We start from the raw sequence: 144,179 nt of genomic DNA, 5'->3' as shown, positions 1-144,179 counted from the left end.
ATTACATAACCACAGCACATAATCATAAAACCACAGCACACAATTACACAACCACAGGACATAATCATAAAACCACAGCACACAATTACATAACCACAGCACATAATCATAAAATCACACCATACCATTACATAACCACAGCACATAATCATAAAACCACAGCACACAATTACATAACCACAGCACATAATCATAAAACCACAGCACACAATTACATAACCACAGCACATAATCATAAAACCACAGCACACAATTACATAACCACAGCACATAATCATAAAACCACAGCACACAATTACATAACCACAGCACATAATCATAAAACCACAGCACACAATTACATAACCACAGCACATAATCATAAAACCACAGCACACAATTACATAACCACAGCACATAATCATAAAACCACAGCACACAATTACATAACCACAGCACATAATCATAAAACCACACCATACCATTACATAACCACAGCACATAATCATAAACCACAGCACACAATTACATAACCACAGCACATAATCATAAAACCACAGCACACAATTACATAACCACAGCACATAATCATAAAACCACACCATACCATTACATAACCACAGGGCATAATTATAAAACCACACCATACCATTACATAACCACAGCATATAATTATAAAACCACAGCGCATCATTATGAAACCACATTCTTTAATCGCAAAACCACAGCACATCATTATGAAACCACATCATATAATTATGAAACTGTAGCATAGAATTATGAAAACACAGCATATAGTTAAATAACGTAACATAAGTGTATTATATAGGAAGAGGAAAAATCTATGACTGGACCGGGAATCGAACTCGGACCCCTGTATTACTACTCAGGTGCTCTAACCCAGGCCAATATCCACAGTCCGTATAGCCCTAACTATTATATTCCTCCCTCCTTGAATTTGTCGTCGCCATCGAAGACATACACAACCCATGTTCTTTTCGTCCCTGGCAGGACAACGGCACCAACTGTAGTATATAGGAGGAGAAAATCTATAATTGGACCGCGAATCACACCCGGACCCCTGCATTACTAGTCAGGTGCTCTAACCACCGAGTTACCCTGGCCGATATCCACGATCTGTATTGCCCTAACTACTATATAAGACAGCTTTGGCGTTCCATAAGGTACACGTAGAAATATTCTTATATGAATGGGGATATATATTGAAATGTATTCTTTTTGCATAACAAAAATTTGTCTTCATTTCATTTTTATTTGAACGTTTTTTGTCCAACAGAACACGTACAATGAAACAAGATTGAATGACTTAAAACTTGTAACAGCATAGAAACTACAGCAGATAAAGACATCCAAATTTATCTCAGTAAAAATAACTTGCGAAACTAAACTTTGTACAGAAAAATTCTGTCCTGTTTCATTCGTATCGAAATTGAATTTTAAGAGAAATTGTTTTCACAAAAATCCCCATTACACCACAACGATAAAGTCCATGTCATACTACGAAAATCCAATTTTCTAAGAAAAACAAATACCATCGTCTATTGCACACTTACACTTGGTATGTCTGTCTGTCTGTAGGAGAAACTGTATCACAAAATCCCGATACTCCTACAAAACGATTTTGTCAAGAAGGTTTCGGTCTTATTGAAAATGTTGGAAAAACTGTTTTCCTCAGTTTTAATCGATGGACGGACAGACAGACATAGGGGAAAACAATGTCTTTCCCAGAGAAGGGGACATATAATATACATGTAACTCGTGTGTAAAAATTGTCTAAATGTACTCTTTTCTAATGGATACACACACAGAAAGAGAGAGATCCAAGTGCTAATGTTATTGAAACATTGCATTGATTTTAAGGTATGAAATTAGTTTATGAGTCAAACTATATGGAAGCAGGGATCTCATTCTTGCTTGTAATTCTTTAATTAAATATCTAAGCTTGATCCATATTCTTAATTATCCTTAATTAAACTCAATAAATCAATTTACCTTAGGAAAACGTTGGAAATTGATAACTTAAGGATTAGTTCTGAATTCTAACTAAATCAGGAAATAAACCCATCTCTCTCTTTGTATACTACACTTATAATCTCATTCGATTCTTACATTATAATATTATCTAACTCTAATCAAAGGTTCCTATTCCATTCATTTCTGTGGAACAATACTTCAATTCTTACAGAATTGTGAATAGTTTCAAGTTCATCTTGTACATGTATTATTTAGAAAAACAAATCATTTTGGAATCGTCTGTAGTTCAAACACACTGACGAACCAGAGGATTCAATACCCCCTTACAGTGTATCTACAGTTGTTCGCAGGTTGTGCAGTTTGTTTTACGTCCTGTCATGAATTTTTCACTCATGTTAAGACGTCACCAGCTGTAGGTGAAGTACTACAAATTTAGACCTATGGTCAGCGCTCGGAGCCGTAGCAGTGAGGATTTAGTAACGTGTCAACACCTGTTACAGTATGGGACCTCCGTTAAGGTCATATCTGAGAGATCCATGATTCTCACTTCTAAATGACAAGCGGTTTGGTGGGTGTGCAGTCAATACCTATAATTACGTCATATGTTTGACGCGGTCATGACACGAGTTCACGAATTCACGACCTCCCGAAGCTAACACTGTACCACCGAGCTACGGCAACCGAATGAATACACTGTGCCACACCTAATTTGAAATATCTTATAATTGTTCATGTTATCCTTTCCCCAGAACTGGAAGGAAGCTTTAATGAATGTTTGTGTGAATTGTATTTCTACTCGTCAGAACACCACATTGATAATTCTTTGAGAATTGTAGTATTATGGGAAATTAGCAACTGTTTTCTCATTTATTCAAGCTCTAACACGCACTGTGAGGTAATTCCTACACTCAGGGCCATCTTAATAATCATTGTTATTAGTTTTTGCAAACTTAATTTAAGAATAAATCTACTAATTTTTTCGGTTATTTTATGCATCGTTCTCGAATGTATTTGATAAAAGGGAATGGTTGTTATAGTTACATAGTGAGTGTTTGGATAATAGCGGTGTGATCGATAATGATCTGTGAATTAGGCGTAGAAACGACATTATTAGGGACTTAGATAGTTTTAAAAGGCTGTATGAGAAGTAAACACCATGTTTTGTGATATCAATTACTCTGTCATTTACTTTAGTAACCATTGACATCGTTTCTTTTGTGCGAGTATTTATCTTATTCAAACTATGACACTGTATAATGAAGTTTGAATTTTAGCAATTTGGTTGCTTGCATATTGATGTTAAGATTTTCTTGCATTCAAAGGTCAACATATGACAGAATATCTGTTTAAAGATCTTATGCCATTAGAAGGACCAACATGAAATATATTACTGCAACCTTTGTATTTTATTCAACAATACTTACATACATGTATATATGTACCAATGATTTGTAAGTAATGAACTAAACCTTGGTTGCAATGTATGCGATTTCTCGATGAAGTCACCAACCTCTCAACTGGACATAACAACATGTACAAAATAGAAGTGTACTGTCGGACGCAACACATCTTTTTATCAACTATTTTTAATAATAGCTTGGATGATTTTCACAATACATCGTGCTGGTTTTTAAAATCCATCATCTGTTCATTATTTATATGATGTGAGTAGCATTGCACGAAAGTTTCCGGGCGCTATTCAAAACCAATGAAAAGGCTAAAACGAATTCTGTCGTAATAAAACAATCCTGTTGGTAATTGCAGATGCAAAATCAACAGGGGAGATAAAAAAGAGGCTATGTCGCGTTTGAAATATCAATCCATTGGTATACTGCAAGCAGGTGCTAGTTTGAGGGAGGTAGCAAGATATTTAAATGTTCATTCCTGTACAATAAGCAGGTTGTTGCGATGATTTAGTCAGACAGGATCAATAAATGACCGCCCACTTGGCGGACTGTTTGTGACAACCCCACGTCAACAAGAGGAAGCACGGGAACGTCACTCACGGGACAGATCTGCGGTTAACACGACTACGGCAAGGCAAGCACTCGAACGTCATGGTGGATCCATTTACCTTTAGTCCCGAGAAAATTGAAACGTCAAGACCTTACATAGTGTTACAACTTAAATCACATCCGACGTTACAGAATGCAGTGGACCAGACAGCGGCTGAATCAATGTCAAAACTGCATACAAGTCTTGTTCTCCGACGAGTCCAGAAATACTGACGGCAGAGCTCGAGCTTACCGCAAAGTACATAAACGTTATGCAAAAATTGTCACAGCTTCGGCAGATCCGGGATGCAAATAACATACAATTTTGCTCACGGTTGGTCATGTTGAGAGGAACCTTAACTGCCTGAAAATCATCGTTTTCGCCTGGACATAGACCATCTTATACGTAATGCACCAACGTGTTCTTGTTCTTCATCTTCTTTCAACCATAGTCCAGCTGGACATGCCATTACTGGTGATGTTGATATAGTTGAAAATGAGGACCTCAAATCACTTAATCTAAAATGTCCTAAATACAGAGAACCTCGGTCTTTCAATTGGGGACATCACTTCATCTCTATTATGAATTCTGTCGAAGATTATGCCAGACGATGGGCTAAATATGAAAAAGAAGAACTTGATACATTATCACAATGGGTTAAAAGCATAAGAGGAATATTAAAATCCTGCATTAGACATATTAAAACAAAAGTACCTACCATCTATCCTTCTTTGTTTAGTAAACCAGAAGTGATAAAAGAATTCGATAGGTTACATGAGGAATATATTTTGGTTCCAGCTGACAATGCTTGCAACAACATTGTCTCTGTTTGTAAGGCTCATCATTACAACTGTATTTTAAACGGCATTAATTCCATTTTTGGTAATCGTACTTATACTCCAACTGCCCTTTGCTAAGATGAAATTCTTCAAAACCATGCTTCAGTTTTAGAAACATTTAATATGCCAGTCAATGGGTTGAATGAATATGAGTTACCGTACCTATACTGAATTCCTAAACTACATAAAAACCCTTACAAAGATTGATGGATCCAGTAAGTGCTCTACCAAGCCCTTAGCTTTGCTCCTCACGAAAATATTAACAGCTGTGAGGGAGAAACTTAAAACTTACTGTGCGACTATATATGTCATAAGTGGTGTTAATCAAATGTGGATTCTAAAAAATTCTAAAGAACTTTTAGTAAACTTGAAATCGCAAACCTTTTCCCAAATCAATAACATCAAAACCTATGACTTTTTAACGACCATTTCTCACGATAAATCAAAGAGTAGACTTTTTGACATCATAGACAGTTGCTTCAACAAAAATGGAAAACGGAAATATTCTTATCTAGTGATCATTCATCCAAACACTTGCTAAATGTTAAACACCACTCTGATTCCACGCACAAGTACTCTGAAGATGAAATAAAAAATATGCTAGAGTTCCTCATTGACAATATATTCGTGGTCTTTGGTGATCAGGCCTTCCAACAGTCTGTTGGTATTTCAATGGGCACGAATTTTGCTCATTTGTTAGCTGACCTGTTTCTATATTCATATGGAGAATTTATTCAAAAACTTCTACGTGAGAAGAAAAAATCTCTCGCTGTGACCTTCAATTCGACTTTTAGATATAATCCCTGTGAACTCGAAATAAAAGACTTTACAGAGTCTTCGACTTCTGCTTCATACTTAGATATTTTATTGAAAGTAGACATTAATGGCCAACTGACAACTCAACTGTATGACAAACGGGATGATTTCAGCTTCGTCATCGTCAACTTCCCATATCTATGTAGTAATATTCCGTTATCACCTGCATATGGTGTTTATATCTCTCAACTGATTCGATACGCAAGAGCTTGTTCTGCGTATGGTGGGTTTTTGAATCGAGGCAAGCTACTGGCAAAGAAGTTGATGGTACTCGGATTACAAAAGTCTCGATTGAAGTCAGCATTTCAGAAATTCTATGGTCGTTATAACGATCTACTTCGTCAATACAACCTATCATTGGGTCAAATGCTGTCTGATGTGTTTCATACCGATTGTTAGACCGTTCTTGGCACAGTGATTTTGACTACGGATAACTCCGTTTACCTTATCAGGATATAGGGCTCACGGCGGGTGTGACCGGTCAACAGGGGGTGCTTACTCCTCCTAGACACCCGATCCCACCTCTGGTGTGTCCAGGGATCCATGTTTGCCCAACTCTCTATTTTGTATTGCTTAAAGGAGTTATGAGATTGATCAATGTTCGTTATCTTCACCTTGCATGAGTAGACCAATATTTGTCGAAATTGTTATACTGATAAAATTTTGGTCTGGTTTTTAACATCGAAAAACAAATACTGTTTAATACGGTACACATACCTTTAATGCAGCAGCATAGGCAAGACAATGGATTGATTTTTAACGGGGCAATCCGCGTGCATACGGCAAGATTGACTGAAAATTGCCTTTAAATGAATAGTATCACCGTTGTTGATTGGCCCGTTTTGTAACCGGACTTAAATCCGATTGAACATTTGTGGGATGAGCTAGGTCTGCGTATGCGCAGCCTCGACAAGAATCAGGGAGGGTGACAGAATATTCCTCAAAGCGCCATCTGGAGTGTCTGTCAGCCAATGACACGTCACGTACGCGGTTATCAATACTGATGATGGGCATACCAGGTTATAGTGACGTACCCCTTATGACTTCCATTTCACATATAACCGCTGAGGATTAAAATTAACGGATATTAGACGCTTATCATGAAAGATGATATACCCCCATGTTATTTGTATACTGAATTTTAACACAGAAATATATCCACTATGGCGTTTGTACAGTTCATAGTGTATACGTAATTAATGCCTGGGTTATTTGAACATGTAAACAATGAAAGCCAGGGGATATTGTCTGACAATTATACAAATCACTGCATGACCTCATTGTCTTTATACTCTCATAATAGAGACAGCATGGACAGTAAACATTTTATTTTTAAAATATAAATGAGAGTATATGTATTCTCCTCCTTCACCCTTCGCAACAGAATATCGTAGAGCAGTCAAAATTAGTACCAAGTAGGCTCAGAAAGCTGTTGCTTGTCTGTTAATTCGATGCATGGAGTATGAAAAACGACTTACATCAATCAATCATGCAAGAGAAAACCCATTTCTCTTAAAATGAGCGTCTGCGCACTATAGACCAGTGGTCATTAAACAGAAAACTGGGAGAGAGGGTCGAAATACCGACACTTTCCATGCTACAATTCAATGTGATTTTTAAAGATGCCCGGGAGACAAAACAAGAAGCCCACAGGCCTTATTGGTCACATGAGTTCTGAATATCTAAACTAAATTCTAATATAAAACATAACACAATATGTCTAATTTGGACCTGTCCTAGAGTCGAAACCAGGGAGTTGCGAATTTCACAATTGTGGTAAACTCTTTTCTGCTTTTCCTATATGTAGATAATGCATTTAGTTTTCATATGATATCGACAAACTTAACGAAGTCTAGAAGACAATGATCACTATAATAATTTAGGCTCTACCCTGGAACCAAACCGCTAGGATCATGAACTTTACAATTTTGGTGAAGGACTACCTACTCCTTCTAAATATCTATAAATTGGTTAAAATTTAGTACATGTATCAATAGCATCAATGAAGATAGTATTTAAATGGTTTACACATATACACTATATATACCAAGTTTGTTCCCGCCCTGGAGTCAGAGCCGTTACACCGGAGATCATGAAATTTATTTTAGTAAAGGTCTTCCTGCTTTACATAACGATGCACTTAGTTTTCTTAGAGATATGTGGTTGTAAGGAAGAAGAGTTTTGAAAATTGGTAAAGTTTTGCCCCGCCCCTAAGGATACAGGAGTCCTGAAATTCACAATTGATGCCCCCTCCCCCTTGTCCCAAAGATGCCTCATACCAAATTTGAATAGAATTGGAATAGTACTTATCAAGAAGTTAAAAATGTTCAATTGTTAACACATTTAATCACTAACCATTTTGGCCCCACCCTAACCCCGGGGATCATGAAATTTACAATTTCGTAAGGGCTAACTGCTCATTCTAAATATTTAATTTCTATCAATTTAGTATCAATAACATTAAAGAAGATTTAAAAAAATGTTTTACACTTAAATAATATATGCCACCTTTGACCTTGCCCTGGAATCAGAACCTCTACCCCGGAGATCATGAAATTCACAATTTTGGTAGAAATCTTCCTGCTCTACATCACTATGCATTTAGTTTTTCTTACATATGTGCGGTTGCAGAGGGGAAAAAAATTGGTCACCCTGTAGGGGATCCAGGTTAGAATAAATCCTCCGTACCCCCTTGCTTGTCGTAAGAGGCTAGTAAATGGGGCGGTCCTTCGGACGAGACCACAAAAACCGAGGCCCCGTGCCACAGTAGGTGTGGCACGATAAATATCCATCACTGCTCAAAGGCCATAGGCGCCGAACGTTTTGCAGCCCTTCACCGATATTGGTATATGAGTGCAAAATTCACGAGTGGGACGTTAATTAATATTCAATCAATCATTCGAAAATTGGTCAGTTTTAGACTGTTTACTCTGAAGGGTGTAAGGAGAAGGGGGCGCTTTTAAACACACTTTCTTCTTTCCTCAGGTAATCAGTAGTCAAAATATGATGTATAGAACAGTCCAACAATTGATAAGAAACACGCTAGACAGCATTCGAATGAACGGTAATTTGTAAGATCATTATGATAACCATAAAATTTGCGAAGGGATGACTTCAAACTAGACTGTTTAAACCCCTGTAACATAAACTTATTTGTCAGTAGCTTTCCTCGATTTGAAAATTTATCATACACAGAACATGTGGTGTGGTGTTATTGACCCAAAGAGACTTGATTCAAATACTCTTCGATTTCCCTGACTGATAAATGTTTAATTTGAACAATTTCTTTTCGGTCAGTTTCTAAACTCTACCAAAGTCAATAACTTAAATAAATGATGATGTAGTAGCATATATAATGATACCGTTAACCCTAGCTTTATGTCCACCTAAAGTTTGTCGTTGTATTAAAATGGTTAAAGGTGTGGAATCATAACGTATGGATAAACATCGAGATTCGATACTTGGAGTAAAAAAAATTGCATCTATCACCGGTATGAAACAAATCATCCTAGTATATGTCCTTTTAGAACACTGTATATATTTATTTCATGATTTGTGAATTGTGTCTGTCCCCTGTGTTTGGAGCACAAATGTAATAACTCAATTTTCTTCCTAAATCATGATGGTATATACGCTACAACTTCCAGGGGAAAGGGGAGGGGGGTTGACCCATCTCTAGATCCTTGCACGGTAGGGACATATGTAGCAGGTAAAACGGGCTTATGCAGTCATTTAATTAGTTTCAAGTGTATAGCTAAACACCAGTGATAAAACGATTTTATCGCCAAAACTTTAATACGAATTTGGTTGTTATCATAATATATGTTTTTGGACGTTTACAATTCAGACATTTTTCTTGCCAGAGTGTAAAGTTATGTAACTAGAGGAAACAACAAAGTCAATCATTGAGTAATCGTGTTAATTCAAGGAAATCGCAATTGTCATGTTGAAAAAACACATGTCCCGAGCTCTGTGGGTCTGTTTTTAACAGCTGTAAACGAGGTTTTTTATGTCCACAAATTGGATGTCAAATACAATTGATAATATATGCATGTAGAAGACACGTTTTTGATAATTTGAACACTAATATCACGAAAAATGGAATTCAAAATTTTATTCGAACTTTACACAAAAATACATTTCCACATCCGGTTGCTATGCACCATGACTGCCATAGTAACGGTTCGATAGTTTTGAAAATGCGGATATGTTGTTTTGAATCACCAGCGTTGCTATCTGAGCAACTAAAACCATCAATGGCCTTGAATTTCTCGAATACAAGCTTTTGTGTCAGAATTCGGAGCAGAAATATATGGTAAACATTTTCCATTACGGTGAATATCTAACAATATTTTGATTCAATAAAGTTATGACGACCAATAGTTGTATGCTAGAACCTTGTTGACTGTAAGAGTACCTGACTTCAATGCGTAAAATATGTTCCATTTCCCTCTTTTGGACCTCATAAGGCGATTTCTTGTTTATCCTAGACATACCAATAACAATATTAAAAAACCAAGCATAGTTGTCTAAAAGTTTTGTTGGAGAGAAAAGCCAGTACCAATTGTTTCCATGGAAACAGTTCGACAGAAATTAAAAGTAGCAGGTAAATCAGGCGATGGTAAGAGGCATGAGGTATTTTCTTGTATACTAATCAATTTATAATGAAACATACATGTAATTATATATTTTGATTCTAAAACGTGAATTTGACAAAAGCATGGGACCTTTCATGTTAGTTATTGAGAAGTTTTTAAATGGCTACGTAGAGTGTAGTTTCGATTTTGTACACCCGACTTCATAAAAAAAAAATCTAATCTGGTATTCTAATAAATGTTTTTAAAAACTTTGAGAAATGGTTTCAATGATGGCATTTCCATGGAGATAAAATTGAAGTACATTTCAAATATTGAATTTTCCTTTACTAGGTGTCATGGCAACGGCGATGACTGGTTATTTGTTCCAAATATTTCTTAATATTTTCTGACAGTGGAATCCTGTGTTTGTACACATCGATGAAAATACATTACCTAAGAAGTTGCGTGACGTCGCTATAGTGACCTTTATAAAGAAATAATCCACTTATTGTCTTGTATTTAAGGCTCCTTATTAAAAATGCTGGAACTCTATAGGAAACATCGGGTCCGTATGTCTGTCCACCACCACGTTTGTTATGACAGGATATATTGAATAGTTTCCAGTGTAGAGCTTTCATGTTTTATACACAGGATGATGGCCCTTAAAAGAAGACACCGTCAATGTTAAATCAAGGATGAGAATTTGTTTTACATCCATTGTACTAATAACACAAAACAATATGAAGATAGATAGAACAAGCACGTGTACACAATGTTTCGTGTTCTCTGCAGAAGAGTACTAATTGTTAAAAGGTAATAATGTAGTACTACTTCATGATATTTCCAGCTTCTGAATAGAGGGTCTACATTAATAATTCAAAATTAACTTCTTACTACGTTAACGTATGTGGATTGACAGAACAAAAAATAGCTGATTCGGCCTCGATACCGATTTGGACCGGTTATATACATATATGATTCGGCCTCAATACCGATTTGGACCGGTTATATACATGTATGGTAAAAGTAAACTTTGTCGTCACCAAACACAATATATACAATGGAAAAAGTAAGCATACATTAATTGACGGTTATTAACCAAGTTAGATTAATAATTGTAGTTCCGACTAGATATTAAGTCTTTGTAGTGAATTTTACATTAATTATATTAATGATATGTGTAAGAAAGTAGATCCAGGCACCATCATCCGGTCCATTCAAGGGGACGCAATCAGATGCAGGTCGTTTATCGATCGAGTAAGGTACTTATGTTTCTTTGATGGAAAGCAAATATACAGTGATCATTGGTGGAAAATTATGAACCGCCATATTAACATATATTTATGCCCCCCTTCAAGGAAGAGGGGCATATTGGTTTGCACCTGTCGGTCGGTAGACCACATGTTGTCCGCTCAATATCTTGAGAACCATTCACTTGATGATAATATTTCATATGTGGGTTGGTTATGAGTAGAAGAGGACCCCTATTGTTTTTTTTTAGGTCAAAAGGTCAAGGGTCAATGTACTCTGGACATAGGAATATAATATCCGCTCATTATCTTAAGAACCCTTTGCTTGACAGACATCAAACTTGGCACACTGGTACATCCTAAGGAGTAGATGACCCCTATTGATTTTGAGGTCATATGGTCAAAGGTCAAACTGGACATAGGAATATACTGACCATTCAATGTCTAGAGAACCCTTTGCTTGACAGACATCAATTTTGGTACACCAGTACATCTTCAAAAGAAGACGACTCCTATTGATTTTGAGGTCACATGGTCAAAGGTCAAACTGGGCATAGGAATATACTGTCCGTTCAATATCTTGAAAACCCTTTGCTTGGTATACATCAATCTTGGTACACAAGTACATTTTTAGGAGAAGATGACCCCTATTGATTTTGAGTTCACATGTTTAAAGGTCAAGGGTCAAACTGGACATTGGAATATACTGTCCGCTCAATATCTTGAGAACCCTTTGCTTGACAGACATCAAACTTGGTACACTGGTATCTCTTCAGAAAAAGATGGCCCCTATTGATTTTGAGGTCACATGGTCAAAGGTCAAACTAGACAGGAATATACTGGCCAGTCAATGTCTAGAGAACCCTTTGCTTGACAGACATCAAACTTAGTGCACTGGTACGTCATCAGGAGATGACCCCTATTTATTTTAAGGTCACATGGTCAAAGGTAAAACTGGACATAGTAATATACTGTCCACTCAATATCTTGATAACCCTTTAGCTTGACAGACATCAAACTTAGTACACTGGTACATCTTCAGGAGAAAAAACCCCTATTGATTTTGAGGTCAAAGGTCAATAGTTGAGCTGGATATAGGAATATATCGTCTCCTATATTTTAAGAATTATTTGCTTGATAGACACCAAACTTGGTACACTGGTACAGCATAAGGAGTAGATGACCCCTATTGATTTTTAGGTCACATGGGCAATCCACTCTTGACATAGAAAGATATTGTCTGCTCAATATTTTTGAATTGATGATACTACTATCAATTAAATGATGTGTGTGTATAACCCTTTTCAATTTTGCACCATGGGAGGCTTATGTGTTTTACAAACATCTCTTGTTAAATATTTGTACCTACATTCAAATATTTGTACCGACATTCAAATCAAATGTATTTCTCTTCACATGAATTGTGGATATGTTTAATTCAGTTACATGTACCTATTTTTAATTCATTTGTAGATAGGTACAATTGATTTGAAAAAAGGTAGAGTTGATTTAAAGATAGGTGCAATTGATTTGAAGATATGTAGAATAGAATTGAAGATGGGTACAAATACCAAGGATTAAAGATAGGTATCATTGATTTCCACACGTCATGTATGTTTCCGGTACGTCACAACTGACGCGAAAGCTTCATCCGCTATGGTTGAACAACTGTAAAGTGTTGTTTAATTAGCAGTGGGAGCAATTGTGTGTTTCCTTCCATTTTCAAACCACTCTTGCTGGAACTCAGGGAGCGTTCATTATTTACAGTAACATAAAACCGAATTGAACCTAGATATAATTGTACCTATATCATTTATCGAGGTGTTTTAATTGTTCCTGTCTTTGAATTGTTCCTCTTTCATTGAATTGCACCTATCTTTAAATCAATTTGAATCTTGGTTCAGTTATTTAAAGATCGGTATTCTTATTTTTATCTATCTTTTAATTCATTTATACCTATCTTTAATTCAGTTATAGCTATTTTCAGTTCATTCATTTGAAGATACGTACAAATATTTTAATATACTACATTTAATTCGTCTACAAACAATAAGCAGTGTTTTATGAAGGGGATACATATCCGCTAAAACTAGTAATAATTTTAGGTAGCTTTAACTGATTTCTAAAACCTCTAATCATACTTTAAATAGATAAAAAATTACGAACTATATATCATGAGAAATGACGTAATATACTTTAACAAAGACTAGCATACATTATCATGAAAGGTGAAGATAACGAACTGTGATCGATAGATAGTTGGGCAAACACATACCCTTGGACACACCAGAGGTGGGATCAGGTGCCTAGGAGGAGTAAGCATCCCCTGTCGACCGGCCACACCCGCCGTGAGCCCTATATCCTGTTCAGGTAAACGGAGTTATCCGCAGTCAAAATAAGTGTACCAAGAACGGCTTAACAATCGGTATGAAACACGTCCGACAGCATTTGACCCAATGGTAGGTTGTATTGACGAACTAGATCGTTATAACGACCATAGAATTTGCGAAATGCTGACTTCAATCGAGACTGTTGAAACCCCTGTACCATCAACTTGTTTGTCAGTAGCTTACCTCGATTTAAAAACTGACTATACGCAGAACAAGCTCTTGCATATCGAATCAGTTGAGATATATAAACACCATACGCAGGTGATAATGGAATATTGCTACATAAATATGGGAAGTTGACAATGGAGAAGCTGAAATCATCCCGTTTGTCATACAGTGGAGTTGTCAATTTGCCGTTAATGTCTACTTTCAATAAAATATCTAAGTATGAAGCAGAAGTGGACGACTCTGTGGTGTCCTTTATTTCGAGCTCACAGGGATATATCTAATCGACATATGAATGAAAGTTATTATTGTTAATAGACAAAACGTCATCGATATATCGAAATGTCGAATTGAAGGCCACAGCGAGAGATTTTTTCTTCTCACGTAGAAGTTTTTGATTAAATTCTGCTGCATATGAATATAGAAACAGGTCAGCTAACAAAGGAGGACAATTCGTGCCTAAGAGAATTCCAACAGACTGTTGGAAGACCTGATCACCAAAGACCACGAAGATATTGTCAATGAGGAAGTCTAGCATATTTTTTTATTTTCAACTTCAGAGTACTTGTGCGTGGAATCAGAGTGGTGTTTAACAAAGCAAGTTTTTGAATGACTGATCACTAGATATGAATATATGATTTAATGATTCCGAGATTTCTGATTGGTCAAAATCCAACAAACTAGAAAATATAGAATTTATATTATCCTCCAAGTGACTACGAGGTGAATATAACATTTCAGTTTCCAGCACCAGACCAAAAATAAATTGAAAATTCTCAAATTGATACGATCGGTTACTATCTGTTGGTCGTTCAATGAAAACTTGCGTCTTTAATCACTTTCGAATTGGTCTTGCACGCATGCACAGCATTTCGGAAATTCTATGTCGTTATGATGATCTAGTTTGCCAATACAGCTAATATGAGCTAATAACCTATCTTTGGGTCAAAAACTGTCTGATGTGTTTCATACCGATTGTAAGACCATTCTTGGCACCCTGATTTTGACTACGGATAACTCCGTTTACCTGACCAAGATATAGTGCTCACGTCGGGTGGGACCGGTCGACAGGGTATGCTTACTCCACCTAGGCACCTGATCCCACCTCTGATACATGCAGGGGTCCGTGTCTTCCCTACTCTTTATTTTGTATTCCCTATTGGAGTTATGAGATTGATCACTGTTCGTTATCCTCACTTTTCATGCGAGCTAAACAAAAATGGCCGACCAGATATGGCTTTGTAAGCTCTAATAGCCGCGGTTTCAATGTTTTAGAAAATTAATCATATACCTGTAATGAAATAGTGATTGACATTTTCTAGGTCAATGCGATGCTTTAATTAACAACCCTCCAGGTACAATAATCACCTCAGCGAATATTGTACAGTTGTACTTTTCAGGTATCGACAAATGTGTAACAGCGTGACATCAAAATACATTTTCTTAGTTGATGCAGGTATCAATGAAACCGTTAAACCAATCAGAATCTTTGATTTACCATTAACGTATCAAAAATGAAATCATTATTTTGATATTTGATAATATGTTGGGAACATTTTACTATTTCAATGTGAACAAAACATGTCAATAAACAAAACATGTCAATAAACAAAACAGTACAATTAATCGAAAGTTATTCTTACAACCCGTGTTCATAAAGTACAACACAACTAGATTTAAAAGATCATATTTTTGTTTTTAGAATACATAATTAACATGTTCCAGTAGAACTTGATCAATTCAACCCTATCTGTTCATTAAGGAATCAGTAAATACAAGCATCCGCGTGTTCAGTATGGTAGAGCTTGGATTGAACAGAAAGTTCTTTCATGTAACAACTAACTGCTAAGAAAATCTCAGGATTACAAAATCTAAGTATGTCTTAGTAAAATGCGACATGTTTGTATGTGCTTCACTGCCTTAACAACTACTTGTTAAGAAAAGTTCCGAGAATTACAGACTCCAGGAATGTCTTGATAAAACATGGCATGTCTATGTGAAACACGTCATCTTTGGATGTACTACACTGCCTTAATTAAGGTAATTACCCAATGCCACATTTACATATTGAAAACCCTACAGATTGCTATCACAATTTGTATGTATTTTGTCAAGAATGAATAATGACCCAACTCATGAAAAAAAAACCATGTAAGCGGCCTTTCTCAGGGCACAGCCGCTTCTAGAAATAGAACACATCACTTTAACACTCTACATAGGTCTTTATATAAACACTTCTATATGAATTAAAGAAAATGTATAGTATTTGACTGTTTTTCAATAAATTTTCATCTAGCTACTTAACTATGCTGTCGGTTTCAAAGTGATGAAAATTCATATAGTATTCCAAATTTTGACTTCATAGCCTATCATATCCAGAGAATTGTTACTTCTAAAACCTACACATTTTAAAAACATTTTAATGTGTTGTACATTTACACCCTAGCAATCATTTGACAATAAGAGAGTCCAATGATCCCCTCTATGCTAAAAAACAAAACACGTATCGGAAAACGGTGTCTAAAATTCCTACATTATCTCTGCAAACTTGTTTAATTCATCATCTACATTACTAAATTACCATTTCAAGAAATATTACAGTGTAGTTTAAAACATAAAAGCTTTGGATAATTAAAAACCGCTTTCATTGATTGCCGTAAGCTTTAGGGATCGGGATTGAAGGTTGGAAAATCCTAATTGTACTGTGGAGCTTACTTAAAATTCCCGTGCCTGTGGCTTTGAGAAAGAAAGTTCAAATATGACAGATGATATAATGATGAATTCCTGTTTCACATTGTGAAATAATAAATATGTAGTCTAATCACACACATCTTCTCAAGTCAAGGGTTATTGATTCGTTACCTCGCACTAAACCTTGACATCAGTCACCATTCAAAACATGGGTTCAAGACGGAGGATGACGCAATAAGCTAAAATAAAATCAGCCAATCTCGATTCAGATGCAAGTTTGGTTGCAAGTTTGGGCGTCTATTGACGAAAAGATAGGTGGAAAGCTCGTTAACTTTTTATAATTGTTTCTTCAAAGAAAATTAATGTCTGAAAATCAGTCGACGGTATCTGTCTACTGGTAACTGGCCACAAATTCTACACCATGTTGCCGTCACTATGCTTGTTTAGTTTCGTTTTCGGCCGATTATGAAATATGTTTTCTTCTTAGCTCCACGCTACAACACCAATCCTATGTTCTGTCTTGAACCCATGTTTTGAATGGTGATTGATGTCAAGGGTTAGTGCAAGGTAACGATTCAATAACCCTGGACTGGTGAAGACGAATCACAGTGACCCACTATCCATAGAGTACGTCACATGAATACTGACATAACGTCACAATTGATGAAAAAATAAGCTGAGGATCATCATGTTGGACGGATAAATGTTATAGATCTAGTTGGAACAAACATAACGTTATGTAGATCGAAATGATTTTACTTTTATTAACGCCCAGGAAGAGAATGCCAACATAGGCTCGTGCTACAATTTTTTTTTTTTTTTTTTTTAGAAATTCGAATATTTTAAATCACCCGAATTCTATATTCCTCGTGCCCTTGACAATGGTGTTTCATTTAAGTAAAAAAATGTAGATGGAAAACGTAATATGACAAAAAATTGTGTTCGTGAGGGATTCGAACCCGGTCGTTTTAAATAAGGACTCATCTTTGCATATTAAATTCAACGACCTTACCCAATGAACCACGCAGTAGCTCATACATTTCTAAGGACAATTAACATACAGGTAAAGATGAAAATAATATCAGTGAAGTCGTTTCGATTTTTTAAATTTTACAAAAAACAACCCCCCCCCCCCCCAAAAAAAAAACCCCGTGAAACACAATTTCAAAGCGGCAGTTTTTTTAAAAAGAGGAGGCGAATTTTATTTATATGTAGTAACTTTCACAGGGGCCTAAGATACCATTTTAAATTATTATAATTACAAGAGTTCGGTTATACAATCTGTTTAGTTTCGGTAGGTTTCGTTTTGGTAGATTTCGTTTCGTTTCGCACTTTACAGGTACCCCCCGAATTCTATATTCCTCGTTACCTTGATAATTTTTTATACCTGGTATTTTTTTTAACAATACGATACAAAAATACAGATTAACAAGATGTGTTTGTTCACAAATGCCCCCGATAATGGCCAATTTCAAAGATGGCCAAGGTTGCAAGGACAGACATCTTGATACCAGTAGAAAGATCTTGTCACAAGAAATGCTCATGTGCAATATGAATGCTCTAATATTTACCATTTAGAAGTTATGACCAATGTCAAATTTTCTAAAAGTAGGTCAACGGATAGGTCTTATCACAAGGAATACTCATGTGAAATATCAAAGATGTAGCACTTACTGTTTAAAAGTTATTAGCAAGGTTAAAGTTTCAGACAGAATGACAGACAAGACAAAAAAATATACCCCCGATCTTCGATCTCGGGGGCATAAAACTTTTTTAAGTATCAGTGAAGGTCATCTTCGGCCAGAGAAGTTTTTTTGGATAAAAGAAAATTACATGCAACAAGCATTCGTACAAGAACACAAATGACACCTAGATAAATGTTAGATTACATTTGTCAGCGTTCGGTTTAGTTGAATGCCTTGAAATCAATAGACACATCAGAGATATGCACATTCTTTCAGAGATCAGGGGTTTGGAGGGCCTCGATAGCGATTTTTGCCTTGTAGATATATATCAAAAATACCATTTTGTGACAAAATTTAATGGGAAGAGAGGGGGGTGTTACATATAGCATTCATGTATATTTGTCATGACGACATCGTATTCTTTTAGGGGTTTTCCCTTGCCTAAATAATTTATTAGGAAAACATAACAAATATGAGACTGTCGGTACATTTATCACACATAAATGTGCATGTTGTTGTAGGAAGTTCGATAATTGTTGTAGGAAATTTGATATTAGTACCCATCATTGATGATCCGAAGGATGGAATAATTATGTTTCAAGGTTAGAAGCTTGTATAGCACATATTAGTTTATGGATAGCTACAAACTTGTTGAAACTGAACCACGACAAAACGGAGCTGATAATTTTCTATTCAAAACATAATGCAGCAAAAATTCCATCACACCACCTTAAAGTTAGAGAAAACAACATATCTGCTGCTTCGTGTGTCAAAAATATTGTTGTTTGCACTTCGATCCCTATGTCACTTTTGAGAACCATGTATCACCTATTGTAAAAGCATACCACTTTAAGATTAGCAATATTGGTCGAATTCGCCATTTCATACATGTAACTACATTATTGAAGCAAGTAAGACTCTTGTCAATGCACTCGTTACATCCAAACTTAACTATGCGAACTCTCTTCTATTTGGAATCAACAAGACCAACTTGTACCGCTTACAGAAGGTACAGAACACCACAGCCAGACTTGTGTCGAGGACAACGACACAGGATCATATTTCCCAGTCCTAGCGCAACTGCATTGGCTTTCAGTGCAGTATCGTCCACAATACAAAATCTTGGTGTTTACCACCTGCGCGCTGACGGGATGTGTTCCCAAATATCTGCAAGAACTCATTGAAGTGTATTCCCCATCTCGACCACAAAGATCTGAAACATCAATGAGACTCACTGTGCCAAAAATTCTTACAAAGTCTTTTGGAGAAAGCACCTTTAGTTGGGCTGCAGCCAGTTTGTGGAATGACCTTCCGCAACATATTAGAGTTGTCAAAAACATTAACGTTTTTTTTTTTTAAAAACCCTGTTAAAACCCATTTTTTAAAAAACTGCTTCCCCTGATGTTTAAGCTTCTTACACAGTACAACTTTTTTTCAATGACCGTTTTAATGCAAATTTCTAAATCTTCTTAATGTTTTATTTCGTTAAATTCTAATACTTTGCATAGTGCTCGACATAAAAAAAAATCCCAAAGGAAAGGGATTTTGACGTCACAATCGTGGTGATCGTATCAAATATTACCTAATATTGGCGTCAGTCGTGACAATCGTGTTGATCGTAAAAAACTTATTGATTAATTTTCAGTCGTTTTAATCGCATTAGATCGTAGTGCATCGTATCAAAGCGCAATATATCGCATCTAATCGTGTTCCCAAATCGTGATGATCCAGGTCAATCTTTTACAAAGTAAACCCCCACGCTTTGTTGCGATGTCCCATCATTTGTCACGATAGTTATTGTAATAGTATTAGGTTTTGATAATCCATTACTGACAAATTGTGTTTTTATATTCATACATATTTAGATCTTAGATCCACCCCTTTATTTACACCACTACACAAAGGTACACTTACAGTTTATATACCTTGGGGGCTTTGGTCATGGATCTGAGTGTGGTCATTTTGTATGAAGGGTTTTTATTGGTCAGTGATTGTCAAGTTACATTTGGTTGGTTTTCTCGGTTCTATAGTTTTACCGCCAGTTTTGAGTATCTGAATATTATTCAGAAGCTAGTTAGACATACATTTGAATAGACGTGATTTTGAGAAAGAGTTAACACTGACATCAGACTACAAAATCCTTGATTTCTGGTAAATAACATATTTATACTAATTCCTATTGCTACTAGTTAATTAAAAGTCTATTCTGTATATTTGCAATATAAACTTCCAATTTGCACTTTTACTAAATGACTGAAAGAATGAATGAATGAGTCAAAATTATTCATTATATTGATCAAAGAATTCAGTTATATATATTACTATATTGTAAAGTGATATAAATCAGTTTACATAGATTTAGTGCTTGTCAAAAGTATTTGATGACTTTGTTCAAAATGAGCAATTAGATATTTAGTTTAATTTATGAAAGTGATTTTACATTGTACATACATGGTGCTTTATTGAATTATAGAGTCAATCCTTGAATCCTGATATATTGTCCGAGCTGTAAATTTTCTGAGGGAAGCTTCTTCCCATAGAAGGGTATGACAATATTGTTGTTTTATTTCATTAATTACTTTTTATGAATATTCACGAGAGAAATACTATTTTGCAAAATGATGTATCTTTAGAGTTATCTTCCTTAAATGATAAACGTAAGTAGGATTAAATATCGTTTAGCATAAAAAATATGCTAGAGTTCCTCATTGACAATATCTTCGTGATCTTTAGTGATCAGGTCTTCCAACAGTCTGTTGGAATTTCCATGAGCACGAATTGTGCTCCTTTGTTAGCTGACCTGTTTTTATATTAATATGAAGCAGAATTTATTCAAAAACTTCTACGTGAGAAGAAAAAATCTATCGCTGTGACCTTCAATTCGACTTTTAGATATATCGATGACGTTTTGTCTATTAACAATGATAGCTTTCATTCATATGTCGATTTGATATATCCCTGTGAGCTCGAAATAAAGGACACCACAGAGTCGTCCACTTCTGCTTCATACTTAGATATTTTATTGAAAGTAGACATTAACGGCAAACTGACAACTCAACTGTATGACAAACGGGATGATTTCAGCTTCTCCATCGTCAACTTCCCACATTTATGTAGCAATATTCCATTATCACCTGCATATGGTGTTTATATATCTCAACTGATTCGATATGCAAGAGCTTGTTCTGGGTATAGTCAGTTTTTAAATCGAGGTAAGCTACTGACAAACAAGTTGATGGTACAGGGATTTCAACAGTCTCGATTGAAGTCAACATTTCGCAAATTCTATGGTCGTTATAACGATCTAGTTCGTCAATACAACCTCGCATTGGGTCAAATGCTGTCTGACGTGTTTCATACCGATTGTTAAGCCGTTCTTGGCACACTGATTTGACTGCGGATAACTCCGTTTACCTGATCAGGATATGGGGCTCACGGCCGGTGTGACCGGTCAACAGGGGATGCTTACTCCTCCTAGGCACCTGATCCCACCTCTGGTGTGTCCAGGGGTCCGTGTTTGCCCAACTATCTATTTTGTATTGCTTGTAGGAGTTATGAGATTGATCACTGTTCGTTATCTTCACCTTGCATACTAGGCTTTGATGTTAGTATTATATCATTGTTTTATCATATATCAGGGCTATCTTTAGTGATATACTGTCAAGTCCAATCACTGTGTCCGAATAAATATATATTGAGACCTGAACCATACAGGAGTTTTGTTATTCTTGTTGGGAGAAACCCTGTTACATTATAATACATGTATAAGCATACAGTATTGCTGCAAATGACACGTTGTCATCAACCTCAACTTCCGCCATTATCAGTGGTTGTGGGTTGCATTGTTCACTTTCTAAATGTTAATAAAATGAAGTCAATGGTCAGTCGGGCTGTATATATACTCGTCGAGGTGCAATCATGGCTCAAACAGTGCTTATCTTCGATCCTGATCGTGGAATACATCGCGATCACAATCGTATCCTATCGCAACATAGCGCATCGGTTTGTCATTAGCGTATCGTAAACGAACGTATATGCACGTACATAATCTTATGTATATGATCGTCCCAAATCGGGAACGTGGATCGTCATGATCGTATGAGATCGAGGTCCAATCGTGAACTTGATTGGGTCAATTTTATCAGAACGTATGTAATGGTATCTGAACGGTGTTCAGATCGTGTCACCTGAAAATTATCTTTCGTGACCTTTCCGTATCAAGGCGCAACCATTCCTATGAGAATGTATTACAGTGTAACTCTCATCAAAACCTGAAATTTCAGAAAGCTTCCGCGATCAGCTACAAATGGTCAATCGTGGAGTTTGTAACGGATCGTAGACCGTGGGAATACCACAAAGTTAGACCTATGCTTAGCGCTTACGGTCGTAGCAGTGCGGGTTCTTTAACGTGCCAACGCGACACGGGACTTCCGTTTTTAAGGTCATAATTATCCGAAAGACCCGTGAACCTCACTTCTAAATACCTAGAGTTCGGCGATTTTTACATCTTAGGTGTGATGCCGCCAGGGCATGAGCGGAGCACGAACTTACGACCTCCCGGTTACGAAGCGAATACTCTACCACTAAGCTACATGTACCATGAAAGTTTCTTTAAATGTACTTCACTGCCTTAACAACTGATTGTTAAAGAACATCATGATAATGGCGCCTTAACAACTGGTTTGTTAAGAAATTTCCAGAATTACAAATTATTCCTCTTAAAACTCGACATCTCTCTGTATACTTTACTGCTTTACAACTGCTTGTTAAGAAAAGAGAATTTCAAAATAACATTTTATATGGTTACCTGAAGTTTAATAATTGCTAGGTAAGGAACATACTAGAAATGCATGCTGTATAACGTACATTGGGCAATATTGACGTTGGGAATTTTAGGCGGACTTTTCTAACAAAAAAAAAGTTGTTTGAAATATTAGCGCATTATTCTTAGTCTCAATTACGTTTAACAAGTGAATAGAATTTTGACTTTTATTTTTGGTAAATTTTCCTCATCTGTTAAAAAGCCAACATTTTCAAAATTACTCAAAATATATTGTATTTTTCTAAATTATGAATGAAGAGCCATTAAAGGCAGAAAGCGCTTATGGTTATTTAAAAATGATTCTTAGTATTGTGAATCTTGACTTCGTGGGATATATTTTACCTTATCAGTGACTTGACTTTTCTTAACTAACACAGCACATAATTCACCAATACATTTTAGTAACTTTGTCTCAATCTTTTACAGTTACAGGTATAATAGCTGCATACAAGATGGAAATGAATGTAGTTTTCCCACGTTTCGAGGAATAGCGGGAAAACGTATGATGGATTCATCGTCGGAAACCCACGGTTGATTACGCTTCGTTCCTCTCTCCATCACCCGGGGGTCCATTCATGCCTACTCGACGACGATGGTGTAGATTTATAGTGCAGACTGCCCAGTAGGGGCCCTGCTGTCCTAGGTTTGTTGCGGCGAGGCGACGATGGTGGTCGACCCTCGGATCCCCTGGAAACGGGGACGGGTCTTGGAGATCCGGGGATGGTTAGGTCCCCCAGAAGGTGGTGGATGGGTCCATCTCCTCTTCCTAGAATCGATCGCCCACGGATCCCCACAGTATAGTCGGGGGAAGGGCTTATTGAAGATAGCTTGCTATTCTTCATCTGTGGTCGATCGACCCTCGGATCTCCCTCAGTAAAATTGGGGAGACGTTCTCGTTCTCACGAATAAATATTTAAAAATATCGTCCAATCAAAATAATCGTTATAGTAAAGGAACTCTTCTGTTTTCAAAGGTAGCATTAATTTAACTTTGCTATCACAACAATTGTATACCGAAATTGGGCTTAAAGCGTCTTGTTGATTGGACAAATTCCCTCAAGGTGTACTCTTAGCACCCAATCAAATTGCCTCATTAATTATTCATGAGAACGAGCGAGTAGGAGTGAATTGACCCACGGGTGATGGAGAGAGGAACGAAGCGTAATCAGCCATGGGTTTCCGACGATGTGATAGATTAGGAACGTGTTCGAATGCATGCGCAGTAATACAAGGCGTGACCGTAGGAAGCCCTAAAATCGATGTTGTGAGTAAGGTCATTGAAAGCCAGTCTCACGAAGTGCACGTAGCACAATTTTTATGCCCCCGCCACAAATTAGTCGGGGTATATAGTTTTACCCTTGTCCGTCATTCCAAGACACCCAGTTTTTCCGGACTTTTTTCTAAACCTCTTGATATATTGAATTGATTTTTGTATGCAAGTGTATATGGATGAGTCACAGATCAGGTTTGAATCTTGTTCTGGTTTGTTGAGTTTTGATGGAGTTGTGCCCTTTTAACATAGCGTCCTTCCGAAACGAACGGATTGATAATTTTGTCATCTGTAGGACGTCCGATAACTTTATCCTGTGAGGTTCGACTGCTCATATACATATCACATAATTGTCACAACTTTTTTCTGGTCTTAAATTAAAGAAAAACAAACTACAAAATATTCCAATATGGACGGCTTTTAATACACCTAACTAAACACTGAATAAACTTTATTGAGGGTGTTTAGATTTTTAAATATACATGTACAATGCGCTTGTCAAAACGAAGATCTACTCTTTTGACAAAATTACTCCCTTAATTTTCCCGGATACTATATTTTGAAACAAAAGATTAGGGTTTACGTAAAGCAAGTTTATCAGTGTTAAATTAAATTTTCTAAATTATGTTTAATGTAACAAGATATGTTTGTGAAACACTGATGACCCCCGTATGGAACCAAACTGATACATGTAATGAGGAAGGTAAATGTTTCAAAAGTAGGTAAAAGGTGATCGCCATGAGGTCAAAAACCTTGGTACCCAAAGAAAAATCTTGTCAGAAGGAATACACATGTGAAATATGATACCCCTATCACCATTCACACAAACGTTATGGTCAGGGTTAAACGTGTTGTGGGCAAACAAACAGACCAACAACTATAGGCCTCTGAATCTACGATTACGGTAGCATAAAACTATAAATAATCAATGTGGTGTTCTAAAACATCAACCTAATTTAAGTTTAATTTGTTTGATATTGTGTTCTCTACCAAAATAACTATGGCAACAAAACAATTTGATGAAAGGTGAAGATAACGAACAGTGGTCAATCTCATAACTCCTATAAGCAATACAAAACAGATAGTTAGGCAAACACGGACCCCTGGGTACACCAAAGGTGGGATCAGGTGCCTAGGAGGAGTAAGCATTCCCAGTCCACCGGTCACCCCCCCCCCGCCTTGAGCCCTATATCCTGATCAGGTAAACGTAGTTATCCGTAGTCAAAATCAGTGAGCCAGGAACGGCCTAACAATCGGTATCAAACACATCTCATGCCTGATTGAAACTTCCGTAAAATTGATTGTGTATTGTTTAACGTTCCTCTCGAGAATATTTCACTCGTGTGGAGACGTCACCATTGCCGGTGAAGGGCTGTAAAATTTGGGCCTATGTTCGTCACTTACGGCTTTTGAGCAGGGTGGGATCTTTATCGTGCCACACATGCTGTGACACGGAACTTCAGTTTTTGCGGTCACATCCAAAAGACCGCCCCATTTAGTCACCTCAAGCGAGGGATCCTGAGGACCTCTTCTAACCCGGATCCTCACGGGATGAAATTTCCAAATTGAAACGATATAAAAATTGATAATCTCATACCAATTAAACATTCTTCAAAATCGTGAGATCATATTTCCTAATCTTCTAAAGAGTTACTCTCATCAGAATTCCTGCTTAATGCCACCTCTTGGTTTACATTTCTCCCTAGATAACAATCAACGATCTCACTCCATTTTCTTGACAGATGGGATTTGTATTGTCAGTTTCGAAAATAATTGGTTTCTTTACAACTTTTCTGATACTAATTGATGATAATTAGTACCAGTTCGTATTTCCTGAAGGAAAGGCAAACATCACAATTAATGTTTGTCATCACGATTCGTTTCTCACCACGAAGACTTCTTATATAGAATCGGTTTTGTGGATTTTGTTGGTATATGGCTTAAGCGGAGTATATACAATTCTGTCAGGCCTGTTCTTTATACAGTATTCACGGATATTTCCTTTGTAATACTCTAAAATTTCTTATGCAGCTGAACGATGTATCGAAACAGTTCAGCAAGAAATGTAATTTACTTGGGGTAAAACGGATACTATGTTTCAAAGGCTACAATGTTACATGTAAATTGATGTCTTTTTACGAAATGGTACACTGAAATGAATTCGAAGATTTTGTAATGAATGTGTGTAGATTTAGAAACTCGTAAACATAGTACATGTATTTCAAAACACATTCAAGGAACCTGTAAATATCTCTTCGATTTGGGGGGTGGTTATGTTGTCATTGTTCAGAATATATCTTAAAAACCACAAATTCTTCAATAAGCATATTTACTATTTCCCACCATTCAGTGTGCCCTGCAGGTGGTATTAGTCCGTTAGTACAGTTCTAGTTTATACTCTTAAAGGAAAAAATTGATTATGTTAAATGCAAGATAGGAAATTTGGAACTAATGAATAACCAAGAAAGAATACCTTTAAATATATTAATTCCGGGGAGCTTCCTGATATTAAGGCTGATAGGTTTTTATGCTCGACAAGCTATTACGAGTTAGGATATTAAAATGGGATACCTCAACATTTTTCAGAATATATCATTGAATGTTCGATAAAATGAGAACATTACTATCTATAATCTGCGTCACCTGTAAGAAATATTGACTATTGAGTTTTGAATGACATCAACAAATATTGACTTTTGCGCTAGGAATGACAACAATGAAGCTGCAAATTGTAAGAATTTGAGTGCGAAATAATTGCTGTAAACAATTTACTATAAAGTAAAATCAATAATGATTTTATATTTTATTATCGTTTCATTTAACGGCTAATCATAAAACAAGACTGCATTGCACTTCAATCAAGATCTTTCAGCACTAAAAGTAGCTTAGTATTGATAACGTACTTGTATAGTGAAAAACAGAAGGTGCGAAAACTAAATTTTCATCAGGAGGTGTCACAGTTAGTTACCAAAATAGCATGTTGTCGTGTTTTATTTCATAGATGCGAATTCACTTACATTATCTTTTAATCCACGAATTGCTATTGTGGAAGTGCGTCACAAAAGCGAGAGGATTGCCTAGCAACAGCTGGCATCAGAGGCTGAGGACACCTGGTGAACATACAGGTGAAACTTAGCAAAGGATCTATTGATTCGTTCGAGGCGGCTATAATAACCGTTTGGCTACGTTGAAATAAATGATAATTAATGGGCAACTATTGGAGTCAATCACATTTTTCGCATTGTGCTCTCAGGATCTGTAGAAAGACACACGGTTAATGACAGAAATTCTCGTTTTCCTCCCGTATTAGTTTGAACGCATTAATGCTGTGAAATGTATGACAGACTATATTGTAAATATATTGAGTGACGAGATCCCTTGATATTTAACAATCTTACACGCTGTCATGGGGAACGCATCGTCGATAGAACCAACCAAGACGATTTTCTTGGACATTGATGGGAAAAAAGAAAAGGTATGTTGATTTTCGTCTATCTACTCAATATTTTTTAAACAATACTTTACGAAAATTTCTCCATAAATCTGTATCAGATGTAAATAAAATTTTATGACAATTCTTATGCAATTATTCGACGCATATTTATATCTAACATAAATAATGCAAGGTAGAAAATTAAATAAACAGAAAGTCGATCGGTCAACAAGAAATATCTTTTGGACAATTACAAAAAGAAACGGATAAACTTCACAAATGAACTAATCGCATTTAATCACGACTAAAACAATTTCTTTAGTTGGTCCGTTTCAATTTATTGAGAGATGTGTGATGCTGAATGGAAGGTGGTTTTCTCTAATTGACTATTTTGTATTGTCAATGGGTGTATTAATACAAATGTATGTACTCAATGGCAATTAATTATTGTTAGCTTATCAAGGACATGTGTATATGAATTATTAATCGATGTGTTAGAAGAGCTGCACTATGTTGAATCCTTCCGAATTTTTTAAAGCAAGGAATGAATTGTTAAAAAATACTCTGAAATACATTTATTTGATAATTAAAAGATACAGGAAAGTTACACTAAACTGTATTAAACATGGTACGGTACTTAAATTTATCTTTCAACCCATTGCATTATTTAAAAATGTGTTCCTTTGATAATTTGGAGTGAAATCAATTATTTAAGTAAATTAAACGTGAGAGATCCCGGTTAGTCGAACAGTTTTTTTTATGAAAAAAGAACAGTCTTATTCTTGATCGATATCAAAACAAATTACAAAAAGAAATTAACTGGTGTTAATATTGATACCTTCTGTAAGTCCCATGTCTTATGCTTTCTAAAATGGTACCCTGGAAGTAATAATAAATAAAAGTTCTCAGTAGGAGTGGTTATAATCCTTATGTGAAACAACCATAGACTTGTGCTCTTTTCATCTTGCTTTACAGAGAGTGGTGTAAATTTTATATTTGAAATTAATATTTTTTCCCCCCGTAACGTTGTATCTTTTTGTGCAAGAACGGATTATTATAGATACACTGTACACTGCAAAACTTGAATTTGATATATGTTTTGAAGTGTTAATTAAAAATCTTAAGCACTGGAAATATGAAAGTAGAAATTTGTTGATTTTTAAGAACAATGTCATGTAATTGTTTTTCTCTCGCTCATGTAGAGCACAAACACATATACAAGGTATGATGTAGGTTGTGTGTTCATTAGAGATTATTTGAGGCATTAGAAATATCAATTAATAAGTCGCCCAACCGAACATCTTTGTAACCATCATTTGTTTATCATTGTTTTGAGCAGTCGCTATGGAAACGCGACTAGAATATTGACTTTGTTATCATGTTCTTTGATCTCATTAGTCACTATGTTAAGATTGTAGATAATATAATCTTTAATGTTTTCTTTGACGTGACATAATGCCAATAGAGAGTGATGAAAATTTAAAATTCATTCGGATTATTGACATATCCGCAATTTAAAGTTTCAATGTATTGTTATTTTCCTTTAATTGCATTATTACTTTTCACTTGAAAGTGAAATAAACAAAACACAAACTGGAATCATCAACGACCGCAGCAGCTTGATTATAATATAAGTATAAATACATATACTAATTGTATACAAATGAAATTGGATAGAATAATATTTTATGTAACACCTATTTTGGTATTTTTAAAACACCTATTCACTTCTTTATATAGCCTGGTTCATATACATGTAACGTATAAAACAGGTTTTCGAATGAAAACCTTGTAATTCCGAAAAAGTAATTTATTACTGTAACAGTAGAAAATGATTTCTATCTAATTCTTTCCTCAGATTATATTTATCGTCCGTCTCTTACACTATCTTCATCCTCATATATTTTACGCAGTAGACAAATCATCTGATGGTATCCTGTAAAGTGCAATGTTTTAAAATGTTCATTTTCATCTAGGAGACCATCTAGGAGGGGGGGGGGTGTTGTTAAAACGACGTTTTCCTACAAAAACTGCCTTCCCAGAAAGAAAATTTGAAACGTCCTTTTATTTTTACACACAATAACCTTTTCTCCAAAACTCCTTTTGAAGCGGAATTTATTTTAGAGATTGGCGATGAATTTATTATATGAAATACATGTAAGGGCTCCATGAACCACATACTCACCTCAATATTTTATGCTGAATTTGGTACATGCATATTTATGCAAATCATAGGATGACTATTGTGACTTCTTCCCTAGTGACCGGAGTAGGATATATTTACAGACAAACAATAGAGGGTATTGCAGTCTTGTGGTACATGTATAGCATCTACAGTAACTGTATACATATGAGAAGGTGGTTATGTCGTGATCTGTTGGCCAATATAACAAACAAATAATAAAAAAAACTTTACCAACAACAAATACTTATGCTGTTCGAATTTTTTGTCCGCGAGAAAAGATTCATTATAGTCTATACGCATAATATTTACTGGTTCTACACTACAGATATAAACATGCGTAACAGTTACCTTACATCATCGAAGTATTCTCTTTACAAACATGAAACAAATGCATTTCTGATAAAAACATGTTTATGTAAATAGTATGCGAAAGGAATCTTTAATTGCTACAAAATAGAAAATGTCCTGACAGATGTAAAGGATTCAATACATAGTAAAATATACATAACAACCAACAGTTATATCTCTAGCAAAACACTGTACAACTATATCTTTCATATTTGCTTATTTGTAAATTAACGGAGTGTGGAGGACAGTTCTGGTGTGATATTACGTCAGATCGAGGTGAAAAATAAGAAACAGGAGTCATATCATAACATTACAATAACTGAGATGTTATTTTGTATTGGAACAGTGGAAAAGAAACAAGAAAAAAAACTAAAAATAACTCTGCTTTGTTTTTAGGTTATGTTCAGTAGACATTGTGGTTCCAGGGATATCCACGACCTGATTGCACATGCAGCCGGTGTGAGTCGGTAAGTCATTTCTGGAAAAAAAAGCCCGTTTTCAATCTTTAATTTAATGAAGATTGAGAGTCTTTCACACCGGCATTCGTCATACCGCGCGTTGTAAATCCTCTTCTTGTGGGTATCTTGGTTAGAACAGGTCCTCAAAACTCCTTGCTTGTCGTAAGAGGCGACTAAATGGGGCGATCCTTCGGATGAGACCACAAAACTGAGGCCCCATGTGACAGCACATGTGGCACGATAAAGATCCCTTCCTGTTTAAAGGTCATAAGCGCCGAGCATAGGCCTAAATTTTATAGCCCTTCGCCGGCAGTGGTGAAGTCTCCATTTGAGTGAATAATTCTCGAGTTAAACAATATATAACCAACCAACCATCAATACACCAATCAGGAATAATCATGGATGGCGTTAATGAAGAATACATGTAAAATATCGTCAAACGACTGACTTCCCTTTGAAACACAAAAGTAAAAATTACGAAATATCAGCCAAACATTCCTATTCTTTTTACTGTTAAACAGAATAGACCAGTGTGTTCACGTGCCCGATTGTCGATCTGTAAATCGTGGGTTCTAGTCTTGGATGGATTTCAAATGTTTATTCCAGTGTAATGATTTAAGTTGGAATTCAAGTTTTCTTTTTGAAATAGGATTGTACATATCTGCCATATTCCTCTTGTGTGTTATTCATCCTTTAAGCAATACTAGCTGTAACTGATGGTAAATATGTTGGAAAATAAAAGAACAAATATTGAACATATTTGTGATTAAATATATACAACTTTTAAAATAGAATCAGAGTGAATCTGAAGCAATAAACCCGTCAAATTAGCAAAAAATGTCGATTTCCTGTCTGTAATTCCTACTCGTAAACTCCGATGTGCATTGACCTTGGAGGTCCCCAGTTCGGAAAAAAGCGAAAGAGAGGTACTGAGCACGTGTCAGATTTGTAAACAATTTAACATGTCAATTTTATAGAAAATTCACTATCAAAATTGTATTTGAGTTGCACATTTGCGTAATTATTACTTTCTTACTCTTGTAGTACTTCTTGTCATTCATGAAACGATGTGATATTTTAAACAAACGGAACGTGTAGTTATTCACGTCATAGAGTTCTTGAAAAGTGTCGGTAATGTCGGATTATCCGATAAAAGTAGTAAATGTCCGACACAAGTTACCTAATTGTCGGTCCTGTTGGCCGATATAAGATTGGGATCGAAGTCCGTTTTTTACCGGGGAAAATGGCGGCCATGTGGCCCATAAATTTTCAAACCGATGCTAAATCCGGCAACACATTGAAACGTAAACGTGAGGAATCAGTTGTGAGGAACTACGAGGAGAAGAGAAAGCGATTGTATCTCCGCCTGGCAATCTGGGAGACAATGGCTTTTGTTTGCAGCGGTTTTACCTACTGCTTGGTGACACAATCTGCTCAAAGTCGATACTAACGAAAGACCAGCTACACCCGGGCAAAAGTGAGAGAAAAAGTAGTTACAACGATTGCAGAGGAAGATGAGAAAGAAGTTGAGAGGAATATACAGGATAGAGAGAAAATGGAGGATGAGAGAGAAGTGGAGGGTGAGAGAGAAATAGAGCAAGAAAGTGACTCTGATAGTGAAAGTGAGGAAGATTCATTCAGAGTGTAAGGAAGATAAGAAAGGGTATGAAAAGATAATTTACAAACTTATGGCTGAGATGGAGATTGAATACAATTACACATGTAGTTGATTTTAAATAAAATTTATGAAAACCTCAAAAGCGATGCATTTTTATCTGGACTGACAAAATTTTGTTTGGGCTGACACTGTTTCTAACAGTGTCAGACCAAATGTCCGACACTTCAAAAGAAATTTCAAGAACTCTAACGTCAGTTTCCATCTTTGTATACGACGTCGGGCTCAGCAACCCAATTATGTTCGGCAGTCATCGTTCCCATGTCCGTATATACGACGCAATGGCGGTTTATACGAAACGCTCATTGTAGGTATGCTCTCAAACAATATTCCCTTGTTTATTTTGCTGAATATTTCTTCGAATCTTGGGTATTATTGGGTAGTTTTAAAAATGCCGTCAGTCACAGCTTCTGTTGCTTTAATTAAGAAGATAGTAATACGTATTATAGGGTCTATAGATTTTTGGGGGGGATGAAGTGTTGATATAATGTTTCTAAATTTTATCAACTGAGCCGTTCCGCACAAAAAGGACCTTGAATAAGTAATTCAGTGCTAGATTCAAGTATGGGCTATAGAGAACAATCCATCAAAATATTAGAGCAATACCGATTGTCGTTAAGATATTACATTCAATGAAAGATGACAGCTAACTGGTGATTGGCAATCATGACGTCCGTCTTTACAAGTATGCAGAAATAAATGATGTCATGTTTTCATTATGACGCTTTAAAACAGTGTTGGATAAATCAAGGGTCTTTTCGTTTCGTTTGTGGAGTTTCATGTTTCTTTTTATTACGAAATAATAATTTTAAAAGATTTTGTTTTCACTGGAATATGAAATGGGAACGGTTTCTGGTGAAATCCTTATATGATCACATTTAATGCCACAGCGGAGAGTTTAAGAAATTGTTCACTTACTGAAGGTTTTGTGATTACGTACACTCCACACAAACCCTTGACGAATGTAGCTATTTAAATTTCGGGCTCAAGCTTTACAATGCGCAATATGCTAAAAAAAATAAACTATCCAATGAAATGGTCTCTTTTCAAAACGTATTTCGGACTGAGCGCAAAGATAGCTGATCTGTATCGTCTAGAGAGAGAACACGGCGGTATTCGGTTAAGTTGATATTGCATATGCGACAAGAAGTTGAAGAACTTGCCATCATTTGTTCGCAGTCATCATTGTTTACGTCTACGTCGTGTTTTGAATGATAACCGTATTTTGATTGGCTACATTGTACGACTTGGACCCAATGAAATGTGGAGGGCACGTAATCACAAAACCTTGACTTGTGAGGAGAAATGAAATACAACCTTATATAACACTTATAACTAGTGGCACAGCCAAGCCCCTGTTATACCTCGTCAGTGGAAAGTGGATTGGAAAAGATATTTGAATTTAGTACTTTTACGATTGGTAAAATGCACTTTTATGTCACCGTGATAGGAGATTTGGGGCTATTAAATTAATCTTTGGTCTGAATGCAAACTTTTATTTTCAGGAATAACAAATATTATTCCCGATAATTGTTAACTTGTTTATTATTTTTGTAAACATGTATGCCATACGACATATGGCTTCAGCAATTAAGAATATATAAATAGACTAGGGAATTTTCAGCTTTTTCAGAAATCGCGAAACGGTATACATGTATAGAATGATTTTGTACGACTATGACTGTATGACTAATGTCATGCAATATGTCACTATGTAAATCTTTTCACCTCTCCTACGTAATCTGGTGGTCCGAGATTGTCCTACTTTCAATGTTGTATTTTTGTTTTATCTTCACCTTTTCATTGAATTATACACAATGTAAAACTTATACGGTACCAATTTTGGTGCACCAGATGCGCATTTCGACAAATAATGTCTCTTCAGTGATGCTCAACCGAAATGTTTGAAATCCGAAATACCAGTAAACTAAGAGCTATTTTAGGGAAAAACAGAGTGCCCAAAAAGTAGAGTCAAAGTCGTCAAAGGATAAGAGCTATGCATGAGGGAGATAATCCTTAATTTTGAAATGAATTTCTAAATTTTATCACAGCGATTAAATATACATCCGTATTTTCAAGCTAGTAACGAAGTACTTAGCTACTGGGCTGTAGAGACCCTCGAGGGCATATATGCATGCATATATATATATGCATATACATGCATTTGTAATTATCTACATTTGCAATAATGTTTATGGAAGACCAATGATCATACAAGTCATCTCAAAGCACAGGCACCTGAAGTGTGGGTAACTGGTATAGATCTTATGTACATAACCGTCCTTCTAGAATGAAATTATTTTTTTTATACAGAACCAATAATTCATCCATAATATGTGTTATTTCTCCACCGATTACCCTCATAAGTCGTTCTGAATAGTCAGTTTCTACCTTCTGTAAGTTTTTGAAATGACCACTTGTGAGGTACTAATATAATTATTAGTATCGGCGGGGAAACAGCATTTTGGATATTATTGGTTCTGTATAAAATAATTTCGAGTCATTCTAGAAGGGGGGGGGGGGGTATGTACGTAAGTTATATACAAGCTATCCACACTTCAGGTGCCTGTGGTTCAAAGCAGGAAGGCCGATCAAAGTCCTCCTTGAATACGTACGGAGGTTTTAATTAGGAGTTGGGGAAACACGGACCTCTGGACGCACCAGATATGGGATCGGGTGTCTAGGAGGAGTAAGCATGCCCTGTCGACCGGTCACATCCGCCGTGAGCCCTATATTTTGATCAGATAAACTGTAGTTAATTCAGTGTGTAAATTGATATCAAATACGTCAGACAGCATTGGACCCAATGACTGGTTGTATTGGCAAACTATATCGTTATAAAGACCGTATAATCTGCGAAATACTAAACGAGACTGTTAAAACCACAACTTTCTGTCAGTAACCTGTTTTTCATGCTCCTCAAAGATAGGGGCTTGGTAGAACATTTACTTGATCCAGTAAATTATGTATGTTTGTAAGGGTTTTTGTGACGTTTAGGAATCCATATAATCAGGTTGATAGTCCCAATATATGAATCGTCCAACCTCGATCAAGACCTCAGTCTCTTCATCAAAATCTTGAATCTACATCTAGACGACCCATTTTCCAACTGCACGACTTTTATCTGGGTCAATCGAGCTGAATGCCATTAAGTATAGCGGGCTATTGGTACAATTGTATCAATCTAAAATGAACACTTCCGGTCAAAATGCACACGCAATTAATGACAATTCTAAAAACATTACTGGTATGGAGTCTTTTAAAATTCAGTTTTTATTTCTTAATTTTAATGAAATAAATATCCAAACCCACAAAATTGAAACCAAATTATATGTACACAGGAATATATAGGGGAAAAGTTCCCGGAAAACCACCTTTTTTAAACATCTTTGGGGCTATAATTGCGGGTTTGTACACCCTAGCCTGGATTTGAGCACATGATCAATCTGTATATTTATCTATAGTGTATATCCTCTGAACTGTATTTATATAACTATATGTTTTTCTAGGTCAAATATTCGTTTAAGTTTTTCAATGACAAAGAGCACGGAAGCATGAGCTCCATGTGACCCCCTTATTCTTTTTATACTTATTCTTTGAAATAGACTTAAAAACCTTGAAACCTAGTGAAAACTTGTTTCAAGATGATGTCTTATTACAAGCACATAATCATGTTAACGAATTTAAGTCACTAGCATCGTCACAGACTAACAAATCTTTTATTTCAGAAGAAAATGGCATATGCTTTTCAACTTTTACATATACTTTGCTTTGGAAATCATCAAGTACATATTTGCCAATGTATCATTTTATGCCAGGTTGCATGCGATAATGGAGTACAAAATTTGTAAGTTTGAGAGACAAGTGTGTGCTCTTCATTTTCTTAAGCAGCATATGCTTCAGATATGTCAATGTTTGAAAAAAATGAGGAAATCCCTAATTGACGTTAACTTCTCAAAAGGAGGTCATTAACACTTACTCTTACCTGATATAGTTTTTAGTACTTTTAAATATAGCATTTGTATGATACGTGTTGGGAAAGAAATCACACGTTTGGAAGCAATGGTAAACGCAAAGAAGTTTTGCAACCGGAAGGCCTGGATTCGATTCTTCAACATCAAACCAAAGAGCGTAACATAGGTACTGTAGTGACTGTTCCATTGTCAAAAAGCTGGAAATGATAGTCACAGGTCTCTCGGGGGAGATTTCATGCCATATGCCAACCTGACTTCATGACGACCATTTGAATAAAGTTGGATATACAATGTATGTTCATGTTTTCACAGAGGGTCTGACTTTTTTGCAGACGTGAGCCATACGAAATATTTTGATCACAGAAGCTCACGAGCTTTTGCCACTGGTGAGGGAGAAATGAATCTATTTCAAACAACTCAAGACCATCAAGATCTCTCAACTTAATAAGAAGAAACGCATTGAAGATTAAGAATATAGTACACAATTCTGTAACAGTATAATATAAAACTCAGAATGACAGATAAAGTGGGGTCGATAAAATACAGGCTCGTAACATCGTTTCTCAAAATGACGAGTGAGGGTTGACTAAACACTTCACAAGCAAAAACGGCACTTAAGCCTAAACAAAATCCTAAATCGCGATTGTATATGTGTGCGTGTTCTATGGTTCCTCAATGCAAACTCAAACTCAATTTTCTATTGTAACCAACAAGTGGGCATCTTGGCATGCAAAACTAACAGAAAAAGTAATTGTCAAACAGGTGAAGCCCTTTGCTACATTGTACATGTGTATGAAACTTTACATGCAAGATAAACTAGGGAAAAGTTGGGTAGGAGGCTACCATTTGGGTTTACGTGTCTGTCTTATCTCTACCAATTTCGTTAAATAATAAATAAAAAATTGAATACGTTTACATATAAAGTATGGATTTATCTTGTATGTTGCAACGTGCGATCTCTATTCTCCTGTGACACGAGGGTTGTACATGTATGTGGTAGTAGAAGAGTGTGTGACCTTGCAAAATATGTACACATTAAGTTCTTCTGCTCGGCGTAGATTCAGCTTGGATAATGTTGTTATTTAAACTTCATATACATTCAATATCGAATCATCATTGTATTTCTAACGTGGAAACTTCATACGAAGGTGTAAAATCAAATTTCCTGTATGATTACAGTGCTATTCAATTAATTTCTCAGTACGATATATAAACTGTACGGATAGTAGCATTTCAAAATCATTAAAAGCCACACTTTCCATTCCTTTTTTTTCCTCCAAGTAAACATTGCTTTTAATTGAGATCCATCACACCTATTAGGACTGTTTTGCTGGTATGTGGTATATGTCCCTTTCGAATTTTTTAAACTCCTGTAGAGACGTCACCAGTTCTAGGTGAAGTGCCACGTATTTTGACCTATCCATGGTGCTTACGGCCACAGTGACCGTTCCTAATCTTCCCAACACGTGACACTTGACCTCTGTAACTGTTAGTTCTAATGCCGGAAGCCTGGCCAAGAAAGAGTCACCATCTACGATAGGTTTGACGCGGCTCCATGGTCTATAACCCGGTATAACCACCAAGCTACATATGTACCGCGACCGGTCATTGGGAGGTGAACCGTTGTGATTTGTAATGTTAATATTCTGTCACGCCATGTAAAATGTTAAGAAAGCCATATGAATAGAATTAATGAAAAAACAAACAAACAAAAACTACGGAGGTTCCCGTTATCATGTATTACCAATAAACACATAGCAAACAACAACAATCCCTGAACAATACCTCATTAACCACTCGAAGTCGATGTTGCAGAATATTAAGAAAATACTCTGTTTTGATGACCTTCATTGTCTAATTGTATCATTGCTACAGGCATTCTGGTGTATATTGTGCAAATATTACAGAGGTTGCATGTTAGGTGAATCCCTCTGCACACAAATATCGAGGGGAATGTCAACGTCGTTTGTCTTAGTGATGCCTCTACGTTGTCAGCAAAACATATTAGGCTAAATGAGAATTGGACTAGAAGAAAACTGCCCTTACTGTCTACGTTCATCTTGCCACATCCCGAAGCCATTTCCCTCCCTAATTGATAAAAAATCACCATATCGATTTGGATGACAGTGGTAATCAGCACAATCTAGATGATTATTATCGAATAACTAATATCTTAATGAAGAGAATTACTCGAGGTATTATAGACTGTTTTTCCTGCGGCATGTTGGCTTATCAGGATTATTCAATCCATCTTAAGTTTATTCTCAAATGCACAAAAAAAGCGTTTGTTCATTCTCTCCACAAAGATCTGCAAGTCAAAAGACAATTCATTAGAACTGGAAATTTCGTAACACTAATATTGAAATGAAATTGGGAGGAAGGTTGACGATATCGAATTAGTGTGTGTGTGTGTATATATATATAATGATAAAAATATCTTAAGAGCCTCTGGAACACAAACATGTTTAGCAGATGAAATCTTTGTAAACAAAAATGTTGATATTAATTGGTATGGAAAATATGACGTCGTCAAAATTGGCGTCGCAGATATCAAACAAATATTTCCGGGGGCCATTGTCCTAATTTTGTGAAACTCATACTACGCTTATATTACTCTGTATAAAAACCAGAGGTGGATTTCAGAATAAATGCATCTTAACAAAAATACATGCATTGGCAAGAATATCTTTTTAGGATTATACACTGTGGCGTTTCCTTAATGACATAAACATCCTTTTTTGAACTGGGATGTTCACTTAAAAAGAGATAGACTATTGATAATGAAAGAGAAAGTTAATGCTAGGACAGCCATCAATTGTGTCATTATTGCCATGGCCACAGTGCCAAATGAGACTGAAATGGGGTGTATTATCACCTTAACATTGTGTGTAGAATATGTGATAAATAGAAGATAATCTATGAAGGCCTAACGTTTTGTGTTTTTGTTTGAGACAAGTGCCACGGAAAAGTGTACACAGGCATAATGGATCAATGAAACAACATACAGCAGATGCAAAAGAATGTACACTATTTATAAACTATTTTTGCTTGATTTTGTTTGATAAGCTCATAAACTTTAGACATGTATTGACTACACAAACGAAACATAAATTCATTTACCAAAGAACAAGATAACCTACTGACGCAAGCTTCAAATAGGCCGCAGAAACTAGAACAAGATAACCTACTGACGCAAGCTTCCAATAGGCCGCAAAAACTAGAACAAGATAACCTACTGACGCAAGCTTCCAATAGGCCGCAGAAACTATCACTTGTAACTACAGGTTCTCTATGAGTGAAACAGCATAAGAGGGCTGGATGATCATGGCCATTTTTAAGACTATTCCTTTGTCTGGAAGAAAAACGCGGCAACAAACTGTTGAAGGCGGATCCAGATGCACACTGTTATAAGGATAAAAAACACTCCGATCACTTCCGAATAACTAGGGGATGCTTACTCCTCCTAGGCACCTGATCCCACCTCTGGTGTGTCCAGGGGTCCGTGTTTGCCCAACTCTCTAGTTTGTATTGCTTATAAGAGTTACATGTAGGAGATTGATTACTGTTCGTTATCTTCACTTTTTGTCTACAAATTCTAAAACTCGAGAAAAAAAAGTTGATAACATAAACTAATTACGTCTCATTATTATTTGATTGGTTATGTAAATCAACTCAGTATTCATTCCTTTCTTATAATTCTAAATGAGTATACCACACTTTAGACGGAGACAGTTTTGAATCTACATTGACCGTATAGTTCTTGTACCATGAAAGGTGAAGTTAAAATCGTAGAATGTAGTGATTTTACGCCCATACGAAATAGGCTTTTTAATAATGTGCAATCAATGATAGAACTTTTAACAAATATCGACAATCATATATTATACAATATTTACAAGATTGCGAGTTTTACAGAAAAATTTGAAAACTTTTATAATACAACTGTTTATATACACGAATTTTTTTTAACCTGTTTATATATTTTTAACTTTTATGTCCGTCGGATGGGACGTTAAAGGGTGTCCCGTGTCAAGGATCACAACCCCCTTGGCACGCAAAAGATCATTTCCCTGAAGTTCGAAAAAGAGTAGGCTCACTGGGGGCCATCAGGGAAACTCAAACACTCACAACCAAACATAATTCAATTAGTTAACCGCCGTAAAATGGCTGAAATATTGCCAAAACGGCGTCAAACTCCAACCAATCAATCATAAATCCCACAAGCAATACATAATAGATAGTTGGGCAAACACGGACCCCTGGACACACCAGAGGTGGGATCAGGTGCCAAGGAGGAGTAAGCATCCCCTGTCGACCGGTCACACCCGCCGTGATCCCTATACCTTGATCAGGTAAACGGAGTTATCCGTAGTCAATCTCAGTGTGTTTATCAGGCGCAGTGTTGTGGATTCTGTATACAAAATTATTGCATCATTTTGATACACCTTCAATATCTATTTAAATATTACTGGTATTTAATTTGAACGTTAGTCAGATGAAACAGAAATGTCTTTTACATCAAAAATAACTTGTAAACAAATCCCGTAAAAATAATTTTTACCCCTCAGAAACACAGCCGAAATCTTAAAATTTATACCAATTAACGGCTCGTCTCTTGGCGGCCCGTAATAAAATTTTGGTTTGCATCATTGACTGAAATACGAATAATGAAATAAAGAAAAAAGCACCCCTAGTAAATCAATCAAATTTCTTTGTAGTAGTTATTCGATGCATATTGTCCATAATTGTTTTGAAACAAAATCTTTAATGTTTAAGTAATTTGATATTTGGTAAAGATTATCTGACAATGTGTAATGATAGTTTTACAACTACAGGTATGCCGAAATATCCCTCAGAGATTCAACCGGGGCTTTCGTGTCCCTAAACCCCACGATGCCGATAAACACACAAAGGTAGGTATTAATTAATATGCTGTAAATGGAGACAATCATGTCTTCATCAGGGGTTTTAGTTCAATTCCAAATTTAAAGAGTCAGTTGCACAAAGGCTTATTACGTTTATAACGATTAATCTGCTATTACATTTATATAACGATAATAAGATGTTAACTGTTAGGGAGATTTATGTTCTGTTCAACTGGGCGCCGGACATTCAAAATGACACAGGGTATACATCAAAAAGTTATGATTAAGAAATATTCCTGTACAAATTGTTCACGGAATATTCAAAATGTCGACAAACGGAGTTTAAACGTAATAGTGACAAACGATATACATGTACACGTACCTAGAAAGGTTGGTCTGAAAACGAAGACCGGTATGCATTGGAGTTCTGTGTGTTCATTTTTATTCTAAATAAAAAAGGCAAAACCAAATGATATATTATTTATACTGCCATATCAATATTTGCTTTCACTGACATTTTGAATTTATTGATAACAAATACACAGGAAATTACGCATCCTCCTCAGCAGCATTGCAGTGCAAATATTGACAATAACCTGAATTGGCTAAAATTAATGCAAAATGAGATCGCTTCACAGCAGTTCAATGCAATTCACATAGCAGTTGTATATTGCAAAGTAACAAAATCGATATAGACCGACTCAATCATGTTGTCAAATGACACATTTAAACCATTTCATACATGCCAATGATTCAATAAAAGGGAACTTCAAAATAATTATTTGTTTTGAATTGACGAACACTACGTTCTAATTACGTTTTTTTTTAAAGTATAGCCTGTTGGTTACTATTAAAACTTAGGTCTTTCTCAAACTCAGAATTCACGACTACACATCGTATCTGAAACGCCAGCTAAAGTAGCTTTAACAAATAAACATCGAAATTGCATAAAATTTTCTAAAAAACATTTGAAATTTATTTTGATCACAAATACACTGTTTTATTGTTTCAGCTCTCCATATAAGGTATCATCAAAAGAGCCGTCACCCACGACAGGTAAGTTGTCTTCGGGTTGTGTGCTTTTGTCTTGGGCAAATGCAACTTCATTTACACCTCACTATCATGCAATAAATATAAATTTCCAAATGTTTACTGGCAAATCCGATTCGAGTATTTTACATTCAAGAGTAACAATACACATTTTTACCGAACACAGCGAAGGATTTGCATCGTACATCAAAATTGCAGTGCCTAAAATTGTAAATAAAACCTCTTTCGCTTCTAAAGACTGTTAATTGACTTCCAAAAGTTGTCCCGCGTTTCGAAGATCTAACATTTGTTTATATGTCTAGTTTCATTGTAGAAACGGCACTGTTTTTCGCTATCATTAATGATTTTTTAAAATTGAGTTTAAATAGCAATTCTTCTAGTTGTATATTTTAAGTAAATACAAAAGGTCAATACACATTATCTATATCTATGTAAGGTGCTGAAACAGGGACTTTTGATGGCCTTGATCGATGTGAGAGATCTATTTCTTTCGTTGTAAAGTATATATTACCATGTTTTCCAATAGTCACTATTTGCAACAGTGCTATTTTGTTTTGTTTGTAAAGAAACGCTTACATTACAATACTTGATTTTGCGGTAAGACTACGGTTTATTATACAAAAACCACTTCCTATCTTATAGACACTTCTAGAATCAATTGTGGAGGCCTTAAAATCAAACATTTAGAAACCCGATACATGTACATGTATTCATTATTGATGTTCAAGAAAAAAAATTAATCATCTTATTAGAAAACGCCTATCAGTGCATTTAATAAGATATGTACATGTAATTAATGTCACGATCTGATTATAGTTTCTAAAAAAAATCACTCATTAGACTTTTGTATTGAAAATGCAATTTCATTTTCTGTCATTTCGCAAGTCTGATAAAATTTAAGGAAATGTTTTATGTTATACACTGCACCGAGTAATACAATGAGCATACGTAAACCTATTGGTGTCAATTAAATTTTTTTTTTAAAGTCGTACTAATGCGAATCAGAGGCATTATAACGCAAAGGCAAATTGTAATGACGCGAATGACGCATTAGAAAAGCGTAATAACGCGAATTAAAAGTTCACTTTAACGGTTAAAATGCGTTATAACACAAAGTAAGGAGTAATAACACAAATTAAAATGAGTAATAACGCAAAAGAATTGTGTATTGATGCGAATGAAAGATGCAACAGCGCAAATGGAAAAGTGAACATAATGAACAGCGATTAATCTCATAATCCTATATGGAATACAAAATTTAAAGTAGGGCAAACACGGACCCCTGGAAATCCATACGGATCCCACATATGGTGCTTAGGAGGTGTAAGCATTCCCTGTTGACATGTCACACATGCCTTGGGTCCTATATCTTGATCAGGTAAACGGGATATTCCGTAGTCAAAATCAACTTGAAAATAACAACCAAAAATTGTTATTAAATAAGTCATACAACATTCGACCTAATAACATATTTAATAATAACCATAGAATTTACGAAATCTGACTTTACACAAGACCACTGAAGCCATTGTAACATCAACTCATTTGTCAGTTACCTTTCTCGATTTAAAAATTGATCATACGTAGAACATGCTTTAGCGTATCGAATCAGTTCAGAGACCTAAATCCCATATGCTGGTGATAACGGAATTATGCGACATAAATAAGGAAAACTGGCGATAGAGAAGTTGAAGTCATTGAGTTGTTAGTTAGCTGTTAGCGTCTGATGAATTATCCAAATATGAAGTAGATTTGGAAAGATTCTGTAGTGTCTTTTATTTCGAGTTCACTGGGATATTTCCGAGCGACATATGAAAAAAGTGAATATCATTTTAGAGTAGATAAAAAGTCGTCTGCTTTTTTAAAAACAAAAACCCCTTTTAAACATTTATGAATCTGCGTTACATGTACATGCACTACACCTCTCATTCGCGTTATGACGCCTCTCTTGCGTTAGTACTCCCTTAGTTCGCGTTATGACGCCTCTCTTGCGTTAGTACTCCCTTAGTTCGCGTTATGACGCCTCTCTTGCGTTAGTACTCCCTTAGTTCGCGTTTTCATGCCTTTCTGTCGTGTTATTACGCCTTTATATCACGTTATTACGCGTTTAAAATAATTATCTTCTGTTTGAAATAATCCGAACAGGCATTCGTATGAGCATGCTAAAGATATCAAAAAGAAATTCAATGTAAGAGAAATAAGGTCAACACACACGAAAGTAGGACAGTCGGTGAAAGCCAGCAAACTTAGTACTTCTATTTTACTGTGCGTAATTTCCTGATGAAGGGATATGTCACGATATTTCATTTCTTGCCGTCTTTTGATCTCAGTGATCATGTACTGTGCAGCCTTCTACGGTGAATATCATTCATTTCTGACGATGATCCCTGCATACACCCTAAAAGTCGAAAGGACATAAACTTATTTCTCTATAAAGGGTTCGTTCGAGTCGTTAAAATTACAAGTTGTTGTTTTTTATACAAACGTAAAAGAACTAATTGTATGCTCTTTGATTTAAAATCGGTGATTCATATTGAATGCAACTAACATGCGTGCAAATATCTTACTTGGGTGGATGGAATACTGTGCGCAGTATAATTCAGGCATCTAACATTCCCATCCATACATTTTCTGATATTCAATTTCACCCTTCTTGTTGTGAGGAGTGGAGACGTTGTATGAATTTTATAAAATTGGAAAGTAATGATTAATTAAGTCACATGTGGAAATCAATATACTAATCTTTATTACTGATTTTCTTTGCAGGAGATGGAGAAGTATTTACCCAAGTTCTGTCACAAGTAGCAACCCAGTTTAACAAGTAATGTTGGTTTCTAAACAATAGGGGGAGATACTCAGTTGTAGCAATTGTTTGAACTTGAAGGTTCTCTTGATACGAAGATATCTGTAATCGAAGAGAATAGTCAGTTACTAGGTTGATATGTATACTTTCTAATGTGTAATTTTGAACTCAACATTTTATTCACTCACAGTCATTTTTCAAAAGAGGGGTGAGTTACATATATACTAAAGGGATTTCTAGGTTTTCAAGGAATGAATCAGTTAAATGCAAGATTTAATATTAATTCTCAGAATTCCTGAAAATGTATTCAAGTCATATGGGAAAGGAAACAAGTTTTAAATCGTCTTTGTATATTAGAAGAATTGAACTTAATTGAAATACTTATATCCGACCAGCATATCTAAAATCGAAAGAAATCCCAGGTATGCATGTCAATCGTTCATTATGGATTTCTTTACTTATATTCCTCTTCTTGCCTTTACACCCCAACGTGCTCCCGAGTACCAATATGTTCCGTTATGTTACAGATTATAGAAGTTTACGTTACAAAATTTACATTTACGATACCCTAATTATTCAGTGTACACATGCGCCTTCATCCGGGATCTTTTTCTCTCCTCACAGTTTCCTTGCTGTAATTTTTCCAATTATGTTTGAATTACTTATTCTGATCATCTTAAATGTCTTTGTGAGTCAGGTGTTACATTTATAAAATACGTCGACGATTTTAAATTAACAATTTTAATCAACATGAAAGTCATGCTACTATTTATATTCTTTCTTTCTTTATCTGTATTCTACTATATTGTAACATTTTATGAAGGGTTTTTAAAGTTGAGGAAATGAAGACCGACATCGCCACACGTTTGAGTGCTTTAGAAAGGAAAATGGAGCGTAAGTTTTTTGACAGAACAAAAGATTAATTTTGTAATATCCTGACCTACATGTTAGACGTTTAACATAGGCAGTGAATATTCCTTCACGAAACGCCCTGCACTAGAAGTAAAAGCCATGGGTGTTTCGGACATGACCTTGCTAACGGATGACGCAGTAGGTTTTTGACTCCACGAAGAGCTCTCACTGCTTCGGGCCTGAGCGCCAAGTATAAGTCAAAATTTGTGTCACTTCATCTACACGTAAAGCTGGTGACGTCTCTACATGAGTGAAGAAAAAACTCGAATTGGACATGAAACGATATATGAAAACATAATTATCATTTTCTTTTCTCTTATAAAGTTGATAATGAGCTATGGGTAGAAATAAAAAGTGAAGAAGGTCATGACACGAGGAACCTTCTTTCGTGTATTATATATAAAGTTGTATGAAGCAGTAAACTGATTTTGAACCAATTAGCAACTTATCACATTATCATGGAAAATAAAGGTATAATTAGAAATACTCGCAAGTCAATATTGTGTATGTTTATTAGTTGAAGGCTTGAAAGCAGTTGAAATCGAGAAGTGCAAGAGAGATATATCGGATATCAAAGATCAAATTTGGAACGCTCAGAAGAAATTTGTGGATTTCAACCGATTGAGGTGAGTGTCGGCTAAAACCCTTAATCTTAAAACATCCAACAAATATGACCTTTTTCATTCTTCGTAATAATTGATATACCGATATTAAATATAACTAGAGGGTAGTCATACGCTATTTATAGTTAGACGGTGTAAAGTCTTCGTCAGGATATAGTAATTGTTTCGTTGCTGGACTTCTGTGTGAGGAAGAGAACGGAAAAGATAATTGGATTCTAGATATTGATATTAAAGATCAATTTCAATCAATCCTAACTTGCCGATATCTGACTATTACATGTACTTCGTCTTGAAACATATGACGCTGCGCAATGTGATGAAACCCATTTAGATAGACACCTACATGTATTCATCTTGTTATATACAATGCACGAAAGGGAAAACGCCAATTTTTACCTTGATATTTTAAATTACTTTCTCTATCTCATGTAGAATCGTAGTTATGCTATATGCTGTAATATTGGGTGGAAAATAAAGAATTACTGATAAAATTGTAGAGCACTGAACCAAACATGTGTTTTATATCAATAGTGATGATACCCAAACAATCAGGTAAAGTATCATGTAAACTTTCACATCTAGCGCATACTGCCAAACCTCAACCATTATATTTCTTTTAGTTTTACATGCATATCACGACAAATTCTGCTAATAGACAAGTAGATGAAATGGATAGATTTTGTTAACAAGAACTTTTTCTAACCGAATATATCTCATAAAAATCAGTTTTGTTATACCGGGCTATATTGGTAGTTTGGAAATCGGAACCAACTGTTTTAAAATCTATATTTCATACCTACATGTAAGCAAATATTCTATAGTTGTTTAGAGTATCATTGTCATTTATTTGTGTAAAATAAAAAACTAAATTAGAAGCCTTATCCTTCTTTCAACAACTTGGCTAAAACAGTTTTGAAATTGCCAATGCGCACTGTGAAATTTTAGATATATATTCCTAACATTAGATCATGTCACCAATTACTGTACTTTATATCAATAGTGGTGATACTCAAACCGCCAGGTAAGGTACCCTGGAAATGTTCAGATATAACACATACATCTTAAACCCAACCATATTATTTCCATTTAATTTTCCTTAAATCTTAGAGTTCAGTTGAGTGCAAAATGTATTTTCTGCTCTCCCTGATTTCGACTCTTCTCAGCATATCTCTCTCTCCCTTCGTCATTGGTAGATCATGATTTACACGTATAATAATTGTTTAATTATCGTATAAACAATATAGATAAATGTTTGATATAGGATGATGTTTGTTATATAATTAGTAAAACTACGATAAAGTGCAAAGAAGGTTCTTTTTAAATGTGTAATGAATATGTCATAATTGATAACAAATATTTTCATGTTAGAAATATACCATAACTATTTGTTCCATATTTTGTTCATCATTCATATTTGTAATGTCAATCACTCATCATTTTTCTGGAGCAAACTTTACACTTTCACCCTTATTGGTTTGTTTAACCTTTATAAATCTAAAGCTTGCTGCGAACAGTTTTGTCTTTGTTTAGTTGTTCTGTAGAAAGTATTTAGTATTTTTTTCTTCTTTTTTTCTTCTTCTTCACCTTCAACGCATGCGCACATCCTTGGACAGACCCATATATGTCGGTAACACAGTTGATCATTTTTATAGTTCGTTGAGTGATGAGAGGAAGATAAGTTTAAAACGAGATGTCCCTTCATACCCTAAGGTAAATAGTTTTCATCCAGTCATTTGATGTAGCACTTTGCAACCTGTAGATCAATATGATATCGCAAGCACACAGAGTCACATGGGATTGTTTATGTTTGGGATATCATGGAAATAGTTGTCGATATACACATACTATCATGCATTCCACTCTTAAGATTGAAATTAACTAGCAGAAAATGTTAAAACAGTTTTTCTAAATTCAAGTTATTCTTTTCTCTCAGCATGATTAGTGTCTCTTTTTGTATGTATGTTCTGTTGTCGAGTGATATTTAATTATTCAGAACTTTGAAAAGTTGAAGGGGAGGGGGATTAAATCTGTAAATTAAAAATTATAGAATTGATAAAAATGGTATTCAGTTTTTATTTTAAAAGAATAAACTGTAAAAAGAGAGAGAGAAAAACCCAAAACCAACGACCCACTTTAATCTAAATTCCCGCTTTATCACTTTTGCATGCATGCAAGTTCCTGCTACATACAGGGATCCGTTTTTTCATTTTCTGTTGTGTAGTGAGTAACAAGGACAAAAATGCATTCGCAATCACTTCACACCAGTAATCAAAAGGGAGATGGTGGAAATTTTGCCAAGGAAATCAATGTAGAGGCGCTTGTTTTTAGCTCACATGAGCCAAAAGCTTATGTGAGCTTTCCTGATCAGAATTTGTCCAATGTCTATCGGCGGCGTTGCAAACCTTTCAAAAATTCGTCTTCTTCAGAACTAATGGGCCAATTGCAGTTAAACCTGGAACAGAGTACCCTTGGGTGAAGGGGATTCAAATTTCTTCAAATGAAGGACCATCTCCCCCTCTAGGGGAGATAATCAAGAAAAGACAAAAAATACGGTGGGATCATTCAAATGTCTTCTCAAGAACCAGAAAAGATGAAACTTATGTGGACGCTTCCTGGCACACTGAAGACTAAAACTGATAGCCCCCAGGGATATGGTGGGGCTGCAGTAGGGAATTAAAGTTTTTTACATTGGGATATGTAGGAAAATTCTTCTCAAGAAGAACAGGGTCATAATTAGTCATATTAATATGCACACATCTTCAGATAGGGCCGATTCAAGTTTGTTCAAATCATGGCTATCAGGGTAGGATGGGGCCACAAAAAGTGAACAATATCGGACATTTTTTAAAGAGATCATTTGTGCAATCATTAGTCATATTGATATGCATAATCTTAAGGTAATGCGGACTAAAGTTTAATGAAATTAATGCCCCATGGAAGGTCTGGGCCGCAAAAATGATTCAAATCTTTATATAGGAAAAATTTCAAATTTCCATATCAAGAAGAACAGTGTGATGACGATGTAATCATCCCCAGGTAGTGCAGATTCAAGTTTCTTTGAAATATGGTCTCGGGTCACAAAAAGGTAAAAAAATAAATAAATATAGGAATGCATGTAAAACATTTCTCAAGAAACACTAACCATGATTAGGCATATTAATAAGCAAGGATTCCAAGATAGCGCACATTTATATTCGATCAAATCATAACTTCTGAGCCTAGGATGGGGCGAAAATATGAATGTTAAGTTTTACATGAGAATATATAAAGGGGATTTAAAACTTTCTTTTCAAGAGCCTCAGGATGACACTAATTCATACTAATATGCAAATTTTCCCACATTGTGTGGATTCTGGATTTTCGTCTTGTTTAATTTATGGACTTGGGTTTCAGAGCGGGGCTAGTATCGGGGGGGGGGGGTGTCAAATTTTACACAGTACATGAATGTGTTATAGATTCGTTTTAAAATTCTTCTCCAGAACACAACAGTAAGAGTAAGAGTGCTATAGATGCATCCCTGTGCTGTGTGGATTCAAATACCCTATGTGGCTAAGATGGGGGTCATAATATGGGTCAAAATTTTTCGTGGGAATAACGAGGGTAAAAAAATCTTTAAGAAAGCTGATTATGAAGAACAGCAGCAGGGCCAATGCGAATCAGGTGAGCATTGTGGCTCATGGACCTCTTGTTTTTCTGTTAAGAGTATTTATTGCGTACTTTTTGATACATTTGTAGCAGGGACACGCATATAATGAACAGAAAACAAACCTTGTCAACTTACCGAAAGGTAAAGGTTCTATATAGACAATGAAACAACCCATTACAGAAATATAGGGGCGGAAACGGTAACGAAGAGAGAAAAAGGTGCTGGGAGAGAGATGAAGAAAAGAGGGAGGAAAGTGAATGGAAGGAAATGGGAGAAAGGAAAGATAGGGAGGAAAAGAAAGGAAGAATAAGGAGGGAGAAGGGACCCCTGCCCATCCCCTCTAAATTGTTTCTAAGCTTGAAGCATGTGTAAAACTTTTTTTTTGCCACAGCAATATAGCTCACTATATATTTCTATGTAAAAAAGTTTAAATCTGAGAAAAGTCTCAATGTAATTAACTCTTTTGGTTCAAATTAGATTTTCTTACTTAGTGGTTTTTCTTTTAGTACACTCTTTCACAAGAAACAATAGAGTATCTCAAACAACCAACATTTGACATTTGGCATTGGGAACCAAACGAGGTAAGGGAAGCGTATGGATGTATAAAGCTATCTAAAGAACCGCATACACTGCAAATTAAACGTTTCCAATAATTGTATCCTTAAAGGTGATTACTGAGGGAATTTTAATACCATAAGCACATAGTTCACTATCAAATTGATACCAGATTAATATCGTTAAGCTATTTGAATAAATATATTTCAGTGACTTTAATTTACAAATAATGTCATATATTTCTTGTTTTTCCCCTCCAGATGCTGAGCTTGCTTGAGCACATGTTTCATGAATTGGGTCTTGTTGCCGAGTTTAATATCAATCCAATAACACTCAAGAGATTTTTCGTAAGCTCTATTAAGTATCTAGTGTCACAATTATATCACTGTAAATATTCCAACAGATCAACATAATTTCAACATTTTCCTTTTACAGTTGTGTGTTCAAGAAAACTACAGGAATAACCCGTTTCACAACTTCCGCCATTGTTTTTGCGTCACTCAGATGATGTACGGAATGATACACCTGTGTCATTTGTGGGAGGTCATGACCCGGGAGGATCTTGGGATTCTGATGACAGCATGTGTCTGTCACGATTTGGATCATCCTGGATATAACAATACGTACGAGTTTAAAAACGATAATCTATCTCATTTCTAATCGATAATAATAAAGTGTTTCGGGTTAATTTAGTATTATTTTTCTAGTTTTTCAATTTCATTATTGGGGGAGGAAATGCATCTTTATTGTATCTGATTGATTAATTATTGTTTAACGTCCTTCTCGAGAGTATTTCACTCATATGGAGACGTCATCACTGTCGGTGAAGGGCTGCAAAATTTAAGCCTATGTTCGGCGCTTATGGCCATTGAGCAGGGAGGGATCTTTATCGTGCAACACCTGCTGTGACACGGGACCTCGGTTTTTGCGGTCTCATCCGAAGGACCGCCCCATTTAGTCGCCTCTTACGACAAGCAAGGGGTACTGAGGACCTATTCTAACTTGGATCCCCACGGGACTTATTGTATCTGTGATAGATAAATGATTTATCTTTGATACATGTAACAAATAAATAAAAGATGTAATAAATTTTATATTTTAGGTATCAGATTAACGCCCGGACTGAATTGGCGATTCGATACAATGATATCTCACCTTTAGAAAACCATCACTGTGCGGTTGCTTTTAAAATCTTATCTAATCCAGAATGCAATGTTTTTGCCAATGTCGATAAAGATACATTCAAAAGGATCCGTGCTGTAAGTCACTTCTAACACATAACATGTAATGAAGAACTTCTAATCACATGGTCTTTTGTAATACAACTATTTGACATGTATGAAATTAACACACATAGTGTTTATTTATTTTGATAAGGGCATAACTATGTTGATTCTTGCCACGGATATGGCACGTCACGGAGAAATAATGGATAATTTTAAAATGAAACTTGAGCCCGAATTTGACTACAAGAACAAGGATAGCCTCGATACGGTACAACATAGAGGGCGCTAGCCTCTGTACATTTGGAGTGTAGCTAGTTTGTTGTTTTCGTGTGCGTATTGTGTTTGCTTTACTGAGAACAATGATATTTAATGCAATGGGTATCCCTCTAAGTAAATCGTCTCTTCTGTTCTTTACCAAAGACGAATTTAATGTGAATTCGTTGTCTATGAGAAAGAAGAAAGGTGACACGACAAAATTCATAACGTAATCTTTGATATTTCATTGTTTCTAGTTTTCGATACAATGTACACTGGACCTTTCAACTATACATAAATATTTGTCAAGATGCGGGTATGTCTCCCAGCCAATTGGTGTCTGTATTTATTTTAGGACTCGCGTGTTTTCTTCATTTAAATAGATGACAAGCTTTCACACCGTAACATGTGTTTCTGTTATGATTTACATGGAAACAAAAAGAGCTGCATTGTTAACTTGAAATGATTAATAGAATGGTTTGAACATAAATACATTATAAGGAATGCATTGGATGATTTCTGCAGAATCGGCTTATACATACTTGGTTTTCATATCCATGCAAAATAGAAATTTATTCTTTAACTACAAGAAGCTTATCACTACATATTCAAATTTCAACAGCGTGAATATACTAATCAAATTGTACACAGAAGCCAACGAATTTAAGCTGAATCATCTCGCTTGTCTGTTGTAATACGGGTGAAATAATGTGCAGATGTTGTCACCGCAACGAACAGAATACGAAATACAACTAAAACTCTTTGTTTACACCCTTCCTCGTTTACTGTTGATATTTATGATCTGTATTGTGTACAACAGGGAATGCTGCAGCTAATTCTAGCTACAGATATGGCAAGGCACAAAGATATCCTGGAATCACTTCAGAACAATATTAAAAAATTTGAATGGGAAAACAAATCCCATATGGATTCGGTAATATGAATCTCATCAAATCCGGTTCCGTGCCTGCTTCCTTTAAACTCGTTTCATTCCTTTATCTATAACCTACCAATTTCAAAGTTTCCTTTTCTAGCAGTTTGAATTTCCTTTTTTTTTTTTTTACCAGTTTATTTCATCAAATTACAAGCCAAGTACATATAGGTATATTAATTTCTTTATTTTTATGAACTTGGTTATTTTACATACTTTGCACTGTATAATATGATACAACTGTACTACTGATTCGTTGCTTGCATGGAATGTAGCATGTTTTGTTTTGTTTTGATCATACATTAACATTAAATCTAATGTTGCACGATAAACGTATCATTCATTGACAACAAATCATTTAACATAAAAATTTCATTAATATTTTACCTGTCAGAATTGATGATAAAATTTCGTTACAAAACATTTGAGCATAATAAAGTAATAATTGAAGGAAATATTTTGAAAGAAACGAATCAAGGAAGAAAGGAAATTTTCTACCATTTGGTATCGATTTACATTTTAGCTGAAAATGGTGCTGATAAAATGTTGTGACATTTCCAACGAGGTCAGACCTATGGAAGTTTCTGAACCCTGGGTTGATTGTCTTCTGGAGGAATATTTCAATCAGGTATTTACATGTGTAATAAAATATGCCACATCTTACAGATACCTACATCTAGTTGTTATAGTAAGGCGCTCACTGTATAACGAGGGAAGTGGTTCCCAGAGGCCGCGACACACCTATAAAACTTCTAAACTAGGTCCCAACTATCCCCTCGTCATGCGACGTTAAAAATAAAGTTACGAGACTTTCATGTAATACTTGAAACGTTGTACATGTGATACTGGTAACTAGAGGTGAGCAGAAGAAAAAAACAGATCTGGATATCCTGTTGCACGAAAACAATACCTTCAATTAGACCCACCACTTCATCTTTTGTATGATGATCCGATGTCAACAAAGATCGTGTCATCACATCCGTCGTCTTTCATCATATCTACTCATTTCCAGTGCACAGGGAATCATAAGAATGGGGTGATACTGACGTAATCAACGTAGGTCAACGAGTTGTTATTTTGCGAGATAAGAAGGCTTATGGGAATTGTTTTCGGCGTTAAAAATTCTGTTAAATATTTGTTGCTCGAATATTCTCTGTCTCGATTTCTACAGTTCGCTGTACTTGTTAAAAAGTACACTTGTTCAATATTTGTTAGCAGAAATGATAATTATCATCTATTGTTGATAATTAAGTACCAATAGTTACAAACCAATCGATATTACGTTTAAAATACATGTGTCCGCATCAATCAACATTGGAAATGCTGAAAAAAGAGTGATCGCCCTTTTCATTGAAACGCAAACAGTTTGGAAAAAAAATGGACCGTCCGCATAATGTTAATTTTTTGTACAAAAAAAAATTGAAAGTCCGCATAATAATTATAACAATGTTTTTATACACTATGCTAGAAAGTAATTAGGGTTTAATGAATAATACAATCCGCTTCCTGCACTGTTTGTGAAAGTGCTGACTATCAGTTTGGCATACTATACTCAAAATGTATCATTATATAAATGGCAATAAAATACGTTATATATACATGCATAACTTCAAAAACAAATTATCTGTGATTCGATAGAGCTTGATTTGCGTATGGTAAGTTTTTAAATCGAAGCAGGCTACTGACAAATAATTTGATGTTACACGGGTTTCAATAGTCAGCATTTCGCAAATTGTATGGTCGTTATAACCATATAATTTACCAAAACAATCTGTCATTGGATCAAATGTTACCTGACATATGTCCTACCAATAGAGAATGTTCCTTACACAGTGATTTAGACTACATAGTACTCTGTTTATCCTATCGAGATATAGGGTTTACGGTGGGTGTGACCGGTCGACAGGGGATGCTTACTCTTCCTAGGCATCTGATCCCACCTCTGGTGTGTCCATGTTTGCCTTACTGTTAATTTTGTATTCTTTAGAGGAGTTATGAGATTAATCACTGTTCGTTATCTTCACCTTTTCATGTCAATAGTGCGCAACAATGTGCAGACCAACTGAATGAGTCGTGTGCATTTATATTAGATTTTGATGTGAATATCTGAAAGACAAATTCATATCCGTACTTTTCAGTAAACAACCAAGGGTGCTATTCTTCAACGTATTTGATTGGAATGACATTGCAAAGTCGACCTTTCTTTGAAAGTCGCATTGTGATGTCATAGTGAGATTTTAGTCAAATGAATCACAACATATCAAGTTTCATGTTGGAATGTAAATATAATGTGTTGAAAATAAAATTTCCGTTCGGAAGCAGTAACTCTGATAAATATTATGAATTTCTTGGAGTTCCTTCTTCCGTCAAAACACATATCTCCAAAGGGATTACTACAGGACTGTTTCTATTCAAAACAAAAAGAATGTATGTGCAATACATACCGGTGTTATATAGTGTAGATGTGCCCCAGTAAAAGTAGGATGAAATCAATATTGGCAATCAACGAAGTTGGGTGTTTTGTACCTCCCGTGTGAATACTTCAAGGGTGGTGCACTTCTGCTATTTGTGGTCATAGTCTATTCCAGATTCGTATTGTGTTCAGAAGAAGGAGTATTGTGTTCTTAAGTCCTGACTTTAGGTACTAAGTAACACTGATTGTGGTGCAGTCTTGTTCTCGTTGTTAGGAGGAATTTGTATTTTCTTAATGGTGTAGCTTCAAGTCCAGGAACAATTCTATACAAGATGATAGTTTTTTCGTTCATGCTCTCTGTTTTTGTAGTGTATCCCAGTTTAGTGCCTGTAGTATGGGTGTTACAATACCGGTTAATAAGAAAGCACACTCTGCTTCTTATTTCTTTATATTTTCTTTGGTTGCTGGGTCCAAGATTGTACACGAGTATTCCATTAGCGCTCAAACAAATGTCTGATAGCATATCACTGTGGTTGTGCTTGGACAGTTCCTGATGTGTCTTTGATGGAAAGCTTTGCCTGAGTTTGCTATTTAGTGATACTGCTACGCATGTAAATTACAGTCATTTACAATCCTTTCTATGCAAATGAGAAAATACAAAACCAATACTTTTTAAATGAATAAATTAATATTCAACTCTTATGACACGAAATAGGAATAACGCAGAAGTGTACTACATCAAGTCATACGATGATGTCACAGGGATTGCTAAAATATCGAAACAATACTAAATCTAGTTAGCGCAAGGACACGCCCTCGAAATTATTTTCACTTGGTTAAGTGGATTTAGATATATATCAATGTTATTGCTGCACACATTGTTTATCGCTAATTTAAGAAAATGATACCGATACAGGATTGTGTATTTTGTCAATTATTGCACATAAAATGTTTGAATCATTATTAATACATGCTTTATGTATTTCTAAGCTCTTATTTCATGTTTTGCCACTGTTATTATATGCTTTGTTCGATAAGACTTCTAATGTCTTTCATTTTGTGTATGGAATGAGTCTATCTGTGCTTTCAAGTGCTATTATATATCCCCTTCTTATATCTTACTCTTTACGAAATGCCAGAATTTTGGGGATTTAACTTCGGATTGACAATATATTGGGTATGAGTGGAATGTGCTTTCTTGTATTTCAGACTTTTGTACTACTTAAATCTTCCGTTGCTTTTGGTTTTCGTGCCTTCTGTTAATCTCTGTTTTCCTTTCGTATGACACGTTGCACACTAACAGAATATGGTAATTGGTACAGTATTGTGATGAATATTTTTGAGACCAGATTTTATGGCTGTAGCTAAAAAAATGTGAGCATCTTTAATTAGATCTTCTGCTGTTGATTTCATATCTGATGCGTTAGCTCACTTTTTAGATTCCTAGCCATAAATGTGGTGTCAATATAATCTACCACATGGTCGTTGAGGTCAGTTAATAATCAAAACCGGTTATCACAAATAGGTGAAGAATATTTGGTCCTCTAGTTGGAAAAGTAACGGATTCCTCCTGACTACATTCATTTATTATTTCTGTCTTTCGTAATGGTTGGCATGGAGTTTAGTTTCTAGGGATGAAGGTAGAATGCCAATCAATATCAGGTAAGATGAAATCACCTACTACATGTAGGCCTTTGACGTGACAAGTTGTCGAGGTAGGTAATACTACAGTCTCTAATCTTTAAAAATTATCAAAGTATCGAAAATTAAATTTAGTGATAAATGACCATGTCATATATGGATCGCCAAATTAACATAAACTCAATTATTTGAAGATATCATCAATTCAATTATTGCTCTCTTTAATTGAATTAATGCACGCATTAAATCAATTATTGCTCTCATCAAATGAATTAATGCGCGCTTCAATTCAATTATTGCTCTCATCAATTGAATTAATGCGCGCATCAATTGAATTAATGAGAGCAATAATAGATTTGATGAGCGCATTAATTCAATTATTGCTCTCTTCAATTCAATTGATGAGAGCATCAATTTCGTAGAAATATTGCTCGCAGTAATTGATTTAGAGCTCGGTATAAATAATTTGATGATCTCTTTAATTCAATTGAAGATATCTTTAATTATTTACAATGCTTTTGTATAAGGAATTAATGCGCTCATCAATTCTTTTAAAGAGAGCAACAATTCAATTAAAGAGATCATTAATTCAATTGTGGATATGTTGAATTGAAGATATCTTTAATTATTTAGTTGCTCTCTCTAAAAGAATTATTGCTCTCTTCAAATGAATTAAAGATATCATTAATTCAATTGAAAAGAGCAATAATTGAATTAATGCGCACATTAAATCCATTATTGCTCTCATCAAATGAATTAATGCGCGCATCAATTCAATTATTGCTCTCATCAATTGATTTAATGCGCACATTATATCAATTATTGCTCTCTTCAATTGAATTGTAGCGCGCATCAATTCAATTGTTGATATCATTAATTCATTTGAAGAGATCATTAATTCAAATAAAGCGCTCATCAATTCAGCAGAAGAATTAATGCTATCATCAATTCATTTAATGCGCGCAATAATTCAGAATTGAAGATATCATTAATTATTTGAAGATATCTTTAATTAAATTGTTGCGCGCATCAAATGAATTGATGATATCTTCAATTATTTGAGTTTATGTTAATTTGGCGCTCCATAGTCATAGAATGTGTTCAGGAGTCAAAATTACCTGGTATTATTATTGATGAAACTTTGTCCTGGAAAAGTCATATAGAATCACTTATAAACAAGATTTCCAAGAGAATTGGCATTTTAAGAAGAATAAGATATTTAATGTCAAACGATGCGCTGCTGAAGATTTTTAATACTATGATTTTTCCACATTTTACATATTGTTGTACTATATGGAGCAATCCAAGAAATGCTGAAAATGTGAATAAGCTTTTTATATTGCAAAATCGAGCTGCAAGGGTAATTCTTAACATCAGAAATTTTGAAACCCCATCTAATGTCATGTTTACAGAACTTAACTGGTTGCCTCTATCAGATTACTTTGTCTATAGAAAAGTCATGTTAGTGTATAAAGTTTTACATGGTTCAATGCCAGATTATTTATATGTTTTTAAATATGTATTAGAAGTCAGTCAGAGGCAAACTAGAAATTCTAATTCAAATTTATTGTATATACCCAGGGCAAAAACAGAATATTATAGAATATCTTTCAGTATTTCAGGGAGCACAGTGTGGAATGCTTTGAGTCAAAATATAAAAAAAACCTCAACAATTGTTGTGTTTTAAGAGAAATTATCTTAGAGATTATCACCATACTTTTTAAGCTTCATTTTGTTCCTATTTATCTTACATTTATAATTATTTCTTAAGTTTATATGTATTCTACTTCTTTTAATCTGTGTTTATTTTACTAATATCTGTCTGTATGTATGTTATATGCAGGACCATATTGAAAACTAGCGTTATCGCTAAATACGTAATCATGGATAAATAAAGGCTTTATTATTATATATTATTATTATTACAGTTAGGTGGTGAGTAGAAACATCTAAGTACATGTGTATGTTAAATTACTCTTATTCTCCGGTATTGGTGGCTTTACATAGAGAAATTCTGCATCTGCATTAACATAAATCTCTTCACTAATGATGTTATTCAACAGCTACATGTATCATAACACCACTATAAAAATATCGATGGTATATTCTATATATAGTGTTTGTTTGAGAAAATTGCTCTGAACTAATTATATGGTTTCACAGCCTTGTTGCAGTTTCCCATATGATGTAAAATTGATTGTATCAATCTCTCTTTTTTATATATATACTTTTGGGATTCAATACCACAATCTTGTTGTGTGGCTTTGGTTGTGAAGTTTTATCAGACCCATTCTTCTTTACTGGGGATGATGCAGATATAGGTGGTGCTGGACGGGGTATAGAGTCTTACAATGACAACGATTGGAATGAGTTTTATATGAGTGAAAAATTCCAGACAAAGAAAAAAAGTTTGGAGTGGGATTAATTATACATGTACTTTGTAAATGATGTAAATAGAGATGTTCGGCAAATCTCAGTTTATAGATCGCTATCAAATATATAGATCTGCCCATAGCTTCATTTACAGGTGACAAACAAACAGTCTGCATGATGCCATTTACAGCAGTCGTCACAGGTCCCATGTAACAGCCCATGAGAATAGTTGACGAGAGAATTAGGTACACGTGGACCAGGAATTTACTCTCACGACCTCACATGCTTTCGTTGATTGTTTATGGGTTTATGTCGTTTTTATCAATATATCAGCTATATAGCGGCTGACTAACTGAAATAAGTTCAGTTGTCAGTGTTGGAGTTTCCCTGATGGTCCCCAGTGAGCCTATTCTTTTTCGAAAAACACCTGCTTTCGTGATCAGCATGAAGGCTGAAAGGGATATTGTTATTGGCTCGTACATTTCAGCACGTAAATGTATTTTTCGTCTAAGAATATAAACGATAATGATGGCGCGTTGAGTACTCTATTACATCATTTTATACGATAGATGTGGGTTTCCAGGCTTGATACTGGTGCTAAATACGATAGTAATGCTCTTTGAAAAAATGTCAACGAGATCGATCGCTTTCTCCTTAAATACCTCTAGATATTTTGCCAACATTCAGTAATATCAGGTAGTGTTTTAAGAGGTGATTGATGTCGAGCATATTTGATAGAAAGCAAGATGTGTTTATGAAAGGCTGATGCCCCCGTATGACAGAAAAATAACCAGGGTACCCAAAGGAAAGGACTTGCCACATGGAACACACGTAACAAAATTGAAAGACTATCGTTAAACATTCAAACGTTATGGTCAAAATAGTCAAACTCTAAGGTGAAGGTCACAAGATCAAACAAGTTGGTACCAAAACAAAGGTATTGTCAAGAGAAATACACATGTGAAATAAGATACCATTATCACTCATCATTCAAAAGTAATGGCCAATATTAAAGTTTTGCGGACAAACAGACCTATGTGCCCCCGATGTTTTGGTTGGTGTGTATTATGAATACCTTTTATGTAAATATCAAACAGTTACATGTATGATATAAAAAAGTATATCGTGTGGTTTCTTTTTTCAGTCCGACCGAGAGAAAATGGAAGGATTACCAGTAGCGCCATTTATGGACAGAGATAAGGTCACAAAACCAACAGCACAAATTGGATTCATCAAATTTGTTCTCATTCCGATGTTCGAAACAGTGGCGAAGGTATCTCATTGCATGTCATTTAAAGTTTCCAAGTTACAACACAGAGGATATGTAAAACAGAAAATGTTAATCACCATGTTCGTCAACACTGATACAGTGTACATGCTACTTCATGTACGGATAGAAAGATATTGTCGGTAGTCCAACATTGGCGTGTAGAAAGAATAGAATGTGTGGTTAGGTTATGAAGGTATGATATATGACTGTACAGGTTGTAAACCATGTTTGTATTGCAGTTGTTTCAAGTTATTGACAGTACTATGGTTGAACCATTAAGAATAGCACGTGATCGCTATGAAGATATGAAAGAGAAAAACTCGATGCCTCCGGTATGTTCGTTGTTTCTTATATAAAAGCTGAAATACACATGCAACCATTAGTAGTTTATCTTTTCATCATTAAAAATGGAGATCTGCAAGGGGGTAAAGTGGAAAAGTTAATGTAAATAGAATATCGTGTATTAGAATCTGTTTCACATGAAATGATCTGGTCAATGTAGTTTCTGTATGTGTGTTTTATTTTCTTGTAGCCTCCTTCACAAAACAAGAAGAAGACGGTGACAGAGAAATGATAAGTTTAGATCACAGACAATTCCTTATCACAGGGAGAACTATGATAATCCTCTGCATAAGTAACGACCTAGTGTGCATGTCCTTAGAGATACCCATTTAACTCGTGTTGTTGTCTTGGATATATAACTTTTTACTGTCGAACTTCCAGCACAAAATTTAACATTTACATTTTGGGTAACTAATGAGATTGACTGAGGAAGATGGTTCGCTGGCTTTGTTTTAGTAAATAGGATAACTCTGGCGCCAAAATATTCATTTTAATCTGGTCAATGTTATGATTTTGAAATTGGAAACCATTGGGGTTCCAAATAGTTTCACCATATTGTCTGGTTATGATATACCATGATATTCCCTGTAAGCTATGACATCTACAATAGCTAAGTACTAACATTTCTAAGAATCTTGCAGTTGAGTAAAGGTAGGGAACAAGGCGCAGGGGTTTAAGTTATTAAACACATTTTTTGTGCGAAGAAAATATCGTGCAGAATTTGTTTTCTGGGTTTGATCATGAGAGAAATATATTTATTATTTATTTTTATATTTTCAACAGTGAAATACTAATTTATCCATTGAATAAAAATGATATTTTCACAAAGTGAAAAATAACTGATAGTGACATGCTGTGTATTTCTATACAGTTTTAAAGATTTGATATAGTTATGTTCTAAAACCAAAGAAAATGTAATAATTTGAAAATCTAATGCTTTGTTGTTCGATATGGAAGTTGCATGTTTTTCAATCGTCAGACAAGTTTTATAAATATATTCTCTCATGCTTTTCACTCGTGAAAACAAAAACAAAATCCCATCTTCGTCGTGAAATAAATTCCACATCCAACCACAAAGTTTACATTTCCATTGTTCATTACAACTTATAATGATAGCCATATCCTCATCAATTGTGAACAATCCGCGTGCGAGTCTTGATAAATATGCTTAGTCTATTTTAACACCTGTAAATTCTAACAGAAATGATAATAGAATGCAAGTATAAACAATAAATTTCATTAAAAAATAACACTTGAGGATTTGACCTGCATCTCTTCTTGTATACCTTTATGAACCATAAACATGTTTCCTGAAGTATGTCGACGTGAGGATTCTAAAAATTGAAGTTTATTTTCTAAACATCAAAATAATAGCCGAAAGGGGAGATGCATAAATACATGTGTAATGACTAACATCATTTATAAAGAAAAATGTTTTTTATAATATGTGTATTGTTTCAATTTGGCGAAAATCACGTGTTTTCTCAAATCCACCGTTCTGGTTCTTAGGAATGTAGTCACTTAATTAATAGAACGATTCCGCTGTGATATATTTTTGTTTACTCTATATTCAATGTAGTCAATCAATTTCACACTACAGTAACCCATATTTTGTCAAGAAAGATTGTTGTGATATCAGTTTTGAATTGGTAACCTTTAAATCGTCCTCCATTTATGGAGTGAACACTTTGAAATACACAAACAAAAAATAATACTACTCATTACAAGGGTTTGGATTTTCATACATTAGGATTTTGTAAAAATAAAAATGAGTGATCATTATATTTATTTACTAAAAATACTTAATTTTCTTTGAAGATTTACTATGTGACTGTGATATAATTCCGAACTTTTCACAATAATGGACTAACTTCTAACTTGAAATATTCAAGAACATTGAAGCTTTGTCTTTAACTTATTTGCCCTGTTAGAATTATCCGTCCAACTGCAATTTCACTGCTAAATGTAATTAATTTCAAAATATAAATTTGATTTCCCATTATACCGATACCTTAAGTTGTACATGTACCATTTATTCTTATTTCTTTTGTCAAATGATTGTCAGTTGTTGTTTAATTAGTCTAACGTTAGTAATTTTTAAACAATTGTTTAGTTTTATATTTAACGATTTATTCCTCACATTGAAGTTACAATAAATATTGATAACACTCCAAAAATGTAGTTCGTGTTTTACACTGACAATATATACTCCATCGCAAAGGTATATTTCGTATTGTAAAAAGATGTTGATTATGTGTAAACTGAACAGACAAAGTCATGGCTACGTGAATATGCTGGTAAAGATCAAGATGAGTATGACAATGAGTGGGTTCGCAGCTAGCCACTAAAAGGATACCACCAAAATGTTACCCGATCTCTTATGTCGGTTATCCACTACCAGTGATGCTTATGGGGAGTCAAATATTTCCAGTAGGTAAGGGAGTCCTTGGGTACCTGGACATGCAACACACGATGTTTTGGCAAAAATGGAATACATTGCATTCCCTGGTGACTTGTATGAAGACGTCAGGGATCTTTATCATAGCACACCTGATGTGACACATGGCCTTGATTTTCCCGCCCCATAATGGCATTTAGTCTCATCTTACGACAAGGAAGGGGTATTGAGGACTTATTCCGGGTATAAAGGTGATGCGCCGTACACCCCCAGTTTTTCAAGGAGAGGAGGAAGGTCATTATGACAAAAATGATAGAAGCTGGTGTTATCCAGATATTTACTTCCGATTGGGCTGCGGCGCCTGCGCTTGTTCGTAAGGAAGATGATTCGATACGCAAGAGCTTGTTTTGCGTATGATCAAGGTACACTACTGACAAACAAGCTGATGTTACAGGGGTTTCAACAGTCTCGTTTAAACACAGCATTTCGCAAATTCCATGGTCGTTAAAACGATTTAGTTTACCAATACAACCTGTCATTGGGTCAAATGTTGTCTGACGTGTTCATACTAATGGTTAGGCCGCTCTTGTCACACTGATTTTAACTACGGATACTCCGTTTACCTGATCAAGATATAGGGCTCACGGCAGGATGTGACCGGTTGACAGGGGATTATCACCATACCTTTAAGCTTCATTTGGTTCCTATTTTCTTTCATTCATAATTATTTCTTAAGTTTATATGTATTCTACTTCTTTTAATCTGTGTTTATTTTACTAATATCTGTCTGTATGTAAAACTTATACGGTACCAATTTTGTTGCACCAGATGCGCATTTCGACAAATAATGTCTCTTCAGTGATGCTCAAGCCGAAAGTTTGGATATTCGAAATGACAAAAAACTTGTAACAGCTAAAAGGAAAACTACTGTGCCAAAACAAATCCACCAAAAACTGGAGCCAAATTCGTCCAAGGATCAGAGCTATGCATGAGGGAGTATGTTATATACAAGACCATATTGAAAACTAGCGTTATCGCTAAATATGTAATCCTGGATTAATAAAGGTTTTATTATTATATTATTACCTATATATGTACGCAGCTGATAGTTTGGATGTTTGAGATTTACTGAAAAATCCTGTTCATGGAGAGAATTCACTAGTAACAGTTTTTCTAGCTCTGGTGTCCAATTCCAGGGATATGTCCTCTTCGTTCAAGCTAAGGCTCACTCGATATGGTTCCCGTTTCCTATTATCCTCATTTAGGTGATACATAGAGTACTCTGTAGTGTTGTCATCACTGTCATGATCACTTTCATCACACGTAATATGTACCTTCCCCCTTCGAGTTAGCTGTACTTGCGTGCCTCTTTTCCCTTAGAACCGAACTCTCGATTTTTGTGGTGATCAAGATGGGTGTTCTTGGGCTCCACCATGCTTGCTGGCAGCTTGGTCCCTCTTCTTTTGACGACACAGAGCAATCATGTGACTAGACTTGTTTCATTGAAAACAATTTTTGTCTCAAGTCTTGTTTCCATGATGTTCTTTTGTTTTCATGCGAAACTTTGTTCACCTTTTCGTTATGCCCTGACTGCAGATCAATCATATTTTTGACAACGGTTTCCATAGACACGGAAATGTCATAGGCCCCCTTGTAAGTTAGCTCCTTCTCCAATTGTAGAATTCACTGTATCTTATCGTCCATCATTCCAAAAACCAAACGATTTTGTATCATAACTTCTAATGTCGCCCCAAAATTACAATTTTCAGACACGATTCGTAATTCCGTCACATATGAAGCAACAATCTCACTTGGTTTCCGGAAGCAAAATTTGTATCTCTGTACAATCTCACCGGGTTTTGGTGCGTGGTGGTTTTGAACAAGATTCACTAATTCAGCAAAAGACTTGGTTCCGGGCTCGTCTGGCGCCAACAAATCACTCATAAGTTTGTAAATTTTGTTACCACAAACACTCAACAGGATTGATGGCCGCTTTCCCAAATCCGCTGGCTCTGTGTCTCCAATACCATTCGCATAGAAATAGTCGCACAGACGCTCACAGTAATACTTCAATTATCTTTTTCCTCCACAAAAAACTATTAACTTCCCGAAAGTTCCTGCCATAATTGAATCCTCGTCACCAATGTTAAATCTCGGGTCTAGGGAAAACACGGGAGCACAAAACCACAGTTCAATACACATTTATTAACTAACAGAACACGTGCAATAACATTACTTAATGAAGCCATAGACGGACATATAAATTCTGATATACTACGATGTGTTTAAACACCTACAAGTTCTTCTCAGAAAGTACATCGCAAATTCTCATCACACTTTAGAGTGAAGTTACCCCATACAAACTAATTTTTGTTTTGAACTAGTTCAGTAAACTTTTCATAATTATGTTTCTCAAATTGGTTTAAAACAGGATTTAAATCAAAACTGGCGAACTATTAAATCATTTGATTCACATCACACCAGTAGGTGATAAGTCGAAAACTGTCCAATATGTCAGATATCAATTATCCGGGATTGTTTTAGAAAGTGTGCGCCTTATAACTTTTAAAGTTAAAGGAATTTACCGGAATTAGGTTGTACACTACCTGGCAGTGTCCAAGAAACCAGGCCACTGTTTACAATATAGCAGTTTTTCTGCTTGTCATTCATATAGTGCAATACGTTTTCGATTATTGCGTTTGACGAGAAGAAACGACGTGTATTCATAATTTTGCCCTTAGATTGTCACACTGAACAAAAACTAACAACATAAACACATTCGCAATGCCGAGTTTAAAATTTTGAAATTTCATTGTCTTTGGTCAACAATTTGGCATGAAGGATTACAAAATTAAGGCGTTCGAAAAGGTAGTGTGTAAAAAATCATTACCTTGAGATAAGGGCATTCAGACAGGTTCAGTGTCTAACAAAACTCTTCGGACCATAAATTTTTATTTATGGATTTAGATACGCATGCTGTACATCTATTTTGTTGTTATTATTATTATTATATAATCACAGGGTACCGATATTTATGGTGGCTGACATTTATTTAATTAACTAAGTGCCAGATGGATTGATTCAAACAATATTAAAACAGGTTGATCAGGGGTCAAGAAACCAAAGTCTACGAACAGGAAGTTCATTTCGAATGTTCCAGCGGTATTTTGTTATTTGAAGACAGCTCGTTACCCTGCTCAACACTACTTACCTGCTATGCATCAAAACGAAAATACAATTTCCATTAAATATAGGTATTATCGATTTTCGATACAGGTATTATCGATATTCGATATATTAATTAACCAGTGGTCAGCGATACATGTACTAACCCCACTCGATTGAAACTTGATGCTGTATACATATATACCTGTACTTCGGATATGGGCTTGGAGCGTCAATAATTAAATACTTAATCGGGTGAAATTTTTATTCCTGTGAGTAACATAACTATCGAAATCATTGTTATATCCAACACTAGCAGTAGGAGACTACAAATATTCGTCACATTCCCTTAACTCTCAACGTCACACAGCCAAGGATTGAAATTAGCTCCTGAGAGTTTGAGCACAAGTGCACTGGATGCTACAACTAAGTATATACTAGTTCATATTACACATCTATTACTCAACCATATCCAGTTGAAAAAATTGTGTTGACTCAAATGTTGGAAGCGTTGTACTGGAATTAAGAGACTTTATTTTGTGGCGGAAGGATTGATTAATCAAAAAGTTCTAAATCTGTGTGATATTACAGTTTCTGTTTTATCCGATATATCTTCTATTTTTATACTCCTATACGTGTATTTCAGTTTTATAATTTATGATATAAGTAGTTGAACTAGTTCAAATGTTGTAATTTATTAATTTGGTTGATATATTTTTCCAAACAGAACACCGATTCTTAAATGTTTTTAAATTGATAAACTCGAAATTTTGTATAAAGTTATGTTGATTGATTGATTGTATCTTGAGGGGTAATATATTCTAGCGGAAAAAAGAAACTGTGCATTATAGAATTTAGTATAATTTTTCTATATTTATTGTTTATATTTATAAAATCTAAACAATCGATAAATGTGATGTTTTTTAACAATATTGAATAGTACCCGACTCAGATGCATGGACTATGTAATGGTTATCTTCTAGCATCCGAGTAAATATTCACATTATCAAATAGATGGGCGGTCCTTCTAACACGAGTGCGCGGAGCGCACTCCCTGAGAGAAGGACCGCCCATCTCTTTGATAATGTGAATTTACGAGAATGCTAGAAGATGACGGACATGTCACATATTTCAAACGCTTTTCACTTTACATTTATTGAACCATACATTTAATACAATGGTATATTGTCATATACAGTGTACCATCTTCGGACGATGCATGTGTATATAAAATTTAATACGCATTACCCGTAAAACAGGAGAACTATTCAACATCTTTGGCTGAAAAAAAAAAAACGGTCCCAGGTATGTGTATATCTGTTACATACACATGTAACACCCCCTGTCTGCTTCAACGCCCCAGACATCGATCATCGCACGCCTTACCCGTAAAACAGCAAAACTAACGTAACGAAAACTGATTATCCCTGTCCGCATCAATCACAGATTGGTGGCTTCATAAATTATTTTTCAGGAATTTAATTCTATACATGTATTTGTACAAATGTTTTAAGAAAACATGTATACATGTAACACAAATATTAAAGTAGGAAAAGGATTAAATGAGAGAACGGTCACAGGTATGTGTATATCTGTTACATTTGTACATAACACTTCTTGTCTGCTTCAACGCCCCAGACATCCATCGGCGCACGCTTTACCCGTAAAACAGCTAAAGTAACTTCACGAAAACTGATTATCCCTGTCTTGTTTCTACTGTGTAATTCTGATGTTAGTACCGCCCATGCGATAACAAGGTGGGAAGAGCTCGTTTAATCACATATGCGAAAACATGACCCTGTTGATGATAACCAGATACAATTCCTGTACAACAAGAGAAAATCACTTTAAATATGTGACAATTCATTGTTAGTGAACACATGTTGTTTATTGAAGTGTTCGGACGCACGAGTTTTACTGGCCAATAATATTTGGAGTAAGAAGTGTAAAAGGTTTGTTTGGACACTATTCGTTAAGGAAAACACTTTAATTTTTAACAAAATTTACCTTTTTGACATGCCACGATTCAGCGAAAACCAAGGTAATCGTGCTGTTGGGATGCTTCAAGCTAGAATGGCACAAAATATCGTAGCAAGACACTTTGGAGTTCATCGGAACACCATCCAGTCATTATGGAGATGTTTCCAACAATCTGGTAAGACTCGGGATCGACTACGTTCTGGGAGTCCTCGTCTGACGTCGCATCGACAAAACAACCACATTAGACTTGTGCACCTGAGAAATCGTTTTCAGACAGCAAGTTTGATTGGTCGTAGCATTGCTGGACTTCGACCAATCAGTCCAAGAACTGTGCGTAATTGTATGCACGAGCAGATCAGACCAAGACGTTCAGCGGTGCTCCAAATACTGCTTCAGCGTCATCGTATCGCTAGACTAGCGTGGTGCAGACGACATCTGCGATTCAGAATATAGGACTGGGCCAATATTCTGTTCACTGATGAATCCAGATTTCATTTGGATAGCAGTGACGACCGTTTTAGAGTGTATCGTCGCGTTGGGGAGCGGTACCAGGACGCTTGTGTTATGTAACGTCGACAATTCGGTGGAGGTAGCGTTATGGTGTGGGTGGAATAACAGCACGTGGAAGGACCCCTCTACAAATTGTCAATGGAAATCTCACCGGCGTACGCTGTCGAGAGGAAATTATTCAGCGCCATGTGATACCCTTCATACAGAGACAGCAAAATCACATCACTCTACAGCAAGACAATGCTAGGCCACATGTTGCACGTGTAGTCAGGGACTTCTTTGTTCAACAGAATGTTGATAACTTGCATTGGCCATCTGTTCCCTCCGATTTATCGCCGATCGAACACGTCTGGGATGAAATGGAACGACGTCTACGCCGTTTACCAAATCAGCCAGTGACATTGGCTGATTTAGGCCAGGCTTTAACCAACATCTGGAACAATATCCCTTAAGCATTTCTGAACAGTTTAGTGGCATCAATGAGGCGCCGTTGTCAACCATGCGGGAATGCAAATGGCGTTCACACGCGTCATTAACTTTGTTAATTCAAGTTCGAATACCAGTGTCTTTCGTGTTTGTTGAAATTTACGTTATTCAACGTTAACATTAATGAATTATGAAATATATATATATATATATATATATATATATATATATATATATATATATATATACTATATATATTTACCATTGAAAATTTATGAATGCCTTAATTTTTTAGGAATTTTATTTTGGTATACTGATTCCAACCAAATTAACCCTCCAAAATATCTATAGCGCGCATCCAAAGTATGGAGAGCACGCATACCTATGTATGCCTTCTCCTGAAGTACAAGGTCATTTCAAGCAGATTCTAAATTTAACTTCCATATTAACGTAGATAATACATCCTTCTTTGGTGGAGATAAAAATTAACAGGGTATAAAAGAATGCACTCTGCCGTGCCCGTAATTAAATAGCATACTTTTATAATAAATACAAAATACGGCACACTAACAACTCAACTTTATGACAAACGGGATGATTTCAGCTTGTCCATCGTCAATTTCCCTTATGTATTTAGCAATATTCCATTATCACCTGCATATGGTGCTTGTTCTGCGTATAATCAGTTTTTAAATCGAGGCAAGCTACTGGCAAACAAGTTGATGTTATAGGGGCTTTAACAGTCTCGTTTAAAGTCAGAATTTCGCAAATTCTATGGTCGTTATAACGGTCTAGTTTGCCAATACAACCTATCATTGGGTCAAATGATGTCTGACGTGTTTCATAATAGGCCGTTCTTGATACACTGGTTGTTTTTTGTTTTTTTTTTACTAAGGATTACTCCGTTTACCTGATCAAGATATAGGGCTCACGACAGGATGTGACCGGTCGAAAGGGGATGCTTACTCCTCCTAGGCACCTGATCCCACCTCTAATATGTCCAGGGGTCCGTGTTTGCCCAACTCTTTATTTTGTATTACTTATATAGGAGTTATGAGATTGATCACTGTTTGTTATATTCACCTTTTATGCATCTACATCTAAACAAGAGGCCTTGAAGTCTTATTGGTCACCTGAGTATTAATTGAAAGCATCACTAACTCCAACGGCTAGAAATCTACCTGTAGAATTAGTTATCATGTTCTACATATATAAGTTAAATTGTAATATTTAGCAGCAATATTAGAACAAGATGTTTACTTAAAACACAAATGTCCCAGAAAGTGCCCATAATGATAAAAGACTTTACATAATGTCAACCCGCCCTAGAGTCAGAACCCCGAGCTTGCGAAATTCACAATTTTGGCTCATCCTTTTCTGGTTTTCCCTTAATATACATTTGGTTTATATAGTACATGTATCATTAAGTCTTTCAAATGACATACATCTATTTACTACGACTACTTTGGACCCCACCCTGGTGCCAAAAATCACCTACCCCTGGGATCATGCAAGGTGAAGATAACGAACAGTGATCAATCTCATAACTCCTATAAGCAATACAAAATAGATAGTTGGGCAAACACGGACCCCTGGACACACCATAGGTGGGATCAGGTGCCTAAGAGGAGTAAGCATCCCCTGTCATGGAATTTACAATTTTGGAAAAGACAAACTACTCTTCTTAGATATTCATTTAATTTCAATTTAGTACCAATGGCAATAAAGATGTTATTTAAATGTTTTACACATGAAAGGTGAAGATAACGAACAGTGATCTATCTCATAAATCCTATAAGCAATATTAATATAACATAACGCTATTTACAAAATTTGGTCCCGCCCTTGAGTCAGAACTCTATTCCGGAAATCTTTCGAAGAGGTATTCCTGCTATAAATGACCATGTAATAAGTTTCTCTTACACATGTGCTGATGAAGAAAAGATGTTTGAAAATTGGTAGCTTTGGTAGTTTGTTCCCTAACTCTGAGGTTTCGAGAGCGCAGAAGTCCAGAAAATTACAACTTAATACCATATTAGAAAAGATCAAGAAATTAAAATGTCCAACACACACATTTACATACACTATGACTATTTCGGCCCCACCCTGGTATAAGAACAGGAAATTTACCATGTTGGAAAAGGCTACCTACCTGCTCCTTTTAAATATCCATTTAGTTTCAATAGTAACTGTGTACAAGCCGATGACCGTAAAATATACTACAAAACTTGTAGATCGTTTTATCGATAATAAATAAGCTTGCTTTGGATAAAACTAGTGACTAACATTAAGAATTCTCCACTGGATACTGATACTTATCGCAAAATGATGCAAATGAATAATCAATCGTTTGAAATTGTGATCATAAAATTCAAACGATGAGGTCAGCTACCATTGTTTGATGACCGTATACACAGTGAATAGAAAAGATGATATTTATATGGTATACACGTAAACACTATATTTGCCAAAGTTGGCTCATATGGACATTGCTTTATGAAGAGTAGGAGTATGAAATGAGCCTGGGTCGATTTGACTAGCTACCTACCATGAATACGTCAACAAACAAAATCATTTGAATCTGCGAGCTTTTGGGTAGCATCGGGTTTTAATGAATGTTTGAAGGAATGCTTGGACACAATTATATTGGGAAAATATGAAAGAAATTTTTGGATATTAAATTTTGGACACGGCATTGCAAGAATACAACAATATAAGGTCCCAACCATGAGCATTTCTGTCTACGTCGTAAATCGAAAGATGGTAGAAGGGGTGGATCTGTAGCTCTCTGATTTGTTCCAATATTTTCCCAGAGAGCTACAAATTTGCCGTTAAATCAATGTAAGAATTTTTCATAAATATTGACAATCATACTACATGTATTATGCACTTTTCACAAGAATACAGAAAAATCTTAATACTTTCATGATACAACTGCTTATATACACGAACTGTTATATTCTAACCCTTTTACACATTTTTAACTTTTATGTCCGTCGGATGGGACGTTAAAAATTGCCCCGTGTCAAGGACCACCACCCCCTTAGCACGCAAAAGATAGTTTGATTTTCGAAAGAATAGGGTGACTGGAAGCCATTAGGGAAACTCCATAACTTTTCAATATCGAACATATTTCATCTAGTTAACCGCAGTAAAATGGTTGATATATTGCTAACCTGGCGTTAAACTCCAAACAATCAATCTATATCCGGGATCATGAAATTTACAATTTTGGTAGAGTCATTCTTGATCTACATGACTTTGCATTAAGTTTTTCTTACACGTGTGTGGTTGTAGAGAAAATTTAAAAAAAAAAAAGGTTAACTTTTGGCCCTCTGCAAAGTCCCCGGGGTTGTAGAAGTCCTGAAATATGCGCAACTTATATCATCCTTGGCCCAATGATGGTCACTATCAAATTTGATAAGCATTAGATGGATAGTTATTAAGAAGTTACATGTATAAATGATCAATTGTTAACGCGCGCATTTAATCACTATGCCAATTTTGGCTCCCTTATGGTACCAACACCTCTACGCCTGGGATCATGGAATATACATTTGGTAAAGTGCTATACCTGCTCATTCTAAGTATCAATGCAGAGTCAATTTAGTAGCAATAACATTAACACATATTTTTTAAAAATGTTTACACATAAATACTATGAATTTTCTAACATTTGTCCCATCCTGGAGTTAGTTTTTCTTGCAGATGAAAGTCAATCTCATAACTCCAGAAAGGAATTACAAAATAGAGAGTTGAACAAGCACGGACCTCTGGATATACCTGAGGTGGGATCAGGTGTCTAGGAGAAGTGAACATTCCCTGCCGATCGGTCACACCCGCTTTGAGCCCGATAAGGTTTGTTTGTGGTTGTGGAGAAGAAGAGTTTGAAAATTTGTCAATTTGTGACAGTTTCAGCCCCGTGGTTGCAAGAATCCTGAAATTTATAATTTATGTCCCAAAGATACTTCATTCCAAATCTAAAAAGAATTGGAAGGGCAGTAATCAAGAGGAAGTTAAAAATGTTCAATTGGTAACTGACGACGGACGTATACGAATAGGAACTCAAGTGACCTGAAAATATACATATAGTTTTCCATGCCTTATTAACTATTAAATACAAAACAGCTATGGTTTCTGGTTATATTTTATTGTTAAGACAATCATGTCAGTTCATATTGTGGTATGAATACAATGAATATAAAAATAAAATAATTTACAGAGCAAACGGTGCAAGGATATAAAAACATATCTTGTGTGATTTCTAAAATAGGATTTCATTGTAATAATATCTTTAACTTTGGACGGATTAAAGCACTCCTTTGTGGCAAAGCTGTTTGAATATGATAACAAGAATCACATTTCAAAACATTGAAGTGGAGAATTCACATTTTCCATCGAATCTTTAAATCATCATCAATTCACTGCGTAGATGTGAAAATTATGTGCATTGACAAAGGAATCTTTGAATATATGAATCAATTTAGAAAATGCATATTAGCTCAGATATAGTGCAACATTAAGAAGCAGGAATATTTAAAGAATGCACTATAGATTTCGTATTTGGTAAGAGTATAAATGAACCTTTTAAATAATGCAGTGGACCAAGTAATATTGGAGATATATTAAATACACTGTCGGTTATCGTAAGATTTCTGATTAATACGACCAGCAGGAGACAATTTCACTGAACTTGAAAGGCTGGCAGTGATTATGGGAAGGAGATTACATTTAATCTTATAGAATAAAATATGCGCTTGAATATCCAAAGGATACGTTAAGTATGTGATTAGATTTTCTTTAATAAAGCATATCGCTACACTTTTCTCTTTGGACAGGAGGTAGTGAAATAAGCTCTTTATAATAAAAATACCTTTATGATAAGATTGTTTCATACATGTAGGTAAATACGAGAATAGCTTTTAGAAATGGCAATGGGTTTTCATACATCTTTCATTTGCGTAATATCAACTTCATTTTGGCATTTTAAAGCATATTAAATTTGCTTGCACATGTACAAAAGCATACAAAAAGTACTGGCATATCACGTTCTCTAATTCTTTGGTATGTCATAAATGGTCTTAGGAATAGCTAAACACCTTAACCATTCCGTCACTCTGAACGATTATCATTCGATTGCTTCCGCTCACTCGGATTGCCACTGGTTTTTCCAGTGCACTTTCTAATCCGAGTACATGTCTCTGAAACATGCCATCACTGGCGAGTAACTGGACTCGATTGTTACCGAAGTCTGCTACGAAGAGGTTCCCGAGTTTATCTGCGCATGCGCCTTGTGGTCTCTTTAGACCATTTTGACCATTTGGTTTGTACCTGAAGATAACTCTTCCCGTAAGGTCTATGCAGATGATTGCGTTTTGACCGACATCTGAAATGATGATTGATCGATCCGGTGTTGCTGATACATATCGCGGCTCATTGAAAAGTACCCTGTCGTCTGCCCCAGCTCCAAATGAACGCAAGACACTTCCGTCTAGATGAATGATATCAACGACCTGGTCACGCACGGACGAGACAATCAGGAAGGCGTCTTTTTCGGAATAAGAGATTCCGTCGTACTGACGTTCCGTCTTGGCGCGTTTGATGAGCTGCATCGTTTTTCGAGTGGCGAGGAATATTACCAGTTTGCCTATCATTGTAATGGCGACGTCATCTCGGTTTCCACAAGTAGTTATATCCCTTGGTTCGTCTTCAAGCTGTACGTAATCAACCAAATCTCCAAACTGGAAAACAATGAATAATGAAATAGAACACAAAATAGATTAATGCAAGCCTGTCTTTTAATTTCGTACACGTCACAATTAACAGATCGTACATTGAAAAGTAATATCATGTCATGGGTATTATTCATAAAATTTTCATTCATATTGATGTAATGGCACGAATTTCGCTAAGTTTCAAAACAATGTGAAAAGTTTCTCGGTTTTATTCTAAATATCAATCATAACAACCCCACAGTCGTAATTTGTTTGTAAGTTGAAGCTTGTAAATGAAATGTCAAAGAACAAGAATGACTTTAAATCACAAGATACTTTCTAATCAGTTTAAAGTGCACGATTGCGCTAGATATCTTAAATTATGACACGTTTTCGAACATAACTGAGTCAAATTCACTATTGACCTACTGATTATTACCTTACTGAACTTCTGTATACGTTTGTTTTTGCAATCCGTGACGATAATGTCATCTGACGATGTACAAGTCACTCCCCACGAATTTAGTCCCTCGTCAGAATCCCCCACATCCACCATCAGATCCCCAAGTCTGTCAAAGCCTTCAATGAAATGCTCAACTGTTTCATCCAAAATGAAATCTAATCGAACGGAAGGAGCTTTCTGTTCCGTGCTACCGATAGCTCCTTGGCAAGAATCTAACTTCTTTCGAACTTGGTTGTATGCTAGGAGTATCTCAACATCACTTCCGTATCGTAAAAGGGTCTGCATCCTGTCATTTGCAGCTTTAATCGATTTCAACCCTGTTTTTCTTGGCTCTATGCGGTCTTGTAAAAGACCTTTAGCTTTTTCTGATTGCGACTGGAGATTCTTTAAAAGATTGGATTGGTACTCGCGAACTTTATCGCAGATAGAATTGCAGACGGCATTTATTCTCTCTTGTGCTTCATGAATGCTACTCTCTAAATTCCTGTCCGGTTGTCCCATTCCACCAATATTTTCAACGGTCATCTGTAACTTACTAAGCCTCGAGATGACGTCGTTGACATCTGTTCTGGAAGTTAAAGCATCCGCAACGGTGATTACATTTTCACACCTCCTATGAGATACGGCCATGCACTGAACACATAGGGGGTCTCGGCAATCCACGCAAAACAAAGTGATCAGTTCACTGTGTTTGGAACAGGGAACTTTGTTTTTTTGCTTCATTAATGTTTCCAGGGGTATTTTTCTCATTTCGGCAATAGCTAGACAAGAGTGGCCAGCCGTTGTCTTTCCATGCAGATGAACTTTGAGGCATGTATCGCAAAGTGCATCGTTGCAATCCATACACCAGTGTGACGCAGGTGTCTTTTCATCTCTCCTGTCACAAATATCACATTCTTTGCTATCACACATTGCACTTTGTAGCTCTACTAGCTTTGCTAGAAAGAGATCGTCTTGAAATCCATGTGCATACTGTCCTGGTAACACTCCTGAAGAAATTTCACATTTCTCTTCGCACAATGGGCAGGCAAAATTTCTCTGTCCATTTTGATTCAATGACTTGGCTATATGGTCTTCTAAACAAGAGCAACAAAAGCTGTGGAAACATGGTAGCACTTTGGGCAAGTTGTACACCTTTTTGCAGATGAAGCAATTGGTAATTTCATCAGATACTCTCTCTTTTTGGATTTCTGGTGTGAAATCATCAGAATGGTCCACTCCATTAGTTAACGGCTTAGGAATTTCCCCTTCGCTTGGTTCCATTTTCACCAACTAATTCTGAAAGTTTACAACATTATACTGTTAAATAGCTTGAGAGTGTTCAAGCATTTGCAATTCAATTTCTGGATTTAGGTAGATTATAATACTAAGGATTGTCAAAGTAATTCATTCTTACGTATATAAACTTAAGGGTTATTCGAAGAAAATTTTAGACCGATTATAGAAGTAATAAAATTATAACTCATTTAATCAAATTCGTTCCTGCCGAAACCCCAATATTTAGAATATTTTCGTAGATCAGGAATGTCCTTCTTTGAAAGTACTTTCATACTAGGTCGTCATGTCCCTGTAAATCACATTCATTGAATAAAGAGTGCCACATTTTGAACACAATTCTTTGTTTCCGTGTACAAATATTTTGTGTGATAATCACATTGGTGAGTACGAGTGATCAGCATAAGTGGATTAGAACAAGGCCGTAGATTGAGATTGCTGATCAAAGCTTAGGAATTTCAACAATACCTATATTTAATCACCTGTCATATTAATGTTTAAAATATTTTTATCTCGTGGTTTTATTTCTTAAATAAAAGTATTTGAGTTTCATGACTTTCCATCTGCGACGAGTGAAAGTACTAGTAACTGGTATTAAATGTTTACTTGTTATAAAAGCACGATGGTTTAGTCGTGTAAAACAAGAGCATGTGGGTGTTTTTAATCATAGAAGAAAACATAATGTAAATGTACAAAATGATTGAATGGTAACAAAACATTGTGATATACGTATCAGAGATTTAAAAAACTAGTGGAAGGCGATATATCCGCAGTCATTGTATCTGCTACGTACATGAACAAGTAGAACACACGAAATACAATAACATATGATGAACCCCGAATTCTGTACACAAAATTACTACTTTTAAAAAATCTCCGATGACCTAGGATTTCTTATGTCCCACAATAAATTAAATGCACAATGACTTGCTTACGGAACACCCTTTTAAAAATTCTGAATGAAACACATGAACCATGTAAACATGTTTATTCTATCTTTGTGTCATCGTTTCGTGCACTGCTTTTCCGAATCTGTACTTACTGGTCTGCAAATATTTGTTTTAAAACAATGACTCAATAAGATAAATTTTACGATGGCTGATAATACATGACAGATCCTGTTATGCCAAACCGGATGAATACATAGTCCATTCTTTCCTATATTATTAAAGGTACTAGTATAACAATTTGATAATGAAATTAATTAATCGAACAGGTGTAATATACAACAAATAGTAGTTATCAATTTCTAAGTATTTAAGATATCTTCTTTTAATATGCAAGGCAGAATAAACTGTTCCAGAGATCGATACTTAATTAACAGTTCAGTAATTATCATCATGATAATGCAATGCAAAAACTGCTCCAAGCAATGACCCCCCCCCCCCCCCCTCCTTTTTGTTTGGTCTGTTGCATTTCATCTTTCTTAAATTGTTGTGTAAAGTAAAGGAAAATTTTTCTTTACAATTGTGTACTCTCAAGTCGGTATTTCGACCTAACAAGAAGTTTGGAAAACTTCCAGACACATGTGAAAGACTAACACAATCTGGTCTGAAACTTGACCTAAGAATGCAGGGTGCGTCTTTAAGAAGACTCAAATTTCAACCAATTCTTTTTGGTGATTTTTAAAAAAAATTAATAAAATAAAGGGCCGGCCTAAGATAGGCTGCTGACCACAATAAAGAAGTTATCTGCATTCATTGTTTGCTGTAGGATTCCATTTTACTTTAGTACAGATAACACGGAAAACGGCACGCATAACTTCGACCATATGACACGGTCTGGGACAACTATCTCAATGATTCAATTCAATGAGTTCGTTTGTCATTTGTGACCCTATCTAATCAATTGAAATCACTGTTTTATTTTGATAATCATCCCGACTGACACCTCAGGAGATTGGCCCGTTTCAAAATATGTATACATCGTATTATCCCATGGTATGATGTTTGAAGAATAGCATGAAATGTATAAAATATAATCTTTGAATAGCAATAAAACTCAACACCTATTGATAGTTTGTGAAGGAGCTGATAAGAGGATGTAACTATTTGAGCAGAAAGAAAAATGATAGAAATGCTTATCGATATACATACATGTGTTCTTTATTATTGTCTGTTTTACTCTAACGAAAACCCCAATAACAACCGTTTTAACCACGCCATTTTCCCGTTCTATAGAATATTGCTTTTTGAAATTGTGAAAGGGGAACAAGAGCAGATGACTGCAAGAATATACTTGACATTTATTTCTACCATTTAACCTCATTATTGAAGACATTTTGTTTGCAGAGAGTAGAAGAACACCCATTTGATGAATACTGGATTTAACTGAAATTAAACAGGGCGAATTGAGAATGCTTCTTTCAATATTCAACAGCAAAATCTCAATTGCGTCAAGCAATCAATAAAGGAAAGCCTTACGCCTCTGTCGACTTACCTTCACATTTTAAGGTTATACTTTTTTTTTTAAAGAATGTGAACAGATTCATGTATGTGCTTACAGATAAGCGGGGATCTCTGATAAGGGTTTAGGTATACACCTGTAAATCATGTTAACGATGAAATGAAAGGACATATACATGTACATGTGATACCAGAGAAGCAATGAGAAATCGATTTCAAGATAAATAATTGAGATAACCTCCGTCATCTTCATCTAGTAAATGCTCTTCGTTAATAACAAAATCAATGGGAAGTACCCGCATTCAGAAGAACAATGTACCAGAACCTGTAACATCATGCGGCCATTGACAAGGGCTCGTGTATAATCAAATCGTCCAAATTCAATCGGAGGGAATTGTCGCGACGCTAATAGATTTATTGAAAATCCACATGTTCCACAACAAAAGAATAATTATGCAGGTCAGGTAATGGGCCTCGGTTGGTGTGGTGGAGGGAAAATGGTTAAGCGCGGTTTCGAAAAGTCGTCTTGATTTGACGACTGCCATTTCTTTTATGTACTCCATATTAAAAGTACAAACGCCCAAGATGCAAAGTAGTGACATATACATGATCATGGTAGGTCCAACATGATTTACGAGGTTTTTGCAAGCATGGATACTTTGAAATAAAATTGATTAATGTATAGAACAGTACCTACTTACTGTTCGGTAACGTTTGTGTGTGTATGCACCTTCCGATGGGGTAAGTACACGCACCTTGCCATTAATAATGAAGCGTTCTACACATTTGTCCCAAATGATAATAATTGCTGCAATTTAACAACTCGTACCTGTTAAGTTTTCAAGATCCTTGTAAGATACCTCTGGCCTTGTTGTTTATCTCGTCATCTCGAACTCATATGTGTGGTTTAAAATTAATAATCACAGTCTCCATAAATGTCAGACATTGATCCTAATTAACTTGAAATAATCCTAATTGGAATAGATCCTTTTTTACGGTGCAACAAGACAATGGATTTCGGAGAACTTCCTTTGGTGGATTAAAACTTCATTAAAACAGTGTAATGTTGAACAGCTTGAAGCTGTTAGGTTTTAAAACTAATAAGTTATGTACATACACACCGACACACCTTTCTAAAAGACGTTCCGCTATCGATCGCTGTCAGGAAAAAATATCGATCAGGCCAGGTCTATATTTCCCGGCGCAGTAATACATGTCTGAACAAATATTTCTTTACCTGGTCTGCCCTTTATATATCATGGTATATACCAGTTATTCTATATGATATTGACTTTTTTTTTGCAAGCTTTTTTTTCAAGTTCTTTTGTTGTTTTACATAGCATATTTGTAAAGTCATATTTTAATTTGCACTTTTGGTTTAATGCACCGCAAAAATTAAATGATAACAAACAGTGATTCATTAGCTGTTCTGTTCATAGAAAAATAAAATGAGAGGACAAACACTTTGTTTATTTGATTGAAGAAAATTTGGTCCAGGTCATGATCGGCATGTTTTGTTCAAAGATTAAATGCCAAGTTCAATTACCTCGGTTGAGTGATATCAAATAAAAAGTCATAAAATGCTTCGCAAGAATAATATTGGATTTGAAGAGTTTACCTTCACGTTGAGTTAACAGTGTGAAAGGCAAAGAAGACCGCAAAATGTTTCGCTTCAAAACATCTGAAAATATATTTTCAACGGAATTGATTAATCAAAATATCATTTACAGAAATTCATTTAAAAGGAATGTATATTCCTGTATAATCATAGGAATCCCTATATGTCTCAATGTATCTGCTTGAGAAGGTAATAACTATCTGTTAACAAATGTACATGAAGAGTACATTACAATTATATAGCGTTTTATCTCTACAATATTCATTTATAAAGTACAGGCATGTAGAATCCAAAGGGGGGGGGGGGGCGCTCCTCTACAATGATCACTATCTATTTTCATTCATATGCAAATGAAAGAAAGCACAAGTGAGCAAGCCCACATACCCCAAGTTCAACTTTGCTTGACAATGCCTCGCATAATGAATGGTAATGCTATGCATTACTGAGAGAACAGGAGAGACGGGCTCGAAATTCTAAGTTCAAAAGGGGCATAACTCCCAGAAAAAGGACTGAATCAGAATTTGTTTGGAATATGCACATCTACACAGTGTGTCCTTATTTTAAATTAATTATAAAGTCTCACGAAATTCTGTCGAGCGCTCTCAGAGGAGTTGCGCTGACAAAAAAGGAACTGACAGACTGATGGACGGGTCAAAAACATTATACCCTCCGCAACTTCGTTGTGGGGGTATAATAAAGATGCATTGGGTTACTGCACCTACATGTACCTCCATTCCCTTAATTCGATAGTAGCTGTGAATACAAAAAATTAAAGCTTGAAAGTTATGGATTGAACCCATGTAGCGAAGGTTGAGCGTTCCCTCTTGCCCACGATTTAACCAATCGAAGCCTGGGGAATTTTTTGAAGGCGAGAAAAGTTGCTGAAAACAATAATACCCTACATTTAAGATTTTAAAAATCTGGTAATAAGCTTTAATTTAGCTTGTCAGGAAAATTCAGTGAAGTAAACTTTCGTCTTCTCCATCGCCCCTTCCTCCTTGAAAAGCAATTCTGCTGCCTTAATTGAATGGTATACATCAAAATTGGTACCGTATAAGTTTTACATACATGTGATTATTAACAGGGTATGAGCCATAGCCATAATAGTGGGGATTCTGGTGTTCCATTGTCTGGGGTTCAAACTTATTTTACCCCTGTAGCGAATAGCTTAGGTACCTGCAAACATAACTTTTTCTGAATGCAATTTTAGTTCTTTTCCACGCTTTGACAGGGATACGAGCGCTAAAATAACTTGTTCACACATTGTAAATAAAACGGTTAGAAACGCACAAAAACCCTTAAAGCTGTTTGACCTGATGTTCAAATATCATTTTTGTACATAATTACTTTTTAGCAGATTAATTACTTTATAAAGTTATTAACTTTCCCTGAATTACATGCTTGAAAACATCTGCATGTAAAAGAAAAGTGAGAATATCATTTAGAAAGTGTATATAGTGTGTTACATATATAAATCATCCCATAAATTATACAGTGTTAAACGTCTATAAATAGACCCACGCGCGTCAGGGGAATCCCAACATGATGTATTAACTCATACACAATTGTCTAGTTTTAAGGCTGAAAGAGCGTAAAACAACGAATTACTAAGAGGTATTTGATATTTTTATTAATATTAAACTTATGGCACGGTACTGTTGTAACAAAATACACAGCTTTACACAGATAAGACCACCGATGATCTGAAAGTTTGAACTGGTCACGTGATTGTCACTTGAAATGGCAGAGTGACGCGGTTATTTGTAAACATCGATTTAAAATCAAATAATTTGGGTTAAAACAGGTGAAATAATGTATGATATGTCATACAGCCTCATAACTACATACTTGCGATGATTTAATAGCGTTTTTACGAGTTGGAAAAAAATTGTAATTCGGACCATACAGCTTTAAAGTACCATGAATTTAGACCTGTGCTTCTTAGCGCCGACGTCTGTAGCAATGAGGATTATTTAACGTACCAATGTCTGTCGTGATCTCTATTACTTCTAAGTGTCGAGCGTTTGGCAAAGGAGCAGTCACTTACCTATTGTTGATGGAATGAGCGAAGCGTGAACTCGTGACTTCCCTATAAGCTCTACCACTGCGCTACTGCGACCAGTCAAGTAACGAAGGCGAGATCGCATGCTCTAAAATTTAATTTCAAAACAAGGTACATAATATTTCAATACTTTACACAGAACGCAGTTTACTAAATACATTGTTGATTAAAAAAGTATATGCGCCGTATTAGACAGTATTTTGTACGGTGTTTAAAACGAGACCACAATTTTGTCAGAATGATAAACTATGAAAAATAATATGATTTGACAATTTCGACAAATTATATACGAGTATTAAAGAAGTACTGGTTTACTCAATGTTAAGAGCAAACGATGATTTTTAATGCAAACCTATGAAATGTCGTTTATGGTGAATGTGTGCAAGCGCGCGAGAAAATTATCATTAGAAACACCATGGTAGAAGAGGATTTCGTTTACAATATGTAGTCGTATTGAATGGTGATTGCATGTTAAACAGGAAATTTAACTCCCTCTCCATTGCCAACGTGGTTCTCTGTACTCTGTCTTCGTCTGACTGACTTTTATCGCTGAATGTGTCCCGTCAACAGCCTGCAGGCTGTCCATGCTTTCACGTCCCCATGTAATTGTTGACTTGAGAAATTCCGCGCCCAACGTCACGCGATCATGAATATTTCGAAATTGGGCGTTCACTATCTCACTCGGAGAATACATTATTAAATAGGAAATTAGCTTGATTACTTTTTAATCCGATTGAGTTAAATCGCATAAAGTGTATAACGTATATAGCTTGATATAAAACACATTTATTTATTCCTACGATAATATTCAAAGATTACCACATATATAGCTTTAAAGTTTAAAATATCAGCTAGATCTACACATAAGAAACAACTTTTATCAAGATATCATGAAATTGTCAAAGAACTTAGATAATATCAGCTACATTGTACATCATATGTCACAGAGGTATATTCAAATTAATATCTTGATCCATAAAAGTTTGTTACAAATTATAGTCAATCTCTACAAATTCATCTCAAATACAATAATAATAGTCACTTCAAAAATTTTACATTGTAATACACACATTTCTCTTGTTGCCTGAGACATTCAGATTATTGAAACAATATCATTGTAGAAGAATGCATGCTTTCATGCTATTTTTCTGTGCGTTTCATTGGATGCCTTATTTGTTATCGTTTTTAATCATATTGATTATATCGTTGTAGCACTGTGTTGGAGCATTTAACGCCCAAATGAAGTCCAGATGTTCCCATTCAGGTATGTTCTTATGTGATCTAATATTTTTCAGGTTTGGAAGGAGAGTCTCCACATCCTTAGGATCAGCCAACCAATCATTTCCTCCAGTAAAAAGGGCCACGGGTGTCTCCATTTTAGTGACGTCATACAAAGGAGGTGTCGTCTGGGGTAAATTGAAAAGTTTGGGGGAAATGTACTTGTCAGTGTAACATTTCTTAATACAAAACAAATGAAAATTGATAAACTGTTCAAATTAAATTTGATTGATTGATTGTTTTCCGCCACACTCGACAATTTTTCAGCTATCTGGTGGCGCTCAGTGGTGTTTTTTTTTTTTTGGTGGAAGAGAGAACCCAGATACAATGTACCTGGGAAGAGACCACCGACCTTCCGAAAGTAAACTTGGAAACATTCTCACTTATCTCGCTTGCGCCGGTAAGTGAGAAAGTTTCCCAGTTCGGTGGACATTGTATCTGGGTTCTCTCTTCCACCAAAACAAAAAACACACACACACACACACAAAAAAAAACAACCTGGGCGCCACCAGATAACGGGAAAAAATCCCGTGGGAATCCGGGTTAGAATAGGTCATCAGTGCCCCCTTGCTTGTCGTAAGAGGCGACTCAATGGGGCGGTCCTTCGGACGAGACCGCAAAAACCGAGGTCCCTTGTCACAGAAGGTGTAGCACGATAAAGATCCCTCCCTGCTCAATGGCCATAAGCGTCGAGCATAGGCTTAAATTTTGCAGCCCTTCACCGGCAGTGGTGACATCTCCATATGAGTGAAATATTCAATAATATAACTGAAAAATTGTTGAGTGTGGCGGAAAACAATCAATCAAATTAAATAAAACCCGAATTGGAATAATTTGGAAAAGAAAAACAAATTAACCGAAAAATTTAATAGTGCCTATCTATCATACATTACACTAAAGTTTTTTTTTAGAACTTGTTTCCGATCGTATGCATACAAAATTAAGTACAATCGCATACTAATATAATTTTCAATGTATGATGTTTAAATAAATCAGCTTACTTGGTTGTAATGCTTCAAATTTGATTCAGGCGATCCATAGTCGAACATTTGAAACTGGCCATGCAGAACACTCTGTTATACAAAGTATGTGTCAACTAGTACTTTTGAAATTAAAGAACGATAACTCCAAGCAAACTTAAAATATCTGGATATCAAACCTGACTATAATGCAGGAGATTTTGCACTGACGACCCCGATGGGTGATCTTTGACATAGACAGGGACCCGTGACTAAAATAAACAGGAAAATACTAAAAATTGTAACATATAATATTAGCACTTACAAAAACAATCGCTCGTGAAGCGAAGAAAAAATACAAAATGTATATCGAATTTGCTTTTGCTCAATCCATGTGTTCATTTTCTCTTTAATCTGAAATTTTATTATGTTACCATCAAACATTACGAAACAAGATATACCTTTGCACTTACTAAGTTAAACTGTGGAGAATCGTATCCGCCGAGAAGAAAAAATATGTTCGCACAAATGATGTCATCAATGGCCTTTATTCGACAAGAATCCTGGGCAAAGAGGGTAAACAATTTCGTGTTGGGAAATATTTCGTACTTCCCAAATAATTCAAGAAAAAGCTGTAAAAAGAATAGTGTATTAACGTGAATACAAGATCAAATTTAAAAAAATCTTAACGACACGATCCATCTCTAGCTCAGGACAAACGAAGAGCTTTGACATAAGGTGGCCATAGATAGTAAAAGATGTACAAAAAACTAGTACCGAATCTTCAATCGTATCTACACTGCAAAAGACTTGTTTGGAGTTTTCGGCTTGCCACATGTAACAGAAAGTGCTTCATCTATTATGCCGTCGTGAAGCGTCGCAGTTCACACCCTCATGGATTTTCAAAATCGGATACATTTCTTAAATATCCTGCCATTTCCCGTGACGCCTATGGTAATCTCATACTCAGAAGTATAAAATACTTTCCATCTCTGAGACCCAGGTTAAATGCTCAATTACGGCGCTGTGTCAAACCTAAGAAATTCAAAAAGATGATACCTGTTCCTTCACCATACGCACTGCTTTTTTAAGTAAAATTCATGAGTCTTTCGATATACATTTCATCTTACAACGGAAGGAACCTCCGTTGTAAGATGAAATGTATATCGAAAGACTCATGAATTTTACTTAAAAAACGGTAGGCGTTGACACGATGAAGAACCCTGCTACGGCCATGCATAGGTCAAAATGACATCTGTGTCTTAGGCCATATCTAAAAGACCTGTGCCATTCATTGAAGAAATACATCTTATCTATAACAAAAGATGTTCCTATGTCAAGAGTGGATTGACCATGCGACCTAAAAACTCCTTATGCTGTATCAGTGTACCAAGTTTGGTGTCAATCAAGCAAATAATTCTGAAAATTTATTGGACAATATATTACTATGTCCAGCTCAACCATTGACCTTTGATCATGTGACCTCAAGATCAATAGGGGTCATCTTCTCCTGAAAATGTACCAGTGTACTAAGTTTGATGTCTGTCAAGCAAAGTGTTCTCAAGATTTTGAGCGGACAGTATATTCCAATGTCCAGTTTGACCCTTGACCTTTAAACATGTGACCTCAAAAAGGGTTCTCAAGATATTGAACGGACCGTATATTCCTATGTCCAGAGTAGATTCACAGGCACCTGAAGTATGGATATTACTAACCCCCCCCCCCCCCTTTATGATAATTTTTTTTGGCGGCAATAATTACTCTGAAATGTGTGAATTCCCTGTCTATCTCATCACTCTTTCGATTTATGTAATCATTTCACGCTTTTTGTAAGCTTTAGAGATTGGCCTTCTACCGGTGTGTATTTTATTATACCGGTAGAAGGCCAATCTTTAAAGTTTACAAAAAGCGTGAAACGATTTCATGAATCGAAAGAGGGATGAGATAGACCGGGAATTCACACATGTCAGAGAAATTATTTCCACCAAAAAAAGGGGGATAGTAATATCCATACTTCAGGTGCCTATGAGTAGATTGACCCTTGACCTGAAAAACAATAGGCGTCCTCTCCTACTCATAACCAACCCATATATGAAATATTATCATCAAGTGAATGGTTCTCAAGATATTGAGCGGACAACATGTGGTCCACCGACCGATCGACAGGTGCAAAGCAATATGCCCCTCTTCTTTGAAGGAGGGGGGGGGGGATAAAAATGGATGAGGGTATGAACTGCATTGTTTCACGCTGGATACATCAAGAAGCGCGTTAGCGCTACACGAGAAATATACCGGCTTGACGTGCTGCAATTCATATCCTCTTGTATTTTCAAAAATGATTTTTTTTAAAATTTGCATTCTACCTTTATTTCTGTCAGAATTCCCAGCCGTTAAAATAGATGTACTATATTTATTAAGATTCATACTCGTATTGTTCACAAATGCAACGCATTCATGAGAGAAAAGTTACCATTTCAATTTGTAAAGATATCAAAGGCAAAACCATTGGAATGTAAATATTTCTTAATGTCGGGCACTTGGCGAAGAATTAACCATTAGTCATGTTTACGCTCTAAGTTTAAGTCGGCGCCGGAATCAAGAGTCCGGTTGCGAAGTTAGTGGCCTGTATTTCGGTCTTTCAATATATGACATTTGATGATTAGCGAGAAAAAATATTTACCTGATAGTCTTTTGCGAGAGGCGCTAAATAGCGAATCGGGCTTTTTATGTTCGTCAAATTTCCAATAGGGGCAAGGGCAAAGAAAGTTTTGACCTTTTTTCCAAGCTCAATATCTTGGCTAAACCCTGCAAAGGCTTGTTCCGTTCCTTGAGAATGTCCAGCATAGTACAACTCAGTGCTTCCTGTTTGGTTTAAAATGTAATCAATCATTGCAGGTAGGTCGTACTTTCCCATTTCATCCCAGCTAAAACAGAAAAACAATGGTTCAGTTATGCGTACATGTTATTGTACCACAGTATACTCCAGATATAGTGAAATGCAAGGGACCGACCTGAATTGTTCATACTACCAAAAGTTCAATATGACCGAAGTTGTACTATATAAATAATGTTAATCTATTTTGTTTCAATATAACACATATTTCAATATAAGCGACGTCAATATAAGTGGAGTAGACTGTATGTAGTTGATTTCAAATAGATAAATACCGGGCATATCCAGAAGAAAATGTTTAAAGGTTGACAATGCAATGACATTATTACCTTATATCATAATGTGTCTATACATGCAAGGTGAAGATAACGAACAGTGATCAATCTCATAACTCCTATAAAATAGATAGTTGGGCAAACACGGACCCCTTGACACACCAACGATGGGATCAGGTGCCTAGGAGGAGTAAGCATCCCCTGTTGACCGGTCACACCCGCCGTGAGCCCTATATCCTGATCAGGTAAAAAGAGTTATCCGCAGTCAAAATCAGTGTGCCAAGAACGGCTTAACAATCGGTATGAAACACGTCAGACAGCATTTGAACCAATGCAAGGTGAAGATAACGAACAGCGATCAATCTCATAACTCCTACAAGCAATACAAAATAGATAGTTGGGCAAACACGGACCCCTGGACACACCAGAGGTGGGATCAGGTGCCTAGGAGGAGTAAGCATCCCCTGTTGACCGGTCACACCCGCCGTGAGCCCCATATCCTGATCAGGTAAACGGAGTTATCCGCAGTCAAATCAGTGTGCTAAGAACGGCTTAACAATCGGTATGAAACACGTCAGGCAGCATTTAACCCAATGCGAGGTTGTATTGACGAACTAGATCGTTATAACGACCATAGAATTTGCGAAATGCTGACTTCAATCGATACTGTTGAAATCCCTGTACCATCAACTTTGTTTGTCAGTAGCTTACCTCGATTTAAAAACTGACTATACGCAGAACAAGCTCTTGCATATCGAATCAGTTGAGATATATGAACACCATATGCAGGTGATAATGGAATATTGCTACATAAATATGGGAAGTTGACACGTAAATCAACCAACATTCCGGATTCTACGTCATTGGACCTATTTCATACAATTTTCTATTGTTGGCTCTTTTTGGCTGATGAAAAAAAAAATGCCAAGAATTTAAAGGGCTAAACCTGTCATTAATGAAAATTTTAGACAGTACAACAATGTAAAAAGAAAAATCTTCTCAAATAGGCAAACTATTAAATGAAACTTTCAAATTACTTATCTGTAGAAAAGTTCGTTTATTTTCACAACACAAGTTGGAATTTTATTGTTCTACAAAAATGTTTGATCATCCCCCCATAAAAAATAATAATTTGGAATTGATAAATGAATTTTTATTTCTAATACATGTAGTTATATATATATTCAATAAATTCTTTTTTCTTGGTATCGGGGTAGAATAAAGTCAAAAAATAATAGAGAGGGTGCGATTGAGATTCTAACGACATGTAACACAACTAGCTAGTTCAGCATCGATCAAAACACAACAAAGTTGTCCATTTATAGGAAGTAACACAATCCTGGGTTTTCAACGCTATTTATACTAAAGATAGGCATTCAAAGTGGTATTATTTGAATTTTTCAGATTGCAACCCACAAGACGGGGCATATTGCCTCAGTAACCACTGTTCTTGGCCCCACCTTGTGGACTCATTTACAGGTCCTCTTGCACATGCGCACCAAGTTGCCAGGCTTTGACGCTGGACTTAATGAAGACCAGCTGCTAGTTGTTTTACCTGTCCAGGCAGGACAATGAGACCACAGCCTATGACCAGCTCATCTCTTGATAAGACCATAAAGGCGATATGGACAGCAGCTGGGCTGATGAAGCCGATATCGGGATCTCAATTGCGAAAAGCAATAGCCACTATGGTAGATATTGTAAGATACGACAGATGTATAGAAAATAAATTGATATATGAATAAGTGAATATATAGAACGTCTGGGGTTTTTTCCAGGTCCGTGAGAAGTTCCCAGCTTCAAAGGATCAGCTGGCTCAGCAGATGAGCCACCGTGCTAGTACCCAAGACAAATATTATTTGCTGAGCCAGCAGAAAAAGACCCCATCAAAATGCTCAGTGTGATTAAAGTGGTGATGAGAAAGACAGATGAAGAGGTATATTTATGGTGACCTTTACTTTTCTTTACATATTTTGAAAGACCATGGTAATAGGAATATTTTCACCATGAGCTTTCGTTGGAAACTATATTCTAATTGACTTTATATGTCACGAATTTGTTTTTCTCATATGGATTAATGTTAATCTCTATAACAGATATTTCTTATATATCTTGTCAACTTTGAAAATTCTTTTGGTGAATCACTGTGTATGTTAATTATCTTACATTTGATACCAAGTTTTGTATTACATAATTAATTATTGGGGGATGGGGGTTTATGGATCGGATACCTTAATTTAGATACAAGAGGTTAAAAGAATCTTCATTCATGGAAAATACAAATTTTTTGAAAATCATATTTGTATTACCATTAGGTAGCTGCAGTGGAAACACCATCAGGGCCTATCATTGAGGAGGTGCCTGAAGAGGAGAAGATCCTGTCGTTGGTATGCATTGATAAACGATTTTATATCTTTAAAGTAATGTACGCATTGAGTTCAATATGGAGAACACAGATAACATCTTCAAACATTTCAGACTGCCACCACATAATGAATTCAGTGTTAACAAATTAGATCTCAACTATATCTTTACATTCCAGACTGCTACAGCGTCAAATGACGAGAACCTTTGTCAGCAGGACCATCCAACAACCGGTACGCTGACAGAAGCCATGGACGACGCCTCTTTAGGCAGGAGGAGGTCAAGACAATCCTCCGGGCATGCTAGTCCTTAATATCCAGCAAGAAATACTATATGATAAAGTTTGCTAGTACAATGTTGAATTCAAATGCTGCCTGACTTGTTTCATACCATGTTTGCCTATTTCTCCTGTCTTAAACCCTAACCCTATAAGGTTTATGAGCTTAATCACTGTATGTTACATTGTACATTTCCTTTCAGAAATTTGAAATTGCTGATAACAACTTCAAGTGACTTAAAATAAACCATCAATTCCAGATACACATGTATCTTTATAATCCTTTTTGCAGAACCTGACATCGCTATTAGAAACATTGACTGTATCCAACTACTTGAGGAGTTTGATGATGGAATAGCCGTCATCCGACGCAATAAACTGTTAGATTCCAAATGTTGGATGAAACGAATAGGTGATAGGGTGAGGACGGCCAGTCGGAAGGAGTACATTGTCTGGGGAAAATGTGCCGTTGCTTTATTTTTCTTCTTCATTTATACAAATATATAATTTTTCTATTTTTATATGCCCGTCGAAGATGGCACGTATCATGGTATAGCGTCGTCTGTATGTCCATCAGTCCGTCTGTCTTTCCTTACTTTGTGGGCATGATGCAGACCGAACTGTAAGCTCCAGGATTTTACTACTTGGTACATTAGATCACCATGATGAGAGAAAGAGGCCTATTTTTCAAGGTCAGAACTCTAGGTCGTAGTATCACTTATTAGGAAAACCTAGTAAAAAACCAAACATTTGTGGGCAGGATGTAAACTGAACCATAAGCTCCAGGACATTAGATCTTAGTATATTTGATAACAATAATGAGAGGAAGAAGCCTTTTCTTTTCCAAGGTCAATGTTGTAGCATTACTTAGTAGGAAAATATTGTAGCCCTGATACAGACAAAACTGTAAGCTCCAGAATCTTGCAACTTCATTCATTTTATCACCATGATGAGAGGTAGACGCCTATTGTTATTCAAGGTCAGAAGTTAAAGGTCAAGGTCACTTAGTAGGAAAACATTGTAGGCAATATGCTAACTGAATTGTAACCTGAATTCCCAAAAACGTGGGTCGCTTGGACTGAGACTGGCATGACTTCTGGAATACTTGTTTCCGCGATTGTTACCCATCCAGACATCAACACCAGCGTCTGCCAAAAGGAAGCCAAGACTCTCATTGACTAAATTATCTACCCAGCAGGAGGAACAGGACAAAAACCCGTGTTGTAACAGTATTACTGGTTTCCCTGAAAGACAATAATATACATGTACTCGTTTGCATAAATGCGACAACGAGCAGACTCAATTACATGTTTTGGAAAGTTAATGAAATGTTCTCTTAAATTTGACCAAAGTAATATTTCCTATTTTCGAGAAAAAGATGCTGCACTGACCGGATAGACAATAGGAAAGCTTCGTTACGGTGATTTAAAGAATTCAAATTGTTTGATAAAGTGGATATTGACAACACACAAAGTGGCCCCAACACGTTTGATGATCAGGGCATGTCGAAAATTATACTCTACTTGAGCAGATGATCAATTAGAAAATTATGAAAACATGAAGATAACGAACAACGATCAGTCCCTTAAAACCTGTAAGAAATACAAAATTCGGGAGAAGGACAAATGGACCCCTGAACACACCAGATGTCTAAGAAAAGTAAACATCCCTAAAGACCTGTCACACCCGCTATAAGCCCTACATCTTGACCACGTAAACGGGTTACTAGTATTCACATCAGGCAGCATTCCCTGGTGAGAGGTTATATATGCAAATAGACTGCTATAATGACCATAGACTTAGCAAAATTCTGACTCTAAAACAGACTGTTGAAACTCCTGTAACATAAACTCATTTGTCCTTACCCTGTCGTGACTTAAGAATTGATCATACGCAAACATTATCTTGTGTATTGAATCAGTTGATAGTTATTGCTATATAAATGGGGATATGGAGAAGCTAAAGTGATCTCGTTTGTCATGATGTTCAGTTGTTGGTTTGCCGTTAACGTCTATGTTCATAAGATAAATATCCCCAGTGAACGCGAAATAAAAGACACCAAAATGTATTCCATATCTGCTTCATATTTGAATGTTTTATTAAACATAGATATCAACGGCAAATTAACACGCAATTTTATGACAAACCTGTTGATTTCATCTTCTTCATTATCGACTTTCCCTTATATGTGTAGCAATTTTCCAATATCACCTGAAAATGGTGTTTTATCTCTCAACTGATTCGGTACGTGAAAACATGTTCTGCGTATGACCAATTTTCAAATTGAGGCAGGTTACTGACAAATAAGTCAATGTTACAAGGGTTTCAAAACAGTTTCGTTTCTAGACAACATGTCGCAAATTCTACGGCCGTTATAATGATCTAATTTGCAAACGCAAGTTATCACTGGATCGATTGTGTCTGACGTGTTTCATATCAATTGTTAGGTCATTCTTCACATTCTGATTTTGACTACAGAGCACAGGGGCTAAGCCCAATTTGGGCCTGAACTCTGTGATACCATAAATACAGAAAGGGCTCTAACTCTGACACAAATAAAAAAAACTAACCACTCGCTTCAAATACCTAAAAATTCTTAAACTAGAAATGTTCTGCGTAATTTGTCGTTTTACTTCCACACTAGTCTGAATTTCGCTGTTGTCATAGGCGAGAAACGACTCCGTGACCTGGACCGCTAAATGTCCTAGTTACAATAAACAAGTGAAATCGAGAGAACGATGACGTATATCTTTGTTATTGTAAGAACCTGTGGCTTGAAATTTGGCATGTAAGTAGTTAAAACATTAATCTATGCAAGTAAAACGACAAATTACGCAGAGCTTACCTAGTTTAAGAATTTTTAGGCATTTGAAGCGAGTGGTTAGTTTTTTTTAAATCTGTGTCAGAGTTAGACCCGAAAAGAGAGAAGTAAATATTCAAAGCGTGGACAGACGTTTTTGAGAAGACTATTTAAAGTTTGTATTTAATGCTACTTGATGTACACATACGATACTGTGAAGGGTACGATTGTTCATTAATTACCTTTTTGAGTCGGTGACTTCTTGCTGTATGGAATACGCTGAATACTTAATATGTAACCATCTTTAGTTGTGACATAGTGCTGTTCGCATGGAAAACCTTTACTGGTAATTAGTTCTGTCTAGAATTCAATAAAATTGGATTAAATACTGAATTTTAACTTTTAAATATACTTACCCACAGCACACAAGAGAATACAAATACACAACACTTTCTGTTAGACGAAACGATCGATAAATTTGTAATGATTTAGCGAACATAATTTGTGTAATATTAATTGGTATATTCAAAGGATACTTACAACGTTTCTAAGTTCATCGGGATCAATTTTGCCGTCATTGTGCGATGGTGGGATTTTAAAATTTTCCACCAGTGCTGGAGAACCCGACACAAAATTACACAGAATAAATAAAAAAACACTTCTGTAGATCATACTGAAGACCACAAACATCGTCGCATATTTTGCACAATGGCTATATGATAACACGCAGATAATAGTTTTATCTCATCGAAGCCACTCAGAGACGTAATCAGGATGCGGGTTCATATTGTTTATGATGTTATCTATGTATCGCCTTTTATTCACGTGTGTAATACATGATACATCGAGGCCGATAAGTAAACCAATATTATGAACCCTCATTATTTTATACGAATGACTGAGCCTTCTTTTACATAATGATACTGACTACGGATTACTCCGCTTTTCTGATCAAGAAAGGCGAATGTGACCAGTAAACAGGGGATGCTTACTTCTTCTAGTTACTAGTATCTGCTCTTCATGTAGTATTCTGTTTAGGATTAAACATTTCAAACCATTCCAATTCTTTTCAAATTTTGTATGAAGCATCTTTAGTACAAGGGAGAATAGTTTGTAAATTTGAAGGCTCATGCACCTCCGACGTCCTAGGGCGGTGGAAAAACTGCCCCAAATTTACCATTTACAACCACACATTTGTAAGAAAAACTAAATGCACAGTCATGTAGAGTAGGAAGGCTTCTACGAAAATTGTAAATTGCAGGATCCCCGGGGTTGAGGTTCTGACTTCAGAGAAGAGACAACCTTGATATAGTGTTTAGGTGTAATTAAAAAATATCTTCAATGCTAAGCCGTTCTTTACATACTGATTGTGACTATGGATTGCGTGATCGAGATTTAGGCCTCATGGCAGTTGTGACCGATCAACGGGATGCTTTCTACACTTGCAATAGTGACGTCTCCTTAAGAGTGAAAGATTGTCAAGAGGGACGTAAAACAATATACAACCAATCCTCCTAGGCATATCTGAACCCATACCTGGGTCCGTTTTAGCCCTATTCTTCATTTTGTATTCTTTGTACGAGTTCTGACCTGATCCCACCTCTGGTGTGTCCAGGAGTCCGTCTTTGCCCAACTCTCTATTTTGTATTGCTTATAGGAGTTATGAGAATGATCACTGTTCGTTATCTTCGCCTTTCATTGATCATTGTTTTTCAATAATACTTTGAAATTTAGAAGGGGAAGGTAGCCCTTTCGTAATAATTGTAAATTGCTGGAGGGTAGGGGTTTTAGCGCCAGGGTGTATTATTAGATTGATTGATGTTTTCCTCCACACTCAACAATTTTTCAGTTATCTGGTGAAAAATATCTGGTGGCGCCCAGTTTTTATTGGTGGAAGAGAGAACCCAGATACATTGTACCTGGGAAGAGACCACCGACCTTCCGAAAGTAAACTGGGAAACTTTCTCACTCGGCGCCAGCAGGATTGGAACCCGCGCCGACAGAGGTGAGAGGCCGAGGTGTGATTTTGAGCGCGATGCTCTAACCACTCGGCCACTGAGCCCTTCGGGTGTATTATTAGAGCCTTACATTAAAGGTCAAAGGTAATCAAAAATGGCACGCTACACTGTCTTATGGTATATACTAACATCCCAAATTTTAAAGGCCTGGTCAAAATATTTTATCATTTGACCTTTACATAAAAGGTCAAGGACACCACAAATGAAACATTTTCATCATGGTATACCCACTTACCAAATGCCTATATCAAAAGACAAAAATGTTATGGTTTGGCCAACAAAAATTCCATTCTCTGAAATAAATATTTTTTTGAAAGTTTCAATATAACATTTTAAAACCTCTCTGAATGTTTCGATGTTAATGCAATTTCGGTTATCGTTCTTGAATTTAACTTCTATGATCGCTAGGAGCGTTGGGTTGTCAACCACACTAAGTGCGCGGAATATGGCAGATCCAAAACTTAATGCCGTGTAGGACAATATTCCGACAGAGTGTGATCTACCCTCAAGCCTTATCTAAAGGAAACGAATATATTTACCTTCGGAGAGCGCCAGAAATACATTGATGCATATGGCATGTGTGGAGCAGCCGACAACGAAGACCAAGCAACATATCTTATGGCATGTCACCAAGTCGGCGCATTCTGGTAATTTTAATTGCTGTGATTTACATATTTAAGAAGTCAAAATTCGCAATATTCCCATTACTAGCATAAAAATCATAACGAATGTTGTATTATACAATGTAGCATTGTGTGAGACGACTCTATACAGATGACACCCCCTCCCTTGTTTCAAAAAGTCTCATACTTTCAACAGTTACACTATATGTTTTAGGCCTAATCGACGGCACCTTTCAATTTGGGGGGGGGGGGGGGAAGAGAGCTCCGTGACCGAGTGGTTAGAGCATCGCGCTCTGTCGGCGGGAGTTCGAATCCCGCTCTCTCCGATAAGTGAGAAAGTTTCCCAGTTTACTTTCGGAAGGTCGGTGGTCTCTTCCCAGGTACATTGTACCTGTGTTCTCTCTTCCACCAATAAAAACTGGGCGCCACCAGATAACTGAAAAAATGTTGAGTGTGGCGGTAAAACATCAATCAATCAATCAATTGTAATGGTCTGCAATAATAGCAGACATCTACATATCCTCCACACAAACGCTTCCTGTCTCAGATAGAAATGTAGATTATGCTTAACTGAAGATCAGTAGCAGTAGGTATCATCTCAAAAGAGTGCAGTTTTATGTACTACATGTAGATTTCAGTCGAATTTGCATATAAAAATTTAAGACATAATGACTTTGTGAGATGCAATGTTTAGTATATATATATATATATATATATATATATATATATAAGTACTTCGTTACTAGCTTGGAAATACGGATGTATATTTAATTGCTGTGATAAAATTTAGAAATTCATTTCAAAAGTAAGGATTATCTCCCTCATGCAAAGCTCTTATCCTTAGAGGAATTTGACTCCACTTTTTGGCACTCTTTTTTCTCCTAAAATAGCTATAGCAAGTTTATCCTTATTTCGGATTTCAAACATTTCGGTTGAGCATCACTGAAGAGACATTATTTGTTGAAATGCGCATATGGTGCATCAAAATTGGTACCGTATAAGTTTTACATATAATATAATCCTACACTTATTCAAATCACTGATAGCGTAGTGGTTAAGTAACCGAATTAGCATGCTGATTCAAATCTCAGAATTTATGGGGGGGGGGGGGTTCCCTTCAATTTATTTTATATACAAATCATTTTTTTCCCTTCAAGGTATTATATATAAGCACACACAATTTTTTAAATATTATTTCATATGCACAAAATCATTTGTTTTTGTGGTCACCATCCAGCCGTTGACATATCATAATTCATATTTTAAAAATATATGCATACTATTAAGACATATCAAAGAAAATATTTAGGGTCTGTAATTTTTAAAGAATTCCATTTTATTGTCAAACAATTCATAATGTTAATCATAAATCTTCATATCAATCAATAAGACTAAGTTGAGTCTTCTTGACATTTTTATTAGATATCTATTATATTGATATTTAAAGTCTGCCTCAATTTGATATGATCATTGGGCAGTACTGGTCAATGCATGGGTTCTTGGATGTATATTTCAAATAATAATATAAAAATATAACAAAGATCAAGTCATTTAGCCAATGTATATTTCTTTAAAGTTTTCATACCAACATCATAGAGTTGTCATTACCATCACCACATGCATTGGGAACCTCTGTGGTAAATACATGTACACATATGTACCAATGAATCTACAGTGTAAATGTTTTATAAACCTCAAACTTGGTAGAGCAGTATAATATAAATAATCCTGATATACAAGCACTACATGACGCCTTCTGATAATGAGGTCTATACCACCAACACCCTTATAGGAAAATATTGGTCACTCAGAAACCAGGCTCAAAACCTGATACAGTTGTTGCCCTGACTAGTATCTGAACCTACTTGTCACTGATTTAGAATATTTGGAACACCTTCTCAATGCCATATACAAGTTTCATTAAGCATTTCTTGTTTTCAAAAGTTTTATATGCTGGTTTAGTATTTTTATTCTTTCTAACTACATGTATAATTTAAATATCAATGTGTAATATGATCACTAGGCTCTGAGGTGTGTACTTTAATTGAAAGTTTTATGATATAGAATGTTCAAACATTCTCAAAAACTAAAGAAATATATATTATATATTGAAGAGAGAAAAATAAGTAATTTCGTGTGTCCTGAAAATCGGTGTCTATCTTATGGTATTATAGGTCTCTGCAAAAACCCAAGGACATACTTAAAGGGTGATAGGAGGAAAATCAATCAAACCAAGTGAAAGTACAAGACAGTATTACAAAAGGAAAGCAAAGGAGTGCCTAAAAAATTGAATCCAAACAAAATATCAAAACTTTATGAAGAAATAAACGACAAATTGTCAAATAAACATGAAAGCATTCTTATATGGTGTTTATTCAAATTATTTCAACTGAAATTCCTAATGAACCTAAATTCCAAAGGGAAACAACTTATGAAAAAAATTAAACACCAATGGGTTGAACTCTTTATGACAAAGCTTTTGGTTCAATGTCACTATTTTTATTATATATACAAATTGGCAATGAGCCCAATTGTATGGCAGTGCCACACCCAATTAAACCCGTCTCACCGGAACAAAGAGGTATTCAATATTAAAAATGTGTTACCCCGAACTCTATTCGAACACCCAGTGAACTGTGTGAAGGGCGGCGTCAGAATGAATAGCGTGCACGTATTGTGAGTGAGTTATAAATAAGACGACAAACCGGTTTTAATATTCCAAGTAATCAAACATAATTTATAAATTTCTTAATTACCTGGACTATTGTTATAAACACAAAATACTAATATTAAATTGTATCTGAAACTTAAATACATTATTTTGCATATTTTTTAATCTCAAAGAAAATGATTCGCAAGGACAGAACTCTATAAATATTAAATAACTCTCAATCAATTACGGCGCGCAGTTCGCGATAAAATTCCGCAATACGATTTATGCGTCACATGTGTAATGAAGTTGTGTTGACATGCAAAAATACATGTATAATGTGATGCATCATAGATTAGCTCAAATGGTCTATTTTATGCAATTTTGGGCTCTTCACCCACCCCTTTCTGGATGGAGAAGGTAAAGACATGAGTCACAACCCCTCCATTCCGACCCTTATTTTTTTTTCTGGATTTGCCTCTGCTTTGTAAATATGTTCATAACAAATATATTTCTTTGCTCATTTGTTCCTTTATCATGTTTATGCCTTGTTTAGGGTTACACTTTTAAAAAGTATGATTTTGAAATAAAATGTTTAAGCTTCAAAGAACTCTTCCGTGTATGTCACAATTAATGTATATATTTCCCGATTATATCTCCATAGATGTTAGGATCTTTATCCTTTTCAATAATTATATATCTCAATGTGTTTCCATAGTATGCGAATCGTTCACCAGGTATTCTTGTACATTTAAATCCCGTGCAGTTAGTTTGGGTGTAACAATTGCCGGGTGCGGACGTGTTTATCCGCATTGATACTTTGTGACCAGAGTCCACTTCTTCTGAGATCCTTTCTTCATTTTACTCCTTTTTGAAGTACAGTAAAGGATGATGGACATTTGTGTATAACTCGAATGTATTAAAACAGTATAAACCTTAAAACTCGTCTTGCTAGTTTAATGCCTGGCGACCATCCTGCGACATTTGGTGTCAGAAGTGGGATATCGAGGCCCATTGTAGAGAGCCAGAGACCCATTGTAGGGATCCAGAGGCTCATTGTAGGGATACAGAAGCCCATTGTAGGGATTACAGAAGCCCAGGATTATTAATCCAGGAGCCCAGTGTGGGAAGTCAGAAGTCAAGATCAATGTAAGGATTCGGAAACCAAGTGTAGGGATCCAGAAGCTCTTGGTATTGATCCAGTTATCCATTATCCTTGTGCTCATTTATTACATCTGAACTTCACCAACTTCATACAGAGAGCAATTTGACAAATATTAAGGTAGCGACGGATAGCAACCACGTGATCAGTAAAAATTGCTGATAGTTGGTTGGGTAATATGATTACATATTTTGCATAAAGACCTAAGGCACCTTTGGAGCAAAATATTGTGTCAATGACGTGTGAGCAATTTGTTCGTTCATTTTCCGGAATTCCTTACTCCGTCATAGAATAGTCGAAAAACAAAAAGGGGTTCCGAAAATGTTTTGTTGCAGTGATTGATTCGCCTAGAGAAGATCAGTACATACCACATAAGTATACGTCAATATCTGTAATAATGGTAGATCAAATGTTTCATCTGTGTGAAACGTTTTGCTAATCGAAATGTTAAACCAACCACCAATCCATGTACATAGATGCACTACGTAAACAAAGTTGTTGGTTGATACATCGTAATGTCCGAGTGCAGCATGCTGCGAGATTAAATACTGTTTATACAGTCATGGAGAGGCTAAACAAAGTTTCTTGCAAGAAGAGCAAGTTGATGGATGCATTCAACTTGGACAACGAAATCATAGTTTCGTTTGGTGAGTGAAAAAAATGCCATAAATTTGTATTCAAAAGTTCAACTCACATTTCCTCTGCTATTTCACAACGCGATTTATAATAACAGCTGTAAGTTTAAACACACGACATGCAGTAGATGTATCATTTTGTATGTATATATGTATTCCATGTGTGCTTAAAATATAACTCCCACCTGTGCATGTGATTGTAAACGAACGGATGTCATGTAAATGTATACCACATTTGTAAACATGGGCTCTCACAACTCTTTTATTAAGAAAATATCGTTATGAAAATAACCGTTACGAAAATAACATACCTTGAACTACACGTATAAAAGTAATGAAAAACAAATATCTGTGTAGACCAACTAGCTAGGGGTATGAGGGAACCGGATAGAAAGTGGAGGGGGAGGGGGCATGTGTTGAATTATAATTCCCTAGGCTATAGTATACATATACTATTATTTTGAAATTTCAGTGACCTAAGAAATATATCAAACCTGAGGTTTCGTGTTTCACACAAACATGTAGGTTGGCAAAACCTTTTTAAAAATAATGTAAATTAATCACAAGTCTGCATATGCCCTCTCATAGGCAAATGTATGCACTGTATGTGTAAGTAAGATATGTATACTACACGTATGCCGTTCTCTTGACCCACATTTTGTAAATAAAACAGATATGATAAGTCTATGACAGTTTATGAAAACATATATACATGTCATCTCATATTGCAATTTATAATTTTGAAACGTCAGTATTTAAATTTTCACTGAATATGTGTTGAGACACAATTTTAAAATCACATTGTCTGACGCAGTCTAATCACTCAATGGTATAATATAGACCTAACTGTGCAAATATCAATTATGATGATTTTTTCCCCTAGGCATCAGACTGAGGACCAAGGGAGGTTAGATAGGACCAGTGCAGGTTGAAGTGGATTTCGAGTCAACAAGTATAACAGCAAGAGAGGTACTGTATTTTCTTTTGATAAACATTTGTAAATACAATTCTGAGTATATCAGATATTCATCTTTTTTGCTATATTTAAATATATTTATCTATATTTTGAACAGGTACTCCATTTACAGTGATGATGACATATCCCCTGGACCCCCACAACTCCACAAATTTAAAAATGTTTGATCAAGTTCCGAAGATTAAAGAACTACTGCAAAATTTGGGACTTGGATGAAAAACATTAATTCACTTATATGAGATCAGAGCAGTGGATGTTGTACAACATACTTTAAACTAAATTGAGAATTTAAGGGAAAACAAGAATATTGCATAGATGTAAAGGAAATTTCAATGTTGATTATTCTTTCTTAGATATATTAGTAAAAAATGTGCACATGATAGAATACCAATTTTATAACTTCAATCAATGTGTTTGAATTTTCCTTGTAATTCAAAATTTAGTTGAAACATACATCATTGATACATTAGTGTATATCAAATTTTTAGAAAAGTTTCTTAATGGAACTAATTCACCCCCTCCCTTATACATACAGTGAACACAGACCTTCACCTGGGGAAAACTAGTTAGTTAATGCAATATACATGTACATGCATTCTCAATTATCCAATAGTGAGTTTTTGGTCCATTGTGAAACTACAATTAGAAATCTTAAACTTATGAAAGACACACCTATCTGTGAGGGCAAGATGACTCAGATGGACTTACATGTAGTGATCCATGGGCAGTCCATGGGTCTCTTTCCATTGGTATTAATTATTTATTGAAATATGAAATGGTTATTTAAACATATTTGGTGTATTATACTGTATAGTGATATAAATTTCTATCAAAAAATATGTATAGGTAATAGATTTGTTCCAGTTATTACAAGAAATTGTATGAAAAATAACTAAATATTTAGGCAATCACTGTGAGTGCGAAAAGGTCAACTGCAATAGCACACACTATATATCATTCTTAAGTGGCTCATAGAAACTTCTAGTATTGTGAGTTTGAATGCTCAATGTGGTAATTTGGGAATGCTTAATCATTTAAGGTCAAAAGTTTATCTTTGCTGACTGTATCTCTTAAAATTCATTTCTAGAAGGGAGGGGGTAGGGTTACAAAATCTGACATAGTTTGGTATATTTTTTTTCTATTCAATATTTTAGATACTACTTGACTTATTGTAAAAAGGAAATAAAATCAGAAATTTTATGAGCAGAATGTTGTTGTTGTCAGAAATTATAATGTATGCCTGATAGTATTTGAGAAACGCCATATTTAAGGTAAATTTGGCCAATTGCCAAGTCGAATCGCATTTTGAATTTCTAATCAATGTTTATTTTTTATCTGTTTGTGTTTAATTTACATAACTATATATGACAAACAATATTTCTGGTGTCAATAAATTTTTTATTGGCTTCTGTGTTAATTTGCTCAATTTTGCCTTTTGGGGCTGCAAAATAGGGGATTTCAATCTCGCTTTCCTCGAAAATTAACTTGATTACTTTTGTTGATTTTTTGATATGTTTTAGGATAAAGTCAAAATGTTACAATAAATAAAATTGAAAAAAATTCAATGAGCAGTGTTTTGGGGCTAGCTATCAATAGCTACCTTAAACTACGTACTGGGTCCAGTGAAATGGAATCTCGTGTGAATTGACTGGAGGACACCACCTTTGAGACAACGGAACTAAACAATGTGCAATATGGACAATTTCGACATAATTAAAACTGAGTTTTGTTCCAATCTAAAGTTACATGTCGTATAAAGTTTGTAAATCAAATTTTGAAACTTAATAGAAAAGAAATTCTGCTTCAACCAGATACTTCATACACTGCTGAATTTTTATTTTTTTCGAATATTGTTTTTGTTTGTTTCTTTTGACGTTTCTTTTACGTATTTTGTTGATTAGTTCACTATTGTACTTGTAATTGTAGGTCAAGTCCATTGGTCATTTGGGATCTAGAAGTCAAAATTATTGATCCGATTACGCAGAGTGTGGAGACTGGTCACAATAAGGTTACAGTGAGTGTAAGTCAATTCTGAGTACCGATGCAAACAATTGTGTCACCCAAATTCGGGGCAGGTTATGTCAGTAATGTACTATATAAATGTGCAATATCTGTTGATTTCATTGTACAACTTAGTAAAGTGAGAATGTCTCAAGAGAGTTTGAATGACTTGATAGCTGCTGGTAAAGAACTAGGTTATGTAGGAGAAGATTTACAAAAGTATGTTAGTGAACAGCAGAAACTACAGCGGGAAGAGTGAGCAGCGGCAAGGCAGATCGAGAAAGAAGAACGCGACTTCAAGTTAGAAATGGAACGTATGGTTCAGGAACTCAAACTGAAGGAAATGTCGGACAATCTCAAACTAAGAAGGGCAGAAATTCGAAATCAGGAAAGGGTGAGTGATGGTTCATTCAAGCCTGATATGCCCCAAATCCCTCCATTTGACGAGACAAAGGATGAAATAGATAACTTCTTACGGCGATTCGAAAGGTATGCATTGACTGTGAAATGGGACAAATCTATGTGGGCAACTCCTTTGAGTGCTTTGTTGAAGGGCAGAGCTTTAGATGTATTCTCTTTAATGCCTGTTCGTCAAGCAAGTGATTATGATGTTCTCAAAGCGACATTGTTGCGGAGATATGATATGACAGAGGATGGGTTCAAACGAAAGTTTCGTGCATGTCGCTCTGAGATTGGTGAAAGTTTCTCTCAGTTCTCAGTATGACTAGCTTTATATTTAACATGCTGGATAGAAATGTCAAAAATTTCTGAAACTTTTGAGGATCTTTTTGATTTGATGCTTAGAGATCAGATTTTGCATGTTTGTAATTATGACTTGTTGGTGTTTCTAAAGCAGAATGTTCCTCGGACAGCAGAAGAACTCTGTAGGCTCGCTGATCAATTTAGGGAAGCACAAAATACATCTGCTACAAATTTGTGATCAAAGGTAATCAAGAAACCTAGTGAGGAAGGCAAGTCTAAGACACCTGAGAAATCTAAGGAAGTTCATAAACAGCCCCAAGTACAAAAAGAAAAGTCTAAGAATGTCCCCTTCACAGAGAGGAAATGTTACTTATGTAACAATCAAGGTCATATTGCGTCACAATGTCATAGATCTCGTGATAAAGGTAAGATGTCCAGCACAGTAGTTTCGGATACCGATGATTCGTCGAGATACACTCCAGAACACTGTAGCGCACTAATTGTCAGTCAAAATGCGTCGTCTTTGTACTCCCAGGTAAGGGACAAGAGCACAATTTTATCATCTGTATGCCACACGACATATTGTTGACGATGGAGAAGCTGAATTCATTCTGTTTATCACAAAGTTGAGTTGTTTGCCGTTTATATATATTTTCAATAAAATACTCAAGTATGGATTGATTGATTGATTGCATCTTGCTTAACGTCTCGTTCGAAAATTTATCACTCGTATAGAGACGTCACCAAGACCGGTGAAGGGCTTCAAATTTAGGCCTGTGCTCTGCGCTTATGGCCATTGAGCAGTGAGGGTTCTACAGTCTGATTAAAATCAAACCTCTCACTTTGCTCGATATACGGATAGTCGCTGCGTGGGAGGTCTGAAGAAACTCCATACGGGGTCACATGTGAATGACCTTTGAGTCCACCAATCAGCACAGCGGCTAGAAAATCGTCGGATCATTTTGTTTTGCTTTCGGGACATGCGTATAATATTAACTGTACCAAGGTGTTCCGAATAAAAGCGAAATGGCTGCTGCCATTCCGCCAAAAACACCACAGAAGATTTATAGTACAACAAATGCGTGCTGCCTTTGCGGATTTTCTTCTGTGGTGAAGGAAGTTGATTACGAGGGTAATGTTCAGATAAAGAAGTTAGTTAAATTAACATTGAGGTTAAATGAAGAAAAACAAAGGGCCATTTGTGAAGTGATACAGACAGATCTCCCTGTAAACTGCGAAGGCGTGTGTATTAAGTGCTTTGCTAAGGTTGAGAAAGTGTTGAAATATAGAAAAGAAATTAAAGAGATCCTGGCAAATTTTGAAATTAACAGAAAAAGAAACCTCGCTAAAACACCTGGGTCATCTACTCGAAAAAAACGTGGTCGGACATAGCCAAAGACACATGCAAGTTGGTCTTGATTATATTTACATTCCATTACTCAGCTGACATTAGTTATAGGATAATCGTATAAATAAGACCGTTAATTGATAAAATCAAAATACTCCCGTTGTTCAAAACTGATGTCGAACTGTTTTGTGAAAATGGCTAATTTTAGAAAATAAATAGCAAATTATTGCTAGCATTGTGCTCAAGTATTAATTCATTATGCTGTTGTCAAATTTAGGGAAGATGCATATCAACAAAAATATAGGGAAGATGTTCTATCATAATTAGGTAACTCTTCACAGACCTGATGCCTCTGAATCTCATGCTACTGACTCGCAGTGCAGAAGTATACTGTCTTCTGCAGAGGATATAGTGCCAACAGAACTTGTAAGTTACATGTACAGTAGCCCCATTTTCAGTACTTATATTGAATAAGGTAATTTTCTTTTAAAGGAATGCTTAAAAAATGACAACTACAGATGACTTAGCAATGATGTCAATTTAATATTATATATAACATTACTTGTCCATTGATGAGCTGGGTGCCTCTTAGTACAGACTTGCTCTGCCACATAAAGAGTTTATATTGTCACAACCAGAGGCTAGAGTATCGAAGAAACATGCAAGTTACATGAAGGCCTAAATGCATTACTTTCATTTGATCAGTGTCATTATTTTTATCATACTTAGTCTTGAAATTTATATCATTAAGTCATGGAATAAGAAATCAATAACATGTCTTTTGTAATTTATTATTACAAACAGTCTTATGTTTTAAACAAAAAATAGTTTCTATTATAATTAGGTATCCATCCACAAAGACGAGGCCTATAGTTCTCACTACAGACATATATTACCACTACCAGAGGGTATGGTGCAATATATTTTAGTAGTTATTATGAATGGTTTGTTATTTGCAAGAGCAAATTTTACAAAATAATGTGATATGGATTAAAAATTGACTGATTTATGTATTTACATACTTAAAATCAAACAGAAATTTGTGCCATTAATCAATATCATTGGTAATATTATGTTCTAAGGATAAGTGGTGTATTTTGGTTATTGTCAGTTCCTAAACATGAAGTAACAAAGAAAGTTAGAAGATTCCTTGGCTTCAGCAATGACTTTCAGAAAGACATAGATAATTCTGTGTACACAGAGGAAGTAAAAGTGTCAAAACTGTTGGAAATTAATTCCACTGTAGTCTGATGCAAGGCAAAGATAACGAACAGTGATCAATCTCATAATTCCTATAAGCAATACAAAATAGATAGTTGGGCAAACACTGACCCCTGGACACACCAGGGCTGGGATCAGGTGCCTAGGGGGAGTAAGCATCCCCTGTTGATCGGTCACACCCGCCGTGAGCCCTGTATCCTGATCAGGTAAACGGAGTTATCCGCAGTTAAAATCAGTGTGCCAAGAACGGCTTAACAATCGGTATGAAACACGTCAGACAACATTTGACCCAATGATAGGTTGTGTTGACGAAATAAATAGATCGTTATAACGACCATAGAATTTGCGAAATGCTGACTTCAATCGAGACTGTTGAAACCCCTGTACCATCAACTTGTTTGTCAGTAGCTTACCTCGATTTAAAAACTGACTATACGCAAAACAAGCTCTTGCATATCGAATCAGTTGAGATATATAAGCACCATATGCAGGTGATAATGGAATATTGCTACATAAATATGGGAAGTTGACGATAGAGAAGCTCATGTGAAATATCAAAGCTCTATCACTTACTGTTCAAAAGTTATTGCAAAGGTTAATATTTTCAAAAAGTAAGTCAAACTCCAAGATCACTGGGTCAACAATGTTGGTACCCACGGGAAGGTCTTGTCACAAGGAATATTCATGTGAAATATCAAAGCTCTATCAATTACTGTTCAAACGTTATTACATGTAGCAAGGTTAAAGTTTCAGACATGATTACAGAATGACAGACAGGACAAAAACAATATGCCCCCGATCTTCGATCGCGGGGGCATAAAAAGAATTACCGGGAGTGAAGGGGCCTCTGAAACCAGCTGATAAGCAGTGTAAATAACTTTTAATCGACAAATATCTCTCATGGAGTACGGCAATGGGTAGATTGAGTTGCAAGCCTTGATATATATTTTTCAGTTATACAGTGGCGCCCTGTTTTTTTATTGTTGGAAGAGAGACCTCTAGATACAATGTACCTGGGAAAAGACCACCGACCTCTTGAAAGTAAACCAGGAAACTTTCTCACTTAACGGCGCGAGCGGGATTCGAATCCGCGCCGACCAGAGGTGAGAGGCGGGTGTCATTTTGAGCGCGATGCTCTAACCACTCGGCCACGGAGGTCCTTTTAAATAAATAGCTAATCAAAAATAAAATAGGAATCTTAACAGACTCTCGCTCGAGCAAAGTTTCGAGAGCGAGAGCCTGGGGAAAGTGAGACTATTACCAAACAAGTGTTATGTTGAGCTCTGATAAATCATTTTTTTGGGGGGACAACTTATTTATACCATGCCACACATCATAAGATAGTTCGATATCAGGAAAGCTTCTTTCTGCATACATGTAATAAAAGAGCATACATGATAAACTTGGACAAAACTCTTTCAATATTTTCAAGCATGTATTTATATTAAACCAATGGTATACTTACATGTATGTTCTTATTCGTTTCACTCAAACGAACATAAAACATTTATAAAATAAACACAAACACGTTAGATAGGATATGAAGCGCTCTTATGTGCAGTTTAATTATTTCAAATAATTCAGTACACAATTACAAAGTTTATGCACTCTCTTTATGCACTTCTTTTCGAATTCTACAAATAAAGTATAACAAAATATAAAATTTACAGTACACAGCATTGAGCGGGTGGGTGGGACTAAACGGACTGCAGGAGAAAGAGCCTTCGAATGGCTTTACCTGTATGGTATACCTTACACAGCCCCTAACAGCCCGTGCTATGAATGTTAATGTCACCTGACAAGGTGACAATGCTAACAACCAATAGATGTTGGGAAATGATAAACACGTGTATATAAACACGTACACGTGTTTAGGTATCTTCAATAAATACATTTGTGTTCTCATTCGTTTCACTCAAACGATCATAAAACATTTATAAAATAAACACGAAGACGTTAGATAGGATATGAAGCGTTCTTATGTGCAGTTTAATTAGTTCGATGATAAAGAAGAACAGTATGGATACTAAATACCCAAATTTTTTGTGACCGATAGTTTTTTTTAATACATTTTCTTTGACATAGCCGTCTTTAGCTTTGTCCGACCGCCACCGCTTTTTAAACAGTCGATCGCAAACACCTGAAGCTGCGGCTTAAGTAGCGCCACCCGATCTCAGACTGTGAACGCCAAATTTAGCCTTGTCTAAACCAATCTTTTGAAGTGCATCCAAGATGATCTCTCTAGCCCTTGTATAAGAAATCGGACGATTGTCTGATCTGAGTATATAAGTATGGATTTCTTACAAAAGGACAAGGACCTAAACAAGTGCTGAGTAGATTGCATATCAGCATTTGACAATTCTAAGTACTTTTCTAACATATTTACAGGACAGGTATCAGAAAATGTTCTAGAAGTATATACCTTGTGACCAGTTTTATACACATCTGTCTTGCTTTTAACTATGTTGATTTCGACACAACTAGTTTGTAAATGAACACATGAAAAGCGAATATGAACTATTTCCAAGAATCTGAAAAAACCTGCAAAACCTAATAAACACAAACACAATGTTCTCAAATTGTACAAATTTAAATCTCTTCCCAACGTAGATACAGGAGTCCTCAAGTGTTCAGGTGTAAGCGGTTCCTTTTTGGTAACTGGTTTTGATGTTTCCCTTATAAAAGAACCAACATAACCTGCTAGAGAATGTGCCCAACTAATAGCTTGAGTAGCTGAATGTATCTTTGCGGACGATCTATATTCCTTTGCTAAGTGAATAATGTTAAGTACTACGTTGGTCTCCGAAGCAGGAAGAGAATGAATTGCAGGACTGAAGCCGTTGCACAATTTGCAAAAGGTGTTAAACGCATACCCGTATTGTATTGTTGTATTCTTCGCCTTAGATGCCAGACAGTATTTAGGTAGTTCAGAAACAAGTTTCGATAGACGATAATCTTGTAACTTTCGGCCGATTTCCTTCCATCTGTCCACCTTGAATATATCTGAAAAATGTGTTTTTTAAAACAAAACATTAACGTATAATCTAGAAATATATTTATTAGGTCACCTGAATTCATTCAGGTGACCTATTGCTATCTGTTTTTGTCCGTCGTCGTTCGTCGTGCGTTAACATTTGAACATTTTCAGCTTCTTCTCTGAAACCCCTGAACCAATTTCAACCACTTTTGGCATATAGCATCTGTGGGTGAAGGGGAACAAAAATTGTGAAATTCGTGGTCCCTGCCCCCCTGGGGCCTGAGGGGTGGGGCAAAAACCATCAAAATGAGTGTAATTTTAAAAAATCTTCTTTACTCCTGGACATCAAGAAGCCAAACTGTGGGCATAATTATAATGAGCATTGAGCCCTCTACCAAAATTGTGAAATTCATGGCCCCTGGGGCAGGGGTTCTTGTGTTAGGGGGGGGGGGGGGCTCTATTGGTCATATAGTGAAAATGTAGAAATTCTTTGAAAATCTTCTCTGTCTCTGGGTATTAAGTAGACAAACTAATAGCATGGTAATGATGAGCAAGGATACCTCTTTATACCCCCCGCAACAAGTTGTGGGGGGGGGGGTATACTGGAATCGAGTTGTCCGTCTGTCCGTCCGTCCGTCTGTAGCCGCAATGGTTTCCGGGCTCTAAAGCATTATCCTTTCCATCTACCGTCACCATATCATACATATGAACTACCCATGGGATGAAGATGTTCCCTATCGATTTTGGGGTCAAAAGGTCAAAGGTCAAGCACACTGGACATCGAAGTAGCAATATGGTTTCCGGGCTCTAAAGTGTTATCCTTTCCACCTACAGTCACCATATCATACATATGGACTACCCATAGGATGAAGATGTTCCCTATCGATTTTAGGGTCAAAAGGTCAAAGGTCAAGCGCACTGGACATTGAAGTAGCAATATGGTTTCCGGGCTCTAAAGCATTATCCTTTCCACCTACAGTCACCATATCAAACATATAGACTACCCATGGGATGAAGATGTTCCCTATCGATTTTGGGGTCAAAAGGTCAAAGGTCAAGCGCACTGGACATTGAAGTAGCAATATGGTTTCCGGGCTCTAAAGCGTTATCCTTTCCACATACAGTCACCATATCATATATATGGACTACTAATGGGATGAAGATGATCCCTATCGATTTTGGGGTCAAAAGGTCAAAGGTCATGCGCTCTGGACATCAAAGTAGCAACACTCAGAAAAGAGGTTGTTTATACCTATTACCAACACCCTTTGGGAGATTGGGGTAAGCGGGGGGTATTCTTAGTGAGCATAGCTCACAGTACCTCTTGTTAAAATTTGTGAAATTCATGGCCCCTGGATCAGGGGTTCTGGTGCTAGGGTGGGGCTCTATAAGTCATATAGTGAAAATGCATTATTTCTTTGAAAATCTTCTTCTCTGTCCTTGGGTATTAAGTAGACAAACCAATAGCATGGTTATGATGAGCAAGGATGCCTCTTTCAAAATTGTGAAATTCATGGCCCCTGGGTCAGGGGTTCTGGTATTAGGGTGGGGCCCTATTGATCATATAGTGAAATGCATTTTATTTCTTTGAAAATCTTCTCCTCTGCTGCTGGGTATTAAGTAGACAAACTAATAGTATGATAATGATGATCAAGGATGCTTCTTTCAAAACTGAAATTTATGGCCCCTGGGTCAGGGGTTCTGGTGCAAAGGCGGGGCTGACCACATAGCTATTCAATGTTTCTTCCATCCAAAAGTAAAATTCTTATATTTAAATACAAACCTAATTCAAACATTGGAAGGTTGTTACATGATACTCAGGTGACCTATAAGGTCCCTGGGCCTCTTGTATAAGGTGTACCAGGACCTTCATCGTCTGCAATACTTATGGATGTACCAGGACCACTTGTCTTCTGCAATACACCCCTCACTTATGCCACTGCTATTAACTCTCTAGGGTGTACCAGGACCTAATCATCTGCGATACACCAACCACCCTTACGATATGGTCGCATTCAAGCGCACAACAAGTATTCCAGTATCAAAATATATGGAACCAAATATACAGTTTTTGTTCTCACCATGAATGAGTATATCTCGAGTATCTTTAAACAAAAGCACGTCTTTCACATAAACCTTATAATAAAGAGCTTGATCGAACAACATTGGCCAAAAAGCGACGGAAGGCCAGTTGAGTATGATCAGTGTACCATATGCTTTGTATTCTTGTAAATGTTTTACTGTAGAAACTATCAAATGAATGGGAGGAACCAACCAATTATTTTCACCTACCAAATCTTGTGTAAAACAATCCACTGCTTCCGATTCAGGGTTCCAAAAATTTTGAATTGTATCTAACAACTTTACAATTGTTAAAGTTAGCAAATCTATCAACGGAGAAAGGGCCAAAAATGGAACTTACAAATTCGAAAAATGCTGTACTAATCTCCCAATCGTCATGATCAATAAATTTGCCAATATAGTCTGCTTTATCGTTTTCCTTTCGCGGAACCCCAAAGAAATTTTGTTTTTGACACATTCTGAAAATATTGTATGCCAAAACTTGTCATGTTTCATGCTACCGGAATGTACTATCTATGTGCAATTTTGATTGTCTGTAAACCACTTCAGTCATATTTTGTAATTCTTTCTGAAAGGAAACTGCCAACTCTATGACCTTTAATTCTCTCCAAGTCGAACTCTTATTTTTCTCATGTTCTTTCCACATCAAATGAAACACATTTGAATTGACCTCAACTGTGTAAGCAATTGATGCCAAATCACTGGCATCTGAATAAATGATAACATGCTTTTAACAGATTGTAGAAATCTTATATTTTCAGTATGAATACATTTTATCCCAAAAATGAAGTCAATCAAGAACTTGGTCTTGATAATCAAATAATAATCTGGAATCCCACGATTCCCTTTTGGCAATTTCGATAGAAGAAAATCTAGTCATTATATTGCATAAATTACCCATCACGGGCGTCATGGAAATAATTTCCCACACTACTTTTGCCAGTTCCCTTGCAGTTACGTTGGGAAATCGACTAATTGTTCTTTGTAAACAACTAAAGGTGTCGTCTATTCGTCTATCTAGAACTGAAATGGAAAATAGCCTTGAATTCCATGTAATACCTAACCATTCAATGACTTGAGTTGGTTTAAATTCTGATTTTTCAAAATTGACCCAAGAGTCCAGTATATGACAACGTTTCTTGGATGAAAGTTGAGTCTAAAATACATTGACTCTCCGAAGAAGCAAACGCCAAAACGTCATCTAAATATAATACGATCCTGATGCCACTTTTCCTCAAGAACTTTACAACTGGTCTTAAGAATTTAGTACAAATAAACAGAGCAGATGAAAGGCCAAAAGGAAGAACGGTATAGCAATAATATTTGTTATTCCACTGAAATCCCAAATAAAGTCTGATAATTTTTAGCTATGTCTATGCAAGGTGAAAATAACGAACAGTGATCAATCTCATAATTCCTACAAGCAATACAAAATAGATAGTTGGGCAAACACGGACCCCTGGACACACCTGGAGGTGGGATCAGGTGCCTAGGAGGAGTAAGCATCCCCTGTTGACCGGTCACACGCGCCGTGAGCCCCATATCCTGATCAGGTAAACGGAGTTATCCGCAGTCAAAATCAGTGTGCCAAGAACGGCTTAACAATCGGTATGAAACACGTCAGACAGCATTTTACCCAATGCGAGGTTGTATTGACGAACTAGATCGTTATAACGACCATAGAATTTGCGAAATGCTGACTTCAATCGAGACTGTTGAAATCCCTGTACCATCAACTTGTTTGTCAGTAGCTTACCTCGATTTAAAAACTGACTATACCCAGAACAAGCTCTTGCATATCGAATCAGTTGAGATATATAAACACCATATGCAGGTGATAATGGAATATTGCTACATAAATATGGGAAGTTGACGATGGAGAAGCTGAAATCATCCCGTTTGTGATACAGTTGAGTTGTCAGTTTGCCTATGTGATGATATCCAGATTTTAGATCGAATTTGATGCAAAAACAATCTTTTTCGAAGTAATCTAATGCTGTCTTCCAACTGAAATCTGAATATTACTGCACATTCCGTATATGTATACTTATCATTGACTTTGTGGTATGTTTTTTGGACAGTTTGTTTTACAGTGTCCGGTAGCAAAACAGCTGAAGCAATCATCACTGGGTTGTGGTTGACGCCTTGTAGGGCTGTTTCTGGTGTGGAAATGACTGAAATGTTGCAGTAGAATAAGGCCCAGAAGAAGCAAGTTGGGCTGCCGAACCTACTGCTGCCGCTGGTGGGGTTTTGTAGTTTCCATACGGATGAAAGCGCTTGTTCTGTCCGTGTTTTTGTTTGAGAGCGCGGTTTTCAGCACTTCGGATTTTCTTTTCGTCATCCGAATTATCCGCTATTTCTCTTGATTGATACTCGTTAACCGTTCTCCAGCCTGCTGGGGAGGAATCCGCTATTCTAATGTGTTTTTGGCGGGTTTTCGCTTTCCTTCTTAAATCGCCTATAATAGTCACCGACTCACTGTCTTTATTATCGAATGCTCTCAATTCTAATTTGTCCAATCCGTCGAGTATTTCTGCGTTGAAATCGTATTGTGCGCGATTCCCTTCGGATTTGATTTTAAGTGCCGAATTTTCTTCCAAGTTTCTTTGCGATAGATTCGGTCTGCTCTAATTTTAGCTGACCTGACAGATTTTGAAATTGAGTTTGTAACACCCCCGTAACGAACTTGACAACGTCTGAAATTTCTAATGAAGGGTTACGAAGAGTTTCTTTAGGCACTGTGTTGCTGTCGTTTTCCAATAGGGGCATTTCATCTCCAGAATCGCCCATGTCAGATAGACTAGTAAAAGCGTCCGGACTGCACGAGAAAGAGCCTTCGAATGGCTTTACCTGTGTGAAATACCTTACACGGGCCCTAACAGCCCATGCTATGAATATTAATGTCACCTGACTAGGTGACAATGCTAACAACCAATAGATGTTAGGAAATGATAAACATGTACACGTGTTTAGGTATCTTCAATAAATACATATTTTTGAATGAATCAAGAATAATAGAGACAGAAAACAAATTGATTTAAAATGACATCTACATGTACATGTAACATCACTGATAAGCCAGTAGCCACAACCCAGTAGCTAAGTACTTCGTTACTAGCTTGAAAATACGGATGTATGTTTAGTTGCTGTTATAAAACTTAGAAATTCATTTCATTATCTCCCTCACGCATAGATCTTATCCTTAGACGAATTTGACTCCACTTTTTGGCACACTGTTCTTCCCTATAATAGCTCTAAAACTTCATTGTTATTTCGGATTTCAAACATTTCGGTTGAGCATCGCTGAAGAGATATTATTTGTCGAAATGCGCATCTGGTGCATCAAAATTGGTACCGTATAAGTTTTACATAAGATCAAGCAATATTTCACTTACTCATCAAGGATGAAATTTGTGAATGAGCATCTGTCACAACTTCCACTACTTCAAAGTCCTTTCCCAGCAGAAACTCCAAACCTTTCACAAAGCAATCCTTTTCCAAGCTGGTGCTCTTCTTATCGGTCATCCTTTTGTCCATGGTGACAACACAAAGTATTTTTTCGTGGTATCCTCCATAAAAGTATGAAAGGTGAAGATAACGAACAGTGATCAATCTCATCACTCATATAAAGGTGAAGATAACGAACAGTGATCAATCTCATAACCTACAAGCAATGTAAAATAGATAGTTGGGCAAACACGGACCCCTGGGCACACCAGAAGTGGGATAAGGTGCCTAGGAGGAGTAAGAATCCCCTGTCCACCGACCACACCTGCCATGAGCCCTATATCCTGATCAGGTAAACGGAGTTATCCGTAGACAAAATCAGTTTGCCAGAAACGGTCTAACATTCGTGTATGAAACACGTCAGACAGCATTTGACACATTGATAGGTTGTATTGGCAAACTAGATAGTTATAACGACCATAGAATTTGCGAAATGCTGACTTTAATCGAAACTCACTCAACTGTATGACAAACGGGATGATTTCAGCTCCTCCATCGTCAACTTCCCAGATTTATGTAGCAATATTCCATTATCACATACATATGGTGTTTATATCTCTTAACTGATTCGATACGCAAGAGCTTGTTCTGTGTGTGGTCAGTTTTTACATAGAGGCACGCATACCATCATTCCCTAGGAACCTTATTATATCAGGAGGAATGTAATGGGTTTTAACGTGCTACACCTACTGTGACCCATCCGTCAGTTCCTTTCTGGTCAGCGCAACTGTTGTGAGACCGCTCTACAATATTTCTTGAAACTTTGTAGTTCATAAGGACACACTGTGTAGATGTACATATTCCCAGGAGATTCTGATTCAAATTTTTTTTTTAGAGTTATGTCCCTTTTGAACTCAAGAGTCCACCTGTTCTGTTCTTGTCAGCGCAACTCCTCTGAGATCGCTCAACAGAATTTTGTGAAACTTTATAGTTATAAGGACACACTGTGTAGACGTGCATATACCCAGGAAATTCTGATTCAATAATTTTTCTGGGAGTTATGCCCCATTTGAACTTAAAATTTCGAGTCCATTTGTTCTATTCTTGCAGTAATGCACAACATAACCATTCATTATTGTTTCAAGCAATGCTGGAGCGTGGGGTAAGTGAGCTTGCTCACTTTTGCTTTCTTTCATTTGATATGATTCTGAGTAAGGAATATACCATGATTTTCTGATTTTATAGGTATCCACCAACTAGCGATGGACAATGACAGTGCCACAGTAAAGTAGACGGTATACAAGAACATCACCAAGCGCTGTGATAGTAATCACACTAAAAAGGGCTGTACAGCATCTCTTGTAGAATTGAGCAAAACTCACAAATTACTACGCAACACCAAGGCCCGTACCCACATCGAAAGGTGTTTCACCTACAGCATTTCACAAAACAGGTGAACCAGAGCAATATAGTTCCTCATTTGTATGGTGGGTACTAAAGATTTGAAATGCAGAATTTATCATATTATATTATTTGGCACATTAAAATCTTTGGATTTGTTCAAGATAATCACCTCCTAAAAGTTGACAGTGCCACTTACAGTGTAGGCGTATAAAGCATGTAGACAGTATTTGCATTGCATGGTAAAGTACTATTATAAAAATTAAATATGAAGTTGTTTATTATCATGTAAATGATTGTATGTTTTTCTTAGGAATTTGTTAACCATTAAGGTAGCTATTGATAGCTAGCCCCCAAAAAAACCGCTCATTGAATTTTTTTCAATTTTATTTATTATAACATTTTGACTTTATCCTAAAACATATAAAAAAAATCAACAAAAGTAATCAGGTTAATTTTCGAGGAAAGCGAGATTGAAATCCCCTCTTTTGCAGCCCCAAAAGGCAAAAAATGCCAAAATTGAGCAAATTAACACAAAAGCCAATAAAAATTTTATTGACACCAGAAATATTGTTTGTCATATATAGTTATGTAAATTAAACACAAACAGATAAAAAATCAACATGGATTAGAAATTTAAAATGCATCTAAGGAAAACATTGGCATGATTCGACTTGGCAATTGGCCAAATTTACCCTAAATATGGCGGTTCTCAAATACTATCAGGCATACATTTTCTGACAACAACAAAATTCTGCTCATAAAATTTCTGATTTTATTTCATTTTTACAATAAGTCAAGTAGTATCTAAAATATTAAATAGAAAAAAATATACCAAATGAGGTTTAATCTGAAACTATGTCAGATTTTGTAACCCTACCCCCTCCCTTCTAGAAATGAATTTTAAGAGATACAGTCAGCAGATATAAACTATTGACCTTAAATGATTAAGCATTCCCAAATTACCATATTGAGCATTCAAACTCACAATACTAGAAGTTTCTATGAGCCATTTAATAATGATATATAGTGTGTGCTATTGCAGTTGACCTTTTCGCACTCACAATGATTGCCTAAATATTTAGTTATTTTTCATACAATTTCTTGTAATAACTGGACCAAATCTATTACCTATACATATTTTTTGATAGAAATTTATATCACTATACAGTATAATACACCAAATATGTTTAAATAACCATTTCATATTTCAATAAATAATTAATATCAATAGAAAGAGACCTATGGACTGCCCATGGATCACTACATGTAAGTCCATCTGAGTCATCTTGCCCTCACAGATAGGTGTGTCTTTCATAAGTTTAAGATTTCTAATTGTAGTTTCACAATGAACCAAAAACTCACTATTGGATAACTGAGAATGCATGTACATGTATATTGCATTAACTAACTGAAGTTTTCCCCAGGTGAAGGTCTATGTTCACTGTATGTATAAGGGGGGGGGGGGGGGGGGTGAATTAGTTCCATTATGAAACTTTTCTAAAAATTTGATATACATTAATGTATCTATGATGTATGTTTCAACTAAATTTTGAATTACAAGGAAAATTCAAACACATTGATTGAAGTTATAAAATTGATATTCTATCATGTGCACATTTTTTACTAATATATCTAAGAAAGAATAATCAACATTGAAATTTCCTTTACATCTATGCAATATTATTGTCTTTCAAAAGGCATGTACTTGTAATATACGAATACATGTACTTGTTTTCCCTTAAATTCACAATTTAGTTTAAAGTATGTTGTATAACATCCACTGCTCTGAGCTCATATAAGTGAATTAATGTTTTTCATCCAGTCCCAAATTTTGCAGTAGTTATTTAATCTTCGGAACTTGATCAAACATTTTTAAATTTGTGGAGTTGTGGGGGTCCAGGGGATATGTCATCATCACTGTAAATGGAGTACCTGTTCAAAATATAGATAAATATATTTAAATATAGCAAAAAAGATGAATATCTGATATACTCAGAATTGTCTTTACAAATGTTTATAAAAAAAAAATATAGTACCTCTCTTGCTGTTATACTTGTTGACTCGAAATCCACTTCAACCTGCACTGGTCCTACCTAACCTCCATTGGTCCTCAGGCTGATGCCTAGAAAAAAGATCATCATAATTGATATTTGCACAGTTAGGTCTATATTATACCATTGAGTAATTAGATTGCGTCAGACAATGTGAATTTTAAAACTGTGTCTCAACACATATTCAGTTAAAATTTAAATACTGATGTTTCAAAATTATAAATTGCAATGAGATGACATGTATATATGTTTTCATAAACTGCCATAGACTTATCATATCTGTTTTATTTACAAAACGTGGGTCAAGAGAAGGGCATACGTGTAGTATACATATCTTACTTATACATACAGTGCATACATTTGCCTATGAGAGGGCATATGCAGACTTGTGATTAATTTACATTATTTGAAAAGGTTTTGCCAACCTACATGTTTGTGTGAAACACGAAACTTCAGGTTTGATATATTTCTTAGGTCACTGAAATTTCAAAGTAATAGTATATGTATACTATAGTCTAGGGAATTATAATTCAACACATGCCCCCCCCCCCCTCCACTTTTTATCCGGTTCCCTCATACCCCTAGATAGTAGGTCTATACAGATATTTGTTTTTCATTACTTTTATACATGTAGTTCAAGGTATGTTATTTTCGTAACGGTTATTTTCATAACGATATTATTATTTTCTTAATAAAAGAGTTGTGAGAGCCCATGTTTACAAATGTGGTTTTTTTTTTTTTACATGACATCCGTTCATTTACAATCACATGCACAGGTGGGAGTTATATTTTATGCACATATGGAATACATATATACATACAAAATAATACATCTACTGTATGTCGTGTGTTTAAACTTACAGATGTTATTATAAATCGCGTTGTGAAATAGCAGAGGAAATGTGAGTTGAACTTTTGAATACAAATTTATGGCATTTTTTTCACTCACCAAACGAAACTATGATTTCGTTGTCCAAGTTGAATGCATCCACCAACTTCCTCTTCTTGCAAGAAACTTTGTTTAGCCTCTCAATAACTGTATAAACAGTATTTAATCTCTCAGCATGCTGCACTCGGACATTACGATGCATCAATCAACAACTTTGTTTACGTAGCGCATCTATGTACATGGATTGGTGGTTGGTTTAACATTTCGATTAGCAAAAAGTTTCACACAGATGAAACATTTGATCTACCATTATTACAGACATTGACGTATACTTATGTGGTATGTGCATATTTTCTGTAGGCGAGTCAGTCACAGCAACAAAACACTTTCGGAACCCTTTTGTTTTTCGACTATTCTATGACGGAGTAAGGAATTCCGGAAAATGAATTCACGTGAAAATACACAATTTTTACTGATCACGTGGTTGCTATCCGTCGCTACCTTAAGTACAACATAGTTCTGCAAATTTATTTGATTTATAGAATATGATAATGCTATTGAGGAATTTGTGTGACCTGGTGTAGGGGTAATGAGGAGGGATAATATAAACACCTGCCAAGGAATGATCAGGACTTAAGAATAGGCAATTGATTGGTCAATATAGTGTAAGGACATCTCAATGAAAGCTTCAATAACATGGCATCATCAAAAGCACCAAAGAGATTGTAAGTTTATGTGAATGTTGCTGCTTGAATATACCGAATTATTTTGTTCATACATTTTTTTTATAAAGTCTATGACATCACTAAATATCGATAGTTACTAATTGTCAGGGTGGACTATTCATTGTCCTCATAAACATTGAATAGGTGTATAATACCTATTAACTATTGACATATAAAACGTACAAGAATCATTCAGTGCAATTTAAAACACACTTATGATATAGATCTAGGTTTTATAGGGGTTCAGAAAGCCTTGCTTCAAAACTCTCCGCCAGTTTGCCAAAAATGATGGTTTTGAGTACATATCTGAGGTAGAATGTGTTACAAACTTCTATGATTTGAATTCTTTGTGTTTAATTTTGTTTGACATTTTTGCGTATTTGTTCAATTTATGATACATGTATTATATTGGAAATGAACTTATTTTTACCTGAGTTACTGTTAATGATAAACTTTAAACCGGCACATTGTAGGCTTTTTAAACCTCAAAACAGTTTATGAAAATGTGCACACCGCCCCAAGTTGTTATATCGTTTAAAGTCAGCATTTCGCAAATTCTATAGTTGTTATAACGATCTAGTTTATCAATACAACTTATCATTGGGTCAAATACTGTCTGACGTGTTTCATACCGATTGTAAGGCCATTCTTGGCACACTGATTTTGACTAAGGATAACTCCGTTTACCTGATGAAGATATAGGGCTCACAGCGAGTGTGAACGGTCGACAGGGGATGCTTACTCCCCATAGGCACCTGATACCACCTCTGGTAAATCCAGGGGTCCGTGTTTGTCCAAAACTTTGTTTTCTATTGCTTAAATGAGTTATGAGGTTGGTCACTGTTCCTTATCTTCACCTTTCATTAACGTCTTTGAATTTTACGAAATATTGAAAAATATATTATTGATTGTGATACATAGAAGCCATATTTGAATTTATTCATCTGGGAACATAGTTATTTCGTTATAAATTTAGATAGTACATAACTTTAATTACAAATGTACCAATTTTGAGGGAGTCCTAACCATTTTGTAACAAAGTGATGGTCATATTTGGGTTTGGCTATGGGTCCTTACTGTGTATGAGAAAAAAGTACAAAGAAACCATAAAGACACTATATATGTTGGTACAATCCTTGTTAGAGTAGTTTGGTGTACATGGGTTAACTGCCACAGAATAATAATCAATAACAAAACTTACATGGGTTTAACCATAAAAGCATCAAGGATAGAGCCACCTTAAGCAACAAATGCACTGTACTTTGTTTCTAAAGTTTTCCCTGATGATCTTTATTTTATTTCATTCTTGTACAGAACAAATTGAGTAGAATTTTTTTTCCTATTGAAAGCATCGGCCGAGTAGCAGTCGTGAAAACTCTCGCTTCTCTACCAAGAATACCGGGTACGATTGTACATGCCACGGCGTCATATTAAACCCAAGACGTTTAACATCGGAAGTGACTGTTTCTTCTCCGAACTCCCGACTTTAGCAGTAAACACCCGTCTCTCGTGACCTTGATTATGAAGGTCATATGTCACTAAAGATTGATTGTAATTGTTTTACGTCCCTCTCGAGCATATTTCACTCATATGAAGACGTCATCACTGCCGCTGAAGGGCTGCAAAATTTAGGCATATGCTCGGCGCTTATGGCCATTGAGCAGGGAGGGATCTTTATCGTGCCACAGGGCCTCGATTTTTGCGGTCTCATCCGAAGGACCATCCCATTTAGTCGCCTCTTACGCGACAAACAATGGGTACTGAGGACCTATTCTAACCCGCATCCCCACGGGGTGTCACTGAAACAACGTTTTGGGCCCGAACTCTGTGATACTATAAATATAGATATATATTTATATGAATATTGATGGTATCACAGAGTTTGGGCCCAACACGAGCTTAACCATCTGTGTAAAGAACCCTAACTGCTAAGACCGTAAGATCCATGCACATAATAGAAGTTATGGCACTTTAGTTCGTGACGTCTCTTCATGAGCGAAAAATTCTTGAATTCGATGCGAAATACATACAGCTAAGTACTTCGTTACTAGCTTGAAAATACGGATGTATATTTAATTGCTGTTATAAAATTTAGAAATTCATTTCCAAATCAAGGATTATCTCCCTCAGGCATAGCTCTTACATGTATCCTTAGACGAATTTGACTCCACCTTTTCGGCACGCTGTTTTCCCATATAATAGCTCTAAAACGTCATTGTTATTTCGGATTTCAAACATATCGGTTGAGTATCACTGAAGAGACATTATTTGTCGAAATGCACATCTGGTGCATCAAAATTGGTACCGTATAAGTTTTACAATACAATTTAAAAAAAAATTATAACCACTATAAAAATTTATACCTACAAACGAATGCCAATAAACTCTGTAGTATAAGCTATATCCCATGTATCGTTTAGATCCTAGGGGTAAACGTAAGGTTGAGTGTTATAATTGTTTGTTTGTGCTTTATATAGATATATATATATCCACTAAGATTTTCAACTCTGTGTGACTCTTGTACATTTGCAAATCCTCTACTGAAGGACATAGCTGATATGAATTCCACAATTTATCAAATCTTACCTTTGGACTTCGATACTATAAATGTACAACTTGTTACTCACATTATTCTGCATTGTCAAGTTGTATTAAATGCATTCAAGTAAATGATAAAGTGAACATTTATTTAAGGTTGCTAGTCAAAGAAATTGTTACAAAGGTGATTCATGCACATCTTTACACTGATCAATTGTAGGGGGAAAAAATATAACTAATGGAAGACATTTGAATTTTCACAAGTCTGTCTAGTTGGTTATTGCAGAGAGGGCACAAAGGCTCAATCATTTATGGCAAGTATAATTCCCATAATTCATCTCAAAGGATGAGAATCACTTCCATGTTCATTGATGTTCAAACATTGAAATCACAAGTGGTGCCTGTGAGGTAAAGCTGATGGAGAACTTGATGCCAATAACCATGGCTCTCTTTGAGCTGCAGCGCACCTTCCGGGTTGCACTCTGAAAATTTTACCGAAAAAAAAAATATTTAAAAAGACTGACATCCACTATGTCTATATATTCTGTAGTATCTGGGAAGTCGTCCCTAGTACGACCTGTTTGGCAGACAGCTTCCGGAGCCCGGATGACAGTTCCCGCCAAGAGGCATCTTTGGACTACCGTTCTAGAGATATACGGATATATCTAGACTTGAGATAAGACAGGCAGATAAAGATAGACAGAGTACTTCAGCGTAATGTACAGGTAAGTCTGTGGGTTACTCACGGGTTTACTGGGTCACTAACACCCCATAAATACTATAATTCTTTCATAAAAATACCAGTGCTAGATAATTCTTATTTGGACATTCAACATTTTCTTATAGGATAATAAAATTTATTTACTTGTACCGCTGTCTGATAGAATTTGTAAAGAAAAACTTTATAATGATATCTGCATTTATCTAGTAAAAAAATCCCTGTATGTTTGCACAGGCATCCTTTGCTGTTGCAGAGAAAGGACATTTTTAAAATTTCTATATTGTCTGGAGATGCATTCATTTTTGGTGAACCTTTATATTTTTGGATCACCTGAATTTACCTGTGTACAAGTATTCATAACAAAATGAATGAATATCATTTAATATTGACCGAGAGGTTAGGGATGGCTGCGATACAACTAAGTCGTTAAAATGGGTAGTGACAGATCCATCGCCAAACGCTCGGCATCAGATGTGAATGGCACGGGTCCTCGGAGATGACCTTAAAAACGGATGACCCGTGTCACAGTAGGTGTGGCACGCTAAAGAACCCTCATTGTTCAATGGCCGTAAGCGCCGAGTATAGGCCTAAATTTGAAGCCCTTCACCGGTCTTGGTGACGTCTCCATATGAGTGACAAATTCTCGAGCGAGACGTTAACGTATCAGCAAACTTTCACATAAACACTATATACTAAGTTTGGACCTACCCCGGAGATAATGAAATTTACAATTTTGGTAGAAGCCTTGCTGCTTTACATCTTAATGCATTTAGTTTTTCTTAAATATGTGCGGTTCTTCTAGAGAAAATTTTTGAAAATTGGATAGTTTTTGCCCGCCTTTAAGGCCCCAGGGGTGCAAGAATCCTGAATCCTTAAGCCCTCCCCCCCTTGTTCCAAAGATGCACCATACCAAATTATTTTCGGTAGGTCGGTTGTCTCTTCCCAGGTACATTATATCTGGGTTCCCTCTTCCACCAATACAAACTGGGTGCCACCAGATAACTGAAAAAGTGTTGAGTGTGGCGGAAAACATCAACCAATCAATCATACCAAATTTGAAAATAATTGGTATGTGGTTATCCAAAAGTTAAAAATGTTTATTTTTCACACATTTAATAACTGACCATTTTGGCCGCACCCTGGTACAAAAACCGCTACCCCTGGGATCATCAAATTTACAAATTTGGTACCTGTTGTTTTTTTCTAAATATCCATTTAGTAGCAATAGCACTAAAGATGTTAAACAAGTTTGAACCCGCCCTTGGGTCAGAACCCCTACCCCAGGAATCATGAAATTTACAATTATGGTAGAAGCCTTCCTGCTCTCAATCACCATGTATTTAGTTTTTCTTACGCGTGTGCAGTTCTTGATTGATTGACTGTAAATCAATTTAAGAAAGCGATAATTTAAGTCTACAATAAAACTTGCTAATATGAGACTCGCATATTAGGAATGCTCTGATTTAAAAACGAATTTTCGAAGTCCCATGGAAATACTTTAATTTATTTTACTAGTATTTTCAATATGGATTGATTGATTATATATTGTTTAACGTCCCTCATTTTTCACTCATATGGAGACGTCGTTCAATGTACATGTAGTTATTCCGTGCCAGAAAAGTACCATTCTTATCTGATAAATATATTTTTTAAATGTTTTAAGTCCCAGGTCGTTATAACGATCTAGTTCGTCAATACAACCTCGCATTTGGTCAAATGCTGTCTGACGTGTTTCATACCGATTGTTAAGCCGTTCTTGTCACACTGATTTTGACTGCGGATAACTCCGTTTACCTGATAGGGATATAGGGCTCACGGCGGGTGTGACCGGTCGACAGGGGATGCTTACTCCTCCTAGGCACCTTATCCCACCTCTGGTGTGTCCAGGGGTCCGTGTTTGCCCAACTATCTATTTTGTATTGCTTGTAGGAGTTATGGGATTGATCACTGTTCGTTATCTTCACCTTGCATACAAACCGATACATTTGATAATAGAATTAAAGGAACCTGTTTCCGTTTGATCCAAATATCATGCATTAAATGATAATCTTAAAAGGAACTGGTCATAGAAGGTGCTGACAGAGTGATTACTATGGGACACTCACCATTTGGCGGGGCTTTAATAGGTATAGTTAAACCGTTTTATATAATGCCATCGCAAACGGTTCCAAGGACCTCTGACATGATACATGACATTGAGACCAAAACAAGAACCACGGCATCACTTGTTTGTTGATGCGTGCAAACGTTCAATAAGCAAGAGAAGAATCCATTCTAAATGAAATTAGTTCAGTGTGGATGAATTCCCGTGGGCTACTTTTCTTTGTTGATATGTAACCAATTGTACAGGTGAGAGAGTGCGTCTGGAGCAAAGATGTCTGCATTTTTTAAAAAACCTTGTTAATCTGTTGCCAGCTAAAGATCTAGATCATTTGAGTTCAGAGATGCGTATTTTTATGCCCCAGAGATCGAAGATCCCAGCACATTGCTTTTGTTCTGTCTGTCATTCTGTAATGCTGTCATTTTGTCTGAAACTTTAACCTTGCTAATAACTTATGAACAGTAAGTGATAGAGCTTTGATATTTCACATGAGTATTCCTTGTGACAAGACCTTTCCATGGGTACAAAACCTTTTGACTTTCTTTTAATCTTTTTTTTTTTTTTTACATTGGTCATAACTTCTAAATGGTAAATATTAGAGCTTTCATATTGTACATGAGCATTTCTTGTGACAAGATCTTTCTTCTGGTACCAAGATATTTGTCCTTGTGACCTTGGCCATCTTCGGAATTGGCCATTATCGGGGGCATTTGTGTTTCACAAACACATCTTGTTATGTAATTCAATTTTTGTGGACTTCTTTTCGAAGCCCGTATGTAACAAAATATACTGGTGAGAGTCCTGATGAACATAAACTGTCTATACTTTTTTACCACCTGATGACAAGTGAATATCATTCCAATACAGAGCAGCGTATATTAATTAAAATTATGTGCAAGTCTGTCACGCAAACAATTATCAGCAAAAGAAACATTTCCTGGTATCCAGATCTTCTGTAATTCCAATCCCTAACTTAATAATAGTTACACTAGATAGAACCTGCGACCACTCGGATAACATCAAGATTAATTTTTGAAAGTGTGCCTTAATTAAATTGGCTTTACAAAATGAGATAAATCGTGGAGTGACTTTTTTGGAGTCAGATATATATCATCTACACTGAAGGGTTTCAAAGACGCTATTATCCTCACAAGATCTTGGATAGAGGGGGAAAGTAACATATCAGACATCCTTTTATGTACGTAACAAGTGTTTCAGAAATCCTTGGCAAGTAAAGATGGTAGAGATGAGGATTTCAATTATGATTCCAAAGATTTTAATCCAGTGATATTTTTAAGCGAGCTGTGGTCATTCTATTCTTGCTAGTAATAATTTCTTTAGCAAAAAATCATTAAGCCTTCAACGCGAAGTTTTCCTATGATTTTCTAGATCTCCATCAATGGCCTAAACTTTTGCACTCACTGCCCTTACACCTGAAGTATGATTTCGTCGAATTTAAGGGATGGAGAAGGGGATGTTTGCCCTATTTGATGTAAATGTCTGTTAAAGTTATATAATTAATACTCAGATTTTCAGAAGTAATCAGTAAACAAAAATCAAAAGACACTTGGAAATAAGCACGATAAAAGCATGTGATAATATCAGTGCGACATTTAACTCTGGACACCACAAAAGTCCGGAGTTTCGCCAACCCTTTTATGAAGGACACAAATAAACCCTTTACAAAAAAAAGATGGGATTTTATGTTCACAAGACATGCACCAACATTTACACTTGTACCTATTGTAGTTTTTAAAATATTTCAACTGAAATAAAAAAAATCCCATGGGATTTTCACTCCCACCAAAAATCCCATGGGGGAAAAATATAATTTCTCCCATAGGATTTTAACTCCCATTTAAATTTAATATGGGATAGAATGTCCCATAGGAGAAAATGTACCATAATGAAGATGAAATGGGAGTAAATATCCTATTTGAGCATGAATGGGAATAAATATCCCAAGTAAAACACAGGATGGGGATTTTTATCTCATGAATATAATGATAAAACGGAAAAATGTATCACAGATTGAGCATCATTGAAGAGACATTAATTTGTCGAAACGCGCATCTGGGGCGGAGGAACGGAAGCCACCCCTCATCCTGCAGGATTTATGGTCCAAAATTGACAAAAGGCGCGTTTTGACCAAATAGAAATGACACTTTCAAATGGAAAATATTGGTCAGTCATTGTGTACTTCCAATTAAGAAACTACTCTTATTGTACTCTACTTAGTCCCTGATATTCTACAATGTACCGTTTGAATATTTCTTTCCCGTACTTTTTAGTTCGGAAATTAAACAAAAAAATGTAGTGGAGACACTGGTCAGTCATTGTGTATTCCCAATTAACAAACTACCCTTTTAAAGACCCAATTTTAAGTTAACACCCCCAAATGGTAAACCGCCTGTCATTCAAACATTTAACAATAGATCTCAGGTGGAGCGATATCTGGAGAGACTGTGGTCTGGAGGGATCCCAGAGAGATTTTGATAGCAATAACAGTGAATTAGTACAGGCATTCTCTAGATCTTGAGGAAGCCCAGTATACCTGGTAACAATGCCATTTTAAAGGGAAAAGCAACCCAAAAGATTTTTACATGATAAATGATAGGATTAATCATATGACAAAGATTTATCATACAATTCTGTCGATACATGTATATGGCCTAGATAAGCTTCAATACTAATTTGAAAACGTCAAAAATTGAAATACCCGCGATGTATAGAGGCTGCCACGATGTGTAACTCTTTTGTATTCAAGACCACAAAAATCAATATTTTTGACGTTACACCGTCTGTTCCGGTTTTGATGAGATAAATTAAGGATTATCTTAGACGAATTTGACTCAACTTTTTTGGCACACCGTTTTTTCCCTATAATAGGTCTAAAACTTCATTGTTCTTTCGGATTTCAAACATTTCGGTTGAGCATCACTGAAGAGACATTATTTGTCGAAATGCACATCTGGTGCATCAAAATTAGTACCGTATAAGTTTTTAACTTCTAAGATCATCCACAGGTGCTTGGGTTCAGGACACACACACACACACACACACCTTTCCGAATAAGCTACATGAGTGGATTTAATTATGTTTATCTTGAAAATATTTCTTATGCATGTCAACAACGTCTTGCATACCCATAAAGTCCAAAATAAGTCCTTTAAAAAAACCCTCACTGGTTATTATACAATACTTATAATAACCAGTGAGGGTATTTTTTTTAAAAGGGCTTATTTTGAATTACATGTATTTTGGACTTTATGGGTATGCAAGACTTTGACATGCATTAGAAATATTTTCAACAAAAAATTAATTAAATCAACTCATGAAAGGGGGGGGGGCGGACCTGAACCCAAGCACATGTGAGAACATCAAAGATGTGCATGTGGTAGATATTACGAATAAATAGGTTGATGCCTTCCTGGCAAGCAGTTCATTACACTAATGCGAAGGGGAAATGTGAAGAAAGGTTGGTTTTTATTCGAAATTCCCGACTCAACAAAGTCATTTGAAAAGAAAAGACTATGTAAAATGTGGATCCATCATTTGCGTAATGACAATTTGAGGTTCATGACATTTGTATGAAGAAAGTTTACAGTCTACCTTGTCTGCGACTCGACTTAACGTCCTCTTTTCTCAATACATTATCGATTAATATTGATTTAATTGTTAAGTAAGGATTTTTGTTGTTAAAGCCTGTCAATTACGATATTAGTAAGTAATACTTTATTCATAAAAGCAAATATGTGGTTAGGGTTGCCTTTCCCCTTAATATACAATGTAATTGTATTCTTTTCTCCTCTATATATACATGTATTATAAATTACACAATCAGAAATCAAACAATACTTGATTTCTAAAACTTGTAACTTAATTACTGAAATAATTTATATATTATATTATATAATGTTCGTCCTCTCATAAAAAAAAATCAAGCCTAGATACACAGGAATACCGGAATTACAGACCTGTTTCAAACCTCCCGTTTCTCTCCAAAATTCTTGAAAAGATTGTTGCGAAACGTTTGGATCATCACAGGGAGTTGAATCATTTACACAACAATGTACAGTCAGCATACCGTGCCTGCCATTCAACGGAGACAGTTCTACTTCGTGTCCACCACGACATTGTAGCAGTATTAGATGGTGGTTCCAGCGTTGCATTAATCATGTTAGATCTTTCGGTGGCCTTTGGTGTCATCGATCATCCTATTTTGATAAGACGTCTTGAGTTTGCTTTTGGTATTTCTGGCTCGGTCCTTAATTGGATTAAGTCATATCTCTCAGAGAGAACCCCAAAAGTGGCCATAGGATCTACCTTCTCCGATGATTTCCGTCTCAATTGCGGCTTACCACAAGGATCTGTCCTAGGACCTCGGCTCTATGCCCTTTTCTACAAACCTATTGGTGGAATATGTCGTAAAACAATGTTCTACAATACTGTTAAGCAAATGACACAAGCCTATCTAATCTTCAAACCTAAAACATGACTGGCAAAATACCGCTAGCCGCCTTGCGTTTTGTATGGACGAAATAAAGATGTGGATGTGCGCTAACATGCTAAAATTAAATCAGGACAAAACATAGTTCATTGTTTTTTCACCGAAAACCATAGTCACTGACTCACCATCGTACCTATTCTCTTTAGAGAAGTCGAAAGGCATAGCCTTCATCGACTTCTCTTCGCAAGAATTCATATTTTGATTCTGGAAAACGTGTAAATGCCGGAGTCGGTGACGGTTTATGCTTCGACCGACGTTTCGACTCAGATGTGCCTGGATTTACGCAATAGACAACTTGTTTTCAAACATTTAGCAGTAATGCACAAAACTGTCACAAAGAAATCAACACTTACTTGCTTTTAATCCATTTTCAAAATGTCCCCTGTCCCGGGTTTACGTTAACTGGTCTTGGGAGCTGTCACAATAGGGGACCAGTTAAGAGAAAGCAGGCTGACGTAAACAGAGTTGTGATTTAAACCCGGGACAGGGGCATGTTGAAAGTGGATTAAAAGCAAGTAATTTTTGATTTCCTTGTGACGGTTTTGTGTATTGCTATTAAATGTTTGAAAACAAGTTGTCTATTGCGTGAATCCAGACACATCTGAGTCGAAACGTCGGTCGAAGCTTAAACCGACTCCGGCATTTACACGTTTTCCAGAATCAAAACATGAATGCTTGCGAAAAGAAGTCGATGAAGGCTATGCCTCTCGACTTCTCTAAAGAGAATACATCGTACCATCTGAACTTTGCCGACACTATTATCGGTGAGACACCGTTTGTGAAGAACCTAGGTGTATGGTTTGATAAGACACTTTACATGCAAAAATGCATATCTCATCTGTCTCGTGCTTGCTATCATCAACTACGTAACATCGGACGAATACGGTCGCTCATCACAGAAGATGCGTGGAAGACCCTAGTATGTGCCCTCGTGACATCTCGGCTCGACTACGCCAATGCTCCTCTTTTCGGTATTAACACAACCGACTTTGCAAAACTGCAGCGGATACAGAATATGGCAGCACGAATCACCACTCGTACCAAGAGAAGTGATCACATAAATCCAGAGCTGATTTCTTTACATTGGCTTCCTATTGACAGGCGCAGCCAATACAAAATCATCCTCTACGCATATAAGGTGATTCAGAAAACGGTACCAAAATACTTGGAGGAGGTGATCACTGTTTACCAAACAAATCGTTCCCTAAGATCTGAAAATTCACTGACATTAGTTAGAACTAGATGTCGAACCTCCACATATGGAAACATGCGCTTGGATGTGGCAGCAGCTACACTCTGGAACTCTCTGCCTGATACCCTCCGCCGGTGTCAGAATTTGAACACTTTTAAAAAACATTTAAAAACACATCTTTTTAGACTTGCATATTATTATTATTATAGGTGGTTAAATCTTTATAGGTTTTTTACCATCATTTTAACACGACTTTTTCAAGTGTTTAATTGTATATTTATTTCAACTATTGTATTTTATATCATTTGATTGTACGGCGTGGAATTTTTTTCATGCATATCATGTTTTAGATTTTAGTAATTTTACTTGACATTATTGATGTTTTTATAGCATTGTTTTTTGATATTATCTATCTTAATGCTATTATAATAATTTATTTCCTTTTACTAATTTTAAAACATGCTGTATCATTTTTATTGTGTGCAGCGCTTTAGAGTGGTTATTTATTGTCATATAGGGCGCTATGTAAATAATCAAGATTATTTGATACATATCAAATAGTCCACAATTAATTAAGATTGGCTAATACAGTTCGTACCGTTTACGAAATAAACCTGGTTCGAACTATCTTGCCTCTTACAATTCCGCCTAACAGGGAACGAGTTAACTTTTCATTCTGCTCAAACCTTAGATTCAACACATTGTGAAAATTGATTTTCTTAATGACAATCCATTGCCATCGAGCTAATTTATTAACATCGTACAATCGTATACGCAGCCAAACAATCCTTTACCAGTGCAACAACAGGATGAAGCCAAAAAAAAAGGGACAGATACTGAGATAGAAGCAATACCGAACGATTGGTTTTTGTTTTGTTTTGTCCATGGTGAAGATAACGAACTATGACCTATCTAATTCCTATAAGCAATACAATAAAACATCTCTTCCAACCATGGAATCGTCACCATTGTCGGCGATGGGTTGACAAACGTCGGCCTGAGTTAGGCGTTTTCTCGGCCGCTTAGAGGGGAGCCTCAGCCTCAGCGATTTCTATCGTGCCACCGCCCCGCCTGCTGTGACTCAGACCCACGGTTTAATATGAAGGCCTGTTACAAATGCGATGGGTGCTGTGGACCTTTCTATTCTGGGCCCCACGGGACTTGAGTCCGAGACTAGGAGGGCAAGGCAGTAAAGCACGGCAACGTTATGGTCACTCCCCCCCCCCCCCCCCCTTAAATGCAGGAGGTACTCATTCAGCCGGTGATGGAGGGTTAATCCCGGGCGAACGATACTCGCCTTTCTCAAGGTCAACCTGAATAGAAATCGTCACCTCTGTCGGCGATGGGTTTCCAAATTTTGGCCTGTGCTCGACCGCTTTGCGGGGAGCGATTTTTATCGTGCCACCACACACGAACCTTCCTAACCGGGATCTCCACGGGTCTGGAGCTCGAAACATGGACGGTATACCCGTCAGGCAGTGAAGCACGGCAACGCTGGTCCTCCCCCTCCCCTGAAGGCAGGAGTACCTATTCAGCCGGCGATAGGCGTCTAATCCCTGACGAAGGCTACCATCCCTTCTCAAGGTCAACATGGTGAGTCGCTGCATTTATTTGATATTCCTTAATATTCACTTAGTTCAAATTTTACCGGCTGTCGTAAAGCACTCGCACAACATAGCCCGTAGGGCGATACCATACTCAGACTGAAGTTTCTGTATGTATCTTCTGGCAGTCGCCATATGTAAATTCATATCCTGGTCATGTCCTACACCACCTAATATACCTAGCATTGCCGGTGCTCTATTATTATGTATCTCAATGGCAAACCTATGGCACAATTTTGATTGTATCTATTTGGCCAAAATGCCATTCATGATTCAAGGTACTTGGTTAACGTAGGTTTCATGACCTTTCAATAGGCATGGCTAGCGAGTCGGTCAAGCAAAGGGCACCAGATAGTCAGATCATGCTACAGATTCCAAGTCTTGCTTACTCTTAATTCGTCCCATTCTGTAATGAGTTCATTATGTCGCATTACTTTGTATTTATTCATTTACATGTCATACACAAGTGAACCTGGATAACATTCAGGTATACCTGATTGTGCCAAAATGTCGGCACTGCATAGATCAGGGGCTCGGGCCTCAATCTACCACGAGGTTCAATATGCAATCATGAATGTGGCCAACCACTACGTTATCTCGTTAGGTTTACTTGCTAGGCATTATTGGGCCCAAGTTTCAGGGTAGGCATTGCTATTCACGGCCACAGGGGTTCACGGGTTTTACTACAGCACGATCACAATTTTAGGTACCAAGGACCTCACCGGTCAATTTATGCAGAGTTATTATCTTCATAGTACTCATCTATTATTAACATCCCTATGCAATTACGTGGTATTCTTGCTATTTCAGGAATTTGCCTCTTTTTATACTCCGAGATCGAAGATCGGGGGGCATATTGTTTTTGTCCTGTCTGTCATTTTGTAATTCTGTCTGAAACTTTAACCTTGCTAATAACTTTTGAACAGTAAGTGATAGAGCTTTGATATTTCACATGAGTATTCCTTGTGACAAGACCTTTCCGTGGGTACTAACATTTTTGACACCTTGACCTTGGAGTTTGACCTACTTTTTGAAAACTTTAACCTTGCTAATAACTTTTGAACAGTAAGAGATAAAGCTTTGATATTTCACATGGGCATTCCTTGTGACAAGACCTTTCCATTTGTACTAAACCTTTTGACATTTAACCTACTTTTAAAAAGATTGACATTGGTGGTACCAAGATATTTGTCTTTGTGACTTTGGCCATTATGGGGGGCATTTTGTGTTTCACAAACACATCTTGTTTTATACAAGTTTGGGGTGTTTACATGTCCATCTCATTATAACCTTTTCTGTGATACTGAAAATAGCGATGGAAACCCAGCATGGCAATTTATTTAACCCTGATCAGGCATCAGTCTGTATTATTAACTCAAAATCTCACATTGCAACAGTATTATATTCTTTACATAATCATAGTTCACTGTTCTATATCGATGTTATTACTCTTCAACAGTAATGCTTTTACAATTGTGAATTGTCCAGATACTGGTATATGCACAATATTCTAACATGCCTGAATTTGCAGCAATTCATGTCATATTGTTTCACTTGAGAAGACAGTTGTCTGGCTTGTGGACTTGTTTATTTATGTTGGACTGTAACATGTAAATATGTTTATAATTTACATGTTCTTGTTTACAGTTTTAGTAGTTTAGAAAATTTTCTTTCCTTATCCACTTGATTGTAACCTTTCATGTGTTATTGACAGGTTGTATTGTGCAATTCCAAAGTATGCCATTATCAATTTTATCTTTAACATTTGGTTTCATTATGTTGGTCCATTAAACATATACTGTCATATGTCAACCTACCATATGTTATGTCTCTGTTGACATATTAAACTTTGTTCCATACCTTTATCTATGCAAGGTGAAGATAACGAACAGTGATCAATCTCATAACTCCTACAAGCAATACAAAATAGATAGTTGGACAAACACGGACCCCTGGACACACCAGAGGTGGGATCAGGTGCCTAGGAGGAGTAAGCATCCCCTTTCATTTAATTTATTATAGCATTCATGCTTTTTCACAAGAGTTCAGCACCTGATTTAGCTATGAAGAGCTAAGTGCACAAGTTAAAATGGTGACCCTCACTATAAGATACAAACCAAGAATATTGAGGTTTAATAAGGAAGGAACTATCTCGGCGAAATGATAACCAAGAATATCGAGTTCTGGATCACATTGATTAAACAAAACTGGCCACAAGACTAGGAGGCCACAATACAAGCATTCCTTTAAATATTGGTTTTGGCTTTAAAACCATCGAAAAGGAACAGACTTCAAGAAAATTTCGATTTTGAACACTTCTTTTCTTGTATCAAAAACACGAATAGGAAGTTGTACGTAAATCAGCAACTCAAGACCTATGTCTGATTAAAGTATTTGTCTGGAAAGTTTTCATATGAATTGTCATATTAGCATAACTGCACCATTTCTGAAAGTTATGCATTGAATAATTTGACCCCGTCTTTCAGTACTTTGATTTATAACTCTTTTGAGCCCGATTTCTAGTGTAACGTAAAGAAAATTCCAATTGATAGAATAATTTTATTGACTTCATGTAACTTAATTAAAATGAGGGGGGGGGGGGGTATAAGAACAAACATGAAAGATCTACATTTTATAGAATATTAAATGCCATGTATCGATCTGGTCAAGTTTCCATCAATAGCCCCCCCCCCCCCCCCCCCCCCCAATCCTGTGGGGATCCGGGTTAGAATAGGTCCTCATTACCCCCTTGCGTGTCGTAAGAGGCGACCAAATGGCGCGGTCTTTCGGAAGAGACCGCAAAAACCGAGGTCCCGTATCACAGCAGGTGTGGCACGATAAAGATCCCTCCGTGCTCAATTACCATAAGCGCCGAGTATAGGCCTAAATTTGGCAGCCCTTCACCGGCAGTGGTGACGTCTCCATATGATTGAAATATTCTCGAGAGGGACGTAAAACAATATTCAATCAATAGGCCCCCAGGTAAATTATATTCAAAGGATTAAAAGAAGAAAATGAAATGATATAAAATTGCACACAAGTATAGGTAATATTATCCTGCGTCAAACACATTTCAAACCATGGATATAATACATGTATTCGTTTAATCATTGTTGTAAAATACGCTACGACACTTATCTATTCACTTATTTGAATAAATTTCTAACAAATCATGGACTCATATATGTGTACACATATAGGCCCAGTTTGTATTTTTAATTTCTGACGACCTTCACATAAATACAGAAACGTTCCACCTGCAAAATTAGGATTCTACCCCTCTACCAACACCAAATCATGTTATTATCATAGTTTCCTAATAAATTATAACGTTTATCATTTGAATGTGCATGTATCATGCAGTTAGTCAGTTGCATCAAAGGTATTGACCCGACAGAAAAATAGCCGAGTACGTCGAATCGCAAAGTCTCGGATTTAAATCAACTGTTACTAAAGATAATTTCTGAACATGTCTATGAGAATTTTAATTTCTTGCATTCTGCCTAATGTTAAATATACATGTAAACTAACGGTGATGCAGGCACATGTAGCAACACACCCCCCCCCCTTACGCTTCTAACAACTGTTTTCGTTAATATTACATGCAAAGTTCGATATATTGACTACCCCCCCCCCCCCTCCTCGTTTGGTTTTTTAAATGATAGTTGAAATATGAGAGTAAAGCGATGAATTTATTGCCTTTACATTTATTTCGGCAGACTGGTCACAAGGGCTAAGCCTGTTTTGGGCCCGAACTCTGTGCTAGCATAAAACTATATTTATGGTATCGGTGACCGCCCAGTATTTCGACGGCCCGATAGTCCGGTATTCCGACGGTCCGGTATGTCAACAAGTAATATGGCATGGCTAACTTAATGAGTTTGTATAATTTAATCATTAAATAATATAATAAAATGAATGTTGCAGGTTTTTACAGTCAATACGATGATTGAGGCATCTTCGAAGTACAGTATTCACCTCGTCCTTTGGGCTCGGTGAATATTGTACTACTCGGGCGGGTTAATCACTGTATTGACCTCAAAAAACAGCAATATTTGTATAATGTTACATTTTTTATCAATTTGTTAGTCACTGGTATCTGTTAATTATATTGCAAAAAATTGCGTAATAAGGGGAAATTTGGTTATAATTCTCATTTTTACTAAGAAATCAGAGAAATGGAAAGTTGTTTTAAAACAGCATTCCTCTTATGTTTCAAACATCACCTTTACCACAGGCATGTGTTTAAGTAACAGGCATTCTGATATGTTGGGTGTGGTAATAGTGGTGAGAATGATGTCCTACAGCGGAAAACCGAAAAAGGGGGTCAGTAAGTCTTACAAACATACAAATATTTACAGTATTAGCTGACATTATCTTAACATTAATACTATAAACATTATAAATTTACCAGGAATGGAATGAACATGTTGTTCCTCGACTGCATTTCCTTAAAATAATTTTGATAAAAACTAGTGTAAACATTTTCTTCGTTACGGACGCCATTTGATGGCATGGCACTGTAATTTACAATCTCAATCGGTTTCTTAGTGATATTTTGAGTTTTATTCCAAATTGTTTTTAGAGGGGATATTTACCATCATAATATACTTCAATTGTAATGGGGGGTTTTTAATTGGGCATATTTCACGCCTTATCATAACAACTTCTACAATTAAGGCACTTCTTATAAGGTCTTGAATCACCTGGATAACGACATCGGAGCTGTTTTTTCTTTGTTTGCTTTTTAGGCCTTTTTTTCTTTTCTTTCCTTTTTTGCCAAACAAACATGCTTATTGCAAGTATTATGAATGTATTAATGAATGTTATTTTTGCTAAATCATACCACTAATGTGAACAATTTTTTTTTTACTGCCATTGTAACATTCATTTTGTTTTGATTGATTATACAGATTAAAACTTACAACACGTGTAGCAGTATTTCATCATCGACCAAAATATCATTTGCCTCATTATCTTGATAATAATTTCATAGACTACTAAATTCATATTCATACCTAGTCAGTTATTAGATCTCAAAATGATGCAAGAATTTTATAATGTCAGGGAGTAAGACATGGAGAGACTTAAAGATAACATTGAAAGGCAATAATTATTAAAAAAACAAAAAACCAGTTATGTGTTTTGGCCAGATTTCAAAGCAATCCGGTTTAAAGTTTGATGATGTTTGTCCGTCCGTGTAAAAAATTGGTTGAATTTCTCTGCAATGGTAAGGGCCATTTACTACACATTTTGCCCGTACTTCATCAGTTCGCAGTTTTAATTTCCATAAATACCGGATTTCTCTAGAGGATTTAGTTCACACTTGAATGATTTTGGTCAGAAATTGATTGTCTGATTTATAATCAGGCCGTGCCGATTTTGGCGGTTTCTGGTAATTTCCATAAAATAATCCCTGACATGAATAAATTTTAACTCTATTAATTAAATTTTTTGGTGATGATCAACACGACGGACTATTGGACCGTCGGAATACTGGGCTTGGAGTCCTCACTGTTGTATTATGTTTAACAAGACTTGTCTATGTACGAATTATCTAGTATGTTTGAGCATGCGCATTAATAATATGTACGAAATACAAATGGCGTTTGTTTATGCCTAAACGTGGCTATTAAATCAGCCAGCATCCTATACCCATGCAACCATAACATGGTGTCAGAATAAACGATATAACTTTACAACAAATACAGAATAGATCTGGCAGGCATACCTCCACCACAGATGCAGTGGGACGCATCAAATCCACTTGAAAAGGTCCAGTCCAAAGACTATTTCTACCTACATAGCTACATATGTACGTAGGTATTTAAACCTACTCAGGAAGCTATTTTTACCTACTTTTTCCTTTACTTGCATTTCGTGGCCACACGCAGGGACGGCGAAATATAGTGTGTACCAAATTTCTTGATTCACTTACACTGACGATGAATACCACAAAAATATTGGACAAAAATGATTACTTTCTAGCCTTTCAAATTTGCATCAATACCTGCCTCCAGTTCCATTTTGTAGTAGCTTATGAATAAAACCACGTAATAAAAAGTCTAGAATGTCTTACAAATCTGTATTAATTTGAAAGTTTACCTTCATGCATTTTGACATTAAAGGTTTTTGGGGCGAATTTTCATGAATTTCCTCTGCATTCTCCACCCTCGTAAAGTATTCAAATTTACACTCCGAATTTTGCCATGCACATGCACAACATGATACATAAAACAACTGACCTGTTTAAAAGATGCGCCTTAATTATTATCTATCGGTATTCATATTTTCAACAAAAAAACTCAGGTGAAAGTAGCTTTAAATACCTAGGTAGCTATTAATAGCTACGTAGGTAGAACCAGTCTTTGGACTGGACCTATTGAAGCTTGGAAAAAATTCCGACAGCATGTCCAACTTATTTTTGAAGGACCCCTCGCCGAGAAACAGAAGATAAGGTATCTACTACTGTGGGTAGGAGAAAAGGGTCGAGACGTGTACAATACTTGGACTCTCTCAGATGAAGGTGAGTCTTTAGAAGCCCATTACAAGAAACTCCAGGAATATGTCCAACCTAAACAGAATCCAGTATTATCGAGGTACAAATTCAACAATGAAATACAGGGGGCACGACCTTGCATTGAACAGTAGATCACTCGCCTGCGTCTACTCGCTAAAGACTGCCTGTATGGTAACGCAGAAGACATGATTTGTGACAGACTTGTGTTCGGTACCAACTCAGCTAAGGTACGTGAAAGGCTCATAAACGAAGGGGCGCAACTCACACTATAAAAGGCAATACAGATCGCACAAATGTTTGAATATTCCCAACAACAGTGGGACCACTCGCTTCAGAAACCAGCGCAATACTAAGAATGTTGCTGCAATCAACCGTGACAGACCACACTCACGGGGACGTGGAAGAGCAAGCACGTCAACACATATCTACAGCACAGACACACAGGAAAGGCACTCCGCACAAAGGACGTGAATCGCGTGATGACCGTCGACGAGATGATTCAAACGCGCATCAGAGCAAATGTCAGAACTGCGGTTTCGACCACCATATAGATGCTAGGTGTCCTGCGAGAGGAAAACAGTGCGGCAAATGCCGGAAGTGGAACCATTTTTCAAAAGTGTGCACAATTATTTGTGAGATTCATGAGTATCGTAGTTCCGATGAATAAGAGCTCTTTGAGAATGTTGATGTCAATGATGTATCTTATCATGATCATGGTTTCTTTATTGATTGCAGTTCAAAATCATGTATAAATGCAAGGTGAAGATAACGAACAGTGATCAATCTCATAATCCTATAAGGAATACAAAATAGATAGTTGGGCAAACACGGACCCCTGGACACACCAGAGGTGGGATCAGGTGCCCAGGAGGAGTAAGCATCCCCTGTCAACCGGTCACACCCGCCGTGAGCCCTATATCCTGATCAGGTAAACGGAGTTATCTGCAGTCAAAATCAGTGTGCCAAGAACGGCTTAACAATCGGTATGAAACACGTCAGACAGCATTTGACCCAATGATAGGTTGTATTGACAAACTAGATCGATATAACGACCATTGAATTTGCGAAATGCTGACTTCAATCGAGACTGTTGAAACCCCCGTACCATAAAGAATAGTGAAGCATTTGCTGAATTGAATGTAATGCATGCAATGTCAAGTAGCACTGTAAATTGTAAACTTGATACAGGTTCTCAGGTGAATGTTCTACTTATCAATGTATTCAAGCATATGCATGTACAGTATCCACTTCGTCCAGCACAAAACCTTGTAGGATATGGGGTTCACCACTCAAGTCTATAGGTGTATGTAGTCTTGATATTGACTGTAAAGGTCAGCGGGTACAGGCAGATTTTCATGTTGTTGACCCACAGGGGGAAAAGGCTCCACCAATCTTGGGGTTACCTTCCTGTCTGAACCTAGGTCTTGTTAAGCTAGTCGACTCAGTAAACTTGAAACCACCCCATAAGTCACTCGACAGAAAAACCGTACTCACCGAGTACAATGACGTATTTACGGGAATTGGTTTATTCCCAGGGGAAGTTAGATTGAGGTTGACCCAAGTGTACAGCCAGTCATTCACCCTCCTAGAAGAGTACCACAGGTCATAGCTGAAAAGCTGAAGGTCGAGCTAGATAAGATGGAAAAGTCCCAAGATCATTACAAAGGTCAAAGAACCCACCCAATGGGTCAATTCCCTGGTCATCGTTGAGAAACCTAATGGTTCACTCAGAATTTGTTTAGACCCCAGAGATCTAAATAAGGTCATACGTCGCCCACACTATCCCATAAAAACCCTTAATGATGTGCTCCCTCAACTCTCTGAAGCGAAATATTTCACAAAAGATGCTCGAAGTGGTTACTGGACCCTTAAGCTTTCAGAGGAGTCTAACATGCTGACTGCTTTCAATACCCCTTATGGAAGGTACAAATTTTGGAGACTCCCTTTTAGTCTTAAGTCATCCCAGGGTGAGTTTCAGCGTAAAATTGACGAATGTTTCGACGATTTACCAGGTCTTGTTACCATAGTTGACGATGTTATTGTCTATGGAAAGACCAAAGCAGAACATGACGCTAATTTGCGTGTCACTATAATGATGCAGGGAAAGAGGCATCAAGCTATAAACCCAGAAAAACTGATAGTAGTGTAACGTTTCCGGGTTCGTTTTGGGATTCGGCTATTCTACCTGAATAGATCAGCAAAACATAATTCTCAATCACAGATTTAAATTACAAGTATTTACATAATAATCACTTCGTTTCTCTGTAGCGCACGCGCCTGTCGGGGACTAAAGCGCTCTAGCTTCACTTCAGTTTACAAGCCAGCTAAACAGTATATATTTATATACTCAAAGTCTCGGAAGCCTATTTCAGGCACGTAAGACTTTATTCAGTTTATACTTACAAAACCTTATTCTTTCCTGGCTATCTTTCACCCCGGCCGTCAGACACAGAATGCTCATCATCCCAATCGTCTCGGCTTATATAGTATCCAGGTATCACGTGACCTCCGAGAACCTAAGGGAATGGCAAATATGAAACCGGAAGTTATCACAACGTCACTACAGGGAACGAAGGGATATTTTGATCTCGATTACGACTTTGCTTCAGTAGGTTAAACTGAGGTTGACTATTTTGGTCACATAATCTCAGCACAGGGTCTAAAACCTAACTCCAAAAAGGCCAAAGCCACCCATGACATGCAACCTCTAAAGAACCTTAGTGAATTAGAAACTGTGCTAGGCATGATCACATATCTGGCGAAATTTGCACCGAATTTGCAGAACTGTAATCTGTCTACCATAAATGCGGATGCTTTTGTCGTCCAAGTCTGAGTTTCTTTGGGATGCTGCCCAAGACAAGGCTTTTGAAAAGGTCAAAAACATCCTCATAAGGTCACCAGGACCTATTCTCGCATACCTTGACCCAAATAAGGACATAGTATTGCAGGTAGATGCTTCAAAGCATGACATAGGAGCTACATTTTTACAAGATGACAAGCCTGTATGTTATGCATCAAAAGCACTAACTTCTAGTGAAATCAATTATATACGCCCAAATAGAAAAAGAAATGTATGCCATTGTATTTGGATGTCGCTATTTCCATCAATACATTTATGGTAGACAGATTACAGTTCAAACTGGCCATAAACCATTGGTTTCGATTATGCAGAAATCCATTCATTCTGCACCAGCAAGGTTACAACACATGATATTGCAACTCCACATATATATATCCCCTCCATCTCGCTCATGTCCCTGGTTAGAAAATTCCCATAGCAGACACTTTATCTAGGAAATACTTGTAATACCTGATACCTTGCCCTCTATTTCAGATGATCTTGAAGCCAAAGTCCATATGGTATCTAGTACCATGCCTATTAGCAATACCTATCTTGAAAAAATCAGATTGGAAACCATCCCAGATCCTCAGTTAGTAACTTTATCCAGCATTATCCTAAACGGTTGGCCTGAAAACTTGGCTCATACTCGGTTACAGATTTTTGGAATTTTAGAGATGAATTGTCCATCTATAACCAACTAGTCGTGAAAGGAAATAGATTAGTCATACCAAGGTCCTTGCAACCTGAAATGCTACAGAAACTGTATACGGGTCACCTAGGAGTAGAGAAAACTCTACGACGGGCTCGTGACTCTATGTTCTGGCCTGGTATCTTACAACAAGTACGCGATGTGACACTTATTCGCACTCCATGCCTTGCCCATCGTAACTCTAAGCCCAAAGAACCACAAAAAATGACTGGTATCCC

At 36.2% G+C, this 144,179-nt stretch overlaps 3 protein-coding genes and 2 long non-coding RNA genes across 13 annotated transcripts; 2 read left to right on the top strand and 3 right to left on the bottom strand.

The window, feature by feature from the left end:
* The first annotated feature begins 27,336 nt into the window (after positions 1-27,336).
* LOC125680855 (high affinity cGMP-specific 3',5'-cyclic phosphodiesterase 9A-like) lies at positions 27,337-63,626 on the top strand. 8 transcript variants are annotated; one of them, XM_048920643.2, is made up of 19 exons: positions 27,340-27,948; positions 30,836-30,906; positions 41,382-41,459; positions 42,424-42,467; positions 45,228-45,282; positions 46,088-46,158; positions 46,694-46,802; positions 47,331-47,351; positions 47,800-47,820; positions 48,452-48,509; positions 50,952-51,026; positions 51,261-51,347; positions 51,436-51,623; positions 52,103-52,259; positions 52,378-52,494; positions 53,936-54,040; positions 60,984-61,112; positions 61,349-61,441; positions 61,642-63,626. In XM_048920643.2, exons 1-19 carry the CDS (start codon positions 27,880-27,882, stop codon positions 61,681-61,683), a joined length of 1,590 nt encoding a protein of 529 aa, XP_048776600.1. In that variant the 5' UTR covers positions 27,340-27,879; the 3' UTR covers positions 61,684-63,626. The 8 variants fall into 8 exon arrangements, with proteins under 8 accessions (XP_048776599.2, XP_048776598.2, XP_048776602.2 ...); XM_048920644.2 differs by lacking the exon at positions 52,378-52,494 and adding an exon at positions 53,302-53,415 and having other exon boundaries at positions 27,341-27,948; XM_056155590.1 differs by lacking the exon at positions 47,800-47,820 and having other exon boundaries at positions 27,341-27,948.
* Positions 63,627-74,061: 10,435 nt separating this feature from the next.
* On the bottom strand, positions 74,062-80,993 carry LOC125680852 (E3 ubiquitin-protein ligase TRIM71-like). The gene is made up of 3 exons (XM_048920635.2): positions 80,617-80,993; positions 76,084-77,385; positions 74,062-75,671 (listed from the first exon to the last, which is right to left on the bottom strand). The coding sequence occupies exons 2-3, from the start codon at positions 77,368-77,370 to the stop codon at positions 75,012-75,014; spliced, it is 1,947 nt and encodes a 648-aa protein (XP_048776592.2). The 5' UTR covers positions 77,371-77,385; positions 80,617-80,993; the 3' UTR covers positions 74,062-75,011.
* Positions 80,994-84,175: 3,182 nt separating this feature from the next.
* LOC125680858 (lysosomal acid lipase/cholesteryl ester hydrolase-like) lies at positions 84,176-95,017 on the bottom strand. Of its 2 annotated transcripts, none has more exons than XM_048920649.2 (8): positions 94,854-95,017; positions 94,556-94,673; positions 92,562-92,757; positions 88,385-88,628; positions 86,178-86,336; positions 85,905-85,976; positions 85,747-85,818; positions 84,176-84,873 (listed from the first exon to the last, which is right to left on the bottom strand). In XM_048920649.2, the coding sequence occupies exons 1-8, from the start codon at positions 95,001-95,003 to the stop codon at positions 84,637-84,639; spliced, it is 1,248 nt and encodes a 415-aa protein (XP_048776606.2). In that variant the 5' UTR covers positions 95,004-95,017; the 3' UTR covers positions 84,176-84,636. The 2 variants fall into 2 exon arrangements, with proteins under 2 accessions (XP_048776606.2, XP_048776607.2); XM_048920650.2 differs by having other exon boundaries at positions 88,478-88,628.
* A 6,136-nt stretch (positions 95,018-101,153) lies between these two features.
* LOC125680867 (uncharacterized) lies at positions 101,154-103,653 on the top strand. The gene is made up of 3 exons (XR_007372081.2): positions 101,154-101,413; positions 102,285-102,370; positions 102,475-103,653. It is a non-coding gene; the product is annotated as an uncharacterized LOC125680867 (long non-coding RNA).
* A 14,442-nt stretch (positions 103,654-118,095) lies between these two features.
* Positions 118,096-120,916, bottom strand: LOC130051989 (uncharacterized). Its single transcript, XR_008800296.1, has 3 exons — positions 120,560-120,916; positions 119,596-119,681; positions 118,096-119,491 (listed from the first exon to the last, which is right to left on the bottom strand). It is a non-coding gene; the product is annotated as an uncharacterized LOC130051989 (long non-coding RNA).
* Between the last annotated feature and the right edge of the window lie 23,263 nt (positions 120,917-144,179).

The sequence above is a fragment of the Ostrea edulis genome, chromosome 2 (genome assembly GCF_947568905.1).
Source record: "Ostrea edulis chromosome 2, xbOstEdul1.1, whole genome shotgun sequence".
Classification (NCBI taxonomy): domain Eukaryota; kingdom Metazoa; phylum Mollusca; class Bivalvia; order Ostreida; family Ostreidae; genus Ostrea; species Ostrea edulis.
Note: the sequence above shows the minus strand (reverse complement) of the source record. Positions and strands in the feature narration are given on the sequence as shown.

Coding starts and splice junctions, on each gene's coding strand:
- LOC125680858 (XM_048920649.2), bottom strand. CDS start 95,003: ATGTTTGTGGTCTTCAGTATGATCTACAGAAGTGTTTTTTTATTTATT. Junction 94,674..94,853: donor CCGATGAACTTAGAAACGTT/GTAAGTATCCTT, acceptor ATTGAATTCTAG/ACAGAACTAATTACCAGTAA. Junction 85,819..85,904: donor ATCTCCTGCATTATAGTCAG/GTTTGATATCCA, acceptor TTTGTATAACAG/AGTGTTCTGCATGGCCAGTT.
- LOC125680855 (XM_048920641.2), top strand. CDS start 27,880: ATGGGGAACGCATCGTCGATAGAACCAACCAAGACGATTTTCTTGGAC. Junction 27,949..30,835: donor TTGATGGGAAAAAAGAAAAG/GTATGTTGATTT, acceptor CTTTGTTTTTAG/GTTATGTTCAGTAGACATTG. Junction 45,283..46,087: donor GTAGCAACCCAGTTTAACAA/GTAATGTTGGTT, acceptor CATTTTATGAAG/GGTTTTTAAAGTTGAGGAAA.
- LOC125680852 (XM_048920635.2), bottom strand. CDS start 77,370: ATGGAACCAAGCGAAGGGGAAATTCCTAAGCCGTTAACTAATGGAGTG. Junction 75,672..76,083: donor GTATACAGAAGTTCAGTAAG/GTAATAATCAGT, acceptor ATTGTTTTCCAG/TTTGGAGATTTGGTTGATTA.